Source organism: Schistocerca gregaria, chromosome 3, assembly GCF_023897955.1.
Source record: "Schistocerca gregaria isolate iqSchGreg1 chromosome 3, iqSchGreg1.2, whole genome shotgun sequence".
Taxonomy (NCBI): Eukaryota; Metazoa; Arthropoda; class Insecta; order Orthoptera; family Acrididae; genus Schistocerca; species Schistocerca gregaria.
In genome coordinates, this window is record NC_064922.1 from 193,382,008 (window position 1) to 193,526,186 (window position 144,179).

Here is a 144,179-nt window from a genome sequence, read left to right on the forward strand (position 1 = left end):
CAAAAATCTTTTCTATTGTCTTTTGTTTGGATCTTGTAGTCTTGGCAATTGAGGCAAAAGTGTAATCCACTAGTTTCTTTCCTCTTTGTCTGACATAACCCCAGCTGGTGTGGAGCCAGTCGAAGCATGAGGTATGTTATTGTGTATTCTTTCGCATACTGTAACATAATCTGCCAACGTAGTGTGCTGGTTAGGGATATAGGAGCTATTGAATCTATATTCATTCCAACATGCTGGATCCTGGATAGAGGTGTGGTATTAAGACGTGTTATTCCATGTTCCTTAGGAAAAGATCTATTACATCCAGTAAAGTATGCTGCATTATCTGTGAAAATGGCCTTTGGCTTACATACTTCAGGTATGTAGATATTCTTGACAATAGGAAACACTGTAGATGTTCTCACAGTATACAGTTTTACATACTTAGACAATGTCTCATATACAGCTAACTGATACTTTATCCCACCTCTTGCAGTGTCCAAAGACACTAACTGTAGTGGATCTGTGGGAACTATAGGATGTAGTTCAGTTCAACAGAGCCTATTTACATGCTTTGTCTTTTGACAAATATCGCAGGTTCTCGCAATTTTTTGTGCTTGGCATTTTAAATTAAGGACATGGAAACATTGTTTTTTGGAAGGAAAATCAGCATTGCCCGTATTTTGTTGTTTTATTGGTAGGCAATGGTATCTAGCTATAACCAATTTTAATTGTATATTACAGCACTAACGATGGTCACTAAGTGACCGAAAATCGATTTTGCTGACAATAAAACAACAAAATACGGCCAATGCTGATTTTCCTTCAAACTCTATCCACTATTTGGGCGTGGTGCACACAACACGCCATGGAGTCACCCATCAACATTGTTTTTGATTGCAACAAATTTTCAAATGCCTACACTCCCCCAGGTGAGATTTGTATACCAGATAAAGTTCTGTACATATAACTGTGGAATACACATACACCACATCTCAGAGTCTACACTCTTTCTGTAATACGAGGCAGTATTGTCTGATTTGTGCTTATCCCTCATACCACTGGTCTGATCTTGGATATAAATTTTTTTTCGTCACTCCAAGTAGGGTCTAGGTTTTGCAACTCTGCTATGTTGCAGAAACTTTTGTCTGTGTACTTGTCTTTTACCGACCATATTTTACACTCAGAGGCTTGCTCAATCAACTCTGTGAGTTCAGATAAGCCTTGTGGAAGATGTGATAGTGCATCAATACTTCTGTAACATCAATGCCCACTGGGCCGACCTGTCATGTAACAATTTACAGGTGAGCAAGAATGTCAGAGCCTGATGCTCATAGAATATTTTAACTTGTTTGCCATAAATATAAAAGTGTAACTTTTTCACAGCCCAAATGACTGCCAAAGCATCCAGCTCAGTCACAGAATAAGATCTTTCACAACTCAAAAGTATATGACTTGCAAAACGTATAACTCTTCTCTCTTTATGCTCCCCTTTCTCCTCAATTTGGAATAAACATGGTTGCTAAACAGAAACTGTCTGACATATCCAAATGATACAGGATGTTTGATTTCAACAATGCTTGTTTAAATGTTTTGAATGCATGTTGACGTTCCTCTGACCAAACCCAAGACACATTCTTTTGTAATAGACTCAACAGTACATCACTGTTGAGAGTCTGGTCTGACACAAAATGCTGCAAGAATGATACTTATCCCATAAAAACCTTTCACTGTTTTTTAGTCTTTGGCTGTGGGAATTCCTCAATTGCTTGCATCCTTTTTGGATCAGGCACTATTCCTGAGGACAAAATTACATGGTCCAGGAATTTTACTTGTTCTCTGCCAAACTTTGATTTTTCTAAGTTGGCAGTGACACCTGCTTCTGCAAGTTTTCACACAACTCTCTCTAGTATGTCAATATGCTCGTCCCATATCTGAGATGCCGTTAGCAAGTTGTCCACATGTGGGGTAACACTGCCCAAGAGTTCTGGCCCTAATACTATGTCTAATGCAGTAAAGAATACTCCTACTCTCATGTTGAACTCAAAGGGAAACACTCCAAACTGGTAGCTTCTTCTGCAAAAAATGAAAGTTGTGTATTGCTTTGATGGTTCAGATAACTGGATCTGCCAGTACAAAGATTTTAAGTTGAGCAATGTTAAATGCTCTGCGCCAAAGAAGTTTTGGATTTGTTACTCCAGATTCTCTGGTCTGGTATGTACTGGTACTATGATTTTATTGATATCCCTGGCATCCAAAACTGATCTGATTTTTCCTCCAGCTTTTGCCATTGGAAGTAGCGGACTGTGAAGGATGTGGCTTGATAATTCCCCATTCTATCATTTTTATTATTTCTTAAGCAAGTCTCCCTTTTGGCCCATGGGATGGAGTATGTGGCTTGGAAAAATGTATTGTGTGGCATTACCTCAATAAGGTTCTACAACCCTTGATAATACTGGGTTTCTCTGAAAATATTTCTAAATATTTATTCAACAACAGATTTAGCTCAGATTTCTAGCCAGTGGTCAAATAATCTGATTCTCTCACCTTGGAGAAAATTGATTCAGTTCTACCAGGAATATTTTCTTCCTTTGCATCAGTATAATAGACTTCTCCATTGCATATGTTATTGCTAATATGCATACTTGTCGCCCCCTACACATCACCCTGATACTCTGACAGTATTTGCCATGTACTTCATTCATCTTTACCTTTGCCAGAGAAGTTCTCCTACCTTCATTCAAAAAGCTGAGTTCACCATTAGAGAGATCAATATTTGCTTTCCTCTCGTGGAGAAACTCGCAACTCAGTACACAGGACACCACTAAACCTTTCAGTATGAGAAAGCTGCATAATATCACTTCCTTTATGATTAAAACCTCCGTCTGTACATGATGCATAATTGTTTGTGACTGAGCGCCAATAGCACCGGTCACCTTGCAATTTCTTTCTGGCAATGTTGGTAACTTACAGGCCTCACTTATCCTCTTAAAGAACTCTAGACTCATTACATTAACCAAAGTGCCTGTATCTACTATCAGGTTCACTGGTATTCCACAAATACTTGCTTCAGCCATGACTTGTACTAATTCATTGTATTTCTGTGAACAAGAATTAGGTTCATTTAATAGCTCTTGTTGCAGTTCGATAACTAAGATTCCTATACTATTGCCTATCACCTTGATGTTGCTCTCACTCTGTCTCAACGCCCAACAACAGAGACGAATAGTGGCCATATCTCATTAGACGATGGGGACATTTTGGGACAGCTATTGTCTGTTATGTCTACGATTCTCACACTCTCGCTGGTGTTTTGCCATTGTGGTGCACTAGGCTTTAGCCCTTGTGCAGGATTATGGCCAACATTATGATGCTTATTGGTATTGTTTGAAGGTGGTCCCTGATTCTGACAGCCACCTTGTCCAGAATTTTGAGTATTTCTCCATTTACCTGTACTATTTTGGCATGAGTTGAAGCTATCATCATGCCCACGTTTCCTGTTAAAAGGCAGATGACCATTCCATTCTGCGGCCTTCCATTTTTTCTTCCATTGCCATTGTTATTGTGATTTGGTGAATGGTTCTGCTTATCATGGTTGCACATAGAATTACTATTACCGTGCTCGCCACTCTGCTTTGTGTCTTCTTGTATTAGATCAACAGAATCTAACATGGTCATGAAATGTTCCATGTCATGTTCTGGTAAGTTAATAAGTTTCTTTTTGATGATGTTTGGTAACTGCACCTTAAGTAACCAAATCACATCATGATTTGAGATAGGTTCGTCTTAGTAGGCATCTTATATATCTCAGTTGCATATCTTTATTTACATCAGTTGCATGTCTTTTATATTTGTTGAAATATTTTCTCAGGGTACTCCATTTGAGATTATACATCTGTGGGCTGTAAACTTGTTTTCCCAACCATTCTTCAAGCTGAAGTGCTGCTTGAGTGTGATATTTGTTGTTTTTATTTCATTTTTTAATTCTAATTTCCTATTCAGTATACTAGCTATTAAATTTGCTATATTGGCACTTAATTGCACAGTTGAAGTTTTAAGCCATTGTTGCACCTCCACCTCCTTATCTCTTGTCACCACTGGCATACAATATCTACAATAACACATTTTTAATTAAACTTAGCTTAATGTTGTAATGACTGCTGCCACAACACTGTAGTACCTCCACAAACTGTGATTGTGAAACCACTTGCATTGTATAACAGAATCACTACCAGAAAAAGAAATTTGAAGCTAAAAATCTAGGATTTTGTACTGCTCAGAAAATTTTCTTGCATAGCCCACCACATCGAGATGCCGATGGGAAACTGGATCAATAGCATTGTCAAAAAGGGGTGCACAGTTGCCACTGCTATAAGATGATGAGCCGCAGCTGCAGTCCACAAAGGCTGCTGTAAACTCGTCATGGGGCTAATGATACAACTGAAGCTCTCTGAAGTCATAGTTAGTTTCTTCTTCATGTTAATTGTAGTTGCAGGATTTAATAATGTTTCATAGACTATTCAAATCTCCTCAATATTCTTGAGTCGCAGTGCTATCAAACTACTCAAATCTCCTCAAAATTCTTAAGTTGTAGTGCTATCAATTGTTTTCGCACTGCATTGTAATTTTGGCTGTTGACCTCTGTTACTATGGACAACAGCTTTCAAATACAATAAATCTTCATACAAAAATTATCAGTTTTCTTCAACAGTTTAAATTTGCGTTTATTATACTTACTCTTCATCAGTTTTACTCACTCCTAGCAGTATTTTTTTCTGGATTGTTGTCACAGGTCGTCACATGTGATGACCTGGGTGGTTGTTATAATTCTGAATGGCAATGTAAAGTTCCCTCAGCAGCTATGATTTCCTGTTATTCATTTTCTCACCACTTCCCACTATCTCTCTGTCAGACTTTGTAAGCAAGGGAGGTGGCACAGTGGTTAACAATCTGGACCGACATTTGGGAGGACAACAGTTCAAACCCACACCAGCTGTCCTGATTTAGGTTTCCGTGATATCTGTAAGTCACTTCAGGCAAATGCTGGGATACTTCTTTTAAAAGGACATCACTGACTTCCTTCCCCATCCCTCCCTGCTTCAATGGGACCGATGACCATGCTGTTTGGTCCCCTTCCCCAAATCAACCAACCAACCAATCAGACTTTATTTCCCAAAGGGCTGCAGCTATTTCTGGGCATTAAGAGTACAATCCAGTATCCAAATTCTCAGAATAAATACAATGCTTCTCAGAAACAAAATGTTGTGTATTGTATTCTCATTTAAAAATTAATAACAAAGCTTGCTTGTTTTTCAGAACATCACAAACACATTAACATGGACTATGTCTAAAACTGCCTGTTCAGGCAAACAGATTCCAACTGAATATTTCAGATATAAGTTTCTTTCTTTTTCTTGTGATATCATTCTGATTGTCTCAGCCATTCTTATTCCGTGGCTTGAATCATATCTCCAAGGCAGGACACAACAACGCGGAATAAATTTCCAGGTGTTGCAAACATAGTAAGATTGCTGTCATTGTCCTGGCTTGCAGATATGTTGCATCCATCCACTCCAGAATAAATGCACATAAAGAAAACAAATTACCCAATCAGCAGGCTATACCAATTCATTACTTAAGTAAGCTTTTTATAGTGATGATCATTATTCATTGGTTTGGTAGGTGTTTGTGCAACATCACTTCACCAAAGTGACATATTACACTACAATAGCTACTATGTGGTGCGGAAATTTCAGTTCTTGTCTTCTGAATTGAGACTTGGATAGCTTTATTGTTATTCATTTTTCCTTTAGTTTTCTTCAAAGTTCAAATCAATAATCCTGTTATTCTCCCACGTCTTAGAAACTAATAATAATTTATTCATGTACATAATTAGTTCTTGTACTAATTCACTATTTCCAAACTTCAAAGCACAAATGAAAGTAGCTACAGATATGTTCAACTCAAAAGGTAGTACTTTAAGCTGATAGTATTTCCTCAAACATAGGAATGCTGAATAAGATCTAGACTGTTTATGTAATAGTAACCAGCTGTTAAGTCCACTGAACTATAGGATTTAGTTCTTCAAATTTAAATAATAACTCTTCTAAACTGATGGACCCGTCCCATTCAGTTTCAATACATTTTTTAAAATTCAATTCATCTAGAACTAAACATACTCCTCCTGCAGACTTTTTCACCACTAAAAAGGAGTATTGTATACATTTGAGCTAATAACAAACCAAGATTGTGGGATTCCTATGTCAACTGTAATTTGTGATTCCATATTCAGTTTAATGAAAACTGTGTGTGTGTTTTTTTTAATGCTTTTTACAATTACAGTTATAAAGTACAGGGTTCATGTCTATTGAATCAACAAATTATATTTAAAAAGTATCTATGAAAACTCTATACTTTATACAAATTATTTTGCAACATACTGAAACATTATTTGTGTCTTTCAATGTAAAGGCTTTTGGTCACAAAAAGTAATTATCCTATGGACTTCACTTTATATGAGCTATAACAAATGCCACATGGATCAAATATTCATACAAGTGTAATTACGTGATATGTCATGAGACTTTGTTGTTCAGTAAACAGAAAACTACTGTTATGTTGCAAAACCACAATAACTTTCTTATAAATAGTTTAATATTTTGTAAAAGCTAGATATATGCTGTCCTTCACAAGTGGCATATTTTAGAATCCCAAAATTTACATTTTGCAGCTTTATAAAATAAAATAATTGTTCAAATTCATGGTGAAACCCTCAGCTGTTATTTATTTTGAACGATTCACTACTAATTTCGGTCAATGACCATTATCAAGCTGAGCTGGAATAAATGGCAGGAAAGTTATACCATAAGTGGAACACAATTTTCTCTTTTAAGCACACCATAGCACATAAAACATTTCTCACAATCATAACACTGTGTTTGATCATTTTCATCAAGAAGAAAGTCCACATCGACAGTTAGTAACACACTGATGGATGACATTTATGTCAGGTAATCTTGATAATTGTCGTTAACAGAAACTAGTAACAAACTGTGCAAAATAAATGACAGCTGAAGGTTCCACCATGAATTATAACAATTATTTGGTGGCTGCAAACACACATAAATTTACAAAACAACTTTTACCACTATTTTATGTCTTTTATTTTTGAACCATGGACCTTGCTGTTGGTGGGGAGGCTTGCGTGCCTCAGTGATACAGACAGCCGTACCGTACTGCAACCACAATGGAGGGGTATTCGTTGAGATACCAGACAAACGTGTGATTCCTGAAGGGGACAGCAGCCTTTCCAATAGTTGCAGGTGCAACAGTGTGGATGATTTACTGATCTGGCCTTGTAACACTAACCAAAAAAGCCTTACTGTGCTGATACTGCAAACAGCTGAAATCAAGGGGAAACTACAGCCGTAATTTTTCCTGAGGACATGCAGCTTTACTGTGTGATTAACTGATAATGGCGTAAAATATTCCGGAGTTAAAATAGTCCCCCATTCAGATATCCGGGCGGGGACTACTCCGGAGGACGTTGTTATCAGGAGAAAGAAAACTAGCATTATACAGATCAGAGCATGGAATGTCATATCCATTAATCAGGTAGGTAGCTTAGAAAATTTAAAAAGGGAAATGGATAGGTTAAAGTCAGATATAATGGGAATTAGTGAAGTTCGGTGGCAGAAGGAACAAGACTCCTGGTCAGATGGATACAGGGTTATAAATACAAAATCAAATAGGGATAAAGCAGGAGTAGGTTTAATACTGAATAGGAATGCGGGTAAGCTACTACAAACAGCATAGTGAATGTATTATTGTGGCCAAGATAGATACAAAGTCCACGCCTACCACAGTAATGGAAGTTTATATGCCAACTAGCTCCACAGATGAAAAAGAGATTGATGAAATGTATGATGAAATAAAAGAAATTATTCAGATAGGAGGGGAGACAAAAATTAAAATTTAATAGTCATGGGTGACTGGAATTCAAGAGTAGGAAAAGGGAAAGAAGGAAACATAGTAGGTGAATATGGATTGGGTTAAGAAACGAAAGAGGAAGCCGTCTGGTAGAATTCTGCACAGAGCATAACTTAATCATAGCTAACACTTGGTACAAGAATCTTAAAAGAAGGTTGTATATATGGAATAATCCTGGAGATACTAGAAGGTATCAGATAGATTATATAATGGTAAGGCAGAAATTCAGGAACCAGGTTTTAAATTGTAAGACATTTCCAGGGGCAGATGTGGATTAAAACTGAAAAAATGTAAAAAGGTGGGAATTTGAGGAGATGGGATTTGGATAAACTGAAAGAACCAGAGGATGTAGAGAGTTTCAGGGAGAGCATTAGCGAACGATTGACAAGAATGGGGGAAAGAAATACAGTAGAAAAAGATTGGGTGGCTTTGAGAGATGAAATAGTGAAGGTAGCAGAGGATTAAGTAGGTAAAAAGACGAGGGCTAATAGAACTCCTTGGGTAACAGAAGAAATATTGAATTTAACTGATGAAAGGAGAAAATATAAAAATGCAGTAAATGAAGCAGGCAAAAAGGAATACAAACGTCTCAAAAATGAGATTGACAGGAAGTGCAAAATGGCTAAGCAGGGATGGCTAGAGGACAAATGTAAGGATGTAGAGACTTATCTCACTAGGGGTAAGATAGATAATGCCTACAGGAAAATTAAAGAGACTTTTGGAGAAAAGAGAACCACTTGTATGAGTATCAAGAGCTCAGATGGAAACCCAGTTCTAAGCAAAGAAGGGAAAGCAGAAAGGTGGAAGGAGTGAGTATATATGGGTCTATACAAGGGCGATGTACTTGAGGACAATATTATGGGAATTGAAGAGAATGTAGATGAAGATGAAATGGGAGATTCGATACTGCATGAAGAGTTTGACAGAGCATGGAAAGATCTAAATGGAAACAAGGCCCCAGGAGTAGACAACATTCCATTAGATCTACTGATGGCCTTGGGAGAGCCAGTCCTGACAAAACCATACCATTTGGTGAGCAAGATGTATGAGACAGGCGAAACACCCTCAGACTTCAAGAAAAATATAATAATTCCAATCCCAAAGAAAGCAGGTGTTGACAGAAGTGAAAATTACCAAACTATCAGTTTAATAAGTCACGGCTGTAAAATACTAACACGAATTCTTTACAGGTGAATGGAAAAACTGGTAGAAGCTGACTTCAGGGAAGATCAGTTTTGATTCTGTAGAAACATTGGAACACATGAGGCAATACTGACTCTACGACTTATCTTGGAAGAAAGATTAAGGAAAGGCGAACCTACGTTTCTAGCATTTGTAGACTTAGAGAAAGCTTTTGACAATGTTGACTGGAATACTCTCTTTCAAATTCTAAAGGAGGAAAGGGGTAAAATACAGTGAGTGAAAGGCTATTTACAATTTCTACAGAAACCAGATGGCAGTTATAAGAGTTGTGGGGCATGAAAGGGAAGCAGTGGTTGGGAAGGGCGTGAGGCAGGTTTGTAGCCTCTCCCCAATGTTATTCATTCTGTATATTGAGCAAGCAGTAAAGGAAACAAAAGAAAAATTCGAAGTAGGTATTAAAATCCATGGAGAAGAAATAAAAACTTTAAAGTTCGCCGATGACATTGTAATTCTGTCTGAGACAGCAAAGGACTTGGGAGAGCAGCTGAACGGAATGGACAGTGTCTTGAAAGGAAGATATAAGAAGAAAAATTAAATCGGGTGATGCTGCGGGAATTAGGTTAGGAAATAAGACGCTTCAAGTAGTAAATGAGTTTTGCTATTTGGGGAGCAAAATAACTGATGATGGTCGAAGTAGAGAGGATATAAAATATAGACTGGCAATGGCAAGGAAAGCGTTTCTGAAGAAGAGAAATTTGTTAACATCGAGTTTAGATTTAAGTGTCAGGAAGTCGTTTCTGAAAGTATTTATATGGAGTGTAGCCATGTATGGAAGTGAAACATGGACGATAAATAGTTTGGACAAGAAGAGAATAGAAGCTTTCAAAATGTGGTGCTACAGAAGAATGTTGAAAATTGGATGGGTAGATCACATAACTAATGAGGAAGTATTGAACAGAATTGGGGAGAAGAGGAGTTTGTGGCACAACTTGACTAGAAGAAGGGATCGGTTGGTAGGACATATTCTGAGGCATCAAGGGATCACCAATTTAGTATTGGAGGGCAGCGTGGATGGCAAAAATTGTAGAGGGAGACCAAGAGATGAATACACTATACAGATACAGAAGGATGTAGGTTGCAGTAGGCACTGGGAGATAAAGAAGCTTGCATAGGATAGAGTAGCATGGAGAGCTCCATCAAACCAGTCTCTGGACTGAAGACCACAACAATAACATCATCATTTATGAAGGAGTCAAGAGAGACAAATTTACATATAATTATTAATGATATAATAACTGGATATTATATCAGTCTCCAATTTGATGAACAGAAGCTTCTAGAAGTAATATGTGTGCTTTAGTTCATCAGTTCCCCACTTCTTTTGAGCACTCAGTGTGTGGCAATCAGGCTGCACATATAGAATGTCTTTTGTTACTATGAGTAATTGCACATGTTAAATTGTTCTCTTTCATGGCCAAACTGTATGTGTTTTGTCATGTGAACCACAAATCTTGTTCACTACCTTGCGATGAGAAAATGCCAAAATAAAATACGTTAAAATGTATTTTAATAAATGAATGGATGAAATGTATTTTAATAAAGATTTTTATTGGATGCCATCCCCTAGATGCTGATGCCAAACACAAGATAAATACTCATATAACAACCTTCTCTTGGAACATTAAAAAGAAAATTCAATAACATTGATTTGCACTGTAAATGCACGAACAAATATTAGTAGCGTATTCAAGTGGGTTGTTATAGGCAGGGATCTCTAACTGGGAAACAAAAAGTAATAGACTGTGACACTAATGTTGACTCTGTTTTTTTTTTTTTTTTTAAGCATATCATTACATAAAAATAATTTTTGATGAGAAGCATGGAAGAAAATAAGATCCTGGACACAACTTTGAAGGGCAAATTTTAATAGATTAAACTGTCTCTGAGACACTGCTGGTAAATAAAAGTGGAAAAAATAGACAGAAGATTTCCAAGATCACAGGTAAGTACAGGAACTATAAAATTACTTATTTTGGTGCCAATGGCTAATTCATTCGATAAAAATTACAAAAAGTGTAGGTTTATTTAGTAGAGCAGAGGGGGGAGTGTTAGATGTAAAGTCTATTACAGATAGATCAAAAGAGGAAAAAAAGAAGAACTGGGCAAGTTCACTGGAAAAAATATCATCTCATACAGATAAACCAAAGTTGGAAATGAAATCCAACAGTGAACAAACTTTCAATAAACTTAGTGAAAAAAATAATAATCAAAATGCAGAAATAAAAAAAATCATTTGGAGGTCGCCTTAACGGGTAATAATGAACTAAGAACGAATATGCCATTTTGCAAGTACACAAATTATTACTTTGTTTAACCATCCAAACATCTTTTTCACAGTTGTGGCACCCTCAGTGCATTTTTTTATTACTTTCCTTAAATACATACAGACAGGTTATTTCAAGGTTAGGAATATGATACTTCGGATTTTGTTGTTATTTAAATTGTATATGCACTTTACCTTTTATTTCCCATTGTATGTGTCCTGTGGCTGCCAACCAAAATCAACCACAGTTCAAAATTAGTACACTATGTCATCTGCAGATATGAGGGATATTAATAACAAAACATTCAATGAAAAGAATTTTCTAATGTCTCTCATGTTTGCTGATGATATGATGTACTACTCTTCAACATTGGGAATGGGATTCATATTTTAATGGATAAAATCATGGGAGAAGAGAAAATGGAAATCATAAAAATGAGTATCAGAATGGTGGAATAAGAAGAGATTTTAACAGAAATGGAAGAGGAAGAAATTGGAAAAGAGGTTTTGATAACAAAATAGAGGATGGAACGGGGAAAATAAAATGCCAATAAATGGAAGGCAGGATAATAAGGAAACCAATTCGGAAAACTTGGAGAGATACCTTAAGGGTTCACAGGTTTGATGTGAATAAATTAAATAACAAAAGTACCACTGACTTTTGCTGGAATCCACAAAGAAGTTACAGCCATAGGCACCAGGAACAGAACACTAGGACATAGTGACATAATGCCAGGTAAATAGGTTGAATTGTGACAAGAAGGTCTGGGATATCATGGAGCTAATGACACGAAAAATAGAAAATCCAAATTTGGGTGCTAATGCTGTTACAGGTATTGATAATTGGATTGAGAGTGATGTACAAGATAATAAAAATGAATATGAAGATTATGTTGCTTTTGAATTACAGGACTGCGTGGTGAGATAAGATGTGATTTAGTGGTTTAAAATACTGAATCACATGAGACTGAAAATGAGATGAAATGGGAGAACAAACTGAAAGTAGTGAGGAAAGTAAGGTTGCAGATTTCAATGTTGACAATGAAGTTTTTATTGAGAGAAATGAAGATAAATTAATAAAGTTATGTATTGATGGTGATGCTTCTAATGTTTGGGTTAGGGAATTTAGGATTGTTGAAGAAATTGTATCTGGAAAGTAGTTACTGCCAGTTAGTGTTGGTCAGTCACAAATTACTGAAGAATTTGGAAGTAAGAATTGTATTGATTTGGGAGAATTGAAAGTGTATGTATGCTTGGAAAGCAAAGGAGAAAGATTTATAAGATTATGGTGGAATTACTATGGGGATGATGATGATGATGATGATGATGATGATAGGGAATATTTTTTGCAAGAGTGAAAAAATCAGTAAATCATTACACCCAAACTGGTGGGAAAAATTCAGAAATGGACTAAATAATAGGTATATAGCTAATAGTAAATTGTTTGGTGATCAACCTGCAAGTAATGGAGGGTCTGGCGTGTCTGTTAATTTATTAAAAACTGTGAAAGAAAAGTTTTGGGAACAATTTAAGATAAAAGAAGTGGATTTCGAGGAAAATTAAACTTATTTGTTACGTAAATATTCTGAAGGAAAAATGGAAGGTAATGAGATAGGTTGTGCATACATTAAATTTGAAATTGATGATTTGGAAGGGAAATGTTTGATTCACACATATACATCAAGGCAGTAGTGGAAAGAAAGTTACAGAAAATAAAATATGGGAATGTAACATATCCAAGATCTAGGAATTTGAGACACAAAAACCAATGAACATTCTTTATTCTATCTAAAAAATAAATAACTTTCAATTAAGATTTGTAAACAAAAATGGAATCCACTTTTGTGTAGCATCCGGAGGTATGTTATATTTACTTTACATGTATTGTTTTCTTTGTCAACCATTAAACTTATTTTGTTGAATCAAACTTACGTATTGAAAGATCATACCATAACTTCTGATATTTAACGTGGATATTTATAATAGTGGCACATTTAAAGTTCTGTGGTATTCTGGCCATATTTATTTACATCACTTCAAAAATGGTTCAAATGGCGCTGAGTACTATGGGACTTAACATCTGAGGTCATCAGTCCCTTAGAACTGAGAACTACTTAAACCTAACTAACCTAAGGACATCACACACATCCATGCCCAAGGCAGGATTCGAACCTGCGACCGTAGCGATCACGCGGTTCCAGTCTGAAGCGCCTAGAATCACTTGGCCACTCTGGCCAGCATACATCACTTCCTTTCAACTTTCCTTATGCATAGTAAATGCAACCGCCTCTACCTGGATTTTACACTTAAATTTTCAGAATATAGTTACCTGTTTTTGCATGGTTGGATTTATGTCATGAAAACTGTTTTCATTTCCGTATGTTCTTGTAAATACTTCATTTGTTTTATTTTGTCACAAAACACAATGTAAAAATTGCAAGGATGCTTGATACATGTTGGAAAGGGAAGAAAAAGGGATTGTACCCACGGTTTTTTAATGTTTACACAGAAACTTCACTTGTCAGTAAACAAGAACATGGGTTAGTATAGGTAGGAGAATCACTCACTCCTCTACGTATCAAATAGTGCCTTCCCTGCTGGGTGATTCCATCTTTCCTTTTGTGGATTGCTTGATTCTTCAATTATCCTATCTGTAAAAAATTTAAATGAAAATATTATGTGAAATGTCTTTGTATTTAAATACTTAATATATCCTATTTGCTTAACTTTTTAGGAAAAAGCTAGCAGTGTTTTGTTATAGTTTTGCATGAAATATTCTTATTCTTTCTTTGTTATATCTTCACCCATTTTCTTTGAAAACTCTGTTGGTCTTAGGAAAATCAACATCACCAATTCCGTTCATTTTGTTGTTATATGGTGTCGTTATAATGACTCCAAAAATGGCTTTCTTGAATGCTGCCTGGTGATAATTTTTTCTGTCAGTTATTTCTATGTACGTATGGTAATCTATAGTACAATATATAACTCTGAAATTAGTTTAGCAAATTTATGAAAAAACTATTCTTTTTTTTTGGGGGGGGGGATTATAACATCTGGCTACTTCACTAAATAAAACACAATGTGGACTACTTTAAAGAAATTTTTTTGTGCCTTTCAAACATAAAATATGTATTTCACATGTATGTCTGCCAATGATGTGAAAATTTCCTGACAAATTTAAGTTCTGGTAAAAAATTTCATCTAAATATTTTTGTGCATTTACATATTTGGAGTGTAATTCAAAATGATCCTTTTAAAGTTAAATTTTTTTCCCCAAATTTGACAAACATTAATTTTACTATTGTGTTTAATGCGTTACTATTTCAGTAAAATTATGTGACATTTAAAGCATTATATAAATGATTTGGAATCCCACTAAATATCAAAAAGGCTAAAGACATTTTATGTAGGTATGGTAGTCCTCCATGCTAAAGCAGTTGCACAATTTTTCAGTTGTGTATCTAATGTGACCAAGAAAAGACTTGTTGAAAAACTAAATGCTGACAACCTAATGCAAATGAGAAACAGGAGACTATGACCATAGTGTACAAAGGACCTGATTATCAGTAATACACAACATTTATCTCTCTAATACACTGTGTGATTCCAGGGTATGTTTACTATTACTCTTATTTGTATTAATTTATATGGAGAAATAAATTCTTCACATTTTTGCAAAATTGATAGACAAGATTTAAATTTTGTAATGTTATATTTTCTTTATATATTGATTACTAAAAGAAAAGTGTACAATGACACAAATGTATTTAAAAATGAACAGAGCTACTGAAGAAATACTTTACAATGCTTTTCTAAAATTTATGATTTATTTTCACTAAATAGAGCTTTGGTAGGATTTATACATGTTTTCTTTCTTTATAAATGCACATTGCTGATTACATAAAAAAATTGTATTCTACAATTATTCCATATGTAATAGTCAGTCAAATCAAATGCAATTTTTGTATCTAGGTTTTGTGAATGACACATTCCAGTTAATTTTTCAAACTTTGGGATGATCAGTTTTTACAAGGACCAAATGTACGATAGAATCACCCTATTTCATGCATGTTCCATGCGTGATATTGTATGGGGTGATAATAACAAACCAAGATTATGGGATTCCTATGTCAACTATAGTTTGTGGTACCATGTTCAGTTTAATGAAAACTGTGGCCTTAGCATTTTTTTCTGGCAGTGCTTTTTTCTAATTACAGTCGTAAAATACAGGACTCAGGTCAACACATTATACTAAAGTATTTATGAAAATTCTATATTTCTTCCAAATAATTTCACACTGTACTGTGTAAATGTGTTTTTGTTCATAAAAAGTAAGTGCCCTATAGGTTTCACTTTGTATGAGCTATAACATATGCCTCATAGATCAAATACTCTTACAAGTGTTAAATAAATATTTCAATATTTTGTAAAAGTTAAATATGCGCCGTCCTTCACGTGTGGCAGTACAAATCCTACATTTTGCAACTTTATAGAGTAACTTTTACCATCATCTATTTCTTTGATTTTTGCAAGTGTGAGGAGATATAAGTTTACATAAAATTATTATTAATACAGAATCAAACAATAGAAAATCCAGGATGAAATAATGACAATATTATGGAAAGGGTAACTTGCTATTTACCATACAGAACAGATGTTGAGTTGCAGATTCCAAAATTCAATTATGCTGGACTTGTTAAAGACATTCTCTCCTTCTCCTGGTCCCTATAGTGGAAACACTTTTTTGCCACCAACCATACTTATCAGACTCTACCAAAGACCAATGTTGAATCCTGCCTGACTCAGTTCACTCTGCCATCAAACCATGAGCCATACTCACTGCCCTGAAATCACTCCTGTTGACTTTCGATAATTTCTTAACCTCAAATCTTGCCTCACCATCATTTCCCAAATACCTCAAAATGCAAGCTAACCCTACATTCAAAGAAAACCACACTCTGCCACCTGCAAAATGATCTCAACCTCATAATTCTACTTACTGACGAAGGCCCCACCACTGTTGTTTTCAACGGCAAGGATTAACTGGCAGAAGGACTCCGCTGCTGTCAGATTTTTCCACGTACAAACCCTGCCACAGTGATCCCATTCAAGAGATCCAGCAGGATCTCCAGTCTCTCCTCAAATCCTTAGCCCCATCCCAGAACATCTCCCTGGTGTCTCTCTCCCCTCACCCCTACCACTCCTGGCACTACTACTTTCTACATGCTTACTAAAGTCCATAAGCCCAAACACTCACGATGCCCCATTGTGGCTGAACCTCACTGAGAGAATCTCCGCTCCCGTAGACCAGCAGCTTCAACCTACTACCGGCAACGTACCCACCTATATAAAAGATACCAACCATTTCCTACACCTGCTCTCCAGAATTCCTGTTCCTTTACCACATGGTACCCTACTCATCATTATTGATAGCACCTCCCTTTACACTAATATTCCTAACGCCCATGGCCTTGCCACTATTAAACACTACCTTTTGCAATGCCCAACAGATTCCAAACCTACAACCTCATACCTGGTCACCATGACTGGCAATATTCCCACCCACAATTACTTCTCCTTTGAAGACATCACTGACAAATCTGGGGTATGGCAATATGCACCCACATTGCACCATCCAACCCTATGGGCCATCTAGAGGAATCCTTCCCAGCTACGTGATATACAATAACTTGAAAGGTTGTAACACCTACATAAAAACGGAGCATTTCAGTGGCAACTATTACAATGTTGTTTCAGGAGTGAAGCTAGTCATCATTTTCTATCAGTTATGAAATTTCATCTGGGTTCCTGCCAGACAGTCCACTGTGTTCACGACATATCGTCTAATAACTATTACAATCCATATCCTAAAAGAAGTGTCACTTGGACGGAAACAATGAGAAGCAAGAAAAGCATCAAATATACATATTTTTTGATGAATTTTTATAATTAAAAAGACTAAATTCATAAACACTGGGCAAGTGCAGAGGATATGTATCTTGCAGTTCAAGCTCACTTTTTGTCCATGTTTGCTTTCAAAAACACAATAGTGAAAACAGGGCCCTGCCTTTAGCGAGTACTATTTTCTTCTTTAACATCAGCAAAGATTTACTAGTCAGTGCGTTTAATTTTTTCTATTGAATAACAAATAGAAACTCACACAATTATACATACCATTCTCAGATTATGGTATTTACATTCATTACATTATTAACAAAACACAGTCTGATAAAAAAAAGTGAAGCACCTAAAGGAGAGATTGGGAGTGTGGTATCAGTGCGCTAGGCCACTCTTACTCAGGACGTCAAGTATGAAAGTAGCATAGCCTTCAGCTGATAGGAAGCAACCTCTAACAATGCGCTTAGTTAAAGTATGGCATATTTGATGCCTCAATAGCTCTCTGTTTATAATTATATTCCTCCTGACTACGAAGACTCCTGTACCACCAGTTAAGTACAATATATTATTTTTTTCCAACGACTTCTAATTATTTTAGTCATTGTAGACCCAGACCATGCAGCCAGCTCCTTATTGACTTCACTGACAAAGCAGTGATGTAAATTATTTGGAAAGCAGATCAGTGGAAGCGGAACAAATTCAACGATACATTGGAGACGAGACATTTATTTCGTTTGTGTTTACGCTTTCTCTATTTATGTGTGTTTACAGACTATATACCTGGCTGCGCCACCCATCCTCTCTGCATTGTGTGACTGACGAGTGAAAGACATTTTTTCCTACTCTCATTTGTGATCATTTAATTTATTTGTGATGGCAAATCTGTAGGAACAAAATGTACTGGCAGACCTGTTATGGTAACAGAATCAGCAGTTCAATGCACAACTGCAAGCCTTGAGACAGCTCGTCGAGAGACAACAACATGCTGTGCCACACATACTGGTTGCACAGGAGCCGTCTAGAGCATTCAACACCAGTGTGGATAGCTGGCAGGAGTGGCACACGCAGTTATCACACCACCTTGCTGCATATGACATCCAAGGTACAACAAAGCTGCATGTGTTTTTATCTTGTGTAGGAGTGGCATCGTACAGAATCCTCCCCAAACTCTTTGCAAGATGTTCACTAGATCAGCACAGTTTCGAAGAACTTGTTCAGGAATTAACCAATTACTACAAGGAAAACATAAATATGGTGGCTAAACGGTAGACATTTTTCTGCTCAACACATGCCCCTCAGCAGAATTACCATGAGTGAGTAGCCACTTTGTAAAGCTACACCTGCGACTGAATTTTCATGTTCTTGTGGAATATCATATTCTGACATAATGGTATGGGACACTATTGCACAAAACGTGTCAGACACACACATCAGAGAGCAATTTCTTAAATTATCCACTCCCACTTTAGAACAAATGTTGGACATTTTGGATAGACAGGACACTTTGGACTTCGCTGCAAATTCCTTTGAATCGCCTCCTGCTGTGGTATACCATTTTTGCAACAAGAAAAGACACGTCCCTGTAGTGTACCTCAAACGCCAAAATCTGACACTCAGTATCACGTTTCCAGACAAAGTAGTTTCTGCCAGAACGGTTCCCAATATAGGACTTCCTATCACAACGAGCCACAAGCAATGGAAACAAATGTTGTAATTTCACCTTCAGTACCTGTACCTTTGCCCAATTGTGACAATTTTGCTTGTAATGCTACTGATGGCCTCGGGAGAGCCATTCCTGACACAACTCTACCATCTGGTGAGCAAGATGAACCAGACAGGCGAAATACCCTCAGTCTTCAAGAAGAATATAATAATTCCAATCCCAAAGAAAGCGGGTGTTGACAGATGTGAAAATTACCGAACTACCAGTTTAATAAGTCACAGTAGCAAAATATTAACACGAATTCATTACAGACGAATGAAAAAACTGGTACCTCGGGGAAGATCAGTTTGGATTCCATAGAAATATTGGAACACGTGAGGCAATACTGACTCTACGACTTATCTTGGAAAAAAGATTAAGGAAAGGCAAACCTATGTTTCTAGCATTTGTAGACTTAGTGAAAGCTTTTGAAAATGTTGACTGGAATAATCTCTTTCAAATTCTGAAGGTGGCAGGGGTAAAATACAGCAAGCAAAAGGCTATTTACAATTTGTACAGAAACCAGATGGCAGTTATAAGGGTCGAGGGACATGAAAGGGAAGCAGCGGTTGGGACGGGAGTGAGACAGGGTTGTAGCCTCTCCCCGATGTTATTCAAACTGTATATCGAGCAAGCAGTAAAGGAAACAAAAGAAAAACTCGGAGTAGGTATTAAAATCCATGGAGAAGAAATATAAACTTTGAGGTTCGCCGATGACATTGTAATTCTGTCACACACAGCAAAGGACTTGGAAGAGCAGTTGAACGGAATGGACAGTGTCCTGAAAAGAGGCTACAAGATGAACAACAACAAAAGGAAAACAAGGATAATGGAATGTAGTCAAGTCGGGTGATGCTGAGGGAATTAGATTACAATATGAGACACTTATAGTAGTAGATGAATTTTGCTATTTGGAGAGCAAAATAACTGATGATGGTCGCAAAATAACTGATGATGGTCGAAGTATGGAGGATATAAAATGTAGACTGGCAATGGCAAGGAAAGCGTTTTTGAAGAAGAGAAATTTGTTATCATCGAGTATAGAATTAAGTGTCAGGAAGTTGTTTCTGAAAGTATTTGTATGGAGTGTAGCCATGTATGGAAGTGAAACATGGACGATAAACAGTTTGGACAATAAGAGAATAGAAGCTTTCGAAATGTGGTGCTACAGAAGAATGCTGAAGATTAGATGGGTAGATCACATAACTAATGAGGATGTACTGAATAGAATTGGGAAGAGGAAATTGTGGCACAACTTGACAAGAAGGATGGACCAGTTGGTAGGACATGTTCTGAGGCATGAAGGCATCACAAATTTAGCATTGGAGGGTAAAAATCGTAGAGGGAGACCAAGAGATGAGTACACTAAGCAGATTTAGAAGGATGTAGGTTGCAGTAAGTACTGGGAGATGGAGCTCGCACAGGATAGAGTAGCATGGTGAGCTGCATCAAACCAGTCTCAGGACTGAAGACGACGACGACGACGACGACGACGACGACGACGACGACGACAACAAGGCTAGTGCACGCTGCCAAAAGAAGTGCCGCCACACCTGATCTGCCTGTCCTCATTTGCCAGTGAACATGGCTTTTCGGTCTGACATTTTTTGCCGATGGCAGAACAAACTTTTTGTCAACTTGAACACTCGGTATCATACGATACCTTTTCAGTTGGACACTGGAGTGTCTGTTTCACTAATGAACCATAAAACTTACAAATTGCTTGGTTTACCTCCATTGCGTAACAAAAATGTTACGTTAGCTATCTACTGTGCTCAAAGTATACCGGTATTAGAACAGTGTAGTTTGCCAGCAACACACTGTGGACAAACTCAAGTGGTTTTTTTTTCCTTGTACTGTGTCAAGAGTTTAGGTTGCGTGAAAAATTTTCAGGCACATACTGAATTGCAGGACAATGCACAGCCTAAATTTTTTCGTGCTCGCCCAGTGCCTCACGCACTTTGTGACGAATCTGCTAAATCCTTACATCAACTTGAGGATCAAGGAGCGATTGAACTAGTGACAGCATCACTATGGGCTTCACCGTTGGTTATTTTAACGAAACCATCAGGCAAATTGTGACTGTGTGTGGATTTTAATGACACCGTCAATGCTCAACTTCTTGTTGAAACATTTTCTTTGCCATGTCTAGAAGACTTGTTTGACAAATTGACTCCGGGCAAATATTTTTCTAAGTTAGATTTGCAAGATGTATGTCTTCAAATTACTGAATCTGCTAAATCATTACATCAACTTGAGGATCAAGGAGCGATTGAACCAGTGACAGCATCACTATGGGCTTCACCGTTGGTTATTTTAACGAAACCATCAGGCAAATTGTGACTGTGTGTGGATTTTAATGACACCGTCAATGCTCAACTTCTTGTTGAAACATTTCCTTTGCCATGTCTAGAAGACTTGTTTGACAAATTGACTCCGGGCAAATATTTTTCTAAGTTAGATTTTCAAGATGTATGTCTTCAAATTACTGTAGATGAAGCATCCCAGAAGATTCTTGTCGTGAATACCCATTTAGGTCTCTACAAATCTGAGAGACTTCCATTCGGATGTGCCTCCGCCCCAGCACTATTTCAGCAGTACTGACAGACGCTTTGCGTGTGGATTTCTTTGGTGTGTAATTACCTAGATGACATTATAGTTTCTGGTTCCATGCAGCATGAACATTTGCATAATTTGAGACAGTTATTTGAAGTTCTACGTGAGAATGGACTTAGACACAAGTGTAATTTTTTTCTGAACAGTTATCTCACTTGGGACACGTAATAAACTCTCAAGGCATCCATCCAAGGCTGGATCATTTAAGAGCAATATCAGTGTTACCAGCACCCAAGACAGTTAAAGAATTACAATCCGTCCTTGGAAAATTCCACGACTTCTTATATGGTCGTAAGTTTACAGTTCTCACCAACCATAAGCCTTTGATGTCTTTGTGTCACATATTAAAGCTCGTGCCTCCAACCGACACATTATCCCGATTGCGAATAACTGGAGACATGCTGTTTGACTCTTCCAAACAGGCTCTTATGTTCATAGATGTGCAAAATGATGACGATGTGGAAAGTTTTCCTGTTGACTTTCTTTGCATAGCCACAACAACAGCTAACAACCCAGTGTTAAGTGTTGTTTTGTATTATGTCACGATGCAATGGCCTTTGTCTAAAAATCGGATTGACGATCTGTTGGTTCATTGATTTTTTGTGCACAGACGACGACTTTTTGTCCAATGTGTTGTCATTTTGCTCTGCACGGAAAAATGATCAGTCTCGTGCTGTTGTTCCATGTTCTTTGTAGTCAGCTGTGCTACGACTTCTTCACCAAGGTCATTGGAGTATTGTACAGACAAAACAGTTAGCTCGCCATCACTGAACCTGGTTTGGAATTGATGCTGAGGTAATCAAGATTTGTTCTTGTTCTGTGTGTGCAGAAAACCAATCCGCACCACCACAGAAAATTCTCTCTTGGCCTAACATGGCTTTGCCATGGAATCGCTTACATTTAGATTTCGCTGGTCCTTTTTGGGATGCACAATGATTAATTCTTGTTGATTCCTTTAGCCGTTTTCCATTTGTTGTTCGCATGTAATCAATGACATCGTCTGCTACCATCAAAGCCTTGTCTTCTATATTTTGCATAGGATTGCCACAAATCATTGTCACCAACAATGGACCTAAATTTGTGGCTGCAGAGTTTGAAACCTTTTGTGAATCTAATGGTATCCAGCATTTAACTTCAGCACCATTCTCTCCTCAATTGAACGAAGCCGCTGAAATATTCGTACGGACTTTATAAGTCGCAAATGTCTAAATTGCGCCCCTCTCATTTTTGTGAGAATACTCTTTTGTTGTTTTTCTCTTCGTACCAATCGCAGCCCGTCGACGGTGCTTCATCAGCTGAAGTGTTGCACAGTTATCCTCACAGAACTCTGATGAATTCATGCATCCTCCGCACCACGTGTCTTTGCCATGGCAGACCCACAAATTCTGGCCAGATGATATTGTCTATTTTCGTCATTTCTATGGCAGTCACCTATGGTCGAAAGGGTGCATTCTTCACCATCTTGGCCACGCTATGTTTGTTATCTCAGGTCCATCTGGTGAGGTACGCAGGCATCGGAATCAACGTTTGATACCACACTTGTTAGGGGTTGCAGTTCTGGACTACGGTCCATACTAGTATCGCTGGACCCACAATTCGAGACTAGCACTCCTCCGTGGCTTGCAACAAATCTGTAACATGTGCTCAGCCACCCTTCCTCAGGACATCAAGAAGGAGAGTAGTATAGCCTTCAGCTGATAGGAAGCAACCTCTTACAAGGCACTTAGTTAACGCCTCTATAGCTCTCTGTTTGAAATTATATTCCTCCTGACTATGAAGACTCCTGTACCACCAGTTTCAGTACAGTATATTATTTTTTTCAAATGACTTCTAATTATTTTAGTCATCGTAGACACAGACCATGCAGCCAGATCCTTATTGACTTCACTGACAAATCTGCTGTATATGCAAAAAAGAGATTTGTATGTTTCTATTTAGCATTGGCCACCAGTCATTCACATTGGCAAAAATTTGTTCGTCGTCGTCATAACAGGGAAGATATGTGATGTTATTTCAGTGATTACAAAACTCAGTCAAATCTACTGAGAACTTGGCAATATGAGACAACATATCAGTGTGACAATGCACTGCCTCTGGCCTTGATGCATGCACTGATTCAGTTAGAAATAGTGTCAAAGCATTTCCTGGCTCACGTGTTATAACTGGTCCTTGACATCCTGGATACTAACACAGGGGCAGAGTGGATGTCTAAGCTGGTGCCAGACGTTCTATTGTTGGCAGATATAGGGATTATGCTGGCCACTGGAGTATCTCAATATCACACAGACAGTTCATAGAGACTTGTGGACAAGCACTGTCCTGTTGATAAATGGAACCATGATACTATCACATGAGAGGTAACAGGCATACATGATGTCCATTATGTATCACTGTGCCATAAAAGTTCCCTCAGTCACTACTGGCCATGACCCAAAGTCATACATGATGGCTTCCCACACCATGACGCCCAGGTCACCACCATACTCACCAAAAATTCTCATCCAGGGTAGTGCAGAAATACCATTCATCACTGAACGCCATGCAATGCCATTCATAAGCAGTCCATGCTTCCCGGTCAGGGTGTAGCATTTGTTCTGTGGTGGTAGTGAGGGTAAATTATGCATGTGATGATAATTCCCTAGTTTGGCTGCAGCTAGTCTCTGAGCAACAGTACACGATGAAACAGCATTAGTAAGTCCACTAGCTGTTCTCAGATGGCAGGTGCAGATGTGAAGTGGTTATGATGTGTCTGGTTCACAATATATGGTTGACTAAAACTTTGACAACATGTATGGCTGCCATCACATTCCCATGCAGTCCAAGATCCGGTCACTGTAACATCTGAACGCCCCACAAAATTGGGTACTGCACAATGGAGACCCACAATGAGGCCCTTTCAAATTCTGTCTCACACGAATACAGAGCATCCCCATGTTGTTCACATTGATCACCAATATCTGACAATGTTCATCATGCTCCTTACCACACTCCAGTGTTGGCAACTAAACTACACATGAACACCACTAATGCACCGTGGTGGCCGTTTTGCTTGTCATGGAGAACTGCATACCTGTGGTGTGTATCAGTGCCAGATTAGCCTCGCAGCACATGCTGGCAAGCAAATGCTATGGGCAGTGCACATTAGGGAGGAAAGGAGGGGAGGGGGGGGGGGGGGGGCAGGTGCAGTTGGGTGTAAAAAAAAACTGTCAAGTTAGATTTGAACAGGATCCAACCTACTGTACAATGTACAACTGCAGAAGATATTAAGAAAGTGAAATATAATTTTATCTTGTGATTGTGAAATTTGCTGACAGGAAAATGAGAAGCACGGAAGAAAAAGATAAGCTTATTTGTTTTGTTTATATACACTACTAAGTTTAAAAAAAACCAAGTAGGTTCTTTGTGCAATGTACACTCCTGGAAATGGAAAAAAGAACACATTGACACCAGTGTGTCAGACCCACCATACTTGCTCCGGACACTGCGAGAGGGCTGTACAAGCAATGATCACACGCACGGCACAGCGGACACACCAGGAGCCGTGGTGTTAGCCATCGAATGGCGCTAGCTGCGCAGCATTTGTGCACCGCCGCCGTCAGTGTCAGCCAGTTTGCCGTGGCATACGGAGCCCCATCGCAGTCTTTAACACTGGTAGCATGCCGCGACAGCGTGGACGTGAACCGTATGTGCAGTTGACGGACTTTGAGCGAGGGCGTATAGTGGGCATGCGGGAGGCCGGGTGGACGTACTGCCGAATTGCTCAAGACGTGGGGCGTGAGGTCACCTCAGTACATCGATGTTGTCGCCAGTGGTCGGCGGAAGGTGCACGTGCCCATCGACCTGGGACCGGACCGCAGCGAAGCACGGATGCACGCCAAGACCGTAGGATCCTACGCAGTGCCGTAGGGGACCGCACTGCCACTTCCCAGCAAATTAGGGACACTGTTGCTCCTGGGGTATCGGCGAGGACCATTCGCAACCGTCTCCATGAAGCTGGGCTACGGTCCCGCACACCGTTAGGCCGTCTTCCGCTCACGCCCCAACATCGTGCAGCCCACCTCCAGTGGTGTCACGACAGGCGTGAATGGAGGGACGAATGGAGACGTGTCGTCTTCAGCGATGAGAGTCGCTTCTGCCTTGGTGCCAATGATGGTCGTATGCGTGTTTGGCGTCGTGCAGGTGAGCGCCACAATCAGGACTGCATACGACCGAGGCACACAGGGCCAACACCCGGCATCATGGTGTGGGGAGCGATCTCTTACACTGGCCGTACACCTCTGGTGATCGTCGAAGGGACACTGAATAGTGCACGGTACATCCAAACCGTCATCGAACCCATCGTTCTACCATTCCTAGACCGGCAAGGGAACTTGCTGTTCCAACAGGACAATGCACGTCCGCATGTATCCCGTGCCACCCAACGTGCTCTAGAAGGTGTAAGTCAACTACCCTGGCCAGCAAGATCTCCGGATCTGTCCCCCATTGAGCATGTTTGGGACTGGATGAAGCGTCGTCTCACGCGGTCTGCACGTCCAGCACGAACGCTGGTCCAACTGAGGCGCCAGGTGGAAATGGCATGGCAAGCCGTTCCACAGGACTACATCCAGCATCTCTACGATCGTCTCCATGGGAGAATAGCAGCCTGCATTGCTGCGAAAGGTGGATATACACTGTACTAGTGCGACATTGTGCATGCTCTGTTGCCTGTATCTATGTGCCTGTGGTTCTGTCAGTGTAATCATGTGATGTATCTGACCCCAGGAATGTGTCAATAAAGTTTCCCCTTCCTGGGACAATGAATTCACGGTGTTCTTATTTCAATTTCCAGGAGTGTATATAATAGTGGATATATCAATTACTGGTGTTTTGATCTGATGATAAAATTTATTTACTTCTGAATACAGTGAAGATGTCGTATTGGGCACTAGGTTTCACACCATGTAGCCATCCACCCCGGTGGACCCTGATTTGTGAAAATTGTGATAAAAATAATTTATCATAAGGCACTAAACAATTCAGTACTGGAGGGCAGCGTGGAGGGTAAAAATCTTAGAGGGAGACCAAGAGATGAATACAGTAAGCAGATTCAGAAGGATGTAGGCTGCAGTAGATACTGGGAGATGATGAAGCTTGCACAGGATAGAGTAGCATGGAGAGCTGCATCAAACCAGTATCAGGACTGAAGACAACAAACACAACAACAACAACAACAACAACAACAACAACAACAACAACAAGGCACTAAAACATTAACCACAACATGAGTTTACCGAATAGCTCGGTAACGTAATAGCTAAGTTCTAGCCTTGTAAGTTGAAGGTTGTATGTTCAGAACAGTAATTTTTTAATAATCTGAATCAAAATAATTATTCTCTCTATTTTTATACATTTAATTTACTTTTAAATATAATTCTTTTCTTAAATTTAATTTCTGGTGCCTGAATGCCTCATTTCAATCATTGTAATAACTTATTATTTTGCAAAAAATTAATTATGTGAATTTGCCAAAAACATTGTGATTGCAGTAAGATAGCATTTATTTTCTCAAGGTGGGAAAAAAACAGCATGTTTTAAATGTTTGAATGATGATAACCATCGAAGAAAATGTACGTTTTGTTTTGATGGTTCAAATGGCTCTGAGCACTATGGGACTTAACATCTGAGGTCATCCGTCCACTAGAACTTAGAACTACTTAAACCTAACTAACCTAAGGACATCACACACATCCATGCCCAAGGCAAGATTCGAACCTGCGACCATAGCGGCCTTGTGGTTCCAGACTGTAGCACCTAGAACCGCTCGACCACCCCATACGGCTTTTGTTTTGAGACCAATGCATGGCAAATCTAATCTGTACAGCTTTCAGTGAGCCTATCCACCCTAGTTCTGTTTGAAAGATGTTGTGTCCCTTCTCACTGCTGTTGATATTTGATAAATTGAAGCATAGACATGCTCAAATTAATTTTACATTCATTACTACAAATAAGTACAACATATGAATGTGAGTATCTCTATTGTAATGGTGCTTTCACAAAGCTTAGGAGATCCCCTGGTGACACTTCCATCATAGCAGATGTTTTGCACATTCTGTAAACAGAATGTTTCATCTGATATGTTTAATTGATAGACTGGTACTTTCATGGCAGATTAATAAAAATACTGTAATTATAATGATAGAAGCAAAGATTTCACTCTAAAAAAGAATAAAAACAAGAAAAAGTTAAAGTAAAATAAAAAAACTCCATATGATGACTAAAATAACATGGACAAGGATTCAAAACGAAATAAAAAATAATTTTATTTAAATCCAGATTATGCAGTTAAAAATTAAGACCACAGTCTTTGTGATTTACATTATTAAAAAAATTAGCATGTCACTGGGAAGTGAACTCACAACCTGCAGTTTATGATCCTACAGCACTGGTCACTTTTTGAATGAAACAGCTTTGGACATGTCTAAAACTTCAAGGTCACGACATTTTGCGATGCACTATTTAAATGTGAGGTGGATCACCAAACTATCAAATGGAAAATGGTGTGCACCATACAAGACAAATATTTGCTGTCCCAAACTATTATTTACATCTTTTTGAGGACTACAAATAACTATATTGCTTAGTACTCTAGGGAGCACAACAAACTAGCTGTGTCGAGTCAATGATTAAATTCAGAGAAAATTATGATGCCTGTGCACAACTTTACAGTATGCTGACTAAACCTTAACAATTACATCAAAATGACATATGTATTTTTGAAATCTACATTTTAGTATTACAACACTGTGGTAGCAAATGTTTACCTCATAGACTTTGCTCACGATTTGTTCTAAGAGTCCACCAATGCCCTTTTTTTGTTTCAGTTTGACTCATAAATTGAGAATTAATATAAGCCTCCTTGTCTTTACAAACTAACAATAAAATTATTGACAGCAAAAAGCTCCTGGAATTGCAGTTTTATAAACTTTTAATGGGAAATTCTTTAGAATTGTGTTTCCCAAATGTACAAATAGTCTTAAGCATTTACTTGTCTTTGATGATTACCAACTACAGTAAACACATTCTTTTGTACAATTAAGGTGCATTAAAAACATGTTAAGGAACATCATGGGACAAGATTGTCTAAACAACTTCACTGTAATGAACGTAGACTGTGATTTGCTTAGGGACATTGATTTGGCTAGTGCTATCTCTAAATTTGCCCAAATTAAATCAAGAAAAAGTTTTTTGTGAAGCACTGTGTTATCTTATATCCTAAACTTTTGCGACCTAACGCAAACCACGCCTTTGCTACAGGTCAAGAGCTGATTTAACCTGGCCCTGGTGTGTTACGCATGTGAAGTGACATTGACATCCCTTCTGGGTGCTTCATGTTTTTTGTAGGGCGGTGTATATACCTTAATATCACACACTAACAACATGCATTGGGACAGGTAGCAACTCACCATGTAGAAGAGGCACTGAACAGCATAACAAGACATTTAAATGTATACTAAGCTAGTGGGCTAAGTCCTCCATCACCTTTAGGCAACCAAACACATTCTCACATCTGAACAACTCTCACACATATGAAACGATAGTTTCCTCTCAGATCTAACATTTTGGTAACTATGTTAAGTATGCTACTGAAGAATACTGATTTTTTTTGCAAATGACAAACTCTAGTAAGATACGAGCTGTACTGCAGACAATGTGCAGCTATACAAACATAAGTATGTAATATTAAGTCATATATTTTGTTAATAATGTTATGAATGTAAATACTATTATCTCAAAACTGTGTAAATTATCATGCAAAGCTTTTGCTATTTTTAGGCAGAAAATAAAATACACCCAGTGATAGTGAATCTTCACACACACACACACACACACACACACACACACACACACACACACACACACACACACACACACACATTCATGCAATTACAACTCACACCCATGACCACTGAACAAATTGAAACAACTTTAATGATATATTACATATGAAGTGAACAGAAACTGATAGTTTAATTTCTTACTGCCATTTATTTTATTGTCTTATACAGCAGTTTAAAATGACAACAACACAGTAATTTTCACTGGAAAATTTTCTAACATTAACAATAATACCACGATGGCAAGTAACTATTATTTGTGGAATTATGTAGGCATCCTCAATGAAGATCGGAGAATCTGCAACTCCCTGCTCTTTACTACTTCCGTTGCAATTTGCTCATCTGCAACAAAAATGGCAATTTTTTACACGAGTTAAAACAAATAAAATATTCAATTTATATTTGAAAAGGACAAGGATTACATAAATCATTTGTTAAGTAACAAAATGAAACTGTTGTCAACATTGTATCTTTGCAAATGTAATGTTCAATAAACTATCAGTTGTTAACATTAAGGATTACGTTTTGTACTGCTCAATATAATTGTCACCACTGCCATAACTAATCAAGTACATCAAAAGTTTGGGATAAAAAATATAAAAATATTAGCAATATGGACCAGAATAAGTCTCTCTTGTACCAACATTTTCAAGTTTCACTTTTAGACTATTTTCTTGGAGTCTAAAGACACACTGTGTGTTATTTGGCTGCAATACACTGATAATATTCTCATCACTTGGATGCAAAATTTTTAGTAAGACTCAATTGCACATTGATACTCTGATGATTATCATTTTAAAATCTAATGATTTTCAAACTAGTAAATAGTTTCTTTATCATGAAAATATAAACGGTGGGAAGCAATAAGGAATACAACATGGAGATATTAGGGAAGTGGGAAGTCTTGCAAAGATCCAGGAATGTAGTGGAGATAACACTGAGCTGAGACATTCAAATTGCAGAGTACTAACAGTTAAGATATTAAAAGAAGACAATTTCTATATGATGTTGGAAGTTAGGACCCAAAGGATGTGAATGGTTAATGAATGCAAGTCCCTGTTCTTAAGTTCTATACCATGTCAACAATTGAATTTTGGATGTTGCTGGTGCAGACAGTTTGTCTTTGGACATTCTCTCCCATTCAAACATTGCCCTTCTCTCATGTTTGACAATGTTCTTGGGTGCATTATTTGTTCCCATCACTCACCATAAGAGGATACATACATTACTGTTGAACATGACTGTTTTGGTGTTCCAGGTGTTATGGTAAGGGGAGACGTAATGTTACATGGGTGTACTGACTTCCAAATCTTGAAACACATTACATTCACCAATTAACATTATTGTGACACCTTACTCCTTTCCCTTGCACATTCTTCCATGGTGCGTTCAACCGCAACTCCATTTCTTTGGATAACAATGCATGACCGCATCAAACACTGCAAGTGGCGGAGCTCCTGGAATGAGATCAACAAATGGACTGGCCTGCATATTCCCCCAATGTTAAGTCCCGCTGAGTATTGCAGCACGTCCACATGCACCTATGACCATACAGCAGCTGTCAGTCACTCTGGTGGGGGAATGGAAAGTGAGACCACAAGAACTGCTTATTAACCTTGTGGCAAGCATGGAAGCTCATTCCGGAGCATGCATTGCTGTCAATGGTGATCACACACTCTGTTAAGTACCATGATCCACCTTTTGTAATACGCAGAGGACCACTGTAAATCAGTGTTGTTATTGTCATTGAATAAAACTGTCATTTATATTTGTCTCATTGTATATTTCCTCCAGCTACCTTATGTACTGTACTGTACTGTACCAGTTCTTTCTGTGTATGGTTCAAGTTTCATTGAGCTGTGTTATTTTGCAGTGATACATCGTGTGAAACTTACTTTTGTCTTTAAGTGTGTCATTACTGGTAAGAGTTTTGCATTCCATTAGAAATACCATGCAGCTACAAAATAATGTACTACTGATTTTGTAGTCAGTGAAATCATCTGCCACCATAACTGAACCATTAGAAACAATGTCTACAGCAACAAGATCACTTTCATAAAATATTTTCACTTGAGAAAACTGAGGAAATACCAAATATGAAACTAATGAGATAAATTTTAATAATTGCTTGGCTGAACAAAAACTGATGACAACCAAGTACTAAGTGGAACTAAGTAATAAAAGCCTCACTTATTTGTGAGCAGTAATGCTGAGATATGTCTGGTCAAGGCAAAAACAATAAATTGTAAATTCTCAAGGCAGTGAAAATGAAATGTCGTTTGGTGAGGATTTCCTGGCAGGTAGACCAGATCGCCTGGTGCAAGTCTTTTGAGGCAACGCCACTTTGGCAACTAGCGCATCTATGAGGATGAAATGATGATGATGATGATGATGATGAAGACGACACAAACACCCAGTCCCTGAGTAGAGAAAATCTCCAACCCAGCCGAGAGTCAAACCCGGGCAAGCGTTCCTTAACTATTCATAAGTTTCCTATTAAGCACGAGCCCCAGAAATTTTGGATTTTCAATCAACAGAAGAGCAACAGGCCTAAGATGTAAAGACAGCAGTGGAAGGAACCACTTGTGCCTCCAAAAATTCATACAAATGGTTTTGTCAGTGGAAAAACAAAAGTCACTGTCAATGCTCCATGAGTAAAGACGATAGACACATGCCTGAAGTCACTGTCACAGCTGGTGACAGAAATTGGGCTGTAGTAGATGGAAAGTGTCTGTCCTTGGCAAGCTTAAGTATGAGTATGACAGTGGCTTCATGCCAGTATCTGGGAAACGTGGGATCTGCCCAAATGGGATTATATGTATGAAAGAGAAAGTGCTTTCCCGCAAGAGATAGGTGGTGCAACATCTGAATGTGGATATCATCTAGCCCTGGGAAGGCATATCAAGAGAAAGCATGATCTAGCTCGTTCATAGTAAAGGTGGCATTGAAGTTTAAGTGTTCATGATTATGAGAGGAGAAAGGTATCACCCGAAAGGTGATAGTGGGCAAAGCTTGAAATCTCTGCACAATGAGGTCCGCAATGACATCATCTGCTACTGTCATGCTGAAAATTGGGGAATGGACCTCCATCCCAGAGAGCTGTCAGAGGTTGGCCCACAAGACGGAAGTTGTAGAATTTTGGAACATGTATTATGTTAGAGTATAATGACTTTTATGGAGACTAGAAATCTACTCTGTAGGAATCAGCATGGGTTTCGAAAAAGACATTTGCGTGAAACCTAGCTCGCGTTATTTGTCCATGAGACTCAGAGGGCCATAGACACGGGTTCACAGGTAGATGCCGTGTTTCTTGACTTCCGCAAGGTGTTCGATACAGTTCCCTACAGTCGTTTAATGAACAAAGTAAGAGCACATGGACTATCAGACCAATTGTGTGATTGGATTGAGGAGTTCCTAAATAACAGAACGCAGCATGTCATTCTCAATGGAGAGAAGTCTTCCAAAGTAAGAGTGATTTCAGGTGTGCCGCAGGGGAGTGTCATAGAACCGTTGCTATTCACAATATACATAAATGACCTGGTGGATGACATCAGAAGTTCACTGAGGTTTTTTGCAGATGATGCTGTGGTGTATCGAGAGGTTCTAACAAAGGAAAATTGTACTGAAATGCAGGAGGATCTGCAGCAAATTGATGCATGATGCAAGGAATGGCAATTGAATCTCAATGTAGACAAGTGTAATGTGCTGCGAATACATAGAAAGATAGATCCCTTATCATTTAGCTACAAAATAGCAGGTCAGCAACTGGAAGTAGTTAATTCCATAAATTATCTGGGAGTACGCATTAGGAGTGGTTTGAAATGGAATGATCATATAAAGTCGATCGTCGGTAAAGCAGATGCCAGACAGTTTCATTGGAAGAATCCTAAGGAAATGCAATCTGAAAACAAAGGAAGTAGGTTACAGTACACTTGTTTGCCCACTGCTTGAATACTGCTCAGCAGTGTGGGATCCGTACCAGATAGGGTTGATAGAAGAGATAGAGAAGATCCAAAGGAGGGCTGCACGCTTCGTTACAGGATCATAGATGAACTCCAGTGGAAGACTCTGCAGGAGAGACGCTCAGTAGCTCGGTACAGGTTTTTGTTAAAGTTTCGAGAACATACCTTCACCGAAGAGTCAAGCAGTATATTGCTCCCTCCTATGTATATCTCGCGAAGAGACCATGAGGATAAAATCAGAGAGATTAGAGCCCACACAGAAGCATACCGACAATCCTTCTTTCCATGAACAATACGAGACTGGAATAGAAGGGAGAACCGATAGAGGTACTCAGGGTACCCTCCGCTACACACCGTCAGGTGGCTTGCGAAGTATGGATGTAGATGTAGGTGTAGATGTAACTTAACGAACTAGAAAATGAAACCCTGCTAATTTTTTTGCCATACCGAAGAATGCGACAACACGGCACATGCAACTGTTGTTTAAAACAAATATTGTTCACAAGGGACCGGGAAAGATGAAGTGCAAGGAAGGGAACGTTCTTTGGTGGTAAGGATAATGTTTTTAAGGTATTCTTATCTGGTCATCACAACTTAGGAAACAATGTTCATCGAAGGTCATCAGGAGAAAAGCCTCCCATCGGCTTTAGAAAGGTGCCAATAGAGTTTGCACGTCCTTGGGGTAGCAGTCAGCAAACTAATGGCACATGGCAAATAGTTGCTCAAGTAAATGTCAGAGAGAATGGACCACTCAAGATAACAGGGAAGTTGGGCAGTGCAGAACTAGAGGTCCAAATGGGAATAGGTGTATGTGGAGTCTGAAAACAACAAATGGGATTAGGTATTTGAAAGGAACGTAGGTGTTCCAGTGTTAAGGCAGATAAGGTTGAGCTTATTGAGAAGGTCAGCAAAGGTTCCAGAAGAGCCCAAAAGTGGTTGGTGTGCATTAAAGTTACTGAGCAACAGAAAGGGGTGAGAGAGTTGACCAATAAGTTGGAGGAAGTTGGAGCTGGTGACACCGAGTGATGGCAGGATGTAGATGGTATTAAGAGATAAGGTGAAGCAAAGAAGGAAAATACGGGCTGCAACAGCTTGCACCTGGATTTTCAGTGAGATGGTTTAAATATGAATGTTACCCCAGATGAGCAGCATATTTCCCCCTTAAGATGGAATGCCATTCTCAGGGTAAAAGTCAAAGCAGACGAGCAAGAAATGCAAGACGTCAAAGCGGTCGCAAGAATGCAATTTTGTTACCTGGAGGCATAAAACAAAGTGGGTGCTGCAATTCCATGAGTAGCCAAATTCCTCTTTATTGTATTTAATACCGCACACGTTCTAGAGGAGCAGAGTCATGACAGGGAATGGGGAGGATTGAAAAAAAATGAAGGGTTGCCACCTTAGCGGCTGCTGAGTGCCAACATCTGAAGACTCACTGCTACAGCACACAGAGGCTGGAAAATCCTGTTCCATGAGATCTACAGAGGTTTTGGCATTTTCACTGGGTTGGCCTGCAGATTCCAGGGCAGAAAAACAGTTGACAGTGCACCACCAAAATGGAGGTCAGTTGGATATCACACGGTGACATCGTTTGAGAGGATCCCTGAGTTAGACGTTTGCCTTTGTTTGATTCCTTGGAGGATCTGCAGTTGGCAGATGAAGACTCAGATGTTTGTTGGCTGGAGGGACATACAAAGTCTTTGCAGGAGTATTCTTTTTGTCCTTTACGGCCTTCCGGTTTGTAGCAGGTGGTTTTGCTGACAGAGGCAAAGATTTGGTGGCTAGTTGCACAGCTGGAGAAGGAGACATAGATATTCTTTTTGTCCTTTCCGGCCTGCCGGTTTGTAGCAGGTGATTTTGCTGACAGAGGCAAAGATTTGGTGCTAGATGCTACCATGGCACTGGCTGATTTTACAACCATGGTGCTAAATTCAAGGTCGCAAGTCTGTGTGACCATGTCCTTTGTGGAGTGAGGTATAGCAAGAATGGTACTGCAATTGTCAGATGGTACAACAAAGGGCTTTTGACTAGCCAACAACATGCAAGCGACAGGATAAGGCACTTTTTCCTTCACCCAGACCTCATGGACAGCCCGCTCATTAAGATACAGGGGACATTCTCGGGGATGAGGCTGCATGGTTGCTACTGCAATTGATACAGCAGGGGGGGGGGGGGGGGGGGGGGGGGGGAGAGGAGGAGGAGGAGGAGGAGGAGGAGGAGGAAGGCCATCAACCTCATGAGCATCATGCACCTTTCTGAATAATAAATGGATTAACTGTAGCAAAGGACTGACCTCCTTCAGTATGTGATACCATGAGGAACCAATGTGCAGTTGGGAGACTCTTTGAACCTTTATCCTCATTCCGTTTATGCTTAGTAGACCTAGACTGAGATGGTGATTGGCTGATGGTGCAAAAATCCCCCATGATTGCCAGAATCTCCAATGGCATGCTGCTTCCCTCATTGATTGTTCACACCTCAGGTCACATCTCCCAAACTCCTGACAAAGGGATCAATTGGCACATGTGGTGAAACAGGCACTGAGGTCATGACTGTCACATTGTAGAGCAAGCTCTGCTAGTATACACCCTGTGCCTATGCCTACTCATCCTAACTGATAACTTGGTGGCAGTCATGCTGATGTAAAAGACTGAATGGCATTTATGGAACAGTTGGTGTAGGACATGTGTTGTTTCACATGTGGCTCTCCCTTTGATAATACATGTCTTGCCAGTTACACGGCTTGTATAGGTGGTGATAGGAGGACGCATAGGGCACATGTAACAGTGGGGACAGTCACAGGAGTGGGAGCCATAGGCTAGGGAAATGGATACAGAATGAGCATAGGGTCTGACAAGGATATTGTGGAGATTGGGAGGGTGATGAACAGCAATTCTGTGTGTGGTGAGCAAAATATCAGACAGAATGGACCTCATTTCAGCACATGATTTTAGAAAGTCATAGCCTTTTCAAAGTAGCTGATTAATAAATTCACGACCAGGACAATGATGTCTGGCAGAAAGGTGTCCACTAAGTTGTTTTTTGGAGGGATCAAAAGTACCACAATTGTATATGATGGCCCAGGAAAGTTGGTTTTGAACTAGGCTGTTGGGTAACTACATACAGTGAAGGCTGAGGTGAGGATGGTGGTGTACTGAAGTAAAGCATATGTCTGTCTCGAATGACAGTACTGTATGGGAGGGGATGTCTGACATGGAAAGGATGGCAACTGTCAAAACGTAAGTATTGTTGTTTGTTTGTAGGCTTAATGTAAACATAAGTGTGTAGCTGACCTTTGCTGAATGTCAAGGAATGGTATCAGGAAGAGGACTATGCAAAATTTAACCGGGATTCCAAGAATTTGGGGCAGAATAAGGGAAAAAGACACTAATAATGTTAATTGAACTTTCTATCGGTGCTGAACAGAACTAATCATAATTTTGGTGCAGTACATGAAAGTACTTAAAACTATATTCAAAATTAAGACTGCATATAATGAATGTCCATAGAATAAAACATGAATTTAAAAAGGATAAAAAGCTAAGGAAGGAGTTAAAAAAGAAAAAATCTCATCTTGTCAAACAGGAAATGAAGGCATCATCTGAATGATGATCTAAATAACTAATCTATGATGATCTAAATCATGATCTAAATAACTAAAGTTATGACTTTTTGTTTATCATTTTGAGGGATAAGTCAAATGGTAAAGGTTCAGCAGGTAAAATTTGTCAGAACATTACCCAATGTACTGCATATCTCTTGAGAATATAAAACTACAGTAAAATTTGTTATCAGTCATTTACAGAGAAAAACAATCGAGTGAAGTGTAAGGCACATTTAAGATCCTAAAAGCAGTGATTATGAGAGAGTGAACAACACAAATTTTTCTAACATACATTAAGTATGCTTTACACATCTGTTTTGTATTAAGTTACTGAGATAGGTAGGGACATATTAACTGAATTCTTGTTTCAGAGGGTTGAAACATAGCCGGAATAAATTTATTCAAGTTGTCATGGTCTTGGCTATTTGCTGGACTCTGTCCATTGAATATGGGATCCTAGCCAGCTGAACTTAACTGTGGACAATACAGTATCATTAAAGTTTCTGCCACAATCAAAGACAGAATGAAACTCGCAATTGCAGCCAGCATCTACTGACTTGTAAACCCCATGCAGTTCACTATGCCTAGGCTTGGCTCGACGTCCTGACATAAGATGGTCCATAAGACCCTTAATAGCTGGTGTCACAAGTGGCATCTGCGGGCCATATCTACAACCTCTCACTTAAGACTTCAGTTGGGCAAATGTTGCTAGCATGTATAGGCTGTCTGTTCAAGACTTTTCCCTCTATATTCTTAGTATCCAGGTGTTACAAGATGACGATGGATATGACTTACCACACAAAAGGCAGTGCAACATCTCTTAAATATGGTTGCACAGCTACTTGCAGATAAGTAGAATTTCAATGAGAAACTAAGTAAGTTTAGGATAGCCAATAAGATGGAAGTCCTTTCAACACCCAGTAATTATTCCCCAATAATGGACTTTACAACTTTCTCTTTAGTAATACAATCTGAGGCAAACATGGAGGCAAAAGTCAAAGTTTTTATGAGCGATTTGAGAACTGCACTGATCTTGGATAAGTGGCCGGAGTACCAACTGGTAAGTACTGAATGACTAACATTGACAGTTGATAGGACGGTGTTCAACAAGTGGCAACTTTCAAAAATTCGTGTGAGCACTACCAGTCAAAAGGTACCACAAACAACAAGGAAGAGTTGCATAAGGAAATCTCAATGAAGCATGGGGAGGGGTATGAAGAATTTGCAGACTACATTATCAAAATGAACAAGGAAACAGACATCCCATCAGGGAGTGCACAAAAGGACTGATTAGTGATTCAAGAAACAAAGCAGCACATACTAGAAGCGTTTCTGTGCAGATTACCATCAGAGATGTTACGGAAAGCGTGGACAGGTTTTCCAGATACTTCATATGGGGCAGTGAAATACACAGTCTCTCTGACATAAGTATAAACATGTCTGTGGCCAGGGAAACAAAATAATGTGGTCACACAGAAGCAACATTTTACCTGGGTCATGTAGACTGTGATTGGTGGGCACCACAGTCTGCTAACTGTGGTCAACTAGGACACTGAGAAAAAGAAAGTCAGTAACACTAAATGTCTGCATGTGATAGACCATGCATTAAATGGATGTGGAATAGAGATGGGTTGTTCATGAACTAATGGGTCCTAAGGAACACTTCATCAAGATGAACAGTATGAGTGAGGAATGAATTCTAAGGAATGGTCTTTCATAGTTCACTTCGGTCGCGGCTTTCTACTTATAGTTCCTGGGAACGGGAAACGGTTGGTCTCGTTCCCAAAACAGCACATTGGCCGGTCTCGTTCCAGCCTTGGTCCCATTCGCATCTGTCTCAGTCTCGGTCGGGCGGACTCATCGTCCTTCGCGGGGCCACTCGTCGCAGTTCCACTGCTGACTGCTCATAGTTCAGTATCGAGTTGTTGTTCACTTCGTTCGCTGCGCACTCCCATTCTAGATCTGTTTCAAACCTTTTTTGAACTCTGAACTTCTGGTTCTTTTGTATTATATTCAGTGTCCATGACCAGTAATTAAAATGTATTTAATAATTATGTAAACTACAATAAAATTATGTGGTATGTAATACATACATCTTTTCAGGTAACAAAACAGCATATCAGCTTACTTCACTATTTTGATAAACAGCACAAGAAACACTTGTAAAAAGGTAAGATTATTTTGTTATTAGACATGCAAAGGAAGTCAGCACAGCACACACGAGTGGCCATTTTCCGTCTTTTTTTTGATCCGGGGTAAAAGAGCATGTTCATTGTTATGGAAGGCAGACTGACTAGCAACCAAATGAAGGCCGCGCTCCATAATCGAGAGTGTGGTGTCACGTTTTGTAAAGAGAGTATGATAACTTCTACAATATTATTTCAGTGGTACAGGGTGGCGTACAAGAAATCAGCCCCAAGTACTAGACTGCTCATTGACACCCACCAATCATCATCTATTGTTTGGAAGTAGTTGTTTGCATTACCTTATTTGTTATTTCTTCACTGCCTAATTATTACATGTTTATCTATTCTGCCTGTAGCAGTCAACAAATCGTGCGTAACTGGTGAGCAGTCCGTACTCGGGGCTGGTTTTTCATGTGCCACCTTATGTTATTTCACAGCAATCAGCCACATAACACTACAGTTGGCTAAAAGAGATGTTTTGCAGAATCACAAAAATTACACGTGTGTGAGAATTCTGTTATGAATAAAAACTCTGTACTCCAGGGGGGAGGTAAGTGCCCCCTCTTGGCGTCTTCTGTCTTCAGTCCCTATGCTGCTAATTTTGAATTCCTCATACGAACGATATACCAAGCACAAATGAACAGTGAATGAGTAAAAATGAACTTAACCAAAAAAGAGCAATCACCAGTGAACTAGTTCCCAAGGATGAATGACTTTGCCCATCTCTAATGTGGAACTGTTGTTGCCACTGGTTAGTGCTTATGAGAAATACAGCTTTTGATCAACAGAGTGCAAAGTCAGCGGCAGAACTTTGAGTAACCAATAGAATACGAAAGAGATAAATTTGATTTTATTAATGACAGTAACACAGTTGTAAGTTGTTAGGTGAAAGTTTCTTGGTTTTGTCAATATAGGTCCACCTCGTTTTATACTAAGTGGGATAAGAGACGTATTGTAAGCTGGCTGGCATTCACCCTAGGGGACTGTAAATTCCAGTTTGTTTGTAGTAGTAGTAGTAGTAGTAGTAGTAGTAGTAGTAGAGGGGTTTTGGGCGCACGACAGCAAGGTCTTCAGGGCCCGTTCAGTAACTTAGTGAGACGGGTGTCCAAGAAAAATCCCAGAACAGAAATATAAAACGGAACAGAAAACATGGGTAACAATCGTTGAAAAACATGAGCTCACCCACACCAAAGCATGGGATGAAGCAGAGCGTCAGCAGTAAAACATGGACAACACAGGAAGAAAATGATAGAGAAAGCTAAAACAATGTAGCAGATGGAAGTGGCTGGCTGACCACAAGGAAAAAAGGGGAGGAGTCAGCCACTCTGCAATACACTAAAACCTCCAGCCTAAAATTTTAGGTCAGAGTCCAGACACATCAGAAAACTTAAAAACCCTAGACACACATGTCACATCATTAGCTCAAACAGAAGGCAGGTCCCCATCAACTTATGCTTCTGCCCGTGCAGCACGGTATAAAATGCAGTCCGTTAAAATGTGCCGGACAGAGATGTGCACACCACAAGCATCACAAAATGGTGGATCCTCCCGCCGTAATAAAAAGCTATGTGTGAGAGGACTGTGCCCAATCCGAAGACGTGTGAGGGCCACCTCCTCCCGCCTGAGCAACCGGCAGGAGGAACGCCACGGCCGAGTGGTTGACTTTATCAACCGCAGTTTATTGGCCGTCACCGCCAGCCATTTGTCCTCCCACAACTCCATGCACTTCCTGTGGAGTGCAGCGATGGCAGACTGCAAGGAAATAGGACACTGGACCACATCCTGCTCTCTGCAGGCCTCCTTGGCAGCCCGATCGGCCTGTTCATTGCCCCAGATGCCGACATGACCAGGCACCCAGCAGAAGGATACTTCTGTACCCCGCCGTTGGAGCAAGTACAGTTGGTTATGTATCAGCTGGACCTTCTCAGTCAGGTACAGGTTCTGCAGTGATTGTAAGGCACTAAGAGAATTGGAGCAGAGAAGAAATCGATCGCCCCGAACACGATTCATCTGCTCCAGTGCCTTCAGGATCGCGTGGAGCTCCGCTGCGAAAACGGTATATTCGGCAGGGAGGCGAATCTGGGTAACTTGATCAGGGAACACTACAGAACAGCCAAGGAAATTCTCCTGTTTGGAGCCATCAGTGTACACGACAGTGTACCGTGATGCACATCTAAAATGTTAAAAAACAGAGATTGGAATGTAAAATCTGGTGTGCCATCTTTCTTAAAATGAGTCAAATCTAAAATAAGTTTGGGTCTCCGGAGGAGCCAAGGTGGAGATCTGCTCCAACCGCGACGCAAAACACGGAGACCAGCCATAGACATCGCAGTGAGGCAATCCTGTGCGCGAATCCCATAGGGCTGCATCGCACGTTGCCTGTTATGAAATAACTGTGCCACGGCACGGTATGCACGGGTGTATGGTGTGGGCAAAGTTTTATACGCCTGGCGCACTGTAAGTAGTCGTTGCCGCATATGAAGTGGCGGTTCACCAGCCTCTGCACGGAGGCTTGGTATGGGGCTAGTTAGGAATGCCCCAGTGGCCAACCGAAGCCCTTCATGTTGCACAACGTCCAACATCGTTAAGTAAGAAGGCCTCAAAGACCTGTACACCGTGCACCCATAATCGAGCCGAGATCGCACAAACGCCCTGTAAAACTGGAGCAGACAAGTCCTGTCAGCTCCCCATGTACTGTGGCTAAGACATTTTAAAATACTTAAAGCCTTAAGTGACTGCCATTTCAGGTCTTTAAGATGAGGTAACCACGTGAGCTTCGAGTAAAAAATGAGCCCCAGAAACCTCACCGTGTCTTGAAAGTAAGAATAGTGTCCCTCGCCTGCAACTCAGGAAAGGTTAAAATTGAACGAGAACGGTTAAAAAGAACACATACAGACTTCTCGGTGGAAAACTTAAAACCACTCTTCCGCGCCGTCATCCAAGTTGCAACTGACGAGTTGTCGTTGCAAGGCTTGAAGAAGAGCAAAACAAAGAGAATCATCCACAAACAAAGAACACTGGACAGGACTTTTCACTATGGATGTAATGCTATTAATAGCGATGGCAAAGAGAGTCACACTTAAAATGCTACCCTGAGGCACACCGTTCTCCTGCTCAAAGCGATCAGACAGGACGTCACCAATTCGGTATCTAAAATATCGTGGCGAGAGGAACGACTTAATACAAAGAGGAAGACAACCACGAAAAACCCATTCGTGAAGTTGCTCCAGGATGAGACGCCTCAAAGTGGTATCGTAGGCCTTCTCAATGTCGAAAAATACACCTAGAAGGTGGAGACGGAGTAGGAAAGCTTGTTGTATAGCCGCCTCAAGGAGAGCAAGGTTATCGAAGGTTGAACGAAACCTCCTGAACCCACACTGAAAGCGACTAAGGAGTTGTCGGGATTCTAACATCCAGACAAGGCGGCGGTTGACCATCCGCTCCAAGGTCTTCCCTATGCAACTAGTGAGGGCAACACTACGGTAGCTACTTGGGCTCGTCTGGTCTTCCCAGGTTTTAAAAAAGGGATTAAAACTGCCTCACACCACGCATCAGGAAAGTGACCCAACGCCCAAATGGCATTAAAAAGTGCGAGGAGGATTTCTTTGTTGCACATTGTGAGGTGCCATAGCATACTGTAATGGATCCTGTCATGACCAGGGGATGTGTCACGAGCTCAAGACAATGCAGAATCCAGCTCCCACATAGAAAATGGGCAGTTGTAAACTTCATGAGAGCTGGACTGGAAGTCCAGACTACATCTCTCAGAAACGGCCCTATGGCGCTGGAAACCTGGATCCTGACTGGTTGTTGCAGTAACTGTGGCAAAATACGCTGCCATAGTCTGGGCAATGTCTCGTGGATCCGTGTGGAGAGTGCCGTTATTCATTACAGCAGCTATGGGGCACCTCCCTCCTCTGCCAGAAATTCTCCTGATCATCTCCCACACAATGGAACTTTTGGTGGAACGATTAATGGTGTTCAGGAACTGTTGCCATGACCTCTTCTTGCTCTCACGAATAATGCGGCGACACCTTGCCCTCGCCACCCGAAATACTGCAAGATTCTCAGCAGTCGGCCGAGACTTGAACCGACGCAGAGCCGCACGCCTGGTCCTGATTGTAGAGCGACACTCGGCACTCCACCACCAAGGCACAGGTGGCCTCTTCCGGGGGTCTGTGGACTGTGGAATGGATGCTGCAGCGGCGTGGTGGACCGTTTCGGTAATATGATCCACCCACACCTCAACAGTCACACAGTGTTCGAATTGGGCCAACTGGCTATAAAGTGTCCAGTCAGCTCTACTGAGCACCCATCGTGGTGGTCTCCTTTCGGGGCCCACGCCATCTGGCAGGTGAATCCAGATGGGGAGATGATCACTGCCATGCAAGTCAGCGACCACTTCCCAGTGAGCACTGGCGGCAAGAGCTGGGGAGCAAAGCGAGAGATCAATGGCAGAGAACGACCCAGCTGCTGTGCAGAAATGAGTACTCTGTCCTCCATTGAGCAAGTAGGCACAGGATGACAGGAGAAGCCTCTCAATTGCTCTACCCCTGGGGCAGGTAATTGCAGAGCCCCAAAGCACATTGTGGGCACTAAAATCACCACAAATAATGAATGGTTGGGGGAGCTGCATAAGAAGGTCGGTGAGGGCCACTTCATCAAGTGCGTCATGTGGGGGCAAGTAAAGTGAACAGACAGTCAATGGATGACGTACTTGCACAGACACAGCGACAGCCTGTAAAGTCGTCATAAGCGAGAGAGGCAAGGAGTGGTAGTCCGCCTGATGAAAATACCTACACCTCCTCTAGCTCTCTCTCCACGCAAGTCGTCCTCTTTGTGGAGTGTATAGCCTCGCAGCTCAGGGGAGTATGAGGGATGGAAATAAGTCTCCTGGAGACAGAGACACAGTGGTCTACCCTGAGAGAGTAGACGAAGTTCCTCCACGTGCGTCCTGAACCCTTGCAAGTTCCACTGAAGTATGGCAGCCATCTAAGTTGGGGGTAGCACCTTCATCCTGTCTCTCCGACAGGGCGGGGAGACCGCAGCAGGTGGAGGGGCAGGTGTGGGGCGAGATAATTGCTTTTTTTTGTTTTTATTTCCTGGACTTTGCATTCCTCTAAAAATATTTGGCAGTCCCTACTCCAAACAGGGTGGTTCCCAGAGCAATTAATACATCTGGCTGGAGACGAGCAACCAACTCCTTCATGAGCAGCCTTACCACAGTTGCCACAAGTCGCTTCACCTTTACACTCTAAGGTGGTATGCCCAAAATGCTGGCATTTAAAACAGCGCATTGCTGACGGAAAATAAGGGTGCACACTAAGGCGAAGGAAGCCAGCTTTAATATGTTCTGGAAGTTTCGTGCTACTGAAGGTCAGAATGAAAGAGTCAGATTTCACAAGATCTCCATCAACCCTCTTCATGATATGCTGAACATCAACGATACCTTCCGGAGTCCACTCACATTGTAGTTCGTCTTTGGGAATGTCAGCTAGATCCCGGCATGTCACAACACCTTTGCTATAATTTAAGGTGCTGTGCAGTTCAGTGTCTATGGCATACTCCCCAAGGCATTTAGCAGCTTGCAGGTTAGTGTCTTGCTGGGAAGTGGAAGTTTCCACGAGCAAGGTCCCATTACGCAAACGCTTCACTGATTTTAAGGAACCACAGATGCCCTCCAGACCTCTCTGTATATAGAAGGGCGAAACCTTCTCAAAACTACCGTCCTTCCGTTCCACAATGAGAAACACATTCTGAGTACCAGAATGCATTCTGGTACTAAAGACTTCACTTGTCAAAGATGTGCTGCAGTCAGGGGGGACTGACTGCACGAGCCCTCTTCAGAGACTGGGTGTTAGAACCTTCCAGTGGCCCACCCTTTCCGCTGGGAGGAGGAAAAGAGGATTTTGAAGGATCCATCTCGGTCCCACGAGCAGCTAGGGAACTAGAAGTCCACCTAGACAGAGCCCCGCGTGCCTAGGTAAGCCTTATACAACTGAGGTGCGGCAGGTTCCCCAGAGGTTGCCCGCTAACGACTGTTCCACCTCAACAGCCACGCATCTCATTGGCGCGTAGCACACCTTGACATTGAGGGGTTGTTTATAGAGGTTTATTCCATCCTCGCGATCCGGGCGGCCAAGCCAAGATCCCCACTCCCTGAGACACACAACATTCCACCGCCGCGCTGCACGGTGGTCGTTGAAGTATGCCCAGAGCTTACGGTGACAGGGGACTGGCGGCGCTTACCAGTCCCCAGCTCAGGAACCTCGGGGTCGCCAAGCCCATACCCAGCAAATGAATGCTGAGCCTCTGGGGGCCAGTCTGTTTGAATTAGCTCCTCATATAGGTTGTGGTTACAACACTATCCTTGGACTGTATTTCCTGGTTTCGAATTGCAGTACAGTCTACTCCCAGTGGCATATTTTGCAGCTCGATGGGGCATCCATTCCCAGTGGGTGCCACAGTTGATAGCAACAATGAATGCCACAGGTCATATCAAATTTACGAGGCTAAAAATTTGTAATAATAAATCAAAATTTTGTGTCGTTATCCTGTAAGTTGGTAAGCGTGCTACAAACAGCGTGCAGAATGGCCTGTAGGAGGCAGCTTAGTGCAGATGCACACATACCGTCACAGTATCAGTATAAAGATGGCTGCACCACTTGCGACTTGCACCAGGGAAGAACAGCGTTCTGTTATTTGGTTTTTGCATAGTGAAGATGTAAAAACTATTGAAATTCATTGACGAATGAAGGTTCAGTGCAGTGATAGATGCTCCTTGTCCAGGTAAGGCACAATGAGTTGTGACTCCACAGAACATTGCAGCAGTTGAAGCCATAGTGAAGGAAAACCGCAGTGTGACACTGAATGACATTTCAGCACGTTTACAGATTAGTCATGTGTCAGCACACCACATTGTGCATGATGTGCTCCAGTTTCGAAGTGTCTGCAAGATGGGTGCCATGGCATCTGACTCCTGAAATTAGAGAACAACAAGTTGATGCTTGTGAAGAACTTCTTTGGCACTTTGAATGAGAAGGTGATGGCTTCCTTGCAAGAATCGTTGCTGGGGACGAAACCTGAGTGCTCTTCCACCAACCAGAAACGAAGAGAGTGAGTAAGGAATGGCGTCATTCCTCATCACCAAAACCAAAGAAGTTTTGAACAGAACCATCAGCAGGGAAGGTTGTGCTGACTCTCTTTTGGGACGAAAAAGGTGTCATTTTGGAGCATTACATGCCTAGAGGGACCACTGTCACCAGTGCATCATACACAGATCTCCTAAAAAATCATCTGTGGCCTGCAATCAAATCAAAGCAATGTGGATTGCTGTCAGCAGGTGTCCTTTTGCAACATGACAATGCACGGCCCCACACTGCCCGTACAACAGTTGCAACAATCATACACCTGCATTTTCAGTGTCTTCCTCATCCACAATACTCACCAGACCTTGCCCCAAGTTTTTTGGATCACTCAAAGACACAATGGGAGGAAAGAAGTTCCGTTCTGATGAAGATGTATGCCACGCGGTGAAGGAGTGGTTGCGCAGGCTACAAAAAGAATTTTTTTCTAAAGGAATTTATGCACTTTGTAAGTACTGGAAGACTTGCATTGAGTGAGACGGAGATTATGTTGAAAAGTGATACATCTTTGTACCACTCTGGCACAATAAATAATATTTAAAAAAAAAGGTTTTCATTTGACTCACCCTCGTACATGAGCCAACGTTAAAGGCCGTAACACTATTTCTCAAGAACAGGATTTTATAAAGAATGGGAAAACAATCTGGGTAAAAGTCAGGGGCCACGTTGCTAGCCCATGCATTGTTCATTGTGGAGCCATTGGTGGATAACAATGAACTGTATAATGTACAATAGTTGGTGAGTGGGAGGGAGGGATGTGTGTGTTGGCCTCAGCTCAGGAAATTTGCTGGTGACATCACAGTATGGACACCAATGGCACCTTTGCTAAAAGATGGATGGGGAAACAACGGCTACATTGCCTGCAGAGTACATGGAATTATTCAGTGGTGATACATATATCTGATCACTAGATTACAAATGATGTACAAGAAGCCCTATGGTATTCTCTCAATCTTAAGCCAAGAACAGAGGAGTTGGTGGGCCATCAGCTGCAAAACAGAATTATATAGGAGAATAAAAGCCTGTGGGTGGCACAGCAGATACCGCCAAACAGTAGTAGCACCACAGGATGAGCCTACAGCAGTATTTATAGTTTCTTCAGGACTCTTAATACTTCTGTGTGCCCCTTGAATAAAAAAAAATATATACCCCAGCAACAATCCTGCATCTGTTAGATGGTGTGTCGAGAGGACTTGGAACTGGAAAATGTATGATTCATCTAGTTGAAGTTACCAACTTCCATATGGACAGACTGGCATTTTGTAGGACTGTAAAATGTGCTATATCAGTTCAGATCCACGCGCCTCATCCAAAGTCAACAGAACTGTGATTGCAAGATGTACACCATTTAGGTCATATTAGTCAGAAAGGCATTAAACCCAAACAGTAACTGCAGCTAAAGTGTTAAAAGAATTGAAATCCTTTCTTGGGGTGGAGAATTATATTGAAAATTTGTGGCCGTTTATGCAAAAATTGCAAGCTATTAGCACAGAGGGCATCTTCTCACAGAGGCTCACTTTTTGTGTATGGAATCTGAAAGAGAAATGGTCACCACTACTGGGTATTTGCCCAATGCATGTTTGTGTGTAAGATGGATGTGTGCCACTTGTGGAGTAGTAGTTGGGTGAGACAATTTAGAGGTACTCTAGAGGTACTCAGTGCCAGTCAAGCCTTGGGCCCCAACTTTGTTTTTGTTGTTACTCAGCTGCTCAATACTTAACTGTACACACATCCTTCAATGGGACATTGTCTTCACGCTGTATCTTCAATGTGTCTGTCAGATAAACACTACAGTAGGTCAGCTGATGTTTACTGTTGTTTATACTTCTCTTAAAATTTCACAGATTGAGTTCCTAACAGGTAGAATTAAATAATTAACGGAAAATCTCATATAAAGATGTGAAACAAATACTAACAAAGAGAGAGAGGGGCTGGCCAGTACTTAGCTCAGTACAGCCGATAGATACACAAAAAACAACCGAAAATTTACGTTCCTAGCTTTCGGAATAAACGTTCCTTCATCAGGGAGAAGAGAGGGGAAAGAAAGGGAAAGTGGATTTAGTTACTCACAGCCCAGGTTATGAAGCAACAGGGAAAGGAAAACTGGAAGGGTAGCAAGGATGGAGGCATGTAAATTTTCGGTTGTTTTTTGTGTATCTATCGGCTGTACTGAGCTGAGGTAAGTACTGGCTAGCCCCTCTATCTCTTCATTAGTAACTGTAGAATTACCCAGTCAGTCATTGCAATATTGCATCTAATTGTACAAGCCTTCTCGTTTACCATTAAGAAACATCTAGGTCACTCTCTGGAAGCAACAAATGTCAATAATTTGTGACATCGCCCTAATTCAGCATGCCAGAACTCCTTATCAAGAAATACAATGGGGTTGTGTAGTGCTTTGAGAATTTTGGAGTAAATTCTAGAAGCACTCTGTCTGCCACCATTTCAAACACCCAATATTTTAGAGGTGAGTGGGAGAAACGAATATGCCCTGCTGTCCATCACCTATTTGTACGTACAGGTGTAAAAAAAACCAATTACGAGAAAAAGACGGACCCGGCAGTCGAATGGTGGCAGACAAGAACCTGCTGTACCGTCTACAGAGTCTCCATGTACTGGTCGAGAAGAACAAGGAAACTTTATGTAGTATTCTGTGTTCTTTAGTGTCTCTGTTGATTGTAAAAAGACTAATGAACAACTGAATATAGATTTCTATGTTCATTCATGTATTGGACTCATTTGAGACTAGAGACTTTTGAATTACTTCAAGTCTTTGCTATGAACAAAGAAAGACACGTGTATTCTATTTGGATATGTGTAAATGAGTCTAATGTTTAAGGAATAAGTTAGCTTGAGAAGTTATTGTCTGTGAAAGTTGAACATATATAGTGATTGAACTGAAAAGTATTTTACAGGTACCAAAATTATTTCAAGGATAGAAAAGCATTTTAATAAATTCCTTAACCAGCTATAGTCTTTGGAGAAGAAGCTTTTAGGAGATCGATGTAGCTGATTACCCAGAGAAGACAATCGGCTACACACCACGTGCAAGTTAACTGAATTGAGAGGTGTGTATGCCTTGCAGCCCAATACCACACTGTGTCTTGTTGTCAGAAAAATGTCAGAGTTGGCTAAATGAAGTCCCAGAGAGAGAGTACAGTGAGGTACGAGTCCAAAGAACTCCCACTGTGCTAAATGAATTTCAGTAGCAAAATACCATCATCCTTAAATCTACCAAAAGCAATGCCACAGGAAGACCTTTCTTCTGTACAGGATTTTGCCTGGAAATTGTAGATTACTCAGACTCAGTTAAAGCGCACCAACACTCTAGAAAGCCAAGAATGGACCACAGGAAAATACTGTGATGAATAATAGGTCATGTAAACAAGCTGTATATCACTAAGTACAGGAAAGAACTTAATCATAAAATTCACAAGCCCATTTCAAGATACTGAGACACTGTCACCTGTCAATGTAGAACAATCAGTTACCAGGACTATCAGTGTGCACGTGAAATGAGCTTGATACTTCTAAGGACCCCTAGAGGCAGACGAGCAGGCACCTGCAGAGTAAGAACCGACAGGAAAAGTGACACCCATAATGAACACCATGATGAACCCCCTGAAGTACGAGGGGGGGGGGGGGGGATGGTTCCATCAGTACCAGTACATACTCCTTATGTTGACTATAATGTGACATGTTATGTTAACTATGACATGACATCTTGCAACTCCACACTGTGGACTTGCAAGGTATCCATCAAATTTTGGATTAGTTGTACCTCTTTTCCTAGGGTAGATTAGGTATCTTTCGGTTTTTATTTATATTTGAGGAAAGCCATACAAAATGTGAAGCTGAAGTTCCAGCAAGCTGTAGCTGCATTCATTGATGGGCAAGTGGCATCACATCAGAGAGTCTGGATCTTGATACCACCAGCTTTAGACTGTTAGATCTTCTCAAAAACATGCAGAGATGATTCCCGATTATGCTAACTGTATCCAAAATGCACCGTATGAATCATTCTCGTAGCAGAGTCTTAGGGTAAGAATTTCTGTTTTTTGTATTATATACTAATCGGAAAGAATGTACCTGACATAAAGGAACATCACTTTTAGAATTAAAAATATCTCTACGAAGAGGAAGGGAGACACGGTGAAACACTAATCAGATGAAGAAGAAGGGGAGCTCAGACTATTATTCCAGTGACTGGTAGAGTCATTCTCAAACAGGATGTGTTTCTCATCATTAAGCACATCAGATGTGGTTTACGCTGAGGTTGGTGCGTTATTAGAAATGAGCTGGTGCATCACACAGGACTCGGTCTTCTTCATGATTTGTAACTGCAGCACTCCAGCAACAGTTGTCTACATCTGGCTTGCAAATCACAGGGTTTGTTTACGAAAATGGATGGGCATAAAATTCCCATGTTAGCTCTATTAAAATACACATTTCCTAGCTAGTCCATATACTAGGTGTGCTGTTCTGTCCGTAGTACACATAAAGACAAATATGTATCCATAAACATGTTATAAGGCAAAAAGGAAAGTTCCCTGCACAGTCAGTAAGGGCTTCCACTTGTTTCGTTTAGTTACATACAGTACGATAAAAACTTACAGTACTCTTCCACATAAAGATAAAAATTATTTCATCATTCTAACTTTTAGACAACGAGAGACAGTGTGGTATTGGGTTGCAAGGCACACAAATCACTCAATTCAGTTAACTTGCATGTGGTGTGTTGTCGATCGTCTTCTCTGGGTAATCATCTACATCGATCTCCCAATAGCTTCTTCTCCAAAGACTATAGCTGGTTAAGGAATTTATTAAAATACTTTTCTATCCTTGAAATAATTTTGGTATCTGTAAAAACTGAAGGGTAATCTTATTAGATCACTGCTTCCGTGCATCTTGCAATTCATCATTTGGCATATTCACAAAATCAAACAAACTCGCTCCAGAGAAATAGCACTCTCATATTTACCTAACACCGAATATAGAAGAACAAAATTAAATATCGAATCAGTAACAAAATGTCAACACCATTTTGAAAATGTGAAGGGGAATAAAAAGTATCTGAATACAGCAGGGCACTAACCAACTACACTCTACAATGTACCTTCACATTTCTACCCACTAAACCACACTTAACTTCTACAAGACACCACCACGACTTTTATGTTACGATCTGGAGTGTATTCCAGTCAGAAGCTTTGTCCAAACCTGCAAATGCTATTAATATGGGTCTGCATTTATTCATTCTATCATCTAAATCAAATTGTAGGGTCTTAATGGTCTTGGGTATTCCTGCATTTCTCTCGAACTGGCTTCCACCAGCTTTTCCATGCTCTAAATATTACTAGTCAGTATTTTTCAACCATGACCTTTTAAATTGATGATTGTTAATATTCAAAACTATCAGCACCTGCCTTCTTTGGGAATAGAATTACCACATTCCTCATGAAGTTTGAGGGCATTTCACCTGTCCCATACATTTTGTCCACTAGGTGGAATAATTTTGTCATGACAGGCCCTCTTAAGGATCTCACTTATTCTAAAGAAATGTCACCTTCTCCAGCACCTGGTTTCCACTTATGTCTTTCAGTGTTCTTTTAGATTCTCGCAGTATCGTATCTCCCATCTAATCTTCACAGACTCCCTCTTCTTTGTCTATAAGATTGTTCTCAACTTTCTTACCTTATATATCCTCTATACATTCCTCCTGCCTTTTAGGTTCTCCTTCTTTGGTTAGTACTGGCTTGCTATCAGATTCCTTGATATTCATACAATTGCTTCTATTTTCTCCAAAGATCACTTTAATTTTCCTATAGGCAGCATCTCTCTTTCCCCTTGTTATGCACCCTTCTACAGCTTTATGTTCCTACTTAGCAGGTCTGAACTTTGTCAATCTCATTTACTAGACATCCTCAAACGGGATAAGAAAATGAAACTTCCTGGCAGATTAAAACTGTGTGCCGGACCGAGACTCGAACTCGGGACCTTTGCCTTTCGCGGGCAAGTGCTCTACCAACTGAGCTACCCAAGCACGGCTCACACCCCGTTCTCACAGCTTTACTTCTGCCAGTATCTTGTCTCCTACCTTCCAAACTTTACAGACGCTCTCCTACGAACCCTGCAGAACTAGCACTCCTGAAAGAAAGGATATTGCGGAGACATGGCTTAGCCACAGCCTGGGGAATGTTTCCAGAATGAGATTTTCACTCTGCAGCGGAGTGTGTGCTGATATGAAACTTCCTGACAGATTAAAACTGTGTGGAATGCACTCATAGAAATTCTGAAGGCAGCAGGGATAAAACACAGTGAGAAAAAGGTTATTTATAACTTGCACAGAAACCAGATGGCGGTTATAACAGTCTAAGAGCTTGAAAGGGAAGCAGTAGTTGAGAAGTGAACGAAACATAGTTGTCACCTTTCCCTAGTGTTAATCTCTGCATTGAGCAAACATTAAAGAAAACCAAAGCAGCATTTGGACTGGGAATTAAAGCCCAGAAAGAAGAAATGCAAACTTTGAGATTTTCTGATAATATTTTAATTTTGTCAGATGGCAGAGAACTTAGAAGATCAGACAACTGGGATGGATAATGTCTTGGAAAGAGGTTATAAGATGGACAGTAACAAAGGTACAACAAGGTAGAAATGAAGGAAAATTAAGGTTAGACTTCTCGTTGACATATAAAACAAGGGTTGTTATCAAATTAAATCAGATGTTGCTATTAGAATTAGATTAGGAAATAACACACTAAAAGTAGTTGATGGTTTTTGCTATTTGAGAAGCAAAATTAGTAACTATGATCAAAGGAGAGAGCATATAAAATGCAGACTGACTATAGCAAGGAAAGCATTTCCCAAAAAAGAGAAATTTGTTAGTGTTGAATATAAATTGTTAGGAAGTCTATTCTGAACTTGTTTGTATGAAGTGCAGCCTTGTACGGAAGTGACACATGGATCTAAACAGTTCAGACAAGAAGACGGTAGAAGGTTTTGAAATGTGGTGCTACAAAAGAATGCTGAAAATCAGATGGGAACATCAAAATAACTAATGCACTGGTACTGAATCGAATCAGGAAAAGAGAGATTTGTGACACAACATGACTGAAAGAAGGGACTACTTAATACGTCACATTCTGAGGTATCAATGAACTGTCAGTTTGGTAAAGGAGGGAAATGTGGGAGATAAAAACTGCAAAAATCAAGGTATGAATTTAGTAAGCAGGTTCAAAAGGAAATAGATTGCAGTAGTTATTCTGAGATGAAGCAGCTTTCACAGAATAGACTAGTGTGGAGTGCTGCATCAAACCAGTCTTCAGACTACCAGGTTTGCACAGGAATAGAACCAGTCAAACAATGTTCCAAGAAACCTTCCATGTACCACCCACTGTCATCTGAAGTACTCAGATAAATGTATTACTACTACTAACTTAACTACCTGTCCTACAAACTGCCATGATAACCTACCTAAATTCTACTGCATACTCAAACCTTATGACCTCACTTGACCAGTTAATTACTGTGGAACATGGTCGGATTATAACAATGCACCTAATGCTATGTCACACAATTTTACAAAATTAATCAAAATTTCTCTGTTGCAGGGACTTTCCCCTTTGCCTTAGTTCTCATTCTTGGTCCTATTAAAAGGAGGGAAGCACTGGCACCCACCTGCTGGAGTGTCATTAGTCCGAAGTATCAGACTTTTTAATGTGATATGGCTAGGCCTTATTAGTTTTGTCTTATATTGTCTACTGTAGTGAATAAATGGTCTTTGTTAATTGTTTGACTCAGTTCATCAAACGTTGCAACTTGACCAGCTGAGCTTTAAGTATGGACAATACCACTGAAACTGAGACCACCGCAGGCAGTGTTAAAGTCCAAACCGCAGCTCAGGCTTGCTAACCTGCAAACCCCATAAACCTCACTGAATCTGGGCTAGGGTTGCTAATTTATCACATGATGGCCTATGTGAGCGATAACAGTTGTCACCTATCGAAAGTCACAGTAGTTCGCCACATGACCAGAAAAACATTGATTACTGCTGTAATTTCCTCTGGATGGCATTACCAAAGCTGACACTGGGAATCCCAACATTCTGGAAGAGGCACTGCATAAGTAAAGGGTTTCCATCATTCTGGCTATTCTCAACTTATTTAGTTCTTCAGTCAAATCACTGTTATCCACACACAGCTGTGCAATCATGTTTAAGAGATGTTGCACCACCTCTTGAATGGATGATTTTTACACCCATCATATTACAACAACCAGATAATAAGGACAGAGTGAAATTTCTCATACAGACAGATCACACATGCTGGAAACATTCATCCAACTTAAGCCAGAAGGAGAGGTTGGTGGACATGGCTTGATCACTTCTAACACCAGTTGTCACAGGCTGCACAAATTGTAGTGTTTAAGGATGGACAACTTTGCCTAGACCTGGTAAACTTTAAGGAGTTCGCAGGTTGGGCAGCTTCAATAATGTTTTACACAGTTGAGCCCATGTTAGGCAAACTGAATCCAGCAAAGAACAAAGACCACAACAATTTGTATGCATTTATTCAGTAGTGTGTACAATGTAAGACAAGATTAACAGTTTCCAGACTTATTGCTCAGAGGGAGCATTAGGCTTGGTTGACTAGAACAGGAAAAAGGAATACAGTAGAAGATGAATGGATACCTTTGAAAAATGAATAGTGAAGGAAGTAGATGATCAAATAGATAAAAAGACGAGGCCTTATAGGAATTGATGAAAGGAGAAAATATAAAAAGGCAGGAAATGCAGTAGATGAAAGGGAATACAGATGTCTATCACATGAGATCGACAGGAAGTGCAAAATGGCTAAGCAGGAATGGTTAGACGAGAAATGTAGGGATTTAGAAGCATATTTCACAGCAAGATAGATTTCACCTACAGGAAAATTAAAAAGACCCTGGGAGAAAGGAGAAGCAGTGGAGTGAATATCACAAGTTCAGATAGAAAACCACTGCAATGTAAAGAAGGAGAAACTGAAAGATGGAAGGAGTATATACAAGGGAGATGAATTTGAAAGCAATATTATACGAAGGGATGAAAATGAGATGGGAAGTATGATACTGTGAGAAGAATCTGACAGAACACTAAGTATCTACATGGAAACAAAGCCCTCGGAGTAAATGACATTCTGTCAGAACTACTGATAGCCTCAAGAGAGCCAACTATGACAAAACTATTCCATTTGGTGCGCAGGACGTATGAGACACACAAAATACCATCACAGACTTCAAGAGGAATGTAATGATTCCAATTCCAAAGAAGGCAGATGTTAATAGGTGTTAATATTACCAAACTATAATATCATAAGTCTTGGCTGATTCTTTACAGAAGAATGGAGAAACTGGTAGAAGCTGAACTTGAGGAAGATCAATTTGGATTATGGGAAAATATAGGAACATGTGAGGCAATACTGACCCTACAACTTCTCTTGAACAATGGGTTGAAGAACGGAAATCCTACATTTACAGCATTTGCAGACTTACAGACAGCTTTTGACAATGTTGACTGGAAAGCACCCTTCTTCTGAAGGTAGCTCAGGTAAAATACATGGGCTAAAAGACTATTGACAACTTGTATAGGAGACAGATGCCAGTAAAAATGTAAATGTTGTGTGACTAGGGCCTCCCGTCGGGTAGACCGTTTGCCGGGTGCAAGTCTTTCGATTTGACGCCACTTCGGTGACTTGCGCGTCGATGGGGATGAAATGATGATGATTAAGACAACACGACACCCAGACCCTGAGCAAAGAAAATCACCGACCCAGCCAGGAATCGAACCCGAGCCCTTAGGATTGACATTCTGTCGCACTGACCACTCAGCTATCGGGGGCGGGCACAGATACCAGTTACAAGAGTCAAGGGGCAAGAAAGTGATGCAGTGGTTGAATAAGGAGTGAGACAGAGTTGTAGCCTATCCTCAATGTTATTCAACTTGTACACTGAGCAAGCAGTAAAGGAAACCAAATAAAAACTTCGATTAGGAATTAATGTTCCATGGAGAAGAAATAAAAACTGAGGTTTGCCCATGACATTGTAATTCTGTTAGAGATGGCAAAGGTCTCTGAAGAGCAGTTGAACGGAATGAACAGAATCTTGAAAGGAAGATCTAAGATGGACAACAGCAAAAGCAAAACAAGAGTAATGGAATGTAATCAAACTGAATCAGGTGATGCTTAGGGAATTGGGTTCAGAAATGAGATATTTAAAGTAGTAGATGAGTTTTGCTGATGGGCAGCAAAATAACTGACGATGGTCAAAGTAGAGCAGATACAAAACATTGACTGGCAATGGCAAGAAAAACATTTCTGAAGAAGTGCAATTTGTTAACGTCAAACATAGATTTAAATGTTCATAAGTCTTTTCACAAGTTATTTTTTTTTTATTATAGACTTGCATGGAAGTGAAACACGGACAATAAACAGTTTAGACAATAAGAGGATATAGGCTTTTGGGAACTGGTGCTACACAAGAATGCTGGAGATCATATGAATAGATTGTGTAACTAATGAGGAAGAACTGAATAGAATTATGGAGACAAAAAAATCTGTGGCACGACTAGATTAAAAGAAGGGATCGGTTGATAGGATATACTCAAGAGAAATTGTGGGCTCTCCAATTCAGAACTGGAGGGTAGTGTAGGGGATAAAAATCTTAGAGAGAGACCAAGAGATGAATTTAGTAAATGTAGAAGGATGTAGGTTCATTGGGTATGCAGACAAAGAGGCTTGCACAGGACAGAATAGCTTGGAGAGCTGCATCACACCAGTACTTGGACTGAAGATGACAACAACAACAACAATTAGAATCATGAACAAATTTACAGGATTCTTATCTAGCTGAACAAGCAGAAGGCATTTATAATGAAGGAAACAGGTCATTGGACTCTTATGAAACTGTCACAGCAAAGCTGAAAAAATGAGTTATTAGATATTTTATAAATTGATTCAAGACATATTTTCTATTAAGGAATCTAGGAACCATTAACATATTTCTAAGACAAAAACTAGATAAGAATATCGACATCTATCACGCAAGCATACAAATGGTTGTTCTCCACACAATTCACCTGTACACAAAATTGGGAAAGCCTTTAAAATATGATATGACAAAACAAAACCTACTTTTAGGAACTTCCTTTACACAGAACAAAAAACGGATCAAATGTAAACTTTTTAAAATAACCACAAAACATATACTTTTCTTCCGTAGTTCTAGTATTTCAATATACTTGATCTTGCGAACATCATACTTATTTTCAGCGAGAACACATGTTTTCAAAATACAGATTGACCACAATTATAGCTCCAGCTTCTAAACACTTAAAAATGAACCACTGCTCAGAATGACATCAAATTTGAATGGATTATTATTAAAGAAGGGAGAAATATCATGCAAACAAGAAATTTAATGAAAATTTTATGACTAGATGGCACTGTAAGTGACAGAATTTGCAACATAAAAGATGCGGGTCTGCTGCTGTTCTTCAGTTTGCATCTGAGACACTTAGCATGGCTGTCTCAATGCAGGATAGCTTGCTGTTGGTAAAGCTCTTTTACACGAATGGTGACTGTGTGCCAGTAGCTCTGTGGAAGTTCTGTAGACTCAAGGGTATTAAAAAGATGTTGGCCTGATGTCTGCCATCAGTCTGGAAAGAATGATGATGAAATTAAAAAGACAGGTTCTTTTGCAGAGGTAGGAAAACAATTGATCCGACGTCAGCTGAAGATGTGACCACAGTGTTGCAGGAGTAGAGCAGTGGCATGCAAATGTGTAGTGTATGGGGAATTGCCCAAACTATGGGCTTGCCTGTGAGCACAGAGCATGAAATTCTATAAAATATCCTCCATTGCCATCCATATAAAATTATCCATGTTCAGGACTTGGTTCATGCTGACCAGCCACTAAGACAAATGTTTATTCTAGAGCATCTTGCTCATATGGTAGTGGACAATAAATGATCAACAGAACATACCATGGATGGATGAAGCCCATTGTACCTCCAAGGATATGTTAATACCAGAACTGCAGAATATGGGCAATGGAAAATCAACTTCATATCAACTGGAAACCATCCTTCTGCAAAGGTATCTGTGTGGTGTGGGTTGGTGGGAATGTTTACCATAGGACCTTTTTTTTTTTTGAGGAGATGGGTCCTGCAGGTCCTTTTACCTGTAATGTCACAGGTAAACACTATGGGACTATTTTGTGCACTAATATCATTCCAACCCTTCAACAGCCTGGATATGTGGGTAAGATTGTTTTTATGCAAGATGGCACTCCTTTGCACATTGCACAGCCAGTGAAGCAGCTGCCGAGGCACTTTGGAAATGTTAGAATTATCAACCATCATTTCCCTGTCCATCCAGATCACCTGATCTTAATCTGTGTGACTGCTGGCTAAGAAGCTGTGTTCAGTGCACCAATTAGAAATGTAGCTGAATTAAAGGCAATAGTTGTGGAACACATTTTGAACAAGACACCTGAGACAATCCGATTTGCTGTGGAAAATGCTGTTTCTCGATTTCAACTTGTGGCAGAAAATGATGGACAGCACATGTGCCAGTTTCATGGCAATTAAAAACCAATTTTACTATGGTTTTCTATGTGGTTTTTAGACTCAAGACAATCAAAATCCGATGTTTCCCATCCAACATGGTATGAGCTTCCCATGAAGTATGGGCTTACCTACAGTGCCACAACTGTTTAATGTCAACTTGTGTGGTCACACAGATGGCACAGTACAGTTGGTTTACTGTGCAACTCACACCGTAGCAATAGTACTGCGATTCATCTGTAATTTGTAACCAAACCCATTCATGTTATAATTTTTACAGTGCTATCTAATAGGAAAAATTTCATAATTTGTTTTAATTTGCACAGTTCTTTTCATACAGTGTTTTGAAACTGGAACTTTAGTTATAGTTAACCTTTATATGGTGAAAAATTTGGGATATGTTTGAAAAACTTACCCAGAAAATGGCATCATTAAAACACACAATGCAGGTGCATGTCCTCCGATGTTGCACACAACTTGTGAGAAAGTGTTGCCCTCTTGATTCTCAGTTGCTGCAACAGATATGACACTTTTGAATATTCAGTTCCATTCCACATTTGTAAATTCTTTGTGGCAGTGAAATATTTCTATAGAATACTTACAAGTACATTTTTTCTCCTGTAACGAAGCATCCATCATCTCTGATTCTCCAATGGCTCAGGAAAAGAGCAAGGAAGCAAACAACTATGTATGTAGCAATCATTTTTGTCTCCTATAAAATGTAAAAAGGTTATTGCCAGTAACAAATGCCCCTTCAGGAATCATTTGAACAGTAGTCTTATCTAGGCTCATAAAAAAATTATGGATATGACTAACACATGCACTGCATATTACTAAAAGTCCAATTTTTTTCTTTTGCTAATGAGCTCCAAGAAGCATAAAAATGTTATAAAAATACTGAATATTTCACTTGCAGTTCCCAGATATGTAGTATGTATTCCAAAAGTCTTCATGCACATTTAAAGCTTATTTGTATTATGTAACTGAAGCAACACTTTTTGTTTTAATTATCCATAAAAGTCTTGTATTAGAATAGCAACAAATGGAACAAAATAACCTGGTGAATGAAACATAACAAAAATAAAATAAAATTTAAAAAATTAGAAAGTCACTTTTTATTTTGGCATGAACAACAAAACTTTCCCCACACAGAGGAAGAGTTTAGCAGTGGATAAGCACATAAACGTTTGGGTGACATATTCCACTGTTCACTTTCCTCTGTACAGCACTTGGCTTTACTCCTATCACTCTTTGCATGGCACAAATCGGTATTTGATCAATGAGCGCTGTATCTGTTACCAGTGAAATCCTTTATCTCTTCATGTTTGCAGTTTGTGAAAGCGGTTGACTAAATTTTATTTTAGCACATTTATCATCTCAAACGAAAATTTAGGAACTAAACACATATATTTATATGGAACACACGAAAACCGAAAAACAGCTTGAATGTGTGATTCGACTAAGTACTGTGAAATTTGGTACGAAAGAAATACTTCTGTAATAACAAATATGAATCATAATCAATTAGCCAAAGCTTTCCTCCAGGAGACATTCAGTCTCATAATTAATCCCCATAAGATAAAAGCCTGGAGAGAGAATATACATAGTAAAGAAATAATGATTCAGAAAGTGATGCTTCAACATTCTTGGGAACAACGTATTTTGTGCAGATGGTGCACAACAACTAATAAATATTTTTAAAAAAAATTTGTCGCGGAATGAGCTGCTTTTTAAAGTACTTGAGGATGTTGGACAAACGCTTTGTTAATGCTTAGCAAAAATGGTTCAAACGGCTCTGAGCACTATGGGACTTAACTTCTGAGGTCATCAGGCCCCTAGAACTTAGAACTACTTACACCTAACCAACCTAAGGACATCACACACACCCATGCCTGAGGCAGGATTCAAACCTGCAATTGTTGTGGTCGTGTGGTTCCAGACTGCAGCGCCTAGAACCGCTCAGCCACTCGATGCTTAGCAAAAATAACAACCACACAGCGTGATTATTATATTGAAAATAAATCAAAGTGAAACATTTCATGAGGGAAAGAAGAAGTGATGAATAACATGTGTTGGTACCAAATACAGAAAGAGCAATATTCAGCACATGAAATGGATTGTTTAAAACCAACTGATGCATGGAACTTGCTTAAAGATTTATAGTCTGATTTAATTGGATAGTGAGGAGCAGACATACAAAACAGACAACTAAAATTCCTGTGCAAGTTTAACTAGAAGGAGAATGCATTCTGTTGCAGTAGCCGACTATAATTGGGACTGCGAATAAGCAATGAGGATAAAAAAAATATGCTTTCATAATTCTGGGAAATATTTTTCCATAATATGGCATGCATCCACTTCAAAATGGAATAGGCATGTTCAGCAGCAAAAATAAAGATTACTTGTTGTGTCCAAGCAGGGCATATAACAATATTCACAGAACACTTTACATTTTGTATGGCTACATTGTTCCACACTTTCATTCCCACTAACTAAATAATCCAACCATCATTGATAACAGCTGCCTCACTAAAAAGCAAGGGAGTTCCTGTATAAGATCCGGAAAGGCCTCAAGACATAGCTCTGACTTTGAAACACGCATGAGTTTTTACAAATAGTTGACAGATTTATTATTGCAACAGATATTTCACTGTAATTTTATCTCCAGGACTCAATTTCCATTTTTTGTAATATTTGTGTGGTAAATGCTTAACTCCAATCCACAGTATTCCCCATTCTCTAATTAAGACAGCTGTACAATTTGCTCTCTTTTTGCTGTAAATGAGGTGCCCTGTTTAGAAACACTCTGCGTCACAATTGGGAAAGAAATACATACATCACAATTAAATTTAAAATTTGTTACCTCACTGCACAACAAGATGCTACTTCAAAAACATCTAACGGAATATAAACAGGAAGCAAGCAGATTACAATTACAAGAAAAGTATATTAAAAACAAACATTCATTAATGTGTGCTTTAAAGGAAGTTCACAAATTTGACGAAAGTGTTTTCCTACCTTACTGCTCATTTATATTTCCATCTCATGTGAAAGTTTTCAGTGTGGCTGTAATTTCGTAGCAATATTTGGAAAAGCCCTAACATTCAATCTAACAAAAATAAAATCTTTGCCCTTACGGTTTACAGCAATTTACATAGAAGAGGATCATTTGGTCAGTCCTTTTGTTTTGCATATGCTGCCTCCCACTCTATCAAATATGTTGCATGTGGTCTTGTAACTGCAGTCTAATTTGTTTCTATAAATTATGTCTAGAATGTAATCATAAAACATGACATACAGCATATCAAGGTCATAGCACCCTCTTGTAGGAACAGACATATTTTTTGCTGATTGTACTTTCTCTACATTTATATACAACATTGTCATCAATAGGTTAACTGTGTTCTTACATAATATAAACAAAGATCCTTTTAACATGGAAATTTTCACTTACCCATTTATTATTGTGCATCTGACATTAGCAGGTGAAGTTTTGGAAGGCTGGAACTACTTAAAGATCAAAGAACATGTATCATCTTAATCATTTTTATCTGACAGTTAGCAGACAACCTTACAATATTTACTCATCTTGCTTCACTGCACTCCTGTGTGTTTATCAAAACACCATGAGTTACTAGCTGTTAACAACAAACACAAGAGTGATAATTGAAATTCCTGAAGAACAATGCAATGTGATACAGTCAAGGTGAAGGTTGTAAGGATCACAGCATTACATGATTGATTCATTAAGACGAAGGCCTGTGGAAGCTCAAACAAAACTGAAACCCATAAAAAGAAGTGCAAATATGAGAACAGTAGCTCTCCTATAGGTAAGAAACTATTTTTTGGGGAGGAATGTGTACAGAGCCACAGGTGAGACTGCAAAGTGGGCTCTCAATGAGGCTGAGGAAAGGATACTGGAAACAACTGTCAAAAGTAACCCCTTTCACATTACAAGCTGTTCAACACAATGATAATTCAATTTAAGTCCACACACTGAGACTTCTCCTTTCATTAACATACTACATACATTACAAATATATTTATGAGATAATTTCCTCTTTGTGGAGCACTTCTAGTGAAAATTTTTACAACTTCCAAATAACATTAGCCCCGTGAATACTACACTTAACTTGGGCCTGGTTACCTGCAGCAAACATGGATATTAGGTCTCATACCAGCTATCACAATACACCTTAACTAGTTTTTATAATGTACACTTTAAGCACCTTCTCTGCATTTGCCAGCATTATCAGATAATCCAAAGTGTACTCTACAGTAAGAGCTTCTGTGATAGCAGTCTTTTCATAAGTGAAAATGATAACATAATGAAATTGGCACTGTGGATTTAGAAAAAGACCATCACACATTCTATCTGGTAAATTTTAATATGCACGTGAACAAGATCAGTGGCAACCAACCTAAGTTCCAACTGTCACCACAGGGAGAGAAAATTCTGAATGCAAGACAAACAATGTCAGGTGAAACACAAGAACAGCATTTATGTGTAATCTCCAATTTCTGAATGTCCCCAAAACCTCAAGATCAACATTTTCAACTAATCTAATGTACGGTGACACTGTCACTAAGGCACATTTGTACAGTTGCACATTAGTAGCAGGCAATTGGTTCAAATCCTGGAGGTTTAAACTTCTCATTGCTATATCTACCAAGTTGGTGAAGGGGATAGTGGTAAAATTCCTCATCAAGAATTTGTGCTACTGCCCCGCATTAAATTCCATGTCTCTACATAGCATCTCATCTCATGAAGTTATGGCATGTGATGTTTGTTGGATGGGATTGTTGAATTCAATGGCCATCTTGGTGTCATTCAAGGTGAAGTGGCTCTGAGCTGAAACCAGGTTTCACATTCTCCATTATACCACCACCACCACCACCACCACCACCACCACCACCACCACCACCACCAACAACAACAACAACAACAACGCATTACAATAAAGATGTGACCATCAGTCATCAACAAAAACAGTTACAGTTGAATTATCTAACATGTAAGCCACCTACACTAAGTCAACTAAAAAGATTTGCACAAAGTCTTGAGCTGCATGAATTAAGTATGTAATGGGAAGAAGGTGCTTGTTATTCAATATGATGTAGTTTGTACAGTTTAAAGCTCTGAAATAAATATAACCACTACCTTACAAAACTTCCTGCCTAAAAATGTATTATTTCTTATTCCCTCTCTTCATACCATGAAAAACCGGTCCTGTTACTTTATACAGGTAGTTTCTCAATGAGAATGTAAAATTGATGTCTGTAAACATTCATGAAACTATATATTTTAATTAAAGAACATGCAGATCGTTAACAAGCATTGTGTTGATGGAATTAAAAACAAAAAATCAATACCAAGATTGTTATACAGAGAGGATTAACTCAGCTGAGCTGCCATGCAACAACATACTGGCTAGATTGTTTATAGAATCAGGATAACATTTGCCTGAAGTGGATTACAGAAACTGAAGAAAATCTGAATTCAGATTAATACCATTCCTCAAAAATAAGGAGTTCAGTCTCTAACTATACTCTCATCACACTCAGGGTAAATGCTAAAATAAGGTAATTCATTAAACACCACCAACAACTTACACATACACAAATTCAAATTTTGCAACTGCCTTTCTTAATAGGTATACAGTAGAAGACAAAAAATTTATGAGTACTGAAATAAAAAAGATGTCATGATTGTGCAAAAATGTGAAATTTAAATTTGGTACCTGGATTCAAAAAGGACAGATTGCATAAAGCTTAAACAATCCATATGACAAGGTTCAACAGAGAACAGTCATGGCAGAGTGCTTTGCCAAATAAAAATCAATATTAAAGCTGATAGCAATGTAGCTGCCACCTAATTTAGGCACAGGTAGCAAAAATGTTGACCTTTTCATAAATACAATGACTAGCATAAATTTTGAAACACTGTCAGCAAAACACATTGTTAATTCATGAAATAAAAATGTTGCTTCCATTCATAGTATACCATGACTCAACACAAAAAAAACAACTGCAGTGCAGAAACAATGTTATGGACAAGAACTTGCTCCTTTTCTAGCAGCAGCAGCACACCATAGGGTGCTGGAGAGAACCATTCCCAATGATAGGAAAATGCACAAAACTACAGGCTTATACCACAGTCATCAGTACACTACAGAATTCTGGAACACATTTTAAGCTCTCAGATTAAGACATTTCTGCAGACTAAAACTCTTCTCTGTAGGAATCAACTTTGATTCTGCAATCAATGATTGTGTGAATTCAGCTCACTCCTTTTGTACATGAAATGCAGAGGACCAAGGTTGATGCAGAATTCCTAGACACCCAGAAGATGTTCAGCACAATTCCACAATATTGTCTGACAAACAAAATACGAGCACACACAACATCAACGCGGATTTCTGATTGGATTGAAGACAACATAGCATGTCAATCTTAGCAAAGCAAAATCTTTTGGCACAAAAATAACACTGTGGATACATCAACAGTGTCTTAGAGGACCATTACGTTTCGCAGTATATATTAATGAGCTAATAGAAAACACTGTAAGTTCAATGACTTTTTCAGGGGTGATTCTATTAATAAGGCAAGTCACATACGACATAACACCCCTTTTATTGTGAATGATTTCAGATATTGAAATGGGGTTTTAAGCAATTTTATTTCATGAATGGTTTCAGATATCGAAATGAGGTTATCAACAAATAATAGTACACTAAGTGGCATCTAGTTTGGTATGTGATAAAGTGACTTAACACTTGTAGCGATCAAGATATTAAAGCAAGTATGACTGTTTTTAAAGAGAATGGTATACTTACTTTAATGGTATCCAAAAGCATTTGAAAAGTATAGCGATATAATGCTTGTTAATGTTGAGGTTGAAACGCACTCCAAAAAATCCAAGAAATATTCTAAAACTGAAAAAAAAATTCTGGTAAAATTGGATATTGTATTTTAAACATAAACATACAAGGCTATGTTGTTGTCTCAAGCCTTATGACAGTTTATTTGTCTGCACTGCAAAACTAGAGGGAACAGTGTCATCTACTGGCAGGTCACTTCTGCTTCAACGTTACTTGCATGCAGGTATGTATACTGATGGGTACTTAGACTTGCTACTATTCTATGACAAATGGTGTCACAAGACATATTGGCAAGGAACATGGGATCAGCCCGGAGTGTCATTTGCAACAACATAAATTCTAGCGGTATTATCTGTCACTAGCCAGGTACTAGGAGAAAGTTATTTCTAAAGTCATATAGAATTTTGCTGGTTTGATCATTGGGAGACAACACTATACTTTTGAGACAACACTATATTTTTTCAGTATGTGCTCTTTACTGACAGAGCAACATTTATGAACCACAGTAATGTAAACTGATGTAACATGAACTATTGGGCAGCTGAAAAATGTGCGCTGGCTTTGTCAGGTATGACGACGACCATGAAGCGTAAACCTATGATTGTGGCTTCATAGGAAATTCCATTGTTGGACCCTACTTCATACAAAGGATGTTAAATGGAAATACATATGCACAAATTCTTATGAACATTTTCATCTGCTATGCTGACAAAGGCACCACTTGATGAGAAACAGTGTAAGTGACTCCAATACTACAGCTCTTGAGATCAGTCTTCCCATGTTGCAATGCAAATATTGAATAAAATGTTTCCTTACTGTTGGATAGGATGGAATGGTGCAGTACAGTGGCCAATGAAGCCTCCTCATTAGCTCCATGATTTCTTTCTATGGGAGTAGTGAAAGATGCTGTCTATCGTGAAGCCTTAATTAATTAGGCCAGGTGATGTGTGCATATTACCCACTGTACTTTTATCTGCTTATCTGTCTCTTAAAAGCGAATGCCAATACACCATGCAGGCAATGGCAAACAGCTTGAGCACATAACTTTTCCCCCTAAAATCTGTGGAAGTTAATATAGTAGTTTTCTGTATCCCTTGAATAGGATTGTCTGTCATTATGAAGTATGTATGACCGACATTTCTGTTTCAGCTTTGACATGTAGGATTGGGGAGCATTTAATGGGATATATTTGTTTCTACAAATATTTGGAAATGAATAAGTATTTGAAATAGTTTTCCTAGGCCTCATTTGTTGCACCAAAAGCTAGCATACATCACAGTTCCATATGCAAAACTCATAGCTGACCCTGTATTTAAGGTATACAGGAAATTAGGTTTTATTATAGTAGCATACGGCTGTCTTCCTTATTGCATGTAATGACAGAGCCTCACACGGTGTTTAAATTGCAATAGCCGACTGGCTAATTGCTTTCGAATTTTAGTTCATTTTTCAGACTATTTTGTGAAGAGTTTCAACCTCAACATTAAAAACCATTGTATCTCACTGTTCTTATCTTTCCAAAAAATAATAAGGGTGTTATGTCTTATGTGACTCACCCAGTACACAAAGAATTTGCAACACTACAAGCCGTACAAAAAAGCAGGAACATCTGTAGAAGATCGACACTTGGTGCAGAGATTAATAGTTGATCCTCAACATAAACAAATGTAATGTATTGCATATAAATAGGCAGAAACATCCTTTACTGTAACATTACACAATTGCAGAATGCTGACTGGAAACAACCACATCCATTAAGTATCTAGGAGCATGAGCAAGGATCAATTTAAAGTGGAACTACCACATAAAACTGACGGTACAGCAGATGCCAGACAGAATAACTGGAAGAATACCCAGGAAGTGTTGCCCACCCATGAAGGAGGCAGCTTACAAAAACCATTGTTTGACCAATATGTAGATATTCCTTATCATTCTGGGACCTTGTTACACATAGTATTGACAGAGGAAATACAGTAGATTCCAAGAAGAGCAACACATTTCAGCACAGGTTAATTTAGAAGTGTGACAGTGTTGCAGAGTTGTTCAACTCCAGTTACAGAGGCTCCAAGAGCAAACATGCACACCACAGTTACCATCCAAATTCCGAGAATATACACGCTTAAAAGAGTCAGCTAAAGAGGCCTACCAACTATTGTTATGCCTGAAGACCATTCACAACTGGAGTAGCGAACAGGGAGGGGGAGTGACAGTAGTACACAAAGTGGCCGCTGCCGCACATCTTAATGTGGCTTTCAGAGTACAGGTGTAAGTAGTGTGCATACCAAATCACATTTATGCATGTCATAATCTACCCCCCAGTTGAATGGGTTTTTGGAATAGAAATAAACAAGAAATGAAGGGTTATGGTTTGTGGAAGACTCGATTGTCGGTGCATTTCATACCTGCATTAAAGTGTTTTATTGTTCAGTGAAGTCTGCACAATGAAACTTTTTCAGTATATTTGAGGAACACCCATGTATGCAGAATTTTCCAATACACTGGTTAATGTGACGTAGTTAAAGAGAATTACTTAATGAAAAACAAACTGTTGCAACAACTGCCTCATTTTTGTATCAAACAAGTAGGAAGAACTTACAAGGATGTCTGAAAGAACAGACGCTGTTGGCGATCCATTTCTGTATGAAACAATTCAAAATTAATTCAGTAAACACACACTCTTTGAAATCTGTTTTACTATGTATAGATCTAGTGAGACAAACTCAGATTTCCCTTGTATTTAGTGACTCTGATATAAAGATGTAGACAGTGTGACATGGAAGTTTGGGTTGGTCAAGGGTGCATGCATGGATAGCCGAAGTGGTTTAGGCGACTGCTCGTAATTTACAATAAGTGGAAAATTCTGCTTGAGTCCCGGTCCGGCACAAATTTTCACATGTCAGTATTTGGTAGAAGATCTATACATAGTACAGCTAATTTCAAAGAATTGACACTCGGTGAATTAATTTTGAAATAGGAAGAAAGTGGTTTTTCAAACACACACACACACACACACACACACACACACACACACACACACACACACACACACACACAGTAACTTCATAGTTGACAAAATGAGGGGAGTTGGGAAGTTGTGGAGAACGAACAGTATAAGGGGAGGGGAGTATTATCACTACGAAACAATAAATGGCACAGTAAGACAACTTGTTACTCCCATGACCAAGTTGACAATATTTCAAGTACACCTCACTAATTAAACGAAGCACTGTTCAATTCCATCTTTCTGTCTTCAATAATAATTGTGCAACAAGTTCATATATTCCCTCCAAATTCCATAGCTGTAACCAAAACAATCTGAACATATTAAGTATTATAAGATGATGTGTCACATTTTAGTGAGCATGCCTACTGCATGACAATGCGCCAACAGTGTCTATTTACAAAGAATTACTGTCTAAGAAAGTGAGAACAATTATTTTTTAAGTCATAACTGCAGTCACTGAAGAGACTATAAATGCATGGTATATGGTAAAGAGAACTGTGACACACTTAAAATAACTAAGGTATTGTGGCATGTCATTTTACAAAGTTAATTCTCTCAAAACTTTGCAGTACATTCAATGGCCATAAAATTAAGAGTGTTTTATAAAGGGAGTGATAGCCATTAATCTGATGGTATGAAGCCCAATTGGCTGCAACTGCATTGTGCCAGATTCATTCAAACTACTAGGACACTAACTATATGAGGGTGCTGCCACCGAGACTGCCAACAATCAGTGTACGGCACATCTTGCCAGGAGACATTAATGGCATGGCATACACTGTTTCGAATGTAAGTCTAAGCGTCACTCAGAATTCAAGTATCTACATAAAGTGTCCCTGAAAAGCGTTTAATACAGACAATCTAATAATTCTTCCACCTACAATCAAAATTTTCATTCTGATGTAAATGTGTGTTATCTACCAATTGTAATTGATCCAGTAACTGGAATAAGAACCTAAAATTCACTGCATCAAAACCCTACAAGAATAAATACGATACAAAAGTACACCACCATTCCTTGCTGCTAGCGCACATTATAGTTTTTTGATTGTGCATACAAATGTCTTTGTGAATATCATTATGTTAAAAGTGGAGCCCTTGTTATTGGTGTTTCAACAATTGATCAAACAAATCCAAAGTAATATACATGTCACTAGACACATTAACCAAACACAGCAAAATACTCACTCCTTTGCACACAATTATTTGATGAAAAAGATCTTGTGAAACCTTTGGTCATTTATAAATAATAAGGGTGTTCCAATGATACTGAATATAGTATCCTTAAAATAGTTAAGTGTTACTCATAATTACAACTGCTATGAAGCATCAGAGTAACAGTGAAATGCTAGTTAAAATATAATTTTCCAACAGAGATAGGGTGTTTGACCTGGTCTGAAGAGGAACACAAATCAATTGTAGGCCTGTATAAGCAACTGAGAAGAGGAAATAATAAATCAATGTAGTGTGGCCACATCTGTATTTGAAGGTGAATCACCATGCATCAATGCAACACATTACATTACTCTGTATCACAATGAAAGTGAAGTAAAGCTGGGACCATTTGATGATAGCATCCCACTTGTAAATGTGCCATTGAGGTTAAGAGGAAAACAATTCAGTAACCTTGCATCAACAGTACCAGAGTGCTGTGTGTGCTTCACTTACGGAAGACATAGTAACTTCATGATATGTTGGCACAAAAATAAATGGAATCTCAAAAAACAAAAACGTTTTACGTTGATGTGTGAAAACACTGGATTTAACAGAGGAATGACAAACAATGACAAATTTAGAAATTAAGTTTTTCATTTAAATTAAAATCAGTTGTTTATATACAATAGATTTACACAGTTTAACAGCAATCACAGTACAGAATTAATTTCATTTCTTTATTCTTAATACTACACAAATTCATCAGCAGGTACTCCATACTTTTGCCTGCCTATACCAATCAAGTCTATAAGATTTTTGTTTTAATATTAAGTATCTCAAAAACACACTGATAGGCAGTGCCTGTCACACAAACAGTGCTCCAATGAAAGCAACAGAATAAATGAGAATTTGTTGTATCAATTTGTCAATACAGGAATGCTACCTCCTATTTTACAGAAACATTCAGTACCTTCTGAAAATCAATAAAAAAGTAAACAATATATCAAGGAGTTAAAACACTTATAAACTTGCTTGATGGTGTTTCTTATGTACACTACGTGACAGTGCTTGCCTTAATGATATTACTTCCTTTAAAAGTCAATATCATCATTCAATGATAAGGACATTATCACAGTCACACTTGCGTTCTTCATCAGTTACTAGTAGTTCTTGAGGGAGTGGAAGGAAAAGGTGTGGGAAAAATCAGTTATCTTTTTTCATTCATGCAACATGAACTCGAATGTCAAAAGCAATATGAAAATATAGACCAAATCAAGAAAATAAATTCCCACAATGGAGGAAACAATTTTGAAACTAGCATAGTCATATGAATATCTGAATAATGTAAATAAATTGTATATGCACTTTGAAAGATTCATCAAACTGGTATTCTGCAAATAATAAGAACATTATGTTGTACAAATGCTCTGCATATATTTACCTGGCAAATCAGTTTAACAAAGTCACTAGCAGAACGTAAGATGAATTCTAACAACCTGATACATCTTTATCTTTTAGTGAATTAATGTGTTATGAATATCAGTTACATTGGAAATGCAATATTTCTTGAGAGAGATGAGCATTTCAGTATTATCCAACCACCACAACTAACAAAAACAGTAAAAAGAGGAAAAAACGCATTCATTGTATAAGGAAGTTATATCATTACCATAAAATACTATGCACTCTATAAATATATTTTACTAACTTTATGACTCATTATACCAACAATATGACTCATTTTCAACAAGCATAGACAGCACAGTCTTCTCCATTGCTATCACACAGTGACCATTAAATAATGTCAGAAAATTTCATTCTTGCTGAAGAGCGAATTTTGCACAGATTAAAATTTCATTTGATTCAATCAAAGTAAGCTAAGTTCAAACTGCGAAGGAATCTCTGGATATAAACTGATCTGGTGAATGGATAATTTTAACAAATGGTGCAAGTTTTGACGAACCTCTATAAATACAAAGAAAATGGGCTGACAGGACAAGTTCTATGTGGCTAGGTTCAAGAGAACAGAAAAATCTTCATACATGCACAAAAACTGGGGAAACAGCATCTTTGAGCTCAAAGAACATAAGGAGAAATTTAGGTTCTGTGTTGCTCTCATGTCAGCAAACGAGGAGCACATGCTGCAAGAATTTCAAAGATAAATGAAAGTGCACACTTATTAAATCAATATGAGTGACAGAACACCAGGCAAAACAAAAAACTAAATGGTGCGCAAATATTCCAATGAAGAAAAAGTTCATAATATGACGCATATTTCAAAGCCGTATTCTTCTGGGACAAACAAAGTCTAATGAGGAACCTGTTAAGGGCCTACTTACAAGCAATGGTTTTCGACTTCTAAAAGGAAGTTTAATTGCTTCACTGTGTCTTGACAATATTAATTTAACTTTTCGAATCTAAATAAGTATGACTTATTTATGACAACACACTTTCCACCAATAAAAGTTTTGCCTTATATCTTTATGCGGCAAACTGTGCTCATTATATACCTTCTAAGAACATTAAGGTACACAAATAATGACATATGTAATTTTCTGCTGGGTGTTTGATGAAATATACAGAGCTTAACCTGCAGAAGGGCTCAGTCTTTTTAAAAATCCCACTGCCACTATCAGAAGTATTTTGAGAAAACATGATGAATTGTGTACTGGTCTCCCAAAAATTAAATGCCAAATGATAACACAATTAAGGAACAGTCAATCACATTTAAAACAAGATGGCAAGTCATTTGTCGAGTACAATTCCTATTACTATGGAAAAAAGAGGATATAATTTAAACATCTCTTTCACATTCCCGGGAGATGTACTTCCTACTTTATGACAATCAAGGAAAATTCTAATATCAAAACAACAAAGAACACCGTTTTCACCCATAACATTGTGCATGTACTCAAAGCTTTCTGAAATAAATTAAGCTTAATTTTTTTTTCTTTTTTGGTCATGTCAGCTCAACCATTTTCTTTCGCTTCTCAGATCTAATTCAAACCTGGCTTGGCAAGAACATTGTCACTGATATTCATATATCGAGATAACAATTAACATGCAGAAATTACACGAAAATGTACAAGTATTATTCACATGAGATCCGCACAGCAGATCAGTAACTATATAAACATCTCAGTACACTCAACCCATCTTTCCCATTCTTACAAAATAGTTCTCTCTATTACCTCAGACTTTAGAAGTAATTACCATGAGAAACACTTTTTAAACACATTAACTTGTGTAGCACAGGAATTGAAATTTTTGTATGTAATTCCAAAACAGAAGCCTGCTCTTATCCTTAGAGAAAGTGTTTTGTACATACTGCAACTTCATGGCCACTGTCAGCTGCAATCACTGACACACTGATACTTCTAGGTATTAACACAACAGAAATTGTTCAACTATGAACAATTTCAAGATATGAGCTTCCCTTGGGAAGAGATGTATCGGAGCCATGGACCGTATTGAATGAATACGCTCCATACACTCCAGCACCGGAGACAGACGATGTTGCACCACATGCCCACCTTTCAACTCCTGCAATGGATCCACTTGGAACTTGCTTTTCAACTAATGCCATCTCTGGACTGTCTGATGGCTGTGACATCACTGTCATAAGCTGGTCAGTGGAAGGATTTGAGAGAAGATATTTGAAGAACTCGTACATTGACCAGCAGATAGCAGTTGATGGCATCTGATAGAGAACCCTTGCCTGGATTCCTCTGAAATATCCTTTCAGACCACCCAACTTGTAGACTGTCCTTATGGCATGAAATAACCCTGATTCTCTCACTGCTACAGGTTGTGTGTTGAGTAATGTCTTGCACACATCAAGTGGTGTCGTTACAGCTGCTGCAACACCACCGGCACAGGCTCCTGACAGCATATGAGCTTTTGGATTGTAGTGTCTTTCTGGGTTAGTTAAACTTTGGGCAAATTCATATATAATGAAATGAATACTCTGAAATGGGATATTCATTGTCAGTTGCGTGGTGTATGAACGGTAGAATGCTCTGAGCCCTTCTGCACGATATACTTTTACCATACAATCTAGGCATGATTTATATGGTGAGTTGTACATTTGCAGTCTTTGTTTAACAACTGAAAACACAACACAGTCCAAAATTAGTGGCACAGGTGGTACATTACATGTGCAGTATTTGACGTGTTGCGCGAAGCGGTCAGAGTTCCGATGTTTGACAGCAGAGCATGAAAAAGAAAAAAAAAGTTTTACGTTAGAAACAGGTCTTCATATTCATGAGGCATACTAAGTACAAGTATTTCATTAAAATATAACAATTCTACCACCATACTGGGAAATGGTGTAACAACAAATACAATTATTTCCAAATGGACCAAATACAAGAAGAGTGAATTAATTCACACCTCATTCTTTTCCAAATGTTTCAGCAGACAAGAATACCGAGAAGTGCTTACAGAAAGTTCACCTGATGGTTTTCCTCATCCACTTTACCTTAAGTACTTCTGTCACACAACATTTTTACAGTGTTGTCTAAAACCATCATTTACTAACTCAAAAGCTTTTGTAATGACATTTAATCTATGGACCACTTCATTTCCACTTAAACTTCTAATTTATTGTGCTGCTCAAGTGACTGGGGTTCACTTCAAGATTACTTGCTAAGACGGTAACCATGTGCTCTAGCCAGTAGATAACAAAGACACTCGCAATATGCAATGGAATCTATCAGAAGAAAATAATACACAAAAATTCATATTGACACACAAAAACTTATTGTATTTCTCTATGATGAGTGTTTCCAAGATTCTCTACTTTCATAAAAAAAGAAAAAGAAAAAAAAAATAGGTCAAATGGCTCTGAGCACTATGGGACTTGACTTCTGAGGTCATCAGTCCCCTAGAACTTAAAACTACTTAAACCTAACTAACCTAAGGACACCACAGACATCCATACCCGAGGCAGGATTTGAACCAGCAGTCGCGCTGTTCCGACTGTAGTGCCTAAAACCCCTTAGCCACTCCGGCCGGCTTCTACTTTCCTAAGTTCTCTAGGCAACCAGATCTTCCTTGCTACACTCATGAATGGAACACAGAAATAAAGGTATAAAGTAGGCTCTGCTCTCCACTGTATGGTGCACTTCCATGTAAATACACTACATTGCCACAAGCACATTGAACACTTCCATGGCATACACATGCCTGAACACACTCCATTTTTCAGTAACAAAAACTCGCAGGCCTACATTTGCTTATGTCTACGTGGATTTACCAACTACTTGTTTAAAAGAGTTTTACAGAGGAAGCACAAATAGTTTTACAAAAGCAGTATGATCAAGCACTTGATAACACTAAATGAATCCACATTTACTAATTTTTAATGACACACTTCTTTACTTCGTGACAAACTATGTATCCATGCCCTAAACTTTCTGCAAACATAATAAACCACTGATTGTCAAACTTTGTAGTTGATTCAAAATTACTTTGGCACCAACCACAGATATGTGCAGAACCTACTAGGCCTAAATTGATCACAAGTCATTATTTTTATGAAAACTTCATACATGTGTAATAAACCCTATTGCCTGCCTCTAAAAAAATTTCCACTGGCAGCACACTGCATACAGTTATGAGGTTGCTCTTCAGACATGAAAAAATGCTTTTAAGATGACATGGGAAGTCATACTTGGTAAGCTCTTCATTATTTGCACTGAGATGCTTGCTGAACAAAAAAGAAAACTGACAACAATAACAAATTAAGAGAGGTGGTCCACCAATACGTGTTATTAGCAACTGACTGACAAATGAATTGTTAAACTAAATAGTGCAGTTAAACAGATCTGGAATTTATCATAACACACATTTACCAGCACACACTTTCATTGATGACATTTTAAAGAATGCCTTTGAAAACTTGATTAAATCAAGACTTTATGAATTAGAAATACACTGATTGCACATGGAAAGGTCTTAAATGCCTTGCTATCGTTACTCCTACTATTGGTGTGTTATATTGCTATTAAGTCCATATTATCTTTTTACAGTGCATTACGTACTTTTAGTCAACCTGTGACATTGACTGACATTGTGATATTACTTGTATGAATAATCTGAAGTTACACAACTGAAAAATACAGATGACAACTGGCATCACTTCTGGTCACTTAGAATACAGGGAATCAAGCCATTTTCATCCTTGCAGAATAGTATCATATCTGTTCTGCTATAAACTCACTGATATTAAATTTATAATTCAACCTGTACAGCAGGCTAGTTTTTTTTTAACTACCAACATAACATACACCTGGCATGTATAAAATTAAACTGCGACAATCTCTGTCATGCATTATGACAAGTATTTGTCAATGATAATACACCAGCATTTTTAAGATCGATGACTAATTTACAAACGCGTACATTAGAAAACTAATGTTTTTAAGATTTGATAACATGAAGCACTGCTTCTGCACATACTTTGTGAAAAATCACAGTTTTTTATTTTAAGTGAAGGACTTATTTGTGTGATGCACTATACAACCACCTATTAAAAACTGCTAAGAAATTCAGAATAACTTAGTGTCAGTATATTGTCTGCATTCAAACTGAGTGAAGGGAACACAGGTGCTAGGCAGTGGGTTCTGGCAGCCTTTAAGATACAGATTCAAATACAGGTTCTGTCATGTTTACACACAACCATATTATTACTGTAACGGCCTCCTCCAGTAGTGTGCGCGCGCTTGTAAACAAACCCACACCTCTTGTTATAATGCTACCACCCCACCCACCCCCTCAAAACAAAAACACACATTACAGGCTTGTCAATCTAAAAACTCTACGCACCTTCAGCTGGGTTCATCACACCATCGTGCAGGAGCGTCGCAGCCACTCCAGCAGTACCTAAATATTTAGGAATGATTGATGTTATTCACTGAAATGCAAAAGTAATCACTTTTAGATGGTGACAGGCGTTGTAAGACTCACCAACAGCCACGTGACTATTGAAGGGTAATGCCTGTGTGAGAGACTTCTTTACATACTCATACGATGAAAAATATAGCGCATGGGCTGGTCCTGCCCCCATAACAACTGCACTCATTCCACGAACAGGTCTCAGAACTCCTTCATGTTTCACCATGCGAAATAGTGTTTCACTCATTCCTCTATACGTAGCATTTGGAGTTGGTGACAGGTTTTGCATCCGCGTCTACAAATACAAAAATACATTCTCTAATTACACGTTTACATTTAGTGTGCTTTAGGTAATACGTTTCACTGTTACAAACTTTGGGTAACAGCCATAAAAGATAATTATTCTTTAAACGACTGTGCGATAACAACGCACAAATCACACTTGTTAGACTCATACCTTTACCGAATCGAGCGGGTACATGACACAATGTTCCATTACACCAGCGACGGCTCCCGCCGTCATATGGGTAGCAACATCATTTGTTGGAAGTGTTTCATAGTCATCAAAGTCCATAATAGTCTTTTTTATAGATAAATAACACTCCTGCGGAACTTTTTGAACTGTCCTTGGCTGTTTGTACTTCGTCAAAATAACTGTCACGCTCTCACACAGACACAACACCACTATTCAGGTCGACACAACCACTCCTCCTCACCAAGAAGTATGCTCTGAGTGGTTCCGTGCAATCGTGGTGAAGTCAGTGCCTGCTAGATATAGTGGCGCATAACCTCATACCGACATCAGGATCCGAGCGGCCTTTTCAAATATATCGTCCATTTTGCAATTCACTGTTGTATTTGCAAATTATTGAAAATGTTTCTGTTGCAATATTTATCACTCGCTCTTAAGTATATTAAGCACTCAAATTATAATCAAATACGCAGAGACTGACTGCTGAGCTTCGACATGTCGCACTGAAATATCTGTACACCATAATCTTTGGAACGGTTCGGGAACTACGTGCCGGCAAATTGCGGCATCTTGGAGCGTTAGACGACGTTGAAAACGTGTAATAAATGTAGTTGTGAATCACGGCATTTTCCAGGAAACTTACTAAATTTTCCTCACTGTTAACTGAATTAAAGTTTCGCAGTTCTATTTCTTCACTGGTAGGCACTTCAAATATTTTCAAAACAAGTCATTGCCTTTCCTTCTTACACCACTGACACAAGGTTCACACACAAGTAACTTCCAAGACCTGAATGTTGATTTTCTTGCTGACAGAAAGCTGCTTTGTCGTATTCATATTTTCTATTAAAACGGAAGAGTAAGAACATGCCACAGATGCATCCGGACACACATTGTGGAAATAAATATCACAAAGAATTTAATGGAAGCTTCATACGAAGCTTCTCATTCGAACCAAATGTGTATCAAACCTTACTCTTTTGCAATGAATAATATATATGTTGACGAAAAGGGTCGCACAGCAGCACTACGAGCAAAATCATGTAAATTCTTTGGATGAGCACGACAAAGAAAGTAAATGTTTTCTAAAAATTATTGATTTGTTGTTGGTTTTCTCTGGATCAGCATTTCCTGTCGCCTTAGAACATGGGAGAAAAATGCACAATTTATTATACATACATAAACATATAAATACAACCATCTAACTATTTACCTTGTTCCAGATTTCTCCCTAAGACATATACTTATTTTTGCATACAGTTAGTCGCATGTTCCATTGATCAATCTCACGGAAATCAATTTGAGGTGGAACGTGTCAAGTGCATAAGAAATGCATATATGCACGCTTGAAAGTGATATCTCCACAGGACGTGGTCTACAGTATGGCTGTATTTGCTTGATTTGTAGCTAAATGTTTCTGAATGTAAATTTTCAATTCGAAAAGTTTAAAGATGTCCTTGCACTTCGCAAGATAGTGGACGTGTCGATTTTCATCTAAAGGGAACAATGAAATGACTCAGACATCATTGTCACTATAAGAATACTGGATACAAATGCTACCATTTCATTCGCAACATACGTTTGGCCATACCATATAATACCGAACGGAACGAAAAACGAAACCTTTCCACTTAATAAAAAAAATTTAATTCCAGTCCCTTTTATGACACTAATCTAGTGTTTTATGATAAAATATTGCGGGCTGGTTTGTAAGATTCTTAGAAGTGAGACTTAAGACTGACTGGGAACACACAGGGGCACCAGGCATTGTCCTCCCAAACAACTGCTTGTGGCTAATGTCCAGATCGAGGACAGCTTGGTGCTATGTGTAAGAGTTGTTGTTGTTGTTGTCTTCAGTCCTGAGACTGGTTTGATGCAGCTCTCCATGTTACTCTATCCTGTGCAAGCTGCTTCATCTCCCAGTACCTACTGCAACCTACATCCTTCTGAATCTGCTTAGTGTACTCATCTCTCGGTCTCCCTCTACGATTTTTACCCTCCACGCTGCCCTCCAATGCTAAATTTGTGATCCCTTGATGCCTCAAAACATGTCCTACCAACCGATCCCTTCTTCTAGTCAAGTTGTGCCACAAACTTCTCTTCTCCCCAATCCTACTCAATACCTCCTCATTAGTTACGTGATCTATCCACCTTATCTTCAGTATTCTTCTGTAGCACCACATTTCGAAAGCTTCTATTCTCTTCTTGTCCAAACTATTCATCGTCCATGTTTCACTTCCATACATGGCTACACTCCAAACAAATACTTTCAGAAACGACTTCCTGATACATAAATCTATATTCGATGTTAACAAATTTCTCTTCTTCAGAAACGCTTTCCTTGCCATTGCCAGTCTACATTTTATATCCTCTCTACTTCGACCATCATCAGTTATTTTACTTCCTAAATAGCAAAACTCCTTTACTTCTTTAAGTGTCTCATTTCCTAATCTAATTCCCTCAGCATCACCCGATTTAATTTGACTACATTCCATTATCCTCGTTTTGCTTTTGTTGATGTTCATCTTATATCCTCCTTTCAAGACACTGTCCATTCCGTTCAACTGCTCTTCCAAGTCCTTTGCCGTCTCTGACAGAATTACAATGTCATCGGCGAACCTCAAAGTTTTTACTTCGTCTCCCTGAATTTTAATACCTGCTCCAAATTTTTCTTTTGTTTCCTTTACTGTTTGCTCAATATACAGATTGAATAACATTGGGGAGAGGCTACAACCCTGTCTCACTCCTTTCCCAACCACTGCTTCCCTTTTATGCCCCTTGACTCTTATGACTGCCATCTGGTTTCTGTACAAATTATAAATAGCCTTTCGCTCCCTGTATTTTACCCCTGCCACCTTTAGAATTTGAAAAAGAGTATTCCAGTCAACATTGTCAAAAGCTTTCTCTAAGTCTACAAATGCTAGAAACGTAGGTTTGCCTTTTCTTAATCTTTCTTCTAAGATAAGTCGTAAGGTCAGTATTGCCTCACGTGTTCCAACATTTCGACGGAATCCAAACTGATCCTCCCCGAGGTCTGCATCAACCAGTTTTTCCATTCGTCTGTAAAGAATTCGCGTTAGTATTTTGCAGCCGTGGCTTATTAAACTGATAGTTCGGTAATGTTCACATCTGTCAGCACCTGCTTTCTTTGGGATTAGAATTATTATATTCTTCTTGAAGTCTGAGGGTATTTCGCCTGTCTCATACATCTTGCTCACCAGCTGGTAGAGTTTTCTCAGGACTGGTTGTCCCAAGGCCGTCAGTAGTTCTAATGGAATGTTGTCTACTCCGGGGGCCTTGTTTCGACTCAGGTCTTTCAGTGCTCTGTCAAACTCTTCACGCAGTATCGTATCTCCCATTTCGTCTTCATCTACATCCTCTTCCATTTCCATAATATTATCCTCAAGTACATCGCCCTTGTATAAACCTTCTATATACTCCTTCCACCTTTCTGCCTTCCCTTCTTTGCTTAGAACTGGGCTGCCATCTGAGCTCTTGATATTCATACACTTGGTTCTCTTCTCTCCAAAGGTCTCTTTAATTTTCCTGTAGGCAGTATCTATCTTACCCCTAGTGAGATAAGCTTCTACATCCTTACATTTGTCCTCTAGCCATCCCTGTTTAGCCATTTTGCAGTTCCTGTTGATCTCATTTTTGAGACGTTTGTATTCCTTTTTGCCTGCTTCATTTACTGCATTTTTATATTTTCTCCTTTTATCAATTAAACTCAATATTTCTTCTGTTACCCAAGGATGTCTAGCAGCCCTCGTCTTTGTACCTACTTGATCCTCTGCTGCCTTCACTACTACATCCCTCAGAGCTACCCATTCTTCTTCTACTGTATTTCTTTCCCCTATTCCAGTCAATTGTTCCCTTATGCTCTCCCTGAAACTCTGTACAACCTCTGGTTCTTTCAGTTTATCCAGGCCCCATCTCCTTAATTTCCCACATTTTTGCAGTTTCTTCAGTTTTAATCTACAGGTCATAACCAATAGATTGTGGTCAGAGTCCACATCTGCCCCTGGAAATGTCTTACAATTTAAAACCTGGTTCCTAAATCTCTGTCTTACCATTATATAATCTATCTGATACCTTTTAGTATCTCCAGGGTTCTTCCACGTATACAACCTTCTTTCATGATTCTTAAACCAAGTGTTAGCTATGATTAAGTTGTGCTCTGTGCAAAATTCTACTAGGCGGCTTCCTCTTTCATTTCTTAGCCCCAATCCATATTCACCTACTATGTTTCCTTCTCTCCCTTTTCCTACACTCGAATTCCAGTCACCCATTACTATTAAATTTTCGTCTCCCTTCACTATCTGAATAATTTCTTTTATTTCATCATACATTTCTTCAATTTCTTCATCATCTGCAGAGCTAGTTGGCATATAAACTTGTACTACTGTAGTAGGTGTGGGCTTCGTATCTATCTTGGCCACAATAATGCGTTCACTATGCTGTTTGTAGTAGCTTACCCGCATTCCTATTTTCCTATTCATTATTAAACCTACTCCTGCATTACCCCTATTTGATTTTGTGTTTATAACCCTGTAGTCACCTGACCAGAAGTCTTGTTCCTCCTGCCACCGAACTTCACTAATTCCCACTATATCTAACTTTAACCTATCCATTTCCCTTTTTAAATTTTCTAACCTACCTGCCCGATTAAGGGATCTGACATTCCACGCTCCGATCCGTAGAACGCCAGTTTTCTTTCTCCTGATAACGACATCCTCCTGAGTAGTCCCCGCCCGGAGATCCGAATGGGGGACTATTTTACCTCCGGAATATTTTACCCAAGAGGATGCCATCATCATTTAATCATACAGTAAAGCTGCATGTCCTCGGGAAAAATTATGGCTGTAGTTTCCCCTTGCTTTCAGCCGTTCGCAGTAGCAGCACAGCAAGGCCGTTTTGGTTAATGTTACAAGGCCAGATCAGTCAATCATCCAGACTGTTGCCCCTGCAACTACTGAAAAGGCTGCTGCCCCTCTTCAGGAACCACACGTTTGTCTGGCCTCTCAACAGATACCCCTCCATTGTGGTTGCACCTACGGTACGGCCATCTGTATCGCTGAGGCACGCAAGCCTCCCCACCAACGGCAAGGTCCATGGTTCATGGGGGGATGTGCAAGAGTAGGGGGCGCCTTTCCATGTTTCCTCAATTCTTTTGAAGAATCTTCTGCTGCCTGTTGAAAGCGAGGGCCACAGGAAACAGACTCCTGCCTCAAACGGGCCACTCTGAATTTCCTGAATCCAATTCCGAGGCTACGAACATTGGCTGGAGAACGTGCAGTTCGTGTAAAAATATGTGACGTAAGATTGCAGCGCTAAAATGAATGTTTTTGGTAGTAGAGAAGAGTTTCATGATGTCATTGGAGGCTGAAAAAGACGGGCTGCTTTTGGCGGTTTTCTCTATTGGCGGGAAACCTCGTGATTCAACCGCAGTGGTTCGTAGTTATGCGATTGGCGACCGGCACCTTTTGGCGGCAAGGAATAGGCAGGGAATACGTGAGGGAAGCACATCGGGCTGGGACGTCAGAGAATGCCACACCGAATTCCGGTTAGGACGCCATGGCGTCATGATCGACTTGACGTAGCAGTGCGGTAGACGCTGCCACAATTTTGGAGTCCCACAAAGGTGCTTATGAGTCCGTCTTTGCGAAGAGGCGAGCACATCTGCAGCACAAAGCTCGGCGCAAAAGTCATACTTATAGTGGAAATAATTCATAGCACTGGCAGTGCAGTTCAATTTGATTTCACTCTTGTGGAATCCAGGACGATCGCCTGTCTCAACTCCTTCTGCACTGGTAATGAACATGTGGTCTTTGGGGCTATAGTGACCAACTTCCAGTCACCGTTCTGGCTAAGAATTACTGGTTGAAACAGTTCTCAGTTCTCGTTGAGCTTGGAGAGTCTGTAAATTCTACAGAAGGAAAGACGTAATTTAGCTGATAGGGGAGTGCCACTGCTTTTCATTCAATCTTCATGCAAATCTGTCTTAGTGTAACTGTCATAGGTTTTTGATTATTCGTTTTATACACTGAAGCGCCAAAGAAACTGGTATAGGCATGCATATTAAAATACAGAGATATGTAAACAGGTAGAACATGGTGCTGCAGTTGGCAATGCCTATATAAGACAACAAGTGTCTGGCGAAGTTGTTAGATCAGTTACTGCTGCTACAGGTTATCAAGGTTTAAGTGAGTCTGAACATGGTATTATAGTCGATGCATGAGTGATGGGACACGGCATCTCCGAAGTAGCGATGAGTACTGGAGCAACAAGGACATCAGCGCCTTTTGTTAGTGCAGGTTGCCTACATCAGAGGCAGGTATGCACACAAGGACAAACCTATTGTTCTCCTTTGATAGCCAGGTACTTAACATATTGTTCTCCTTTGATTGACAGCTCCTTTAGCAATTCTTCTGCTAAAAGGATCCTTCCTTTTGATTCACATGCACTTAACCTATTGTTCCCCCACCCTCTCCCGCTCCCCTCCCCCCTCGCTGCTACAGGCACACTTTCAGGTAGGAGTTATTGGAATAGTCCCTTTCACTCTTATCAATTTGATTGACTACTTAATTAAACTGAACACTTAATTAACCTCTCCCCGTCTAGCACATCCCCTCCCCCATCCCGTCCCCTCCCCCAGAAAATGGCATAAGTTAAAATTGCATCAGGATAATGCAATATTACCACAGCTACCTCCCCTAACTACTGTATAGCAAACACCATGTTGGTATAAAAAATTTATGCGAATTAATTAATTCGATATTCTTCAAACGTTTGGAGAAGTTTCTTTTAATTCGCAGCATCCTATTGGTCAGTGGAATATAGTTTAAACAAAAGATCACTAGTAAGAAACACATCCTGCCACTTGATGCCCTATGCCAGCGCCGCCAACTCTGCACATGCCCCGAGGAGTCAGGCTGCACCAGCGGTCCCCTCGAAGTGATGATGCGGTCGTTAGCTGCCAAGCAACATGTTGGTGTCAGTTCGGGTCCTGCAAGGATGAGGCAGCGGCATCTCATTCATACTTGACACCTGAGATATTCCTGTCAAAATACATGTTCACCAAGGCACCATTGCTGGTGCGATGACACATAGCTGTGGGGCAGGTCCAGTGCCGAGAGAGTTGTTCCAATGCTTCCCGGAATAGTTCAGGGTGCATTGTTCCTAGCCATCCTAATGGAACAACCCATTCATCACTGAATTTACCCGCCCAACTGCTGTTGCTGCCTGTGCAGGAGTACCGTCCACCTTTATTTTCTGCAGATGAGACTTTCAGCAGCAAAATTATTTTGCACAGATCGCTAAATTGCGCTGACAGTTAAACCCAGCAAAAGTTTACTACAGGTCATGAAATACATACAAGACACAAGAATATTGGGAGCCAGGAACTTATTTATCAGTGCAACTACAATTAAATATTATGATTGCTTGAACTTCACCTCCTTAATAGAACTTGTCTTCAGCAAAACTAGTGTCATTTGAGACATACACAGCTTTTATATACATATTACATACATAATGCAATAGGGGATAGGATTTTTTTGTAAATAACGCCAAAGCCATATCGCGAATAATTTTTTTCTTTTTTTACTCAGTTCACACAAATACAATATCATTTTTGAGGTATAAATTCACTCTGCTATTCCAATGCAGAAATAGTTTTAACTGGCACACTATAACAAGGTTTTTACAATAACAATTCTGATGGACTGTGAGCTATATACACTTAAAAAACTATTCTGACTTGGATGGCTAGCTGCAGGTGCTAAACTTAAAAGCTATTTACAAAATGCTGGTGTTATATATATATATATTAAAAACAAAGATCCCAAGACTTACCAAGCGGGATAGCGCCTAGCGCCGGTAGACGGTAGATAGGCACAATAAATAATACACACAAACACACACACAGAATTTCTAGCTTTCGCAACCGACGGTTGCTTCTTCAGGAAAGAGGGAAGGAGAGGGAAAGACGAAAGGATGTGGGTTTTAAGGGAGAGGGTAAGGTGTCATTCCAATCCCGGGAGCGGAAAGACTTCCCTTAGGGGAAAAAAAGGACAGGTGTACACTCGCACACACACACATATCCCTGGTGTTATATATATATATATATATATATATATATATATATATATATATATATATATATATATACGAGGGTCGGTCAAAAAGTAATGCCTCCCATTTTTTTTCTACTTAAAAAAATTAAGTTAAGTGAAAAATTTGAATTTGGCGCCATTCCTCAAACCTTCTTCTGCAATCCACTGCAGTAGTAACTTTCTGTGTCAACAGGTGGCAGCACAGCAGAAGTTTGTAAGATGGCCGACATCGATGTTCGTTTGAGACAGCGTTGTGTGATTGAATTCTTGAATGCAGAAGGTGAAACGCCCATACGCATTCATGAAAGACTGAAGAAGGTGTATGGTGTTGTGACAGTGGATGTCAACACTGTTAGACGATGGGTTCGTCGTTGTAAGGAAGCTGAAGGGCAAACACCGTTGACTGACGAAAAGCGGAGCGGCAGGCCGGTGAGTGCAGTGACTCCACACAACATTCAGCAAGTTGATGACATCATTCGTGGTGACCGTCGGGTGACTGCAGATGAAGTGTGTCGCATTATTTCTCTTAGTAAAGGCAGTGTGATCACGATTATTAAACAATTGGGGTACTGAAAAGTTTGTGCACGGTGGGTTCCAAGAATGTTAACCGATCAGAATAAAGAGGCAAGGAAAACAATAGCCTCCCAACACTTGCAGCGCTTCCGTTTGGAGGGAGATGAGTTTCTGAAAAAAATTGTGACCGGGGACGAAACATGGGTGCATTTTTTTGAACCCGAATCAAAGAGGCAGTCAATGGAGTGGCGACACACAAGCTCGCCAAGGAAGAAAAAATTAAAAACTGTGCGATCGGCAGGGAAAGTTATGGCAACAGTTTTCTGGGATACAGAGGGTGTGATTCTGGTTGATTTTTTGGAGCAGGGATGCACAATAAATTCTGTTCAATACGTCACAACCCTCAAAAAACTTAAAGCACGTCTTCAGCGAGTTCGCCCAACAAAATCAATGGTAGATGTTCTTCTTTTGCATGACAATGCAAGACCACACACCAGTCGTCACACCTCTGACGAGATTGTCAAAATTGGATGGGAAGTTTTGCCTCATCCCCCATACAGCCCTGACCTGGCACCATCAGACTTCCATCTGTTCGGGCCACTAAAAGAAGCTCATCGTGGGATTCATTTTGAAGATGAGGAGGCCGTCAAAACATCCGTGCGTCAATGGCTTAGGAAGCAGAGCTGTGATTTTTACCGTGCTGGGATACATGCCCTTGTTCAAAGATGGACCAAAACTGTAGAGATGGGCGGAGATTACATTGAAAAATGACAAAATGATCCTCAATGTTGTGGTTTTCAACCTATGTAATTGCATTTAAATTTCCTGACAATTAAACGTAGAAAAAAAAGGAGGCATTACTTTTTGACTGACCTCGTATATATATATATATATATATATATATATATATATATATATATATATATATATATATATATATATATATATATATATTAAAAACAAAGATTCCAAGACTTACCAAGTGGGAAAGCGCCGGTAGGGATATGTGTGTGTGCGAGTGTACACCTGTCCTTTTTTCCCCCTAAGGGAAGTCTTTCCCCTCCCGGGATTGGAATGACTCCTTACCCTCTCCCTTAAAACCCACATCCTTTCGTCTCTCCCTCTCCTTCCCTCTTTCCTGAAGAAGCAACCGTCGGTTGCGAAAGCTAGAAATTCTGTGTGTGTGTTTGTGTGTATTATTTATTGTGCCTATCTACAGGCGCTTTCCCACTTGTTAAGTCTTGGAATCTTTGTTTTTAATATTTTTTCCCATGTGGAAGTTTCTTTCTATATATAGGGTGTTACAAAAAGGTACGGCCAAACTTTCAGGAAACATTCCTCACACACAAAGAAAGAAAATATGTTATGTGGGCATGTGTCCGGAAATGCGCACTTTCCATGTTAGAGCTCATTTTATTACTTCTCTTCAAATCACATTAATCATGGAATGGAAACACACAGCAACAGAATGTACCAAAAGGTACGGCCAAACTTTCAGGAAACATTCCTCACACACAAAGAAAGAAAATATGTTATGTGGGCATGTGTCCAGAAATGCGCACTTTCCATGTTAGAGCTCATTTTATTACTTCTCTTCAAATCACATTAATCATGGAATGGAAACACACAGCAACAGAATGTACCAGCATGACGTCAAACGCTTTGTTACAGGAAATGTTCAAACTGTCCTCCATTAGCGAGGATACATGCATCCACCCCCAATCGCATGGAATCCCAGATGCAGTGATGCAGCCCTGGAGAATGGCGTATTGTATCACGGCCGTTCACAATACGAGCACGAAGAGTCTCTACATTTGCTACCATGGTTGCGTAGACAAGAGCTTTCAAATGCCCCCATAAATGAAAGTCAAGAGGGTTGAGGTCAGGAGAGCGTTGAGGCCATGGAATTGGTCCGCCTCTACCAATCCATCAGTCACTGAATCTGTTGTTGACTAGCGTACGACCACTTCGACTGAAATGAGCAGGAGCTCCATCGCGCATGACCCACATGTTGTGTCGTACTTGTAAAGGCACATGTTCTAACAGCACAGGTAGAGTATCCCGCATGAAATATGATAACATGCTCCATTGAGCGTACATACTGATGAAACTAAAATGAGCTCTAACATGAAAATTAAGCGTTTCTGGACACATGTCCACATAACATCTTTTCTTTATTTGTGTGTGAGGAATGTTTCCTGAAAGTTTGGCCGTACCTTTTTGTAACACCCTGTGTATATATATAGGCTACACATATGTTGGACTGTTGTTGTGGTCTTCAGTCCAGAGACCGGTTTGATGCAGCTCTCCATGCAACTTTATCCTGTGCCAGCTTCTTCATCTCCCAGTGCCTACTGCAGCTTACATCCTTCTGAATCTGCTTAGTGTATTCATCTCTTAGTCTCCCTCTGCGTTGCACTCCAATACTAAATTGGTGATCCCTTGATGCCTCAGAACATGTCTTACCAACCGGTCCCTTCTTCTAGTCAAGGTGTGCTACAAATTTCTCTTCTCCCTAATTCTATTCAGTACCTCCTCATTAGTTATGTGATATACCCATCTAATCTTCAGCATTCTTCTGCAGCACCAAATTTCGAAAGCTTCTATTCTCTTCTTGTCCAAACTATTTATCGTCCATGTTTCACTTCCATACATGGCTACACTCCATACAAATACTTTCAGAAAAGACTTCCTGACACTTAAATCTATACTCAATGTTAACAAATTTCTCTTCTTCAGAAACACTTTCCTTGCCATTGCCAGTCTACATTTTATATCCTCTCTACTTCAACCATCATCAGTTATTTTGCTCCCCAAATAGCAAAACTCCTTTACTACTTTAATTGTCTCATTTCCTAATCTCATTCCCTCAGCATCACCTGACTTAATTCGACTACATTCCATTATCCTCGTTTTGCTTTTGTTGATGTGCATCTTATATCTTCCTTTCAAGACTCTGTCCATTCCGTTCAACTGCTCTTTCAGGTCCTTTGCTATCTTGGACAAAATAACAATGTCATCGGCGAACCTCAAGGTTTTTTTTCTTCTCCATGGAGTTTAATACCTACTCTGAATTTTTCTTTTGTTTCCTTTACTGCTTGCTCAACATACAGATTGAATAACATCGGGGAGAGGGTATAACCCTGTCTTACTCCCTTCCCAACCACTGCTTCCCTTTCATGTCCCTCGACTCTTATAACTGCCATCTGGTTTCTGTACAAATTGTAAATAGCCTTTCGCTCCCTGTATTTTACCCCTGCCACCTTTAGAATTTGAAAGAGAGTATTCCAGTCAACATTGTCAAAAGCTTTCTCTAGGTCTACAAATGCTAAAAACGTAGGTTTGCCTTTCCTTAATCTTTCTTCTAAGATAAGTCGTAAGGTCAGTATTGCTTCACGTGTTCCAGTATTTCTACGAAATCCAAACTGGTCTTCCCCGAGATTGGCTTCTACTAGTTTTTCCATTCGTCTGTAAAGAATTGGCGTTAGTATTTTGCAGCTGTGGTTTATTAAACTGATTGTTCGGCAATTTTCACATCTGTCAACACCTGCTTTCTTTGGGATTGGAATTATTATATTCTTCTTGACGTCTGAGGTTAATTCGCCTGTTTTATACATCTTGCTCATCAGATGGTAGAGTTTTGTCAGGACTAGCTCTCCCAAGGCCGTCAGTAGTTCCAATGGAATGTTGTCTACTCCGGGGGCCTTGTTTCGACTCAGGTCTTTCAGTGCTCTGTCAAACTCTTCACGCAGTATCGTATCTCCCATTTCATCTTCATCTACATCCTCTTCCATTTCCATAATATTGTCCTCAAATACATTGCCCTTGTATAGACCCTCTATATACTCCTTCCACCCTTCTGCTTTACCTTCTTTGCTTAGAACTGGGTTTCCATCGGAGCTCTTGATGTTCATACAAGTGGTTCTCTTATCTCCAAAGGTCTCCTTAATTTTCCTGTTGGCAGTATCTATCTTACCCCTAGTGAGATAAGCCTCTACATCCTTACATTTGTCCTCTAGCCATCCCTGCTTAGCCATTTTGCATTTCCTGCCGATCTCATTTTTGAGACCTTTGTATTCCTTTTTGCCTGTTTCATATACTTCATTTTTATACTTTCTCCTTTCATCAGTTAAATTCAATATTTCTTCTGTTACCCAAGGATTTCTACTAACGCTCGTCTTTTTACCTACTTGATCCTCTGCTGCCTACTACTTCATCCCTCAAAGCTACCCATTCTTCTTCTACTGTATTTCCTTTCCCCATTCCTGTCGATTGTTCCCTTATGCTCTCCCTGAAACTCTGTACAACCTCTGGTTCTTTCAGTTTATCCAGGTCCCACCTTTTAAATTCCCACCTTTTTGCAGTTTCTTCAGTTTTAATCTGCAGGTCATAAGCAATAGATTGTGGTCAGAGTCCACATCTGCCCCTGGAAATGTTTTACAATTTAAAACCTGGTTCCTAAATCTCTGTCTTACCATTATATAATCTATCTGATACCTTTTAGTATCACCAGGGTTCTTCCATGTGTACAACCTTCTTTCATGATTCTTAAACCAAGTGTTAGCTATGATTAAGTTGTGCTCTGTGCAAAATTCTACTAGGCGCGTTCCTCTTTTATTTCTTAGCCCCAATCCATATCCACCTACTACGTTTCCTTCTCTCCCTTTTCCTACACTCGAATTCCAGTTACCCATGACTATTAAATTTTCATCTCCCTTCACTATCTGAATAATTTCTTTTATTTCATCATACATTTCTTCAATTTCTTCGTCATCTGCAGAGCTAGTTGACATATAAACTTGTACTACTGTAGTAGGTGTGGGCTTCGTATCTATCTTGGCCACAATAATGCGTTCACTATGCTGTTTGTAGTAGCTTACCCGCATTCCTATTTTCCTATTCATTATTAAACCTACTCCTGCATTACCCCTATTTGATTTTGTGTTTATAACCCTGTAGTCACCTGACCAGAAGTCTTGTTCTTCCTGCCACCGAACTTCACTAATTCCCACTATATCTAACTTTAACCTATACATTTCCCTTTTTAAATTTTCTAACCTACCTGCCCGATTAAGGGATCTGACATTCCACGCTCCGATCCGTAGAACGCCAGTTTTCTTTCTCCTGATAACGACATCCTCCTGAGTAGTCCCCGCCCGGAGATCCGAATGGGGGACTATTTTACCTCCGGAATATTTTACCCAAGAGGATGCCATCATCATTTAATCATACAGTAAAGCTGCATGTCCTCGGGAAAAATTATGGCTGTAGTTTCCCCTAGCTTCGAGCCGTTCGCAGTACCAGTACAGCAAGGCCGTTTTGGTTAATGTTACAAGGCCAGATCAGTCTATCATCCAGACTGTTGCCCTTGCAACTGCTGAAAAGGCTGCTGCCCCTCTTCAGGAACCACACATTTGTCTGGCCTCTCAACAGATACCCCTCCGTTGTGGTTGTACCTACGGTACAGCTATCTGTATCGCTGAGGCGCACAAGCCTCCCCACCATCGGCAAGGTCCATGGTTCAAGGGGGGGTCTGTGGATATCTCCAGACCAATGAGCAGGAGCTTCCTTCTGGTGGTAAATCACTTAGAGCAGTGATTTACCACCAGAAGGAGGCCCCTGTTCATAAATATTTTGATCTGAAGAAACTGGTTACTGGAATAAATAAATTTGTGATAACTAATAGTAATAACATTGATCACTGTCTACTTCCACGATGTATTAAAAAGTAATCAACTTTTGCAGTGTTTAACTGTGAGTGCAATTTAGCGATCTGTGCAAAGTAATTTCGCTGCTGAAAGTCTCATCTGGATAAAATAATGGCGGACGGTGCTCCCATACCCATAGCAGCAACAGATTGACGGGTAAATTCAGTGACAAACAGGCTGTCCCATTAGGATCGCTAGGAACTATGCACCCTGTGCTACTCTGGGAAGCATTGGAACAACTCTCTCGGCAAGGGACTCGCACCACAGCTATGCGTCATTGCACTAGCAATCATGCCTAGGTGAACACGTATTTTGACAGGAATTTCTCAGGTATCGAGTATGAATGAGATGCATCTCATCCTTGCTGGACCAGAACTTGCACCAACACGTTAGTTGGCAGCTAACAACCGCATCGTCAATTTGGGGGGACGCTCAGTGCATCCTGACTACTGCGGAGTCGGTAGTATTGGTGATGTGCATTGAGTAGCGATCTTTTGTTTAAACTATATTCCATCGATTTCACTGACAAATATGATGCTGCGAATTAAGAGAAACTACCTCATACATGTGAAGGACATCGAATTAATTAATTTGGATAATTTTTTTATATCAATGTGGTGTTTGCTATGCAATAGTTATGGGGAAGGTGTGTGTGAGTAACTGACATGGACCAGAACATCAGATTATGTGCAGAAGATTGGGATGACAATTTTTATGTGAAATGCAGTACAATAGTTTAAGGGGTGAGTGACAAAGAAGAATGCGCTAGAAATGGCGTTCAAAAGCATCTGAAATTCGAAAAGTATACCAGAAAATGGTGGGAGGACATAACTAATTACTTAATTTGCTATCAAAGGCGGTACAATAGTTTAAGGAAATGTGGGTGACATGGAAAACCACTTAACAGAACAATAGCCTGAGTGCCAACAACGGGCCAAACATTAGGTTCAGACACTTAGATCACAGTGCCAAACATTAGGTTATGCAACATGTTTGCCCCATGTAATTACTTCTTACAAGACTACACGTTTCCAAACAGCAGAGAATGATGAGCAAGAGAAATCCAACCCCCACAAATTAATTTTTTTATAAATAAACAATATACCCTTGAATTTACTGTTACGAGATCCTTCCTCTCCTCCACCAGACCGCATCTTGGATTACATCACAGAACAGATAACAGCACCATCTTATGGCAGTACTGTGTACTAGGTCAGTTGGACTCTGGACCTCGTGGTGAACACACTTGATGGCAGTACTGCCACTAATTATTTAAATAAAGACTGGAAATAAAGATTTATATCCAGAGCAGGCCAAGTCTTTTACCAGCCAATTCCTAGGAAGAGGTGTAGAGGTGGCGGTCAGATGACTTAGGTTATTGGAGGCAGCCCAAGTGCCCTTTTTCCCGTCATTTTTTTAAGTTAGTGGAGGTATCTGTGGTATGTTGCATTGTCCTGATAGAATTTTAACTACCACCATTTTCTCTGGGGGAGGGGGGAGGGGTGAGGGGGGAAGGGGGAGGGGATTTGCTAGAGGGGGACGGGTTGGTTAAGTGATCAATTTAATTAAATAGCCAATGAAATTGGTAAGAAGAGGCTATTCCAATAACTCAGACCTGAAAGTGTGTTTGCAACAGTGAGGGGGGGGGGGGAGTGGGAGAGGGGGGGAACAATAGGTTAAGTGCCTGTCAATCAATAGGAAGGATACTGCTAGTAGAACAATAGCTTAAGGAGCTGTCAATCAAAGGAGAACAGTAGGTTAAGTACCTGTCAATCAAAGGAGAACAATAGGTTCGTCCCTGAGTGCATACCTGCTCCTGATGTAGGCAACCTGCACTAACAAAAGGCGCTCGTGACCCTGTTGCCCCACTACTGTTATGAAGTGGGGATTTTGCTGTACAACCATTTCTCGAGTGTACTGTGAATGTAAGGAATCCAGTAAAATATCAAATCTCCTACATTGTTGCAGCGGGTAAAAGATCCTGGAAGAACGTGACCAATGTTAACTGAAGAGAATTATTCACCGTGACAGAATTTCAATCCTGCAAATTGCTGCAGATGTCAATGCTGGGCCAATGACAAGTGACAGCATGCGAACAATTCAACGAAATTCATCAATATTGGCTTTCGGAGCCGAAGGCCCACTCATGTACCCTTGACGACTGCATGACACAATGCTTTACGTCTCCTCCGGGCCCGTCAACACCAACATTGGATTGTTGATGACTGGAATCATGTTCCCTGGTCGGGCGAGTCTCCTTTTAAACTGAATCGAGCAGATGGACGTGTACGGGTATGGGAGACAACCTCATGAATCCATGGACACTGCATGTCAACAGGGGAATGTTCAAGCTGGATGAGGTTCTGTAATGGTGTGGGACATGTGCAGCTGGAGTGACATGGGACCCCTGATACATCTACACTCCTGGAAATTGAAATAAGAACACCGTGAATTCATTGTCCCAGGAAGGGGAAACTTTATTGACACATTCCTGGGGTCAGATACATCACATGATCACACTGACAGAACCACAGGCACATAGACACAGGCAACAGAGCATGCACAATGTCGGCACTAGTACAGTGTATATCCACCTTTCACAGCAATGCAGGATGCTATTCTCCCATGGAGACGATCGTAGAGATGCTGGGTGTAGTCCTGTGGAATGGCTTGCCATGCCATTTCCACCTGGCGCCTCAGTTGGACCAGCGTTCGTGCTGGACGTGCAGACCACCTGAGACGACGCTTCATCCAGTCCCAAACATGCTCAATGGGGGACAGATCCGGAGATCTTGCTGGCCAGGGTAGTTGACTTACACCTTCTAGAGCACGTTGGGTGGCACGGGATACATGCGGACGTGCATTGTCCTGTTGGAACAGCAAGTTCCCTTGCCGGTCTAGGAATGGTAGAACGATGGGTTCGATGACGGTTTGGATGTACCGTGCACGATTCAGTGTCCCCTCGACGATCACCAGAGGTGTACGGCCAGTGTAGGAGATCGCTCCCCACACCATGATGCCGGATGTTGGCCCTGTGTGCCTCGGTCGTATGCAGTCCTGATTGTGGCGCTCACCTGCACGGCGCCAAACACGCATACGACCATCATTGGCACCAAGGCAGAAGCGACTCTCATCGCTGAAGACGACACGTCTCCATTCGTCCCTCCATTCACGCCTGTCGCGACACCACTGGAGGCAGGCTGCACGATGTTGGGGCGTGAGCGGAAGACGGCCTAACGGTGTGCGGGACCGTAACCCAGCTTCATGGAGACGGTTGCGAATGGTCCTCGCCGATATCCCAGGAGCAACAGTGTCCCTAATTTGCTGGGAAGTGGCGGTGCGGTCCCCCACGGCACTGCGTAGGATCCTACGGTCTCGGCGTGCATCCGTGCTTCGCTGTGGTCCGGTCCCAGGTCGACGGGCACGTGCACCTTCCGCCGACCACTGGCGACAACATCGATGTACTGTGGAGACCTCACGCCCCACGTGTTGAGCAATTCGGCGGTACGTCCACCCGGCCTCCCGCATGCCCAATATACGCTCTAGCTCAAAGTCCGTCAACTGCACATACTGTTCACGTCCACGCTGTCGCGGCATGCTACCAGTGTTAAAGACTGCGATGGAGCTCCGTATGCCACGGCAAACTGGCTGACACTGACGGCGGCGGTGCACAAATGCTGCGCAGCTAGCGCCATTCGACGGCCAACACCGCGGTTCCTGGTGTGTCCGCTGTGCCGTGCGTGTGATCATTGCTTGTACAGCCCTCTCGCAGTGTCCGGAGCAAGTATGGCGGGTCTGACACACCGGTGTCAATGTGTTCTTTTTTCCATTTCCAGGAGTGTAGATACGACTCTGACAGGTGAAAAGTACGTAAGCATCCTGTCTGATCACCTACATCCATTCATGTCCGTCGTGCATTCTGACGGACTTGGAAAATTCCAGCAAGACAGTATGACACCACACACATTGAGAATTGCTACAGTGTGGCTCCAGGAATACTGAGTTTAAACACTTCCGCTGTCCACCAAACACCCCAGACGTGAACATTATTGAGCATATCTGGGATGCCTTGCAATGTGCTGTTCAGAAGAGATCGCCACCCCTCGTTCTCTTACGAATTTATGGAGAGTCCTGCAGGATTCATGGTGTCTATTCCCTCCCAGATCTTCTGCGTCCTCGTGGGGTCTCTACACGATATTAGGCAGGTGTACTAGTTTGGCTCTTCAGTGTATGTTCATCCCATAGAAGTATTTATGAATAAATGTGAATACTGAATCTGATTGTTTCTGTTCAATCCCTTCACTTACTTTAAGTTGTAGGCTTTTAATCTGTGTATAGGAAGATATTAGCAATCAGGTAAAAGTCGCAATCACCATACTATTCCAGTCATACAGCATTAATCAGAGTGAAATTTTGTGAAAATTCCCCACTTTAAGAGCTATGCCTCGGGCAATGATTTTCGCGTCATCCATTTGACTTTGCACATAAAAAGTTAGAGAGGTTAGTCCTTAAGGAGGCGGCCTGTCCACAATTAATTTTTGGAGGGTTAAGGGAAATTTTACGCTACGAGTTTTGCAAAAAATGACGTATTTATGCCAGGATTGAGTTTGTGCTAGTCTCGGATGCAATCAGTTGCATTAATTGTGATGTTCACATAAAGTGGCGACACTGTATCTAAGACAGTGCGTTGGTTCTCAGGAAAGTAATCAGCTTCATAGATCATAGTAATAGCGCAATTTGTAGGCACCTGTCATTTCAGTTTGTACACATTTTATACGTTTGTTGGTTATTAAGCTGAGAGACAATAGATCATCATGCATTTATTATAATCCAATCTGGTAGTAATTTGTATTTTCTTTCATGCAAGTTCCAATATAGCTTTTGTGGGTTGTCTCCCACATATGATGAAACAGAGGTGTTGCAATTCAGCGTTGAAATTTTTTAGGGGAATTATTATGTTGAGGATAGTTGTATAGATTGTGAGAAGTAGATTTTTTTTCTTTTTCTCTGAATCGTAGGATAAGAATATTAATTTATGTAATGGGTTAGTTTAATCAAGCGTACAATGTTAACACGTACCAAGACACATTGTGACTTAAAAAAGAATAGAGCTAAAATTGACGGTGAGGCTAAGCATTCTTGCGTGTCAGTAGAGGAGTCTACAGAATACGTCGGAGAGCAGTCGAACCCAATAGGAGACACCAACGTTGCAAATAGCAGCCAATTACCAAACCACGATAGTTTGGCAAATTGTAACATGCTAGAGAAAACGGTAGAGGTTGTACCAAACATGTTGAGGCTGTGGTAATCGTATGTAATATGGAGGAGAGACGAGGATCGAACTTAGGTGCCACTGGGATCGACTCAGTGCATTTCAGAGCAGCTTCGACAGGTAGAACTAGTGTGTTAGGGAACGATAAATTCAACTTAACTGAGTTTTTAAAAGCAATGAGGAAAGAAAGTAAAGACATGGGGGATAAGAACAGTCAAAAAATTAAAGACAAGGAAGAGAGTCTAAGGAACGAAATTTGGGAGCTAAGGGAAGAAAACACCAAAATTAGCAAATTGGTGGAGGAATCTCAGAAAAAAATGGATCAGGCGATAGACGGAGCAAAGGAAGGAAAAAGGGTAGCGAATAAAGTGTTAACAGCTAGTAAACAAACCGACATGAATAGTCATGAACTGACATTAAACATATGCAACAGAGTCGAGAGCACAGAGTAGCATATCGACCTAAGGTTGAAAGAAACTACGAACCTTCTTGCAAGCGAAACCAGAGACAAAAGTAAAAATGCAGTTGAGGATCCCAGTGCTGAGCGCTATGGGACTTAACATCTGAGGTCATCAGTCCCCTAGAACTTAGAACTACTTAAAGCTAACTAACCTAAGGATTTCACACACATCCATGCCCGAGGCAGGATTCGAACCTGCGAACGTAGCAGTCGCGCGGTTCCAGACTGAAGCACCTAGAACCGCTCGGCCACTACGGCCGGCTCCAGTGCCGGATTAAATGTCACAGCTCCGACACTGATAGTAGAAAAAATAAATATTTAAGAGTCAATAGGAAGTAATTAATTAGAAATTGGAGAAGAAGATAGGGGACCGATTAAAAAAAAAAAGACATATCCGACAGAAGCGAAAAATAGGATGATCATTACGGATTCGGTATCAAATGGTCCACACAACTGTGTACCACTGCGCACCTGCCAAGATCATAACGATAGCGTTTTTAGCTTCGCTGTTGACAACAGTGCAAGCTCGGAAGTCATACAGAGGCAAGAAGGTGTGGAAAGGTAGAGACGAGTGAGCGGTCGCATGTGACGTCGGAAGTACTATTTGATTTCAAACATGTTCTATAGGTTTGAAATTTCCAAACTTACAAGGATGAGGTGTATCCAGTTCACCCCAAAACTTGGATTTCTCATTTTGATGTATCATTACCTCTGTCTTGGCAGTTATGGAAAAAACTGATTTTATCTGGGGTCATTCAGAAAGTATGGCAGCGGAAAAAGATGACTGGAATTGGCACAGCGTATCTCTCTCACAAGAATTTCGTGGCGCATTTTTGCACAGTTACTAGTGTACAGCGACTCAAGAACGAATAAAACAAGAGGTGGTTGTTGCAAAAGATAGTGTAGTATCAAGATTCAGAAGCCCAGGCAAATCCTTAGAATTCATGATCATGATCCAGACGTGCCATGTGAACAAGAAGAGACAATCAGACACTGCTATACGAAATTTACACCTCATTACCAAGAAATTTTTGCTGCAAGATTCAATGTGAACGTAAATACTTTCTCTGGCATGTGTTCAGAGAAAAGCATAAATCCAAAGGGAGGCACAGTTATGAAGGACACGCTGATGGATCATCGCATAGGCAGAGGCAATACAATTATAATAATAGGAGCAAACTTGCGTGAAATCAGTTGAATACACCAGGAAGGGCAGGCTTCGGGTACAATTACGAGCCAAATAATGGAGGCTGGGACGTTGGAAGGAGAAACAATAACAAATGGAACTGCCAGAGAAATTATAAAAGTGGACCACGTAACAGCGGATGGCGCAATCTAGGTAATAATCAACTTGGAGAACGCTTTGAAGTTAACAACCGAGGCGGTGTGGTGGACCTAAAACAAGTCGAGATCATGGAAATCTGTGTCCCGAACCCCTTCAGTACGATTACAGCCCTCCTAAAAGTTGATATTTGGCTACTGAGGTGGAGGCAAATAGAACACCTGTGTCATCAATCATACCCAGGCTCATCAATGTAATCTGGTACGATGATGTTTCAGAAGTCTTAATTGACAAGAAGGAATCAAATACGACAAAGGTCATAAATCCAGTATTAAAGGTGACAATAGGCGATGAGGAATTATAAGGAATTTTCGAGCGGAATCTCAGTTTCGGCAACTGCAGATACGACATTCAACACGAGTAAAGCAGACCATAGTTGGCTGGAGCTAACGATGAAAAAAATTAGAATTAAGTGTGCTATCATAGTAAAAATCACGGAAGTGAGTCGCAGGTAACACTTGAATTAATGTACCAAAGACGCATGTTAATAGTAAACTTCTTGGTGGTTCCGAAATTGGCAACTCATCTAATAATAAGAATGGACCTCCTGAGTGATTACAGTGTATTACTTGACATGGGATGAGGCCAAGGTATCATGCAGGAAGAAGAAAAGACGCAACTGTGATTTGAGGATCAAGTAATTCTGGCACAGATTTCAGGAAGCTGTTTTCGACTGTACTATGTGGACCATTGAAATGGGCAGATCGAAAATACTTATAGGGAGGAAGAAAAGTATTAAGCTTTTAAGACTGAGGAAGAACGAATGAGAAGAGAAATATATCTTGCCACCGACAAACGTGTAAATCAGATCACTAACATTGATGCAAAGGACAAAGAAGAATAGTGCACAATCCTACAAGAAAACCGCATATATTCACAAACGCAATCGACAACTTCCCGTATGCCTTCAGATTCAAAAAACATACAACTCCGTTTGAATTGCATACACTATCTTTCTAGCCTAGTAGACAAAGGCGCATCAGGAAATTTGGGGCATATTATGGGAAGGGATAATAGAACACGCAGTCTCGATGTACAAGAGCCCGTTACGCGACATTGAGAGGAAAGATGGATTCGTTCCTCTGGTTTTGGACTCCAGAAAAATATGAGAACAACATCAGAAACAGACTGTGAGAGAGGTTTCAATGGGCTAAGGTTTTTTCGTCAATCGACCTTCATTCAAGCGTCTGGAAAGTCGAGTTACACACATCCAGTCGGAAGTATACGGCTTTCCTAGTTTCAGGTCGCTGTTATCAACTTCGCCGGTTACTCTTTGACCTGATAATACGGGTGTCTCTGGTCGCTTTCATCCGTGGACGGAATGGAATTTTCAATGAGGCAATGAGGGAAGATATCACACGCTACATCGATGACCTATTAATCGCCAAGGGGGGTTGGAAGGAATACAACAGAGCGTTCAATGTGTTTCTCAGTGTAATGAAGAATCATGATGTAACTGTCAACCTGGGAAAGTCTTGTTTCGCAACAAGGGAGTTGAATTTTTGAGACATAAAATAACGACCGAAGGGATAAAACCGAACCCTAAGAAATTAGAAGCTATTGCATAGTTTCCAGCACCTCAGACGCAGAAAGACTTGAGACGATGTTCCTTGTCTTCATTAATTTCTACAAGAAATTTATAAAAATCAATACAGTAGCAGCGCCACGGCTCTGTGCACTGGCAGGCAAAAAAATGCTGCGGATCTGGGACGAAAAAAATATAGACTTCTTGGTCGATTTTTGCATGGCCTCGGACCACGAAAAATCGCGAGTCGATGTCACGATCTTCCAAAAGACTGAGCAGGATGGAGTGACCACGTTAAAGACAGTTGCTTTTGATAGTAGACTACTGACGAAAAATAAGAGAAATTATTCTGTGACTGAGTTCGAGGCTTTGTCTGTGGTTTGGGGGATTCAGAAAGTTCTGATACTTTCCCTTCAGACTGAAGACATGGGGTGTACTTCGACCACTAAGTATTAGACTTTCTTCTCACGCCTAAACTGACCATGGCTACTCTTGAAAGAATTTGACTTCTTCATTACATACATGCCCCAAAAAAAGAACATTATTGCCGACGCACTGTGGCGTTCACTGGAAGTGAAGAAACATGAAGAAGTAGAGGATGCCAAAGGCCAGCACTTCAGCCACTGAGAAATGTGGCTTTTGAAAACTATATAATGGTAACTTTGCAAGATATAGCTAGGGAACAGGATAAGGATACAGCTCTCTGACACCTGAGGAAAAGGTGGCAAGACAAGGCAGAAACATCTATCTGGATGTTCAACGTGGTACGGAAGGGAATCTTGTTTCACTGTAGAAGTGTTGCAGATTCACTGTGGGGCTCAGCGTACAGAAGGGCTAATTAACAAAGTAATATGATATACCCGTCTCAGCTATGGACATTTTGATCCGGAAAAATATTTCCTAACGTTAAGAACGCTATGCCATTTTAACAATATGGAGAGCAGGATCAGGGAAGTCCTTTCTGTCTGCAGGGCTTGTTAAAAGGCTAAACCAAGCACCCAGGCAGTGCAAGCACTACACTTTACCCCATAATACCTTGGAAATTACGAGATCTAGCCACTGCTGACTTAATAGGACAATCACCTTTAGCAAGGCAAGGACATTGCTATATCTTGGTTGTAATGGAGTTAACATCTACCGGTAAATACGTGACTCATACATCATCGCACAGGACTACTGCACTCATTGTATCCCACACAATATGCACAGATTTCTTGTCAAAAGTAGGACGTGTGGACATAAATATATTTGACAATGCACCACAGCGCAAAACAAAATGGTGGAGGTCCACACTACAAAGACGTACAATGCAATCCACGTACATATGGTGTACCGTCCAAGTTCGAACCTTGTAAAATGTATCATGAGGGAACTTGGGAATTTATGTCGCATATACTGCAATAAACAGCACTGGACGTAGGATGTTCTTCTCAGAGAATTAGAAAATATGATAAATCAGATGCTTCATAGATCTACCCTGTCGCCAGAGTTAATGGTCCTCCTGAGAAGATTAGAAAGCTGGTGGAATCCAACCGTGAACGAGGGCACAGCATTGGACACTCATCTAGCAGGATCTGGATAGGATCTGTGAGGCTGGAAGGAAGAGGAAAGAGAGGGCAGAAAATGAGGGAGTTTCGTGTAGGACAGAAAGTCCTGATCAAGTCTTCCACATCACAGAAGATAATTTGTTGAGTTTTTCCCTCGCTAGTGATGCGAGTGGACATATTTGCAGTTCAGTGTTAGATGTGTTTAACATCAGGGAATGCCGAACGGTAATGTATATTCGAAATGAACACTGTTTTATATTTTCATAGGAGAACGTGACGTGATATTGGAGTGACAAAGTACGCCATTTGTCGACTGAAGGATGGCAGAGACAAAACAAAATGGAGAGAACACATGAAAATTGGAAGGAAAACATAGAAAATGTGGGGAAGGCGAATAAAAGGCTGCGTTTTATTGGCTGGACACTTAGAAGATGCAAGCAATCTACTAAAGAGACTGCCTACACTACGCTTGTTCGACCTCTTTTGGAGTACTGCTGCATGGTATGGGATCCTAACCAGACAGGATTAAAGGAGTACATCGAGAAAGTTGAAAGAAGAGCACATGTTTTGTACTATTGAGTAATAGGGGAGAGAATGTCACTGACATGATAGCGGAATTGCGGTGGACATCATTAAAACAAAGGCGTTTTTCGTTGCGGTGGAATCTTCTCACGAAATTTCTCTTATTCTTCTCTGAATGTGAAAATATTCCGTTGACGCCGACCTACATAGGGAGAAACGACAATCATAACAAAATAAGTAAATCACAGCTCGCACGGAAAGATATAGGGGTTCATTCTTTCCACACGCTGTATGAGATCGAAACAATAGAGAATTATTGTGAAGGTGGTTCAATGAGCCCTCTGCCAGGCACTTAAATGTGATTCGTGGGTATTCGTGCAAAAATAGCTGTAGATGTGAAATGGCTACACGAAGACGCTTTGCGGTATAGAAACTACCAGAATGACGATCTGTCAGCTGCTATCTATAGCCAGCGCCAGAATTTGATAATGTAAAATATACGCTGCTCTTAATTCATATTTTGTATTAATAGCATTCAGGAGTATGGAGATTCCATGAACCTATGGACGAGCAAAGTGGAAGTGACTGAATAGTAATTAAAGAAGCGTTCCAAACAGTAAAACAAGATGAAAATAAAATCATGGATATTATGGTATGCAAGTGACTTTGTGAACTACTTAGTGAACACTAGTTCTACATATTAAATATGACCAATAGTTGTAAGTGAGTCTTTTTCACAGGAAATATGAGAACTTTGTGGAGAGAGCCTCAGCTGGAAGGTCGAAAAGGTGTATCGGTACTGAGGCATTGAGTAAAATTTTCTTTGATGTCGGATTTGTATATGCATGTTAACATATTTAGGTTTATTTGTTTATTAATATTAACTATGATTATTTGCATTTTATGATTAATTATTTTTATATGCATGATCTTGTATAACTGGGGATTATGAATGGTGATCACTCCAATTAACCTAGTTCTAAGGCATTAACCACAATACTGGAGGAGAGCTCGTTGCAGCATGCACCTTAGATCAATGATAAATTTAGCTGCCATGATCGGCACAATGTGCAGACCTCAGTATTGATTAAATGCAATGAGGTATAAAAACTGAGTAAAGTGTTAAAACATACCAATATTTTCAATTAGATTATTTAGAAAGACATTTTGGGAGAATTCTGTTTCAATTGTGAATTTCACTTAACAAATCTTAGACCGAATGTGGTCACTTTATTGCTTAATTTTTTTTGGTTGATAACCTCAGACTTATTTTGGTTACCATAATTGCTTAATTCCTTCGTGAAAGCCGATCATTTATATCACTATATCACTGGAAACATTGTAAAAAGTACTAGTAACCTGTATTAGACAGTAGGTGAGTCTTTGTGCTGAGCCTGGTTGGAAAGGGTTTTGTGGGGCCACATGACAATGAGGAGCGGGAGCACTCGCAATGCAACGTGTGTTGGCAGCCAGAAACAACAGGAGGGTGTCGCAGCAGCAGACAGTGACATCACAGCTTACAGCTGACAAGCTGGAGGTGTCTCGCTGTCTATGGAGAATGGCGCCAGTGGCTGACCATCTTACACAGGGCAAGGAGTCTAATGGGGTGGCACACAACAGATCCGTGCCTTGGGATGCTGTGGTGAGCAGCAGGTGATTGACATGGCGGTCGAGGTAAATACCCATGTGCCACAGCGGCGCTTGTTGGCAATGCGAGTCCCAAATCTGGAGGAGCTGTTGCTAATGGTCTGCTGATGCTTTGTTGCACCTAATCCTGCTACAGTAAGCAACATGGAACTGATTGAGTCAGGTACAACCCGCTACCTTTACTATTCGCTTAATCTGATGAAACACAGTCTTATGGCCACATAGCACTGCCAAACATTGCTGTGGTAGCTGACTGTAATCAGCAGCCTGTTCTCATGCACAGACCTTCCTGTCGCTATATGACACAACTAATAGTGCAGATCAGATAAACCTGTTTTCAACACATATCTGGATATCGGGCTGTCTGACAACTAGCCCATAAAATAACTGTTTTGCTCTGTTGAGCACCGTGTTCACTATCATAGCACAGTTGAAGTGACATTAGCGAACAGGATTAGTTTCATCTACACACATCTTGGGGGTCTTTGCTAATTTCTATTCCATATCACATGCCTGTGGTCCAGGAACTACTTTGCTGAAGAAAATGAGCCTCAACCAGTCGAGAATGGTGATGTCACACTGCCATAGTCACCTCTTTCTGAACTGTCAAAGACTAGAGGGAAGTCCGCCAGCGTCTGCAGCACTGCCTGCTCTAGCATAGCAATATACCCGTGCACATTAGTCAATGAGACTGCTGCATCAGCCTATTCTACATACCCTTACCAAGTTCTCTGCAGATTAAAGTGATCCCCTACAACACTTGTGTGTCACTTAACCAGTGCGTATGTGATGATTAACGAAAGTTTCCTAAAAACGACAGATCAGCCTTATGTCAATTAAATGTTGATAATATGTTTACTTACTTATTGAACTCGTTGTCCTATGAATTCATAGTTTCGTGTATGTTTTGCCAATGAAGAGTTTTGAGCATGCCAAATTTCACATGTTAGATGATAAGAACATACCTACAAACACTGTTGTAGGTATGATTCACAGACACAACGTTTCCACAGACCATGTAGGTTTTAAGCACCCACACCATCTAGGAAGCACTACATTATGCACACAGATTTATTTAAGTGATATGGAAACACGGGCAGTGATAAGAAATTTCTATGATGATTCATCAGTATTATGTTCAAGGTTGAACGATCATAACTGCCACAGTGTGTAACTTTGCATTTTCTTCTGGTCAATTTAAAGCCAAATTCAGTCACATCCAAGGTCGCCAATAATCAAATTTTCGTTATAAATGTCTAAATAAAAGTCCAGAAATTACACTATATACATTACACAAATGTGAGTGACAATCACTGTGATGATCTTGTAGTATGAATGGGGAAGGAACCAATGTAAAAAAGAGCCAATGTAAATGTCAGGCACAGTAAATTTTGATGATATGCTCTTTAACCAAATAACTCTGATCTGTGAGTCGAGATTTGCTGCTAATTTGTTAGTTGGGTCATTAGTCCTTGTTGTTAAGATGGTACAATCTTGAAGGTCGTGCCTTCTGCACACGGACCAGTGCTAAAAATTAAATTGAGGACAGTCTCCTTGAATTTGATTACGATCGAGTAAATGTGGTTTCAGCAATCAAAGGTACACTAAGGATAGGAATATTTATTGAGACGTAACAACCTGGACAGTCCTTCAGGATGGCCTGAGGTAGAATGATCTATTCGAGGAATCATGCGGAAAAGCTTTCTTGTGGATACCCCACTAACTACCTTAAGAGGGTCACCCTCTTTATAACCCAACAACACTGGCAGACCATGGCCGCGCGTCAGTTACCTAACACAGCCTACTCAGAACTGACTGGTCGATAGAACATCTGTTGTTTACAGTTGTTAGTCTGAGCTGTCACCACAGTTGCTGAACTGATTTCGCTTATATACCAATGATAAAATAATTCTTGGAACTTTTTGGATGGATGATTTTTCTCTCAGATGGGAAAATGTTTGAAAACAAAGTAAGGCTTAGTAAAGACAATGTAAACAATAAAAAATTTTCCACTTGCCAACTTATACGATCCTTTAGTTCTGAAACTTTGAGAAAAAACAGGTTTTTCCTGATTATAAATGTTTCAGACAACATAAGTCTTTGAAAACTAGTTTAATGTACGATTTGTCGAACATTGCAATTGTTCAAGGGATGTGATTAACAATACAGTTTATTTTACATCAATCTTTTCTGAACTAAAATCGTTTGCGGTTTGCATGCTCACATGTCTGGCGCTTACATGTGCTAGAAAACGTTAGCTTAATGAAATGTTTTATGTCTACAACGCCATTGAGGCTTCAACACGGGCACAGTTATGGCACTGTCTGCATTGTTACCAGGTTTCCTATTACGTCATCGAAGATATTACCTGATGATGTCATGCATGTTCTACATTTCTCCCCCACTCCTCCCCCACCTCTTTGATATCAACGGCGAACTTCGGCCTTGTTGCCTTATGTATAAAAGAGAGCGACAGCTGTAGAAATAGTGTAGATGAAAGTGCCACTAAAGCACTGATATATAGCAGGATTTTGGAACATATGGTTGGAACTTAAATAGTATCAACTATTTATTCACAACCGATACATAAGAATTACATGTTTGCAACTCTTACTGTCCTTCAAAGTAATCACGAGCGTTATGTAGAACCCGTTGCCAGCGATGTGGAAGGCGTAGCATACCGTTAGCAGAGCCTGTTCTGCTGATGGTGCGAATGGAGCGGTCTAAAGTTATGGTGATTCTCGTGTACGGCTGTGATTACTTTCCTCTACGACAGACCGCCAATGCACGGTATTACTGTTTGTTTTTGAGCACCACATGCGACCAGCTTTGCGAAAGAAGCGGCGACACCATCTGTTCAACCCACTCCTGATTTTGCACGACAATGCGCGGGCGCATACAGCGCAAGCTGTGGCTGCTTTGTTCAGTTGATGGGACTGGGAAGTACTGTACAATGACCACACTCCCCGGCTTTAAGTCCTTGTGACTTTGATTTGATTCTGCGTATGAATGAAGCACTTTGTGGCATTCGCTTCAGAACTGTTCCAGAGATTCGACAGGCAGTAGACCGCTACATTCACACCATCAAAAGAACAGGCTATGCTAACGGCATACTACGCCTTCCACATCGCTGGCAACGGGTACTACACAACGCTGGTGACTACTTTGAAGGACGTAACAGGTGCAAACACGTAACTCTTTTGTATCGGTTGTGGATAAATAGTTGCTACTATTTAAATTCCGACCCTCATATATTTTCAGCCATTGTGAGTTTACTTTGAGGGGATCGGTCTATTGACATACAGTCAACACAGATTTAGAAAACACCATGCTTGTGAAAGACAAATTTCTCTTTACTCATACAAAGTGTTGGCTGCTATCGACAAAGGATATCAGATTGAGGCCATATTTCTAGATGTCCAGAAGGCTCCTAAGCGGCTTTTTAATCAAATTTCGTTCTTATGGAATATCGTCTCAGTTATGTGCCTGGATTTGTGATTTCCTGTCAGGGAGGTTACAGTTCGTAGTAATTGGTGGAAAGTCAACGAGTAAAACAAAAGTGATTTCTAACATTCAACAAGATAGTGTTATAATTCCACTGTTGTTCCTTATCTATATAGACGATTTAGGAGACAATCTGCGCAGCCATCTTAGGTTGTTTGCAGTTGATGCTGTCGTTTATCGTCAAGAAAGTCACCAAAATATTAAAAAAATACAGAACGATTTAGATAAGATGTCAGTATGAAGGAAACTGGTAATAGACGTCAAATAATGGAAAGTTTGAATCATCCACATAAGTGCTAAAACGAATCGGCTAAACTTCGGTTACACAATAAAGAAATCAAATCTAATGGCTGTAAAATCAACTAAATATCTTGGGATTAAAATTACAAACAACTTGAATTGGAAAGAACACATAGAAAATGTGAGGAAGGTGGACCAAAGACTGTGTTTTATTGGCTGAACACTTGGAAGATGCAACAGATCTACAAAAGAGACTGTCTACATCACTCTTGTCCATCATCTTTTGGAGTACTGCTGCCCGGTGTGGCATCTTTTTCCAGATAGTATTAAAGGGGTACATTGAGAAAGTCCAAAGAAGGGCAACACATTTTGTATTATCGAGAAATAGTGGTGAGACTGTCACAGACATGATACAGGATATGGGGTGAGTGTAACTTGCAAATTAGCTGTGTACATATAGATGTAGACTCGAAAAATGATGGAAAATGAAAAAAAAAACAGGGTTTTCTCCACAACTATGATGATGCAGCCTACTTGTGCTAGATGTAGAATCTGAGATGGTGGATCTGGGAATATGGATGCAGCCTGCATGGTTGTTAGATTTTATGTTTTCTAAGTTTAGAATCCAAAATGAGTAATTGTTGCACCAGGTTGTCCCCATACCTCAAAATCCATGATGGTGACCCAAGATGGTGGACATGGGGATGCGAGTGAAATCTGCATGTTTGTTAGGTCATTCGTACTAAGCATAGAATCCAAGATAATAGACCTGATAGCAAGGCTGCAATCTGTATGGCTGACAGATTACATAATTATATTCTAAATTAAGACTCCCATCCTAAGTATAACATGGCAGGAAATTTAAAAAGAAATCCAAAACAGGGCACTTGCCCTGCGTTTAAAACTGTGTGACATCACAGCTCACTGATAAAGCTTGCATGATTAAACAATTCGTCCCACCACAGGTGCACTAAATTTAAAACTGTGTAAACCACTTATGTTGTTTAATCTTTGATGGTGCAGCTGATTTTGATTCATTGACATACTGCCATTTTGCTGTCTATTTACCGACATTTAGCGGTTTATTAGTTTGGTGAAATAAGGGATACGGAGTTCTATGTTTCAGGCTACTTAGACCTTATAACTTAATTACGTGTCGCTGGAGGACCCGCTTTTCATTGCCATGAAATTGGTTGAATTTGATAATAAAAAGTTTCAACACAGTTGAAGTGATTTCTTAATCCTCAAAAACTGCGTCTTTGTGTAAATAGATTCCATGCCTGGAGGGGTCACCTCCACTCCTCACTGTGCCTGTCTGCATACCACTGCTGATGGGGCAAGGAGCCATGCCGCTGCCAGCCGCTAAGGCTCCACACCAAGCTTTGCACCAAGTACACTGGCAGACCGCCTGAGGTTGCTGCTACTCTGCTGGCCAGGCACATACCTCGTGAGATTTTGAGTGCAGGATAGAGTGTTTGCAGTCTGAGCGCATGTTGCTACCTAGGCCCTCCTTTCAGGACACGTCATGGCGTCGCTGCAGCAGCAATATGTTCTACAACACACTGCCGTGCTGGCCATAGCCTAAAGCTGCCTGAGACTCTCCTGATACCGTGCTGTTGTGCTAGCACTTGACACATTCTGCATGTATTTGCATGTGTCAACTGGCAGGTTAGGACTTGCATGATTGTAACTGCTGTTCTGTTGAGACTTGTAGGTTATCTGTGATTTTCCCTGTCCGCCTGCTTAGCTGGATGGTAACTTGCTTGTCTCCCATGCAGCAGGCCCAGCTTCGATTCCCGGCCAGGTTGGAGATTTTCTCTGTTTATGGACTGGGTGTTACGTTGTCATCATCATTTCATCCTCATCACCGGCACTCGAATTGCCCAATGTGGCGTCGACTGCAATAAACTCGAAACCGGCAGCCGAACTTCCCCAGTAGGGGCTTCCCGGCCAGCATTGCCATATGATCATTTCATTTCTTTTGTGATTTTCCCTGTTTTGTCTATAGCCAACAAAGGAATGCAAATTCACATCCCCCCCCCTCCCCCCCCCCCGCATATGAGACCTGCACATACTTGTCTAAATCAGCAGCAAATTCTAAACTTAGTATGGTCGCTATTCTTAGCTGACACACACACACACACACACACACACACACACACACACACACACACATATATATATATATATATATATATATATATATATATATATATATATATATATATATATGACCAGTAAGTAAGTATATATATAAGAGAGAGAGACTAACACATAAAAACTCATACTCAGCTGCGTCAGTTCTAGGTTGGCAGCCTCCCTCAATCTCATTCAGAGCGATGCTCAAACTTGCATCATGGGTGTTGTTGTCAAGTGAGCCCTGTGTTGGTGCAGCCTAACAGTTTTACAATGTCTCAATGTACTTATCCATTTCAGGCATGATGACTGTGTCTGAAAATGCCTCACATTTTTTTCACCTGAAAACAACAGTCTATAAGTACACATACACACATATTCTACATTCTATTTTTATGCATGTGTACATCATTTACACCTGGAGCCACATGATCATTATCAGTACCCTGAGATAATGTATCATCCAATGATGTATTGCCTACTTTGTGATGATGCTGCCTGATCATATGTACACACACACACACACACACACACACATATATATATATATATATATATATATATATATATAGGGTGTCCCAACTATCTTGTGCACCCAAAATATCTCTGGAACAATAACAGCTATTGGAAAACGACTTTCACCGGTATCAATGTAGCATATGTGTTTTTTAACACAAACTTATGTTTTTTTTTAAATGGACCTCCCATATTTTTTCTTCAGCAATCCATAGCATGACAAAGCACATACACAATGGCGTTGATTGCATCGCAATATTCACATTACATCCCGAGATACTGAGACGCGAAGTTGACGCTTGAAACACCCGACATGCGCTGCTAGCGCACGTCCTGAGGCTCAGACGTGAACCCCATGCTGCCCGTAATCGCGATGTGATTGATATGCGTAATCACACCTCCATACTTATCAAGAGGTCCGAAACGAATAATACGGTCTGCTGCCATCAACTCTCATAAGCACACAATGGATTCCCTCTTGCACGTTTTACGTATCTACGTACACAATATGAACCAGTACGGATCGGTGTACACCCGTCAGGTTGTCTTTTTTATCCTGTACACCCAAAATAAGGTTTATCTATTGCGTTATATGACCCATGGTGCCTGTGGCGCAGGGCCTGGCTCTACCTAGTCAAGTCCAACGTAGTTCCCATTACTGTCACAGTTACCACTTCGCCATGTATATGATTTGCGAACCATGCAAATTCCTGTACTCCACCACCCTCCGAGCATCCCATTTGTTATAGCTTTTGCGTACAGTACACCGCTTGCCAGTGTAGTCGTGCATCAGAGTAATCTAGCGACGGCACGGAGGTAGCACACATTGTGGAACTTATACTGTACAGTAAAATGTACACACATGAAGATATGGTAGAAATGCTGCTGATCTATGGAGAATGTACGTTGACGAGAAATACGTTATGAGATTGCTTGTCTGTTGATAGTACTGTTAGCGAACATTATGTTTATTAAGTTAATATGTCTGTTTTCTACCCTACTCTACATACCTGTACTGTACCCTATTGTAGATGGACGAAATGCTGTTCAGGCAGAACTACTGTACAGAAGACGATTCCCTGACAAGCCATCGCCTTTCCGCCGGATGTTTGGTCGTCTCACATCTCGTCTACGTGAAGCGGGAAGCTTGAATCCAAGACCTCGACATCGTCCTAGAACACGCACAGATGAACGTGCTGAAGTTGCTATGCTCGCTACCATAGCTGTGAATCCTCAAATCAGCACACGTCAAATTGAACGTGAAGTTGGTATGTCGAAATCAAGTGCACAGCGTATTCTTAAACGTCATAAATTTCATCCTTGCCATGTTCATTTACACCAGGATCTTCATGGAAATGACTTCTGCAATAGGGTAACATTTTGTCGGTGGGCCCAGCAAAAACTTCTGGCTAATCCAAATTTTTTTGCAGATGTTCTCTTTACCGACGAGGTATCATTCTCCAACAAAGGAATTGTCAATATGAGGAATATGCATTATGGTCCGCAGACAGTCCAAAATGGCTCCGTCAGGTAGAGCATCAACGCCCGTCGAAAGTTAATGTTTGGTGTGGGATTATTGGAGATGCTATTATCGGACCTTTCCTTATAAATGGCATCCAAAATGGCAGACAATACTCCAGATTTATACGACACAATTTTCCTGTTGTCTTGGACATCGTACCTCTGAACCGGAGAATGGTCATGTGGTATCAGCATGACGGATGCCCTGCACATAACGCCTTACGAGCACGACGACTTCTGAACCGTAAGTTCCCTGGTAGGTGGATTGGACGAGGTGGCCCAGTTAGGTGGCCTGCCCGATCTCCAGACCTTACACCGCTGGATTATTTTCTTTGGGGAGCAGTGAAGGATGCTGTTTACCAACATGAACCAACAACACCAGAGGACATGAAGCAACGCAATATTGATGCTTGTACAGCCATCAAAGAGGAAACAGTAGCACGAAGTAGGGCATCCTTCATCCGCAGAGTGACCCTATGTGTGCAAGCCAATGGGCATCACTTTGAGCATGAGATGTCAACGCTATGTTTAGTATGTAGTGCTGGTATCATACTGGAAGTTTCTACAAAGGGCCATTTTACCCAGTGATGTTAAGAAACATTTGTTTGCAACAATTTGTCATTTAACGCATTAGATAAACATAACATTGATAATTATGTGATAATAAAACTAATTGGTTAAACATGTTTACATTCATCTTCTATGTCCTACCTGAACTTCCCAAATCAAAACATTTTTACCTAAACAACGGTAAAACTTTTAGTCCACTTGCTCGTTTCACTAAAACCATCAACATGAATTTTACTAATACGAATGAATGATTAACTGTCACTTGCGCTAGATCTAAAGTGAAGTTTTAACGTTGAACGGCATTACCTTTTTAGTAACGGATTAACGATAAGCGAAGTTAACTCTGTGACTAACGTTGCGGTACACAGATATGTAACAGAACCGCATCAGCCCTAGCCTATGGGATGCAGCAGGATGGCAGCAGACCGTATTATTCGTTTCGGACGTCTTGATAAGTATGGAAGTGTGATTACGCATGTCAATCACATCGCGATTACGGGCAGCATGGGGTTCACGCCTGAGCCTCAGGACGTGCGCTAACAGCGCATACCAGGCGTTTCAAGAGTCAACTTCGCGTCTCAATATCTCGGGATGTAATGTGAATATTGCGATGCAATCAACGCCATTGTGTATGTGCTTTCGCATGCTATGGATTGCTGAAGAAAAAATATAGGAGGTCCATTTAAAAAAACATAAGTTTGTGTTACAAAACACATATGCTTTCGTTTAAGAATGTTTCCAAATACGTATATTAATGGGCCCCAGCCCTACATTGATACCGGTGAAAGTCGTTTTCCAATAGCTGTTATTGTTCCAGAGATATTTTGGGTGCACAAGATAGTCGGGACACCATATATATATATATATATATATATATATATATATATATATATATATATATATATATATATATATATATGTGTGTGTGTGTGTGTGTGTGTGTGTACATATGATCAGGCAGCATCATCACAAAGTAGGCAATACATCATTGGATGATACATCATCTCAGGGTACTGATAATGATCATGTGGCTCCAGGAGTAAATGATGTACACATGCATAAAAATAGAATGTAGAATATGTGTGTATGTGTACTTATAGACTGTTGTTTACAGATGAAAATAATGTGAGGCATTTTCAGACACAGTCATCATGCCTGAAATGGATAAGTACATTGAGACATTGTAAAACTGTTAGGCTGCACCAACACAGGGCTCACTTGACAACAACACCCATGATGCAAGTTTGAGCATCGCTCTGAATGAGATTGAGGGAGGCTGCCAACCTAGAACTGACGCAGCTGAGTATGAGTTTTTATGTGTTAGTCTCTCTCTCTTATATATATACTTACTTAGAACACATTGACACCGGTGTGTCAGACCCACCATACTTGCTCCGGACACTGCGAGAGGGCTGTACAAGCAATGATCACACACACGGCACAGCGGACACACCAGGAACCGCGGTGTTGGCCGTCGAATGGCGCTAGCTGCGCAGCATTTGTGCACCGCTGCCGTCAGTGTCAGCCAGTTTGCCGTAGCATACGGAGCTCCATCGCAGTCTTTAACACTGGTAGCATGCCGCGATAGCGTGGACGTGAACCGTATGTGCAGCTGACGGACTTTGAGCGAGGGCGTGTAGTGGGCATGCGGGAGGCCGGGTGGACGTACCGCCGAACTGCTCAACACGTGGGGCGTGAGGTCTCCACAGTACATTGATGTTGTCGCCAGTGGTTGGCGGAAGGTGCACGTGCCCGTCGACCTGGGACCGGACCGCAGCGACGCACGGATGCACGCCAAGACCGTAGGATCCTACGCAGTGCCGTAGGGGACCGCACCGCCACTTCACAGCAAATTAGGGACACTGTTGCTCCTGGGATATCGGCGAGGACCATTCGCAACCGTCTCCATGAAGCTGGGCTACGGTCCCGCACACCGTTAGGCCGTCTTCCGCTCACGCCCCAACATCGTGAGGCCGCCTCCAGTGGTGTCGCGACAGGCGTGAATGGAGGGACGAATGGACACGTGTCGTCTTCAGCGATGAGAGTCGCTTTTGCCTTGGTGCCAATGATGGTCGTATGCGTGTTTGGCGCCGTGCAGGTGAGCGCCACAATCAGGACTGCATACGACCGAGGCACACAGGGCCAACTCCCGGCATCATGGTGTGGGGAGCGATCTCCTACACTGGCCGTACACCTCTGGTGATCGTCGAGGGGACACTGAATCGTGCACGGTACATCCAAACCGTCATCGAACCCATCGTTCTACCATTCCTAGACCGGCAAGGGAACTTGCTGTTCCAACAGGACAATGCATGTCCGCATGTATCCTGTGCCGCCCAACGTGCTCTAGAAGGTGTAAGTCAACTACCCTGGCCAGCAAGATCTCCGGATCTGTCCCCCACTGAGCATATTTGTGACTGGATGAAGCGTCGTCTCAGGTGGTCTGCACGTCCAGCACGAACGCTGGTCCAACTGAGGCGCCAGGTGGAAATGGCATGGCAAGCCGTTCCACAGGACTACATCCAGCATCTCTACGATCGTCTCCATGGGAGAATAGCAGCCTGCATTGCTGCGAAAGGTGGATATACACTGTACTAGTGCCGACATTGTGCATGCTCTGTTGCCTGTGTCTATGTGCCTGTGGTTCTGTCGGTGAGATCTGTGATGTATCTGACCCCAGGAATGTGTCAATAAAGTTTCCCCTTCCTGGGACAATGAATTCACGGTGTTCTTATTTCAATTTCCAGGAGTATATATATATATATATATATATATATATATATATATATATATATATATATATATACTGCTGTTTTTCAGAAGTCCTGATGATTTTGTCTGCAGTGTAGCGCCAGCTGCCGAGCCGAGAGGATGCGCAGCAGAGTAGCAGCAGCACTTGTGTGATAAACTGTAAATTAATTTAGTCTTTGTTTTTTTTCACGTGATTCTGTAAAGAAGTGAACTGTATGTGTGTATTTTATTGTGTAGGCTAGTGGTTAGAAAATTCATCGTTTTATTGTTGTGTAAGTCTTGTGAATATCCTTGTGCAGGGCAGCTTCAACGTCGCCAGAAACTCTGTCACGCCACTAAGTTTTAATTTTGTGTCAGTAAACAGCCCACAGTTTAGATCAGTGCATTGTAGTTTGAATATTTGTCTGGCACAGTAACTTTTCGGCAAACAGGATTTCTAATAACAGGTGCCTGTAAATACATCAACTTCGGTAGAGAAATTTATTTTTGTTTAGTAGCTTGCGGTGTCAGAGTACAGTGAGAAATCTGCACAACAACTTTAAGTGTTACTTCTTTTTCCTTTGGTATATTTGCAAACGCAAATGGTTCAAATGGCTCTGAGCACTATAGGACTTCACATCTGAGGTCATCAGTCCCCTAGACTTAGAACTACTTAAACCTAACTAACCTAAGGACATCACACACATCCATGCCCGAGGCAGGATTCGAACCTGCGACCGTAGTGGTCGCGTGGTTCCAGACTGAAGCGCCTAGAACCGCTCGGCCGTGCAAATCAGTAGCACCATTTGAGACCTTATGTCTATTTTATACAAAGTACGATATGGCGAGGGACTGTGTTGTTGTGAGCGTTGGCTGCTGTCTGTAAACAGCTGGAAGCTGCGTTGGCTACCATCGACAATCTTCTAGCTAACGCTCCAAGTTACGGTGACGTCGGGACGCCAGTGCCGATACTTGCGACATCTTTGGTGCCACTGGAATCCTTTGGTGACCCGGACGTCGTTGCGGCTTCTGATACACAACATCTGACCGGTCCGTCCTCACTCCAGAGTGGGTGGCAGACAGTGGTATGTTCGCGTGTCACTGGACGGGAGGCGAAAGGGGGGGAGCAGGCCATGCGGCTGGCTCCTTAAGTCTTAGCAACAGATATGAGGTGCTCGCCAGTGTTGATGGTAACTCTGAGCCAGCACGGGATTCCTCCCCTATTGCGCCAGCAGTCGATTTCCCTGCCCAGTCTGGACAAGTACAGAGGGTGGGTATGCTAGTCATTGGGAGCTCCAATGGTAGGCAGGTGATAGCAGCAAGGCGGGAAAGAATTCCAGTGTGCATTCTGTATGTTTGCCGGGAGGTCTCATCAGTGATGTGGAGGAGGCCCTGCCGGCGGCTAACGTGCGTACTGGGGGCAACCGGCTGCACGTAGTAGCACATGCCGACACGAATGACGTCTGCCGCTTGGATTCTGAGGTCATTCTCGGCTCCTTTCGGCGGCTGGCTGATTTGGTCAAGGCAGCTAGCAAAGCACGCAGGATGCAGACTAAGCTGTCTACTTGTGGCATCGTACCCAGGGTTGATCGCGGTCCTCTGGTTTGCAGCAGAGTGGAAGGTTTAAACCAGAGGCTCAGACGGCTCTGCGACGGTATCGGATGCGAATTTCTCGACCTCCGCTATAAGGTGCAGAATTGTAGGGTTCCCCTTAATACGGCAGGCGTGCAGGCAGGAAGCGGCTACATGGGTAGTTGAGTACGTGTGGCGTGCATATGGGGCTTTTTTTTTAGGTTAGAGAACTCTCTTTGGGAGCAAAGGCGATTTGCCTGTTAAATCAGCAATAGCGACCTTAGAGAATCTTGTTCCTCGCAGATCAGAGATAGAAAAGATTAATATGATTTTAGTAAACTGCAGGAGCCTCCAAGGAAAGGTCACAGAATTAGTATCGCTTACTGAAATCTATAATGCGCAGACAGTATTGGGAACAGTTTCAGTGGCAACGAAATCTTAAGTTCAGATTGGAATGTTTATCGTAGGGATAGGTTAGTCGCCAGTGGTGGCGGCGTGTTTATTGCAGTAAAAGATTTGGTAAAAGTAGCGAGGTTATCACGGATTCCGAATGCGGATTAATCTGGGAGAAATTGAGTATCAAAGAAGGTCAAAAATGGTTATCGGATGCTTTTATAGACCATCTGGGTCAGGATCTGTAGTCGTAGTGCCCTTAAGACAGAACTTGCAGAATACCATTATAATTTTCCTGATCATGCCGTTGTAATAGGGGGTGACTTCAACTTGCCAGGTATATATTGGGAGTGTTATGCCATCAAAACTGGTGCCAGAGACAGAGAATCGTGTGTCATTGTTCTGGATGTCTTGTCGGAAATTACCTTGAGCAGATAGAGAACCAACTCGAGAGGGTAACGTCTTAGACCTCCTGGCAACAAACAGACCTGAACTTATCGAATCAGTTAACTTAGATTCCGGTATCAGCGATCATAAAGCTGTGAGAGCATCTTGACGATGGGTTCTACAAAGAATGTGTAAGAAAGGTAGGAAGATATATTTGCTCAGCATACAGGATACAGATTTCATAACATCTCAGCAGTCAGCATCAAATTCAAAGGCATCGTTCAATGTGCCCTTGACAAGTATGTTCAGAGTAAGGTTTGAAGGGATGGGAAAGATCCATCATGGTTTAATAGTCGTGTTAGGAAAGTGCTACGTCAACAAGGAGCACTTCATCTCAGATTCCAGAGAAGTAAAAAACTAGCTGACAAATAAAAGCTGAGCGAAATGAGCGTAAGGATAGCAATGAGAAAAGCGTTCAATGACTTTGAAAATAACACTTTGTCAACCGACATGAGTAAAAACTCTAAAAGATTTTGGTCGCATGTAAAATCAGTAAGAGGGTCAAAATCATCCATTCATTCTCTCGGTGACCACACTGGCACCGAAACGGAAGATAACAGAGAGAAGGCCGAAATACTGAAGTTGTTTCACCGAGGAAGATCGTAACACTGTCCCTCCTTTCAACCGTCGCACGAACATCAAAATGGCAGAGTTTGAGATAACCGATCACGGAACTGAAAAGCAGCTACAATCGCTTAGTAGTGGAAAGGCTGCAGGATCAGATGAGATCTAAACATCATGCGAAAGAACTTGCTTCCCTTCTAGCAGTTATTTATCGTAGACCGCTCGAGCAACGAAAGGTACCTAACGACTGGAAAAAGAACGCAGGTCATTGCCGTTTTTAAGAAAGGCCGGAAGAAAAATCCACACAATTATCGACCTATATCGTTGACTTCAAACTGTTGTAGAATTATGAATCATGTTTTACGCTCAAGAATTATGACGTTTATGGAAAATGAACATCTCGTCGACAAAAATCAACATGGATTTCGCAAACAGAGATCCTGCGAAACTCAGCTCGCTCTGTTCCTCCGTGAGATTCACTGCGCAATGGGTTGCGGCGTTCAAGTTGAAGCCGTGTTCCTTCATTTCAGTACAGCCGTCGGCACACGGACCGTGCTGTCGAACGTCAACGTTGAGCGTGCTGCTGAACGCTCAGAAACAGTGCGACTTGTGCATACGGTACGTGGGACCCAACGTGGATGACGCGATCGCAACGCACTTCCAGCGACACTTGCGGGATGTTTCTAATTCGTAAATCCCACGTTAGCTCTATTAAAACGCACATTTCCTTCATTGTCCATACGTCAGTCACGTTGTTCTATAAGTAATATACACAAATAAAAACTACGATATTCGATATTCATGTACATGTTTAAAGATAAAAAGGAAAATACCATGTCTAATCATTAAGGACACAAGCTTATAAAAGTTCCTTTACAAACAGTGCGATACAAATTTGCAATAGTTCTTCACATAAGATAACGTTATTTCGTGATTCCCACATTTCAGTAAAACCCTAAGGTCATTCTTACTTGGTCACTGTTCTTGCCCCGCAGTAGAATCTGTACAATATGTGAATTATGAAACTTAAAAGAAAAAGGAGCAAAATATCCTTATACAAGTGGCGCAAGCTGTCCTGCAGATTAAGCCAATCGAACAAGCTCACTCCTCAAAAAAAAAAAAAAAAGTGAACTTATATTTACATAACATCAAATACTATAGTACACACTTACACTGACTTAAGAAAGAAGCATCAGAGCCTATTAAATACGCGAATGTTAGGGGGGGGGGGGGGGGGGGCGGAAAGTTAAAAGTAGCGAGACGCGAACCACTGACACTTCATATTCCTTCTGGGGAATCAGTAACACTACTCACTATGCTAAACCGACGACAAATCATTTGTAGACAATCCTAGCATGTTGCCACTTGCGAACCGTCACCAGATCACTGCGCCACAGTATGAACTACTAATGCTACCCACTACGCTACACTGATGACAAGTTGTTAATCGGTAATCCTAGCATGTTCGCACTTGCTAAAAGCTTTATTTGTAGCTATGTTACTAACTGAAATTTAATTATAACAAATTGTACCAAGAACAATGCGTTTTTGGTGGATCCTCAGTGTGTCGTTGCCCTCAAACGGCATGCTCTCATAATATGCAAGTTACAATAATTCTTTTGCCACGGATATGATGTTTCTCATTGTTTTACTGCAACGAATCACACGTGTTTTCGAATGATTTTCAATTTGCTGGTGCTCAAAAACAGCATGTTTACATATTGGCTTGAACTAAATGCCAATATGGGGCCTCACAACTCTGTGCTGAAAGCAGATAGCGTGCATGTGACGTAGGCGACGTTGTGCTATCTCATTGGTCAACGCTCAGGCGCACGCTCAGAATAACTGACGTTAGATATTGCTCTGCACGCACGGAAAGACTACCGAACGTGCTATTCCACGCTATGACATCAGAAACTCCGCACACTCAATGTTCGACGTTCGGATATACAGTCCATGTGCCGACGGCGTAAGATATTTGACACCGTCCCGCATTGCCGTTTAAAGAAAAAATACGAGCTTATGGAGTATCGGAACAGACTTGCGATTGGATTCAAGACTTTCTTGCAGACAGAACTCAACACGTCGCTCTTAACGGAACTAAATCGACAGATGTAAAGGTAATATCCGCAGTACCACAGGAAGGTGTGATAGGACAGTTGCTGTTTACAAGTAGAAAACGTCAGATGCTCCTTAAGGCTATTCTCAAATCATGCAGTTGTCTATACCAAAGTATCAACGCTAGAAGATAGTAAGAATTTGCAGAACGACCTGCAGAGAACTGATGAATGGTGCTGACTCTGCCGGTTGACCCTGAACGTAAATAAATGTAACATATTGCGCATACATAGGAAAACAAAAATCCACTACTGCAGAGCTACACTATTGATTACAAACATCTGGAGACATCGCCTGCTGTATAATGTCTATCCACAGCGACCTTAAGTGGAATGAGTATACAAAACACATAGTGGGAAAAGCAGACACCAGAATCAGATTCATAGGAAGAATCTTAAGGAAATGTAACTCAAGCACGAAAGAAGTGGCATATAAGATGCTTGTTCGCCCGATTCTTGAGTATTGAGTATTGTTCATCTATCTGGGATCCCTATCAGGTAGTATTGATAGTAAAGGAGAGTGGCACGTTTCGTCATGGAATTGTTTAGCGGGCGAGAGAGCGTTACAAATATACTAAACAAACTCCACTGGCAGACGTTACAAGAGAGGCGTTGTCCATCACAAAGAGATTTGGGGACAGCACATTTCAGGAGGAGTCGGACAACATATTACTCACTCCCCCCCCCCCCCCCCCCACACACACACACACATACATCTTGCACATTGACGACGAGGAGAAAACTCGAGAAATTAAAGCCAATACAGAGGCTAACCGACAATCATCCTTCCCATGCACTATTTACGAGTGGAATAGGGTTGGAGGCATCAGATAGTGGTATCGAAAGTACCCTCCGCCACACAACATTGAAGCTTACGGAGTATGATGTAGATATAGATGTGACTGCTATCACCTGCACCCAGGTCATTGTGAGATGAGCACCATTGTTATCAGTCACATTCAACTCGTTGTGATCGGTATCATCACCACAGGTATTATTGCCTGGACCCCCTGCCTCATCACCAGCATCGTCGCTCATACCATAGCATCTGCATCACCGATACCCAGACTGTCAACATCTGGATGGTGTATCATCTGTTGGCCTGCAGCAATTTCTCTGCCCGTTCTGTCAGTGATGACAGACATCAGGAACGTCGCACCATAGCATTGCCGTACTCAGTGATCTGAGGTGCACTTGGATACAGAATGTTGTTTGCCTGCATCGATAATTTGGCATGTATGACTTTCCTAAATGGATGAAAATTTATTTTGGAATGGGAAATTTTCAAGGCTGTAAAAGCTCCATGGTATCATGCAATTAAATGTAGTACTGTGTTATGCTCTGAGTTCATTGTTCCACTGAAGGAAAGTATCGCTGAAAATTTCATCACACATATGTTGGGTGAAAAAAGCATGATATTACAGAGATCCTCAAGATTTCTGAGTAGCTTGAGAAATCTTTCCTGAATGTCATAAAGGACAGTTCTATGAATTCCAAGACAGAAATTCTGGGAAAGAGCTTATCAGACTCCTGTATTTGTACATTCATACACATGTGTTTGATCCAATAAGTGGGTACTCTTCCTACATCCCCATCTGAGGGATATAGCTAGAAAAAAGGTTGTTATTAATCTCCAAAATCGAGGCAATTATTGATTTATGTGGTCACTTCTGGCTCGTGAAAGAAATATTCATCAAGATCCTGTGTGTACTAATGAAGACCCAATGATAACATTCGTGAGTATTATGAACATAATGCTATTGAATTCACTAGGACATCGCTAAATTTGAGGGACAGAGTACCTATATATCTATTCTCATGTATGCCCTGAGTGATAAGCGTGATGTGCATGACGTTGAGCATAAAGTTGTTGGACACTTCACTTCCTCCAATTTGTGGCTCAGTATAGTGTTGGAGGAGAAAGAAGGCTACTGCTGGATCAGGAATATGTCTTCCCTCATTTACACGCAACTGCAAAAATTGTAGTGCATCACGTATTTGTTCTATGTGCCTTAACTCTGTTCATACGACAGAGTGATTAACACATCGTCAGTGGGATTGCTCTGCTCAGGACTCGATACATATAGAGATGCCAGGTGAGATGAATAAGTTCTTACATGTTCAGAATTTTCTTCGGGAGAAACAAGTATGAAACCTCCCCTTAGAAAATTTATGGGTGATTGTGCTGATAAACCCCTTACGTGATTTGATTTCAAACAGCTGAGCAAAACTGAACGTACTCAGACATTTCTCTCTTTACTTATTCTGATCATCACTAAACTGACACACAATATTTTTAGCGCAACGCAATCTGACTTTCATAATCCCCACAAAAGAATGGCCCTGACTGACAATAACCTATACCTTTCATGAATCACTTACCTCACAAAAATCTTCGTTACTCGAACTACTGCAATACAATGAGCGCCAATACTGCCAGCTAAATAAAAGATTCTAACTGCTGAAGTCACTAACTACTGATAGGCTTAGTTATCAAATGAAAGATTTTGATAGAGAAGAAACAATGTATTTACCTTAATAGTGTTCAAAAGTCATAATATATGTATCAGTTCATGACATCCAGTCTTACGAATTTACTGTATGTGATGGACACACGTCCAGATCATCCGCTCTCAGAATTCTGCCATCTCTCTCCCCACATCCACCACTGCTGGCGGCTTACCTCCAACTGCGCAACGCTACGCGCTGTTAACAGCCAACTGCCCAACAGTACAATAGCAAATTCCAGCAATGCAAACCAGTCACAGACTGCACACAGCACAGTCAGTGATTTTCATGTAGAGCGCTACATGGCGTTACCAACATAAAAACCTAAACAGCCTACATACACAAGTACCCATTGTTGTATATGCCAACTTCTCACTCCTGTGGCACACATTGCGGGGGACTGCACTGCCTCATATACTACCCTCACAGAACGACAAATACCATTTGCGATGGCGAATCAGTTTGTACGTACATACGACGCGAGTCATAACTACTTTAGATCCTAGAATTAGGACGATACTGTTAGGTATTCTTCGACGACCATTTATTTCATGCATCATTGTCATAAGGGCCAAATTTTGCCTCCCACTATCAGCAGTATAAAAGTTATCAGTATTCGTTCTGTCTCAGTAATTTTTCGCAGACTGAACTACGATCTACCAAAAAGAGAATCACATAGTTACCATAAATAGCCCTACCTAAATCTGAATGAAGGATTCTTTAGGTGTTGGGTTGCATTGTATTGTGGAAACTACACAGTATTCACACGCGGTAGCTGATCCTCATTTCCATTCATACACGAAGAACATCTGCGGACATTTCAAGCAGTTTCTCCACTGAAAAAGCCTCAAACGCTTTATCTTAATTGTTTAAAAAAACGTCGTAATCGATGTGTAGTTTTTTGGAGATAAAATTAACAAGTATAGATTTTCTTTTTTGTTTTCACTGACTCTCTGAATACATAATCTCCTCTTGGCTACATTGCGCTTAGGTGAGGCCAAATCGGAATAATATCTCCAGAATTACGTGAGCCTAATGTCACGAAGTGCAGAATACAAATAAACTTTCTCTTCAAGCCTTTATTTTACTTGTATTTCAGTGGTATTGACTTGTACGTATTAAATACACCGATGAGCCAAAATATTATTGTGTAACAGCGTGTTAGTCCATCTTTGGAAGACTGTATAGCGGCTATTTTGTTTGGCATGGATTCGACATATTCTTGACAATTTTCTGGAGGCATTTCGCACAAGATGTCTACGCACAGGTAATGAAATTCCTGTAAATTAAAGGCCTATGGTTTGTGGGTGCAGACCTGGCGCCAGATAGCGTCCCCCATGTGTTCGGATCAAGCTAATTTGATGGCCAAGACATTAACGTGAGTTCAGTATCATGCTCCTCAAAGCACTGCAGCACCATTCTGGTCTTACGACATCGACAGTTATCCTGCTGGAAAATTTCATTGTTGTTGGGGTAGACATGAAGCATGAAGCAAAGCAGGTGCCCCAGAACTATGTTCACGTAGTCCACAGCTGTCATGGTGCCTTAGATTACTACCATACGTTACATGAAATACCCCTCATATCATAATACTGTTCCCACCATCATGCGTCCAAAATGCGCTGCATATTCCGATCAGCTGTTAACCCCAATGACAGCGTGTTCGGACACGACCATCAACCTGGTGAAACAAGAATCGTGATTCATTATATCAGGTGACATGTTTTCGATATTGCACTGTACAATCTAGATGACCCCGTGCACTGACTGTTGAGTCAGCATAGGATGAATGGAAAAACTGGTAGAAGCCGACCTCGGGGAAGATCAGTTTGAATTCTGTAGAAATGTTGGAACACGTGAGGCAATACTAACCCTACGACTTATCTTAGAAAATAGATTAAGGAAAGACAACCTACGTTTCTAGCATATGGAGACTTGGAGAAAGCTTTTGACAATGTTGACTGGAATACTCTCTTTCAAATTCTGAGGGTGGCAGGTTTAAAATACAGGGAGCGAAAGTTTATTTGCAATTTGTACAGAAACCAGATGACAGTTATAAGAGTCGAAGGGCATGAAAGGGGAAGAAGTGGTTGGGAAGGGAGTGAGACAGGGTTGTAGCCTATCCCCGATGTTACTCAATCTGTATATTGAGCAAGCAGTAAAGGAAACAAAAGAATAATTCTGTGAAGGAAGTAAAATTCATGGAGAAGAAATAAAAACTCTGAGGTTCGCCGATGACGTTGTAATTCTGTCAGACACAGCAAAGGACCTGGAAGAGCAGCTGAACGGAATGGATGGTGTCTTGAAAGCAGGATATAAGATGAACATCAACAAAAGCAATACGATGATAATGGACTGTAATCGAATTAAATCGGGTGATGCCGCAGGAATTAGTTTAGGAAATGAGACGCTTAAAGTAGTAAATGAGTTTTGCTATTTGGGGAGCAGAATAACTCAGAGATAATGTAAAATGTAGACTGGCAATGGCAAGGAAAGCGTTTCTGAAGAAGAGAAGTTTGTTAACATCGAGTATAGATTTAAGTGTCAGGAAGTCGTTTCTGAAAGTATTTGTATGGAGTGTAGCCATCTGTGGAAGTGAAACGTGGACGATAAATAGTTTAGACAAGAAGAGAATAGAAGCTTTAGAAATGTTGTGCTATAGAGGAATACTCAGGATTAGATGGGTAGTTCACATAACTAATGAGGAGGTATTGAATAGAATTAGGGAGAAGAGAAATTTGTGGCACAACTTGACTAGAAGAAGGGATCGGTTGGTAGGACATATTCTGAGGCACCAAGGGATCACCAATTCAGTATTGGAGGGCAGCGTGGAGGGTAAAAATCGTAGAGGGAGACCAAGAGATGAATACACAAAACAGATTCAGAAGGATGTAGGTTGCAGTAGGTACTGGGAGATGAAGAAAATTGCACAGGATAGAGCAGCATGGAGAGCTGAATCAAACCAGTCTCAGGACTGAAGACCACAACAACAACAACAACAACAGCAACATACATATATACACAACAAGGCTGAGAGCCTAAAGGCAAGAGTGGATAGACAAACATAAACAAGATGCAATACAAAAGGCTGAAGGGCCACAATAAAATTTTCAAGATTTAAAAAATTAATTACCATAACCTTTCAAAGGCAGAAGGCCGCAATTTATTTTTTTGAATAAGGATTTAATTGGCTGAAGGCACACAATTGATTTTCCAAAATTCAAGAATACATAAAATCCAGTAAAAACAATAATTTTTCAATCATTTGCTATGATACATTATGAACAGATTATTAAACACCGGTGAGAAGGACAATAAAGATAACGGCACTCAGAGCCACCAGGGAGGTCGGTCTGCCCTCGTTCATTTAGGTGAGGCAGGAGATGAGCCGAACTACACTTGATCCGCCGGATCCCAACCAGGGGACAGTCACGGACCGACCGACAAAACGACTTGCTTGCCACCAATCGGTCATGAGAACTGAAACACAAAATGTTATGAACGTGATTATCCTCAATGAAATCTGTATTAGGTGTCAAAACTACACACCATGTTGGACGGCAACAACAGGTGAGGAAAGGACGCTGCCTGAAATTACGTTAGTGGCCAGGGCAGGTAACCGGAACACTAACAGCCACAAGGCAGAAAATGCCACAGGTACACTTGAAACGTAGTCAACCAATATAGTTAATTGCACTGCATGGTGGCTAAATTTCAGCAATAGAAACACTCAGTGTTGCTCACAGCAAAACCTTCCCAACAGCGAACCACCGAAACGAACCATACTACGTGAATGGACGTGGCTTGGGTAGTTGGAACTAATACTCAACTTTGGCGTACTGGGTCAGTGAACTACGAAGCTTGTAGCGATCGGACAGCTCCACACACGCTCCGACACTGTGCAGGGTCCAACATCGGACCCAGCCGACTGCACCGTGTGGAGGTAACTTCCCTGGTCCGCAGAAACCGACCGACCGACTCCCCTCAGACCGCTACGGTCGCAGGCTCGAATCCTGCCTCGGGCATGGATGTGTGTGCTGTCCTTAGGTTAGTTAGGTTTAAGTAGTTCTAAGTTCTAGGGAACTAATGACCTCAGATGTTAAGTCCCATAGTGCGCAGAGCCATTTGAATCATTTTGAGTCAATGCACACACACACACACACACACACACACACACACACACACACACACACACACACAGCCGACTCATTAACGATCAGAGAGCCAAAACACGTCGTCCGGTAGGACGACCGACCGACGATCCGCCAACACCGTGGCCCGGGTCAAGTTGTGCGTGGTGACAATGGTTGGGCGAGCCACGTCGACGCAGACCTCACTGCTCCAGCGCGACTGCACTAGTGCCGCATTGCAACTCCCCGACTAGTAGGTCTGGACTGCGCTCCAGACACGTTCCAACTGACTGGCAGACCCGAACTCGCGACCCGAAGTGCTTACGACCAACAACGATGGGGAAGTAATAGCAGTCTAGCAAAGATACTACGAGAGGGGATATATCGATACGCGCTGCTAGCGCCGGTCACGGTCAGCCAAAGTAGCAGCTCAGTGACAGCAGTAGTTTAAATTAAAGTAGTGAGGTGTAAATACGTTAAAAACAGGATGTAGAATACGTGATGGTGGGAACACGAGCCACGCACGGCTCATTATCGGCGTTGTGGGGCAGCTAAACCTACCTTAACGAATCAAGCTGTACCTTTTAACCATTTTCCCTGGGGTCACATTTTCCCAGGTTAGATCTCCTAATATTCCTAACTTAACCATGAACTTAAACCCTATATCAAGAATATCTGTAATTACTAATATACACATTGTAAGTCTTGACGTTTTCCCAGAGTACTGAATATTCTTAGAGGTTTTTGGTGATTATTTGTGACCAGCAATACTATTTTTGATTCAGCAGCTGCCAATATACGAAGCATTTTCTAACAATTTTGCTCTAAAATGGTGATGTATGGGGCAAAGTGTCATGTAGTCACCACTGTAAAACTGAAGAAGATGAATGAGACTTGAAGCCAGTGACAGAACACCAGGAAGGTAATTAGGCTACATACTGAAGTCCTTGCGGCGCCTATCAGTGACTTTCGAACTGAGGGGATTTTTACTATTTCCATGAAACAGCCACTCAGTGGCGGACACTCATCTGAAGAAGGCTGAACCGTTGCCAGCCGAAATGTTGTGGCAAGAGGTCAACTTCATCAGGCCGCAATCCTGAAACGTTAATTATATCATCCATACTTCTTGTAAGGCATTTACTCTACACATTTCTTGTTTATAGCCTTATTTCTCTTCTGGCTTAGTCTTATAGAACTATCGAAGTTTTCAGGGTATCCAAGATCCATGATTTTCCATGCATGAGCCAGGCACACTCTCAGCTGTGACTTGTGTAATGTCCTTTTTGTGACAAACGCAACATACCAAAGGTTGTCGCTCAGGCGGAGAGCCAAGGTAAATTGCAGTGGGTGCATGTTACTGGAGTTCACAGTTCCATCCTTGGTCCCTTATCGAACACTACATTATGAGAAATATATGGAATGGTCTCACCAAAGGGTGAAAGAAATCCTACAAAGAAATTCTCCAATGTGAAAAAAAGTTCAGGCTTTTACTCACATGTCTTACTGTTCCTATTCAATCATCAGCACTCAGTCTTTCATCCATCCACTTCCCTTGCCCTTTGAGACGCAGCTATAGAACTATGACACTGCTGTCTTTTGGTTGTCCATCTTCATCATCTTCATCTTCAGCAATCTTCCTGACATCAACTGTAGAAGGAGAAAGATTTCGCTGGATGTGAGCAGGTTTCCCTGCTGAAGATGGGATGGATGAACAGCAGAGAAGATCCTGGTGAGCATGCAGTAACTTCTTCATTACTTCTCTACTCATTTGTACAGTTTGGAATCAACCACCTGACCCATCCAAAGTGGCTGAGGAGAAGCATGAGGATGAACACAAGAAGTGTTTAATTAATCCAGCCGTTTCATACAGTCATCCAAGTGTGTCTCCATCTTCATATGTTGTTCTGGAGTAGCACAGCATGTGGTGGACATACACTACTCTGGAGACAATACTCTCAGCTGGCATCTCTGGTATGCACGCAGTGCTTTCTAGTGAAACTCGTATTTGATCAGAGTGTTCAGATGCGACAAATGTTTTTGTAAAATAGTGAATTCTAAAATTTGGGCAATGTAATGACACAGTGATTATACTAATTACTTGCACACATATTCTTAATAGTTCTATCCTATTTGAAAATTTGTAGTTGTAGCATGTATATCCTAAGGTTAGTAGTCACTAGGTAGGTGCCACTTGTATGTGGCTTCTGTAGCTATTTGTATTCAACCATATAAATACAGTCTTTTAAAGATTACATATTGTTTCCATTAGTATTTGAAACTGTGATATGTCATGTTTTAGTTGCCATGATGTACACAGAGGAATATGCAGTATAAATATAAGCACTAGGTTGAAAATACGTTAAAAATTCTTTGAGAAAGCTGCACTTACGAAACTTGGAGTCATATGTGTCAGAGATACCTAATTGTTGACTACACTGTAGTGAGAAATGGCGGGGTTGCCCTTTATTAATAATGCAGTGTAGTAGTGTGGTCCATCAGCAGTTTAATGTTTGGAAGAAACAGCCAGCAAATAATACTGGAAAAGCTGATGTTAACTGCTAAAATATCCAAAGTCTGTAAGGCATGCCGCTATAAGTGTGCTACTTTATTTGCACTGTCCTTTAAATTGTAAAAATCAGATTACTGACAACTGCAGAATCAAATCTAAGTACTGATTGTACATCCAGTTGTTTTCTTCTCAATTTTGAAGAAAATGAGCATGAAACTGTGTACGAAGTCTATGTTTCAGTCCCCAAATGCTAATTACAGTCTATACATCGATTAAAATTACTTTGTGATTGATAGATTCCAGTGATGGACAGCAGAGTTACCAGCCCGTGCACAATATGCCCTGTGTTCTAGTATCAATTGTTGTGTGTGCACTGAAAACGAAAGAAAAAGTAGTTACCGACAGCTATAACTATCTTCATTGGAGGTGCCGAGGGCTATAGTGCTAGCTTCAGCAGATCATTTTTGGCTCTCCTGACTCTCGCCACTCTTCCCACCCCATTCAGATCGTGTCCCAGCAACCTGTATTGTTTGAGCAACAGCTGCTATTGGCTGACATCCAGCTCCTACCACTCACTTCACTGAAACATAACCACCAAATTATTTCAAGTGAAAAATAGAGCCTATTCAAAAAGTAATCGCCTCAGAATAATTATAATGCTTATGTTCTCAGCTAATAAGAAATAATTTTCTTACTTAATTACTGTGATCTCCCTTGAGAATAAACTAAATCAGTATGGACAGTATGTCTTTGTGTACTATAATGGAAGGCCAGAAAATAAGCAAAACCGTTGGCATTTATTGAATCTCTCACTCTTCAAGCAAAGGTGGGTAAAGTCGTCTTCATGTAAAGTTTCTTGAAGTGAAAAAAGTTTTCAAAATTGTTTTCATTCTTAAACAGTAGTTACATATTTTGCACTGCCAGCACACATTTACATCTCACATCACTTCCTTTAAAACTGTACCAGTTTTACTCCTTTTGCATCCAACTTTCCGTTTTTTTTTTCAAAATCACATGTTGCCTCTTTTCTGTCTCAGGAGTATCACAATAAATTTGAGGTAACGTCACTTGAAGTTATGGAAACGATATACAAAAAAAAGGAAGTTTATGGGAATTTCCAAAAGAATATCTAAAAGGTTTAGGAATTTCAAAAATAAGTTTGCATGTTAAGAAAATTAAATTTTATTCATAATATACCTTCCTTAGACACATCTTGCCTCTGTATGTTTCGAAAGTAGATTTCTAATTTAGCATTTTTAAAGTATTTTTATCAGTCTTTTTACTGTGTCTAACAGTTACATTAATTTAATACTTCTCATCTAAAATAAAAATATCTTTCTTACCACAGTTTGCCCCACAATATCAAACTCAGTGGATCGAACTCCTTAATGTCGCAAGCTCATATAGTTTGATTAGCTTCAGTGTGTTATTCACCTATGCAAGAAGCTGATTAATTTATATAAGGAAAAATAGAAAAAGATATTAAAAGTGTTTGATATGAGTTCTTCTTCTGAATTATTAGCAAATTTAACTCTCATTGATTACTAAACAGCTTAAAGTATTTTTGGGCATGTTAACACTAAATATAGTGGGTATTTTCAAGTTGTTTGCTGAGTAGCTGAATCAATTTCCTCATGAGACATATTTATTAATTAAATAAAGCAATTCACAATAAATTATATGGGTTCACATCGACATCTTCTTTCAAATGTGTGATATTGCTGTAATCACCAAATAAAGCATAAGCTTTCAGAAAGTTATTCGGTGAATCGTAAATTCCATATTTTATGCAGGAATACTTGATTATGACCATTCTTTCGATAAATGTCATAAAGTTAATTTTGATAAAATGGTGACAAGCCTCTAGGTTTATAGTTCTGTCTGAATCACCACAAATATGAAATAAGGCCTATCAGATTCCACCAAACTACAATAATTTGGGGAATTTAATTCGAAATTGTCTTCACCACTTGATCCAGAAATGTATTTTGGGATTTTAAATCTTTTCAGTTTCACATTCAGACTCATATATAGTAACTGGAAATTTCATCTCCATACTTTCTACAACAATTTTTCGTTCTTCTGGGAGAGTTGCTGTATCATCTCCACCATTATTTGTGTTTAGCCATCTCTGAAGAAAGTCAATTTGATGCAAAGAGAGTATTACATGCTCAGGAGAATGTTATTTCCCTTTGTCATTGTTATGGAAGCAAAATGTTTTGCATCATACTCACCAAAACATTTTTATTAGATATTCCATCATATGTAAGACACTCCGATGCATCAGCTATAGCAAGCTAAAATTCATGTACATCTGAACATGTTATGGTACAACAATCCTATATTTATTTTAATCTCAACATCTGTGTTTGGGATATTCAAATTGTTCTTCGATTTTTCATTAACTGGAAATGACTGAAACTTATTGCTTCCAACTTTATTCAGTTACATAGGAAAATATAATTTTACCTCATTCACATCAACTCTGTTAAAAATAATAATGTTTTCATTCTCATAACTTACATTTATAATTCAATCTTGAACTTTATCATGAACTGATACAAGTAGAAACAATTTTTTCCACAAATAATAGGATATTTGTCTTAAAAGAAACAATAATATTTTTCCTGTGAAAATAATCAGACTTTTAACAAATATAACATTAACTAAATTAGTGCTAACATTTGTTAATTCAAAAAGAATAAACTTAAGAATATTATTCACAACAGAATTTTTATTTGCTGCAGTAGTTTGATTATGAAACCCTAATAAACTGCCAATATTATCATTTATATCTATACACAGTTTAACATAAATTTCAATAACAACTCTATTTCAGGCTTTATCTGTCTTATTGCTTATGTTTGGTTTCCTTTAATAAATACATATTTCTAAATTTTTCAAACTATAATGATCTTCAGGAATAATGATAATTTCGCCATCATATTACAGCACATTCTTCTGATGTAATACTTGAGTATGAAACGGAGAATACCATCCAACTAACGCAATTTGTTTGAATTCAGTCTTTCTTTTAGAACTTAGATCTTCTCATTCAGTAGAAATATTGTACTCTTGTAAGAAATTTTAACTAAATAAACGAGTAATACGGGTTAGGAACCAGATATAATAATAAAGGAAAAGAAAAGATAAACATGAGGCTTTGTAGCTAATTCAATAACACATGTAATAATAGGTCAAAGTGGATATGAAAAACAACTGTAATGATTGATAACTATATTAACTCCAGGTTGGTTAAACTGGGATGAAATCAATCATTTGCATGAGTATTCTAAGAGTTTGGATCAATCTAGCTATCAAGAACTTTTTTAAAGTAGTCTGTCACAGATAGGTGTGAATTGAAGTTGCAGGATTTCACGATATAACTGACTTTTGAAGATGGAAGACACATAGGTTATATTAATTTGGAGACTACGCTACAATTTGGGTTTCTGATGACAACTGTGTTTAGGGTTCATCTTGAATATCACAGAGACACACACATGAACCACTGTGCAAGAACACCACCAGTGGTTAACAGTGGATGTCACATTGCCACTGTAAGCATAGTGATCAACTGTCTACAGTGAGACCGACTCCAGTCTGAAAGCGTGTTCACAAGATCCCTTTTCTACCAAACTGTATGGAGACAATTCCACTGCATTAGCTTCTGCAGGCAATGACCAAGTAATGTCCCAGTGCCTAACCATCACTTTTGGCGATTCTGTATAAATTTTCAGCTGCAGAGTGGCTCTCAGTGTTGAAGTATGACAACCTTTAAATCATAGAATGGTTCGATGAAGCAGAGAGAAAAGAGCATCTGAACCCTGTTCAAAGGGTACACTTGCATATTGGTTATCACAGATCTATTTTGTGTCATACACAAATACATGTGATGAAATATCCCAGACAAAATATAATTTTGACAGTATTGTGTCAATCAAGATCGAAGTGGTTAATGCAGACAGAAGCAAACATGATGTATAAAGTCTGATTTGCTCTGCCAACAGTTCTGTAGCACATTAATGTAAGTGGTTCAGATACTGACGTATTCTTTTTTCTGTTTTAAGATCCAAATTTAAATTGTAATTATGAATGGGATTGATGTTTCGGTGACAGTAAGCACTGAAGTTGACAATGAAAACTGTAGCAAATAGTAGAGTATTTGTGCTTTTCAATTAATTTCGAACCAGCTGCCAATTAAAGTAAATAGACTAAATACATACTTACTGGAGAGAATATATTAGTTACCTACAATTTGAAGAACGTAAATTTCTCACAATCCCACGACAATCTTTCAGAGAGAGTGTAAAGGTAATAATGAATTAAAATAATGTATTGTCATTCATTAACATTTTATCTTGTAGTTTTCGTGGTATTCTCCCTTACCTCTTGCATACTGGATCTTTATGTCCTAAATTTCCTTGTAATGTTTATGGATATTCACTGTAAATTTATCCAAGAGTGGTCAAGATTCCAAAATTTCCATTTTTGACATAACAGACCTCGTGAGTGTGGAAATGCACACAAAACTTAATGTACTACAACATTTGATCATTATCAACTCAGCATTTTTTTGAAGGTAGATTAATTTGATACACAAAAGAAAAGCATGTTTCTTTAGTACATCTTTCAAGGTGAATGACAGGTGGTCCCTATGAACACACTGCTCATTTCAGTCTCCAATCCAATCTTCGGTTCCATCTCTGTGACCTCATAGTCAGTGGGTCAAAACCCATTATTCCTATCCTCTAACAATTTATAAATAGAGCTTGAAAACATTCATAAAATGTATTTTTATACACACAATAGTAAAGTTCAGTTAACACCTATAATTAAACTCTGAAGTACAAAAAGAAAACAAAAAATTAGATCAACTGAGAAAAATCTGCTGGAGAACAAATGTAACCAGCAAAACATACCACTGATTAATGCTCCTCAAAGTACAGACACAGAAAACAAAATTTAAAAAAGGCTGGTCAGGTTCGATTTATTGCATAACATTTTCTTTGCTTACAAAATTTCACATTTGATCATTACCTTATTTTGATGCAATGTTCTTCTTAATCTTATAACGGCATAATAAAACTTGAACAATATGTGTTTTGAAAGCAGCATTTTGAATTGTTTTGATTAAGTGTAACACAGGCTCAGCATTCAATGGGATGAATGTTGGAATGGTTCTAATGCAACCTCAAGTTGGCCGACAGAACAGGCTCTGAATAGTCTGGAACTGATCAAAAACATTCCTTGTGTCCACAGTTTGAGATGTTAATGTGTAGCCAGGCCAGAAGCACACTGGACTGCAGAAGTCGCTGCCCTATGATTGCATGTTGCACCACATGTTGCATTCTACACAGTTTCACGTCTGTGGAGATCTTTTCGACCTTGTAATTTCACATTTTCTTTCCCTCTCTTCCAGCGGAGAAAATGCTATTCCATTTCTTTTTGTCTGATGCGTTTGGGTCCAAAGATGAAGTATAAACGAAGTCCTCCAGAGTCTGTTTCTTTCGCTCTGTTGTCTAAAGCTAAATGTAGTTGAGCAAGAATTGACGGTTCTTTTTGCACATGGACAAATGGTAAACTTGCAAAACCTTACAGAGTGCCGATATGAAATCGCAGTGGAATGATGGAACTGCCCTGACTCCACCACACACTCCCTAAAGCTCGATGTTAAATTTTAATTTTCCAACGTAGTTACTATCGCAAAAATGACCCTAACATGAGAACCTAAGGTTGGGAGTTTCTGTAAAATCCTACTGATTGACCAATTTTAGTCAATCAACTTATAATAACAATAATTAATTGAAGTAAACTACAAGTTACTTCCAGTTAAATACAAATCAAATTAAATTGATGTTTTATTATATCAAAAGCAATGACACAGCATAAGGTTCATTAGCATGACTGTTAGAAAAAGTGATTGCAATAAAGGTATGACTCAGTTATTGGGGGATGGGACAGCACTACCAAATCCTACCTGCACATTCAATCATTAAAACAAATGCAGCCATCCAAATGTTTTAGATACCCCTGCGGGTGACTGGATAATAAATGAAAACGACACTAACATTCAAACTAGGATTAACGGTGCTGTGGCAACGGTAAGTCCCTTTGGCAAACATCAACGCTCACCTATCGCCGGTGAAGACGCATGCTCTCAGCAGTCTGTTGTGGCGATAAGTGGGCCGTGAGTGGTGGCATGTGCAGAACATGAATCTCGCCCGTCAGGATTCGGACACCGTGAAGTTCCATGTGTCAACTGAACTCACAGTCCTCGACGCCAGCGACCTTTCACCTCCCACATCCAAACCAAGAGTGCTTATCTTCGCGTGTCCCTCATCTTGATCCTGCTGTTTTTCCTTTCCGGCCATAACTGTCAATCAGAAAATATGTTACTGTTTACTGCCAATAGCGTGAAAACTGCCACGTTTAATAGATTTTCACCACATAATGTCTCCAGACGTGAGCCAATCAGAGCACATTTTCCTCGTCAGTTTGCTCTAGAAATTCCCCTTCGACGTCAGTAGGCGGTAGGAAAAGCAGAGCGTTGTTCATACACTTCTGAATTTCCAGAAGCCTGACCAGCGTGACGGGAACTCCGCAAGGCTTCTCCTTCCATTGTGCAGGCCCAGACATTCCAAGACTTGCGGTTTCTCACCAAAATTTGCAAGGTGGCAGCCAACACTTGAGACTATCTCCCTTAGCCGAACCGTGCGAATACCGCGAACCTCATCTTAGCTTTATTGGCAGGGGAGTTCGGTGAGCCCTCTCACTTGTAGCCGGAGCAAAGCGTCTGAATGCCGTGTGTTGACAGTGTCCCCTGTCGGTTCCAGAATTCTGTGCGAACTGAACGATTCTCATACATTCTTCGAAGAACTACAAGCCTCAACCGACAACTACTGCATGATAAATTCTTGACTCGGCTCTACATCTACATGACTACTCTGCAATTCACATTTAAGTGCTTGGCAGAGGGTTCATCGAACCACAATCATACTATCTCTCTACTATTCCACTCCCGAACAGCGAGCGGGAAAAACGAACACCTAAACCTTTCTGTTTGAGCTCTGATTTCTCTTATTTTATTTTGATGATCATTCCTACCTATGTAGGTTGGGCTCAACAAAATATTTTCGCATTCGGAAGAGAAAGTTGGTGACTGAAATTTCGTAAAAAGGTCTCGCCGCGACGAAAAACGTCTATGCTGTAATGACTTCCATCCCAACTCGTGTATCATATCTGCCACACTCTCTCCCCTATAACGCGATAATACAAAACGAGCTGCCCTTCTTTGCACCCTCTCGATGTCCTCCGTCAATCCCACCTGGTAAGGATCCCACACCGCGCAGCAATATTCTAACAGAGGACGAACGAGTGTAGTGTAAGCTGTCTCTTTAGTGGACTTGTTGCATCTTCTAAGTGTCCTGCCAATGAAACGCAACCTTTGGCTCGCCTTCCCGACAATATTATCTATGTGGTCCTTCCAACTGAAGTTGTTTGTAATTTTAACACCCAGGTACTTAGTTGAATTGACAGCCTTGAGAATTGTACTATTTATCGAGTAATCGAATTCATACGGATTTCTTTTGGAACTCATGTGGATCATCTCACACTTTTCGTTATTTAGCGTCAACTGCCACCTGACACACCATACAGCAATCTTTTCTAAATCGCTTTGCAGCTGATACTGGTCTTCGGATGACCTTACTAGACGGTAAATTACAGCATCATCTGCGAACAACCTAAGAGAACTGCTCAGATTGTCACCCAGGTCATTTATATAGATCAGGAACAGTAGAGGTCCCAGGACGCTTCCCTGGGGAACACCTGATATCACTTCAGTTTTACTCGATGATTTGCCGTCTATTACTACGAACTGCGACCTTCCTGACAGGAGAGACGATACCCCATAGCTCCGCAGCTTGATTAGAAGTCGCTTGTGAGGAACGGTGTCAAAAGCTTTCCGGAAATCTAGAAATACGGAATCAACTTGAGATCCCCTGTCGATAGCGGCCATTACTTCGTGCGAATAAAGAGCTAGCTGCGTTGCACAAGAGCGATGTTTTCTGAAGCCATGCTGATTACGTGTCAATAGATCGTTCCCTTCGAGGTGATTCATAATGTTTGAATACAGTATATGCTCCAAAACCCTACTGCAAACCGACGTCAATGATATAGGTCTGTAGTTAAATGGATTACTCCTACTACCCTTCTTAAACACTGGTGCGACCTGCGCAATTTTCCAATCTGTAGGTACAGATCTATCGGTGAGCGAGCGGTTGTATATGAGTGCTAAGTAGGGAGCTATAGTATCAGCGTAATCTGAAAGGAACCTAATCGGTATACAATCTGGACCTGAAGACTTGCCCGTATCAAGCGATTTGAGTTGCTTCGCAACCCCTAAGGTATCTACTTCTAAGAAACTCATGCTAGCAGATGTTCGTGTTTCAAATTCTGGAATATTCCATTCGTCTTCCCTGGTGAAGGAATTTCGGAAAACTGCGTTCAATAACTCCGCTTTAGCGGCGCAGTCGTCGATAACAGTACCATCGGCACTGCGCAGCGAAGGTATTGACTGCGTCTTGCCGCTTGTGTACTTTACATACGACCAGAATTTCTTCGGATTTTCTACCAAATTTCGAGACAATGTTTCGTTGTGGAACCTATTAAAGGCATCTCGCATCGAAGTCCGTGCCAAATTTCGCGCGTCTGTAAATTTTAGCCCATCTTCAGGATTTCGCGTTCTTCTGAACTTCGCATGCTTTTTCCGTTGCCTCTGCAACAGCGTTCGGACCTTTTTTGTGTACCACGGGGGATCCGTTCCATCTCTTACCAATTTATGAGGTATGAATATCTCAATTGCTGTTGCTACTATATCTTTGAATTTGAGCCACATCTCGTCTACATTCGCATAGTCAGTTCGGAAGGAATGGAAATTGTCTTTTAGGAAGGCTTCTAGTGGTACTTTATCCGCTTTTTTAAATAAAATTATTTTGCGTTTGTTTCTGATGGATTTGGAAGAAATGGTATTGAGCCTAGCTACAATGACCTTGTGATCACTAATCCCTGTATCAGTCATGATGCTCTCTATCAGCTCTGGATTGTTTGTGGCCAAGAGGTCAAGTGTGTTTTCGCAACCATTTACAATTCGCGTGGGTTCGTGGACTAACTGCTCGAAATAATTTTCGGAGAATGCATTTAGGACAATCTCGGAAGACGTTTTCTGCCTACCACCGGTTTTGAACAAGTATTTTTGCCAACATACCGAGGGTAGGTTGAAGTCCCCACCAACTATAACCGTATGAGTGGGGTATTTATTTGTTTCGAGACTCAAACTTTCTCTGAACTGTTCCGCAACTGTATCATCGGAGTCTGGGGGTCGGTAGAAGGAGCCAATTATTAACTTAATTCGGCTGTTAACCCGAGAAGAATTTATCATCAAGATTCGCCGAGAAAGCCTGCATTCTCATTTGGCAACTACTACAGTTTTCAAATGGTTCATATGGCTCTGAGCACTATGGGACTTAACATCTAAGGTCATCAGTCCCCTAGACTTAGAACTACTTAAACCTAACTAACCTATGTACATCACGCAGATCCACGCCCGAGGCAGGATTGGAAACTACAACCGTAGCGGTCGCGCGATTCCAGACTGATGCGCCTAGAACCGCTTGGCCACAGCGGCCGGCACTGTAGTTTTACAAAACACATTCCCCAGTATTAAATAACGTCATGAGACTTTTAGCATGGTGGAACTAGAGTTTCCCACCTATCGCCAGTCGTGATAAGGGGCAGATTTAGCCTATAAACGAAAGAAGCCAAGCCAGACGGCTTGTAACCTTTCAAACTACTGTTGTAGCTGTTGTTGTGCAGCTAGGAACAGGGGGAGTTTATCGGGGCATATAGACTGCAGCCATGTTTATTTCGAGCTGGCTGTTGGAACTTTGGCTCAATAACGGCTGAACGCGGAAGTGAGGGAGAAAAGATTGGGGATTATTTCGACAGTGTTTACATCTACCGTGACTGCGTAACAACGCTGAAACCACCGTCACCCGAAGAAGCAGCTTGGTTTACCCAGCACTGGGACCAGGGGAAGGATCTATGATTGAGCCCCAACTCTAAATACAGCACTCCAGTTTTATCCTTATTTTGAAGGGGTTTAACGTGATTTAAACATATCATAATTAAGTGAGCACTGGAACAACACAAAATACTCATTAGCATGAAATACGGAATAAATATAAATTCTTATTAAACAGTAAACATATGTTCGCAAATGTAATTTATACTACGGTACTATACGTAACACTTGATAATACCGTCGAAATTCGAGCGAACTAATAGTTTTTTTATGTTGCAGTAGGCTGAATTAAAGGGTGTAGTAGTATACATATGTGTATCGTGGAGTGACTACAGATAACAATAGCTCGGTTTCATGTTGGATGCTTTCTGTATTACAGAGCCTGTAAACGTTCAAAGAAATTATGCGGACTGTAACATGTCATTGCATTGTATCTAGAAACAGACTCCCCCTGAAGAAATTGCACGCAGTCCTACGACTCAGAGCGGAATGTTTATATACAGATACATCATAATAATTGTTCCTAATTTTCTGATATCACAGTGGACCCGAACATAAACATTACTTATTAGTAAAACAGTGTCCACAAATGCTTCCTTCTCTATACAGAAGGCAGTGGTCATCAGTCAAAGTTTAGATGCCTTTGTTTAGCTATTATTCTTACCATGGCATCAATGCACTACTGAAGTTAGATTGTTATTATAAGTCATAATATTTTCTGTGAAATTTGTTTACTTATCTTCAGGTACTATAATTCACAATATTGTTTTTCTACGACAGAGTGGAAAGATTGGCTTCCCTATTACAGAACTGACAATGGAACTTAAATTTCCTGGCTCCAATGTGTAATGTTTTTCTGAGCATATTTTCTGCATTTACATTTCCAATTTCCACACAAATTTTCACTCAGAGTTAGAGCAGATTGAGTAGCTACAAATTTATATACCATTTACAAATATATTTGCAATTTTCATTATATTTAATTATAACAATTCCACACAAAGAAAGCGGTTTATAACACTCTAGCGTGGCGTGCCATTGCTAAGAACATGCTCTAAATGTGGCACTTGTTTCACAAAGAAAGCCTTCCATCAGTTTTATTAAAATATATAGTTTTCTTTATCCCAGTGTAAGTTCAAATTACGCATTTCTGGACCTTCCGTTATTAAGAAGGATCTTTAATTTTACAACCTATATTATTTTCGAAAACTTGGAACAGTTATTATCGTGCACATTGTATAACGCTCTGTTATAATCAAAAGCATTTGGAATGTAATAAAGCACAAAAATGGTCATATACCAGCTCTGAGGATGCACGGCAGCTCACTGGGAGCTGCTTAAACAAAGCTCTTAAGTGTCCCAGTTTTCCCACTACAGCTTTGAAAGAACTGAGGTACCAACCGGATGAATCATGATGAATTTGAAAAAGTTGAATGTACTGAGAAAAACGCCAGACTTACAACGTTTTTATGGAATAGGAAACTGAAAAAACAGTGATAAATATTGGTTTGGAAAGTAATGGTGAAGAGAGTTATTAGGAAGCCAAGATCACCACAGATAGGGAACTGGAAGATAGTTCGACCAAGACCTACACAGCAAGAGAGAAAACTTTTATGACTGCAGATGATACTCAATAATGAATTAAACTTCCTGGCAGATTAAAACTGTGTGCCCGACCGAGACTCGAACTCGGGACCTTTGCCTTTCGCGGGCAAGTGCTCTACCAACGTTGGTAGAGCACTTGCCCGCGAAAGGCAAAGGTCCCGAGTCCGAGTCTCGGTCGGGCACACAGTTTTAATCTGCCAGGAAGTTTCATATCAGCGCACACTCCGCTGCAGAGTGAAAATCTCATTCTGGAAACATCCCCCAGGCTAAGCCATGTCTCCGCAATATCCTTTCTTTCAGGAGTGCTAGTTCTGCAAGGTTCGCTGAAGAGCTTCTGTAAAGTTTGGAAGGTAGGAGACAGATACTGGCAGAAGTAAAGCTGTGAGTACCGGACGTGAGTCGTGCTTCGGTAGCTCTGTTGGTAGAGCACTTGCCCACGAAAGGCAAAGGTCCCGAGTTCGAGTCTCGGTCGGGCACACAGTTTTAATCTGCCAGGAAGTTTCATATCAGCGCACACTCCGCTGCAGAGTGAAAATCTCATTCTAGAATAATGAATTAGTGTAAAATGTATGCGTGCTCCATTTAATTTATTTTGTATGTTGGTATATTTTACTTCCATTTCACTTTGTAAGAGAATGCTAAGCGTTGTACTGATTTGTACATTGACGAATGTCTGACGCCAGTAATGCCCCTATATTCCCATACATTTCAGTAAACAGACAGCTATAATAATTGTAATAAGTCATGCAATGGATAGTATATCATCACTTATTTGCCTATAAGACTGTTAATGACACTTTGTGAGCCTTTTGTTCAGCAGTTGCTTGAGTCACATTATCAAAATCTAATTATCTTGGCAAGTTGGATCCATTTGCAAGGTCCTCAAATATGTGAGATGTTGTTGTGCATAGCTGATAGAGACAGTTTCATGAATGATCTTTCCCCTTCAGCTAAAATTACTAGAAGAGTGCAAAATACATGCAAAACTACGCATACACTTAGAAATACATTCAAACTTTAAGTTTGTGGCCGGCCGGTGTGGCCATGCGGTTCTAGGCGCTAGTCTGGAACCGCCCGACCGCTTTGGTCGCAGGTTCGAATCCTGCCTCGGGCATGGTTGCATGTTATGTCCTTAGGTTAGTTAGGTTTAAGTAGTTCTGAGTTCTAGGGGCTGATGACCTCAGAAGTTAAGTCCCATAGTGCTCAGAGCCATTTGAACCACTTTTAAGTTTGTGTTGCATCTTATTCAAAACGTCTAATGGTTCCAAAGCAATGTCTCTAAAATTTGAAGCATGAAAGGTTTTCAAATACGTGATTTCTTCTTCTAAATCTGTTGTGATATCATTGCTTGTTTGCTGATGTGTAACTTGCATGCCTCAGTAAACTGATCGTCAATCATATTCGATTATTTCCATAGAAGACCAAATGTGTTGTCTAAAATATTCACTGCTTCATACTGAGTTTTTAAGTTAGACAACAGATTGTCAATAATGACATTTATCTTGAATACATCTCCTGTATTCACATCTGTCATTTGATTCCTGGTTGTATAACGAAACGCTTTCCTCTTCTCACTGTGTGCTACCAAAAATTCGGGATCGATATTAATCGCAGTGGCAACAGCTTCTGACTCAGAGAAAATCTGTCCCAATTTTCGCGAAGACATTTTAAGTCATTTAATAAGTTATCATTGTTCCTTACCTTAACATCAATGACAGTATTTCGAACTTGTAGTGATTTGCTTCTGCAGTCAGTTGTTACCAAGAACTTTAGCCAAACTCATGCCATGATAAAACACTTAAAAGAAAGATCTCACATAATCCAAAATACCCCATCCACTGAATCTGTTTCAGATAACAAATTTTACTTTTCGAAAACAATGGCGATCTTATCCAAATGAGTTGCAATTTGTCTTACTTCATCAATCTAAGTGCTTCAGTGGATTCCAGACACGGAATGTACCATCGTTGTGGACTGCAACTGAACAGTTGTTGAATCAATTCGAAAAAAGTATCAGCTTCATGACAACTCTCAACTGCAATGTACTCAACATAATTTAGGGCTATGACAGACACACGGACAAAATTTTGTAAGAGGGTTTCACTGATGAAAATGTGTCTGAGGTCTTTCATAAACCTCACTCACATTACTTCCGCTAACACAACGTGATCTGTGGTGCTCAACAGGGGATTTCTACTCCCCTCCTCGTTGGATCTGAATTTACAGTCAGTAGTCCGACAACACGTTAGTGGTACATGTTAAAGCGACAGCGCTTCTTGCATTCGGAAATGCTAAATCTGCAGTTTAGACAATCATATCTCGAAGTGTATGAGAATTCTGTAAGGAATAAAAAGGTTACAATAAATTACAGGGGGAGGAAGTGAAACAATGCTCTTTATGTCGGTTAAAGTGATATTTTCGAGTAATTTCAGCAAATGGAACAACATTCAACGGATAGTAGCATCAGGCACGATTGCAGCGCGTGTAGCCAAAGGAAGGTACAACACTGTCAAATCGGGCTGACTAGACGGTGGGAATGACGAAAGGCCACTGTTATTGTTGCCGATGGCCAGTGTGCGGTTGGCCATGTGTGTGAGGTCGCTAAGGCGTACAGCGCATGCACTTGGCAGCTGCGGCATTGCCACGTCGTGCTCAAAGCGACAGAAGACGCGCAAATTGCGCCTGAAGCCTGCGCGACATTCAACACAATGGCCTTGCTGCTTCCCAAGGCAGCACATAGCAAGGGATGACTCTGTTCACAGATCAACTAAAATCCCCGCATCAGAAGGACTCGCAGCAGCTTGTATGCGTGTCAGACTGAACTACCAACATCACTCACTTGCAACACAGACGACTGATGTTTTCCGCTGGGACTTCTCTACTCGCGTTACACATTCGCACAGAGCACTGAATATCCGGAAGGCAAGCCAGTAGTTAGCAGCATTGTTGCTAGCGTAGCAT

General features: G+C 40.4%; 1 protein-coding gene across 2 annotated transcripts; it reads right to left on the reverse strand.

Annotated features, from left to right (window-relative positions):
• Positions 1–29,655: 29,655 nt before the first annotated feature.
• On the reverse strand, positions 29,656–78,498 carry LOC126356316 (mitoferrin-1). 2 transcript variants are annotated; one of them, XM_050007280.1, is made up of 7 exons: positions 77,411–78,453; positions 77,026–77,248; positions 76,885–76,941; positions 73,590–74,163; positions 59,619–59,728; positions 59,432–59,528; positions 29,656–29,866 (listed from the first exon to the last, which is right to left on the reverse strand). In XM_050007280.1, exons 1-5 carry the CDS (start codon positions 77,525–77,527, stop codon positions 59,716–59,718), a joined length of 984 nt encoding a protein of 327 aa, XP_049863237.1. In that variant the 5' UTR covers positions 77,528–78,453; the 3' UTR covers positions 29,656–29,866; positions 59,432–59,528; positions 59,619–59,715. The 2 variants fall into 2 exon arrangements, with proteins under 2 accessions (XP_049863237.1, XP_049863236.1); XM_050007279.1 differs by lacking the exons at positions 29,656–29,866; positions 59,432–59,528; positions 59,619–59,728 and having other exon boundaries at positions 70,693–74,163; positions 77,411–78,498.
• Positions 78,499–144,179: the final 65,681 nt, after the last annotated feature.

Bases quoted from the DNA above. Each gene is read 5' to 3' on its own strand.
- LOC126356316 (XM_050007279.1), bottom strand. From the start codon at position 77,527: ATGGACTTTGATGACTATGAAACACTTCCAACAAATGATGTTGCTACC. The intron at 77,249-77,410 runs GTATGAGTCTAA...TTGTATTTGTAG, and splicing joins ACCCGCTCGATTCGGTAAAG to ACGCGGATGCAAAACCTGTC. The intron at 76,942-77,025 runs GTGAGTCTTACA...CTAAATATTTAG, and splicing joins CAATAGTCACGTGGCTGTTG to GTACTGCTGGAGTGGCTGCG.